Consider the following 144,179-nt stretch of genomic DNA (forward strand, 5'->3'; position numbering starts at 1 on the left):
TTGTCTCTGGGCTTCTTCATGTCTGCAGGCTGGAGGCCGCACCGCGTAGAGTCCCTCTCAGACAGCCGCACGGGAGAGGAGACGGGACCACGTGACGTCACGCGGTACTCACGCAGTGCTCCTCTGGGAGCGCTGTGAGCCTGTCATTTCTAAGGGGGGCAAAGGGGCCCGTCCACGGGCCCCTTGGGTCCCGCCGGGCCCTTGGCGAGCGCCTAGGATGCCTAGCGGGAAATCAGGCCCTGGCTGTACACACCAGGCGATGCACAATAGATAAATCGCTCGTTCACTTACCTGCTCCAGTGAGGTCCTCTCTCTGGGGCTCCAATCAGCTGTTCTCCAGGCTCCTGCACTATGACCCCAGTCAGCTGAGTGCAGCAGTGCAGGAGCATGGAGACCAGCTGACCGGAGCCCTAGAGGACACTTATCACAAGTCCCTGGAAGCTGATCACAGGGCATGACTACCGGCTCTGGTCTGCCTGTTAGAGCAGAGCGGGAGTTGGAGAACCAGGGCAAAGCCCCAGATGACGTTATTATCACTGGTCTTCCCACGGTATTCACACTATATTTTTAGTACTGTAAGTCTGGGCAGATCACATTTCCCATTACAAGTATGGGAAATGCGATCTGCTTACTAAGAATATGTGGATTGAAAGGATTGGAGTAATTTTTCATAAAAACTACTCCAATTGCCATTTAATACTTTTATGTGATACTAAAATAGTGTGAAAATACTTTTTTATTTTAGTAAAACAATGTTAATAAATAGGCCCCTTAGAGCAATATTTTTTTTTGTAAAGGCAAAACCAGGCAGTTAAATCCTGCAGCAAATGTGATGAAAAATCTGCACTTTTTCAAACTAAGACCCTGAGCCTCATTCAGCGATGTACGCTGTAGTACAGCCGCTATGCGCTAAAATATGGTAATGCTGCAGGAGGTTACTCAGGATGGCCGGCCTTTTCACGTATCCGGGGCCAGTCGGAAGATGCAAACACTGGCTTTGTTATTCCCATAAAACGTGGGAAACGCGCCCTGGTTTTAGGGAAGGCAGCCCAGTGCGCCCCGTCCCTGCACCAAATGGCCACAACAAGTCAAAAATGCGGCGGCTTAGGGGCACTGAGACCATTCCTGCATATGTGCAGTACAGTTCCTGTGCATGCTCATATCTCCAACCATCGGAGATGTACATAAACCACCGGCTATACATACATCTCTGATATAGGCCCCCTATTATACGAATATTCAGCCCATAGACCAGAGGTTCCCAACCGCGTTCCTCAAGGCTCCCCAACAGCTCAGGTTTTAGAGATATCCATGGTTGAGCACAGGTGACTTAATTAGTACCTCAGTCAGTTTGATTTAACCACCTGTGCTCAACCATGGATATCTCGAAAACCTGTATTGTTGGAGTGCCTTGAGGACCGTGTTTGGGAATCTATGCCATAGACTCTTAAATACTTAAGTACTGTGATTTATCTTCTCTTTTTTTTTAAGTGGATTATAGCAAAGGTTCTGTACTGCATCTAGCAGAAGGATGTGGTGATGAGTTGGCAATTTTAGAATTATTTTCCTTTCCTTTTATTTGGCAAGTAAACGCTAATCACGAGGGTTCTTTGTTGAGCAATAAGTAAAAACACTTTGTTCATGGTTTGGTTGTTAATCACTGCATTCTGATGACCTGTTTATTCCTGAAATGTTCATTTACAGTTTTATGATTCATTGGGTACGATTTACTACTGTAACTCTTTCTAAAGCTTAGCCTACCTGAGCTTACCTATATAGCCTAAATACTGTAATCATATGGACTATTTCATCTGTGCAGTGTGACATTATTCAAGTGACTCGTACCCACTGATTCAATATTATGGGCGGGATGTACTAAGCCTCACTTGCGCGATGTGGTACATCCCCCTGACTTCAGGTACAAACTGGGGTTCATTACCGTGGTATGTACCAAGAACATCGCAAAGGACAGGACAAAGTGACTCCTGGGTTTAATACCCAGAAGTCACTCTGGTGCCCTTCTGTGCATGCCCAGAAGGCCACGGGTGCGAGGTGATGGGAGGGATCCGATCGGTGATGGGGCATCCCAATAAGAGGCCCATTTTCGGGGGGTTTTACCGCATTTTCGCCGTTAGTACATCCCGGCCTTTGTATGAATCTCAGGGGGAGATGTATCAAACTTTGGAGAGAGATAAACCAACCTCTAAGCTTCTCTGTCATTTTTCAACACAGCCTGTATAATGACAATTAGGAGCTGATTGGTTGGTACTTTATCCCTCTCCACTACATCTCTCTCCAAGGCTTGATACATTTCCGCCTCAGGGAGAAGGCAAACCTATCAAGTTTTGTATTTTTTATGCTTAGTGCACTCATGATCACAGATTGTAACCAGCTACATGAAACCCTAATTAAATAGAATGTGACACATTAGCCACTTGGTGTTGATATTTATATTAACCAGCAGCATATTCTCACACTGTTACCTGTAATACTTGGCAGTAATTTTAGTTTTTACTTTGTTTTTTTTGATAAATGTATATGTATTTAAGAGGAGAAATTAGGATATGGCTTCAGTATATGTGATGCTCAATTAATTTTACAAATGGGCATAGCTTTCCTACCCTTCCGCACCCCCGGAAGAGTGGGTGAATCACCCGCATATCGACCACTTTCTATTACATTGAAAATATATTACAGGGTTGTCCTTAATCCAATAGAATAAAACTGAGCCCCTTGCAGCTGTGACTGTTGTGAGGAGTCCAGAGGAGAAGTTACAAGTCCCAGGATACAAATATGAAGATCAGCCTGCATATTTTTTTTTAATTAGGTATTTTTATTAAAAGTTTTCCTATAAGAAACAAAGTACAACAAAAAGTAGAGAAAAAAAAACAGAGTTATACACTCAACAACACATCTGAGATTATATGATAACATAATCAACAATTCGCATGAACAGTAACCCCCCCTTCCCCTGGCTAAAAGAATGGGCCACCCCCCGTTGCTGATCATGCCCCCCATTGGCTGTGCACTGGGCTGTGTGGCTCACAGCGCCCCCCCCCCCCCCTCCCAGCCCCTGCCAAAATGTTTTTTTTTAGTGTTTATTTCCTTAAGGGGACATGGCCACGCCTCCCACGATTAGGCCACGCCCCCTGTCACACGGGCCCGGTGTGCATCTTGGTGGCCCTGCCTGTGGTGGCTCATTTTAAACCCTGCCTACCACCACATACACACACACAGTACACACTACATACACACTCATACAGTACAGTATACACACTAATTCATGCTACTCATCAAGTAGCCATCATAGAACAAATTACAGTAACAGGCTTCATGCAGCAGCAGCTCCTGACATTAGAAAGTTAATAAAATATGAACATTTCGGGCATGTAATGAATATTGTGGATCTTTCGCCATGGACTTCAACTTTTTTAGGCAATGTCAAGGATCCAAACTACAAAGAAATTGTCAGGGAAATGTTTAATAGTTACAGAAACCTTGGCTGCAATATGAGGTACATTTTTTGAATTCCCATATTGAGAATTTCCCAAATAATCTCGGAGACTACAGTGAAGAACAGGGTGAATGGTTCCACCAAGACATTAAAGATGTAGAAAGAAGATACCAGGGTCGTTGGGACATCAGCATGATGGCTGACTACTGCTGGATGATACACAGAGATGACACAGAAATAGCTTATAAGCAAAAAGCAACAAAACGAAGTTTAAGAAAAAAAACAAGACATTAACGATTTTTTCAATAATTATGGTTTTGTTTCTATTGTTTGATTTTATTGTTATTTTATTATGTAATTAAGACAAGAACACAGTGATATCATTTACACTTCTTCGTATTTCACAATAAATATGTCAAAAACAATTAAACTTCTTGTTTTTTTCTTAAAAATGTATGTAACCCCCTTATAGGTAAATGTGATGTGGTAATTTTTTTTTATATACTATTTCTTGATGTACACAGGAGTATAATTTAGAATATAAAAGTATTATTAAAAAAGGCTTTCAATACCTCAAATTTCGCAAACCTGTGTAATCGCTCAACTACATAAACATCTGTGTTGCGTCCATCCTTGAATCAGGCCCAAAGAGCGTGACGGAGCTGTAAATATCTATAAAACATAGTGGGCCTGATTCAGACCCGCTCGCAAGTGCATAGCGCTCGCAAGCGGGTCGATGGTGGCCCAGTGCGCACACGCGGCATGCGCACTGCGCGAGCGTGAGCCCTGGAGCGAACTGTCAATGTTGATCGACAGCTCGCCCCATTTTGTAGGTGTGGCCGGGGGGTGGCTTCACAAACGGAGGCGTTCCCAAGCGAACGCCTGCCGTTTGTGGGCGGCCCCACTGACATCACCAGTGATGTCAGTGAGAGAGCTTCCGGCTCTATTAGACCCAGAAGCTCTCTGGGGCTTGCGGCAGATGAGACCCTACCACAAGGTAAGCCCGTTGCAAGCCCGATGGTCGCGATAGTCTTGACCATCGCGACCATCATCCTGGCCACTCGCAATATCTGTGGGTAGTCACCCACAGCTATGCGAGCGGCTAGGAGGCCGCAACTAAAAAAAACAGTGCCCACCCTGATTCAGAGCGAGCGCTCGCTTTTTGCGAGCACCTCTGAATCAGGCCCTGTGTTAGGGAGGCAAAAGTCCACACTGAGCTAAAACCACAATACACCATCCTGATAAAGCTGACCCACAGTTTCCACCCCACGAGCCAACCAAAGAGATCTACACTCAAGAGTAAGGCGTTCAAAGTAAGTAGGGTTACCTCCTAGATTCCCTGGCCGCTGATTGTCACACTCTACGAGCTTGCACCAAATTAGCATGTAAAAACTGAGGGCCTGATTCAGAGCCGGACGCTCTGACCAGAGCGCTCGCTCTGAATCTGGGCCCTCCTCCATTAAAATGGTGCGTCCTCCTGGACGCTCGTATAGCTGTGGGTGACCACCCACAGCATATACGAGCGTCCAAAAAGAAGGTCGCGATGGTCTTGACCATCGGACTTGCGACAGAAACCCTGCGGTAGGGTTTCCCAGCCACAAGCCCTGGAGTGATTTTGGCTCTATCAGAGCCAAAATCACTCCACTGACATCACTAGTGATGTCAGTGGGGCCGGCTTCAGACGGTAGGCGTTCCCATGGGAACGCCTCCGTCTGGCAGGCACGCCCCCGGCACGCCCACCAAAGGGGGCGTGCTGTCAGTCACCATCGACAGCACGCCCACTTTGGTGCGATACCCGGAGCGAAAGCTTGGCTGTCGCAGTCTGGGTCTCACGCATGCGCACGACGGAGCTCCCTCCGTCATGCGCAGTGGGGAACATCGACCCACTTGCGAGCGTACTGCCGCTTGCGAGTGGGTCTAAATGACCCCCTGAGACTGATTAAGCTGTAGACTAGCCTGATGAAGTAAAGCCCAGTGCACATCGTTATGTTCCGGTTCAGAAACCCATTCCCGAAGGTGTACCAAATGAGCAGCCAAATAACATAGAGCCTGATTTAGAGATGACACAATGGCCTTCACTTCTGCGATCCTGCTTGCAGCAGACTTACAAAAATATACTAATGATGATTCGGTCGGCATCTGTACAGAGACACCCACTGACGGCATCTTACATACACTGCTTAAAAACAAAAGCGGAAACATCAATCACATATCTGTCGCACGTTGAATGTGAGCAAACCTAAGACGCTGGGGCTTGCCTTGCTGAGAACAAATTCACAGAGTCTCCCTAGGCAGGCCCAGAGAATGAAAAGGTTGTGGCACGCCTACATTATTCTAGCCACCCCCATTTACTCACGTTACCTCCCCCAAACGCTGACTACCTGTCACTCACTTTGTGAATAAACACTCTCTGCTACCACCGTCAGTAATCCATCGCTGCTTTGGCTCATGAAATCGCTCCATTGCTTCCTACACAGGGGCGTATCTATAATGGGTGCAGGGTGTGCGGGGAACACGAGCCCCTGGGTCCAGGGGGGCCCCGCACCGTACAGCCTGCACCCATAATATTACTTACCTCTCTGAAGTCCCACGTCGGCGCGGGGGTCTGATGCTGTAAAACGACTGGAAAATGGCCGCCATTTTCCCGTCATTTGCGCATGCGCAGTACAGGGAAAATGGCAGCCGCGGCCATTTTCCCGGTGACCTGCGCATACACTATAGACTCTGGGCACACTCTAGTGCCCAGAGTCTATAACTCCGGCGCTGGCCGCACACAGCTCAGTGCGCTGCTGGCCGCCGGGCAGAGAGGAGGGGGCCCGTGTCGGAGACTGCACACGGGCCCCCTCCTCTCTAGAAACACCCCTGGTCCTACATCGACATTGCATGAATCTCTGAATCAGGCCCATAGTCTCATATCGGGGAGCGCCAGGACCCCCTCTCCCCGGGGCCTACATGAAACTTTAAAAGCGATATGAGCACACAGGAAGGTAAACTGGAGAATTATGCAAATCATTAAATATATGACCATCTTCACCAGGTTTACCGTACCCGTGACTGACAGAGGAAGCCTTTTGCCACAACACGGAACCTATCAGCCTGCATTTTATATCTCGTTATATTATGGATAAAGTTATTTACTGCTCTTCAAAAGTCTTTTTGAAAGTTATGTAATCAAAAATAGTGAAACAGATCAGCTACAGGTAAGTTACATTTAGGACATTAGTTTGGTGCTTTGGCACTAATTGATAATTGATATTAAAATCAGTATTGTTTTCCTATATATGTCCCAAAAGTTTAATACTTCATGTGGAAGAGTAAAAGGGGATGTTTTTGGACTGTAAAGCTAGGCCATATTGACAGTGTTTTCATTTAAGGTCAAGTACAAGAGGAATATGTATAGGGACTTTGCAAACACACACATTTTGCAGTCCTTAATGGATCTAACATAGTGTAGGAGTTGAGCATGTTCTACATGAGTAACGTTACGTAAAGTTATGTAATAGCCAGGACCTTTTTAAAGATCAAAAGACATTCAATCGAAGAGTGTTTTTACGCAACACGACTGCGCCTTTATGCTAATACTGCAGAGCATGAGATTCGTACAGAGATGTCCACAAGCTGCGATGCTAAACCGGCCACACATCAGTCGACACAATCAAACATTGCCCCTGCCCTATAGAAGCACAAATGATCTGTCTGAACATGGTCGCCGAAATCAGGGCAACTGTGGGAAAAGACGCAACACACCCACATCTGGCTAGCCACCCCCCCATTACCACCCAGGAACACCCAACGAAATTGCCTCTCTCTGTGTACAAATTCATTCTGCGTCCCCCCGGTGATAACAAAACAACATTGTCCGCTGGCATCCAACATCGCCATTGCATCCACCTCTGAATCAGGCCCAATGTATCATATAGCATAAAGATATTTAGAGGTCTAAGGAATTGTGTCCTTTTCTCGTAATTATCTCTGATTTAGGGGCTCATTTATCAATGAGTTTTATTATACGCAATAAGTTTTAAAACTCGTTTCGTATGATAATGGTGCTCCAACCAATCAGCCCCCAACTGTCATCTGTCTGAAAGATGAAAGTTGGGAGCTGATGGGCTGGAGCTCCGTTTATCATACGCAACGAGTTTTAAAAATCTTGCGTATGATAAAACTCGTTGATAGATGAGCCCCTCTGTCATGTAACTTTTGCTCTAGATGAAAGCTGTATGTTGATAGAACTAAATTCATGACGTTTGCCATGAAAGCCGTATTGAGCCAAAGCCAATTTCAGATGATGCCATCCCAAAATACCAAAGTATTTCTCTGTATCAATGGAAAGCAATGCACAGTTGGTGCCCATTCTCTATCTTTAGGATTGTCATTGCTATTCCTCTACTTCCATCTGTAGTTGGTTGTGATGAAGTAAGTGAAGTAAATATGTTGAGAACCTGCTGCAATTTTCTTTTATTACCATTTTATTGTCATTTTATTGTCTTGGTTGAGCAGAGGTATTGGTTGGTTGGTAGTAAGAAAGGTTCAGTGTAATCTTCCCCTCTTATGTACTCCAAGCTACTCAGTGGCAGGAAAATTACCTTTTGGAATATCTTTCTAAAAACCTCTCTCAATATGAAGCTGATAATCCATCTGAACCACTTACCTCTGAAGAGCAGGATAATGGTTTCAGCAATTTGCACCACAGTTATAGGGATATTGAGTTGTTTTAGATCCTTAGTTGCCAAGGTACCAAGTGACAATTTTTTGAATAATAAACAGCATTTTTCTGGGTCATTAATCAATTCTTCTATGATTAAATATGCACTTTTCATAGGTGTGAAATGTAAATTAACCTGGCATATTTTAGGCCAGAGATCAATGCTAGTGTCGAAAAGCCCCTAGGTAGTTGGTCTAGAGATTTGCTTAATTTAAATCTCTAAAAAAGTTAGCATGTGGGAGATTACATAGAAATGCTTCTTGACCCTCTGGCAGTCTTTGAAAGTAGCTTACGGCTTTGAGGAGGAATTTATAGCAATTTAACAATGTGCCACCTGTTTGGTAAATCTGACCACTTCTGCTTTCTAAATACTTAATATTTGCTGGTATTCCCCAAAACGTCAGTTTTTGGGGAATATCCCACAAATATTAATTGATAACTAGGCCCATGTCTGTGCGTGACTTGCAGCTATGCCTGTCCGCCCTCCAGAGAGAATTGGAAAAGCAAACAGCTAAGGAAAATGTTGCATACTGCAAAGGTACTTAACTTGTTATTCAACGATGTATGTGGGATTGCCGATTTAAATAATATCTGTCAAGGTTGTCTACTTATTAAGGGGCGTAACTACAGTAGGTATTTGAAGGCCCCATAGCAAAAGTTTGTAAGGGCCGCTATGTTCTACTCAATGGTGAAAAATATATATAACTTTGACAAGGAAGATGGGCCCCATAGCCAGCGGCGCCGAGAGGGGGGGGGAGCGGGTACAGGTTACTGGGGCCCGGGCTTCCTGAGGGGCCCGGTGGGGGTCCGGGTCCGGCGCCGCTCCCCCTCCCTCACAGCAGCCCAGCACACAGCGTGTGCTGAGCTGCAGTGGAGACTGCTCGTGGTTGCTGAGCAGCAGCACACAGCAGTCTCCTATGCCTGTGGGGGGGAGCGATCACACTGATCGCACCCCCCCTGGCTTTGAGCAGGGCTGAGGGGGCACAGAGCGCCCCCCTCCCCTGCGCGCAGCACCGCGCATCTTTTTTTTTTTCCGGGAAGGGGGCGTGGCCCCGCCTCCCGAGATTAGGCCATGCCCCCTATTACTCGGGCCCACCGCGGCTCTCTGCGGGCCTGTCCATAGCAGCTGTACCCCTTGCACCTATGGTAGATATGCCCATGGGAATTGGTATGAAATACCGCTGGCCGCAAGGTTCGATTCCCGGCAGCGGCAGCCCGACATCAGCAGAGATCCCGGCAGCAGAAGTCCGACAGCGCTGGAAATCCCGATCGTGATAAGTAATGTCTAACCTAACCTAATCCCCCTAACCCTCCTTAGGGGTGCCTAACCCTAACCTCCCCCCCAAGTGCCTAACCCTAATCCCCCCTCTAAGTGCCTAACCCTAACCACCCCCTTCCCCGCTGCCTAAACCTAAGTCCCCCGGGGGGGTGCCTAACCCTAAGTCCCCCCCCCGGGGTGCCTAACCCTAACCCTCCCTCCCCCTAGCCTAACCCTAACCCTCCCGGGGGGGTGCCTAACCCTAAGTCCCCCATGGGAGCCCTAAACCTAACCCTCCCCCCCTCGCGGCTGTCCGCTCACGGCGCCCGTCATCACTACGATTGGGATGCCGGGCGCCGGTCTCCCGGCGTTCGGGAAATGCCGGGCGTCTACATCTAGACGCCCGGCATTTCACCCTTGCCGGGATATGACAGTCGGGAAGCCGGCTGCCGGTATTTAGGCAGTCGGCCTCCCGATTGCATACCATGCCCATGTACTTATTATTTAAAACATAGACGAAGAGCACAGAGGGAATTGTTACGATATAATGTGCATTTTGCAAAAGGATGAAGGACAGTACTCATGGATCATTAAAGGCTAAATTGTTTCCAGAGAGGACCCATCCCAAAGATCCAACTCAAACATGTTACAGATTTAGTTTACGAGACAGATGCACTGAGGAACAGCTCATAAGATGATGAAACCAGTGGCTTTAATTGTCAGCTACAACCTACTTAAAGGATTTATGAGGTATCAGTGAGAACAATTCTGTGATTATTATTATTATTATAATTATTTTTGTAATAGACATTCTAATCCTTTTCAAATCGGTGTCTTACACCTTAAAGCCGCGTATCCACTACACAATATTTTGAACGACTGAACGATAATGACATCATTACTCAATCGTCCGCAATATCGTGCAGTGGATATGCCGTCGACGACCAGTGACGCGCGCTCCCGCTGGTCGTGGATGCCGTCGCTCAGGGAATGAGGGAGGGTGCCGGCACTGAACGATGTAACGTTCAGTGAGGGCTCAATGTCCGCTCCACAATATAATGAACGATTGAACGATAATAATGCCGTTATCTTTCAATCGTTCATTTAATCGCGTAGTGGATACGCGGCTTTAGGGTGGTCCGTAAAAAGTGAATGCTAGTGTCAAACAGGTGTCTCCTGCATAGCAACAGATGGTAATAGTCGTCTAGCCAACACACATGTAGCACAATCACAGCTGGGAATCTTTCTCATTTTTATCGTCTGTAAACTGTGCAGACCATGTTTAAACATTGTGGATTGATTTCATTACAGCATACATTTGTTTCACTATTATGACCAACAAGGAACATTTTAGAGACTCTGTTGTTTAAAACTACTGGTTTCTATAAACATAGTTTCCTGGTTTCGCTGTAAATATATTTTTTAGTTAATGCTGGTCAGATTAATGATGTTTTGATTAACAGAAAAAGAAACAAGCATTTTATAGAATATTTCAAGTCAGCAGGAATAGGTGATTCCTGGGAAGGGGGTGGGGTGGGCGTAGGTTATATACAAACGCCAACAGATTGCTGTGGTTTGTTATTAGTCCCAGGTAACAATCTTTTTTCAAACAGAGGGCCTGATTCAGCAGAGGACGTAATTGCAAAGCAGCACATAAGCCGCACACAAGCCGCACACAAGCAGTACACAAGCCGCACAAAGGCAGCACACAAGCCGCACACAAGCAGCACAAAAGCCGCACACAAGCCGCACACAAGCAGCAACTGTGCCGCAATCGACATAGCAGCCTGGGATCGTTGGATGGCACTGGCCAGCTGAGTAGGCCGTAGCTTACGCCGTCTGGCCGGCATGTGAGGCCAGGAATCTGCATCCATGGACACAGATCTTGGCCTTGCCACTCTTATAAAACGGGGGTGACACATCCCCATTTCCGCACTGCCCAATAAATGCCTCTGCTTATCAATCAGGCAGAGGCATACGGGGGCCTGTGTGCGATCACGCAGGACCCATTCTGCACATGTGCTGAATGGGTCCTGCACAATCTGCGGTCAGCAAAATATTGCTTCGATGGTTTTGCACCCTAGTAATACTGACCAAATGTGTTTCTTCTCCCCCGCATGGAAATGTATTAGTGACCATTCTGTTGAAGGCGCCTTCTTGCAAATAAGGTGGCCCTCTCTAGTGGCAGAGTGATTCTCTAATGCAGTGGTTTCCAAACTTTCTCAATTCGAGGCACACTTAGGGTCTCCATAATTTTTTCAAGGCTCCCCTAAGCCAAAATAATTGCAGAGAAGTACTTTTTTAGAGTAGTTGGCCCAAAATAACCTAAGTATTTAAAAAACAAAGAGAAGAAAGAAATACAAATGAAAAAACTGTCCTATTCTTACCCACTGTCTCCTCCATCTCTCTTTCCCATTGCCCCCTCTGTCTCTCTTCCATTGCCCACTTCGTCTCTCCTCCATTGCTCCCTCTGTCTCTCTCCCATTGCCCCCTCCGTCTCTCTCCTAATGAGACCCCCCAACTCTCTCCAATTGCCCACTCCATCTCTCTCCTATTGCCCCCTCTGTCTCTCTCCCATTGCCTCCACCGTCTCTCTCCTAATGAGACCCCCCATCTCTCTCCAATTGCCCACTCCATCTCTCTCCTATTGCCCCTTTTGTCTCTCTCCCATTGCCTCCACCGTCTCTCTCCCATTGCTTTGTCTCTCTCCCATTGTCCCGGACAAACGATATAGTGCATACACTCTATGCAATCTACCAAACGATATATTGTGCTTCGTTCGGTCATTTTATCTTTAACTATAGAATGATAACATTTCACCTGGACATCCGGTAGTGCGTACAGACTGCACGATTTGCATAAAGTCATTGACGAGATCCTCAGATTGACCAACATGTAGAGCCGGCCTGAAGATGCGATAGACGATGCCAGGTGAACAATTTGTCATTCTGATCGGTCAGAATCTGCCAAATCATTCAAAATATCGTCTAATGTGTATCTAGCTTTTGGCTTAGCAGATATATAATGCTTATTATCTATCTATATATCTATCTATCTGTCTATTTTATAACTCTATCTATCTATCTATCGATCTATCGCTGTACTTTTGGCAGAAGCAGATTAATACGCCAGACAGAATTGTTGCCATTGGCTAATGATTTTCCAACGTTAGCCTACCAGCTTTCTTCAGTGATTTTGTACCCACTGACACCCTACTGAGTTTCAGCAGCCGTTATGTACTTTTGTGCTAATGCGTTCACTAATTCTCCAACTTATTTAATCAGGGCTTATAGACACATTATAATGTACCTAAATGAACATCACTCTGAAGCTTTTAGTGGTGGGATTACATAAATACATACATTTGTCTGAATGTTACATAGGTATCTATGCAATGTATCCTGTCTTCGTATAGTCCCAAACTCTGTCTGCTCTACAGCTCTATACAGGAAATAACACAAAAGGCTGCAGTGTATAACCTGAGTAATTTTTCTCTCTCCCCCCCTCCCGCTTCCTTTTTGCGCGTTGCTTATGAACACACAGAGGCTCTATTCATGGAGACTAGGCCGCAGACCTAACTGTACGACGCTGTTTGGTTGCTTTATATTCAAAGCACTGACTACTATTGGTATGCATCCAATCTCTCATGAGTTTGAGCTCGATAAAAACGTTGGTCTTATTCATCCAATACTTTAAAACCGTAGAGAAAATATCCCAAGCTCTCTTCCACCCAAACTTGAAGGGAAATCACAACTGATGGAAGTGTTTGTTTGAACAGAAAATAAATTCGGTGAAGGGGAGCGAGGCAGCAGTTCACCTTGTGTTTGACTTAAACCCTCTTGGGTATTTCATCTTGGAAAGACTTGGGTTGAACTTTGAGAAATTCTTGCAGTTACGTTGCAGCTCAAAGAAGCAAATACCAAGATTTCAGTTTGTTTCAACCTTAGGGATTTAGGAGGAAAGTTAGTCAACATGAAGCTGCTGTTCGTTGCATCGGTCTGGAGCATTTTGGCGTATACTGGCTGGGCCCAAAAGTCTCAGGGGAAAATGAACAGCACGGGCCTGCAACAGATGGCCCAAAAGACTGGCAACGCTAATGTTGTGGATGTCAAACATTTACCTGCAACTCAGAAAGTTCTTAAGCGAAACCCATCCAGGCAGAGGAAAGTGACTGGGCCGGGATTTGGCAGTCCCTTAGTTGCAGGTACGTTGTTAGCTTTATGTGGTCATATTAATATACACTAAAAATCTGCAAAGCATATAAAATGGACATGCATCAACAAGTTTTAATCTACGGCCAATCACATGCATTTTGTGCACTGATATTGTGGAATAAACTAGTCCTTGGGGTAGTTTTACTAAAGCTTCTAAAAATGTAATGTGGATGTGTTGCCCATAACAACCAACCAGATTGAAGCTAACATTTCTGTATTGCATTCTATAAAATTATAAGCATAATCTTATTGGTTGCTAGGGGCAACACCTCCACTTGTCTGTTTTAGAAGCATTAGTAAGTCTACAACCCACAATAAACCCTTTACACATCACTCCTGCCCTCGAGCATCAGTTCATTCTCATTTATCTTACTATTTTTTCATTATAGCATTACTATCCAACACCTACTGGTTGAGCGCAGACTCTATTGTATGTAGTCAGATCAGAATTAGGAGAGTGGGAATCTCTCCTTTGTGTCCGCAGCTAACCATACCAATTAGGAGTTAAGCGCGGTCCATTTATTGTTATCCAAGTCTACAAACCAGTCTAGCATTTTTGGATTCAAAGTTATCTTTTGCTAGAGCCAGACTATAAACGTTTGCTGAATATCGACCCGTAGGGAGCCAGGTCCATGACATGTATTGCTCACAGTTTATATTACCTCAGCCAACCAAGCAATATGTGTAGATATTATTTAGAAATCCTGTAATTACATCCCATGTGCAGAGTATTGTATGTCTGCAAGTTTAGCAGAACATTACAAACAAATAGAAAAATAAGCCTTACTCATTAATAGAGCATATTTTACTTTTAAGATTTAACTGCCTTAGAAAAAGAAGTTCCACCATAATTTTTTTAAACAGAGTAATAAAATATAACTTACAATCTATTTCACATCTTGGGGATGTGGTGACATGGTGTAGCTGGAAACACGGGACCAAAAATAAATGATAAGGAACTTAATTGACAAAAACTAATCAGATTCTAGATGCCATTTTTCTTGTTGAGATTTGAAAATGAAAGCAAACATTTGATTGGTTTCTATAGGTTACAGCACATTTAGGCACATAGTAGTATTTTGTTTCATATAAGAATAAAAAAAGACCCCATATGTTTTACTAGTTACTACAGTACAAACAAGCAGCCACGTGTTCTGTATTTATGTAACATTTGAAATGATTTAACAGATAAATCCTCTCTAGTGTACTTGTCTACTCCCAGTTTAGACAGTTTTTACATTTACAGCTGTTCCTGAAGATCAGCTCCCAACATTTTGTGCTAATGCTGGGTACACACTGGGTGATATATCGTTCGTACAGCCGACGAACGATATATTGTTCCAACCACCATCCTCTGTGTACACCTGATACATCTGTGAATGATGTCGTTCACAGATATATCGTCAGCCGTGCAGCACGGCAGATACGCTATGTCTTTATTTTCTATATCATGCATGGATGACCGACTGACCCATATGAAGTCCGCAGGGACCGCTGACAATGACGTCACTACCTGTTCCTGTGGTCACCTGCATACAGATCAAATTGGTCTGTGGGCCGGCCGGCCAGCTGATCCATCGGCCAGGTGTGTACCCAGCATAACCCACAACTGACTGGGGAAATATAATTGAAGCTGTGTTTCAGCAGCATCTGGAGAACGGGAGGGAGCCTGTTTCTGTGCTGTATAAAGCACGAGAGTCATATTTTCCTGCATGTTTACATGTTACTTAGTACACAATAGTTTGAGGCAAATAATTGATGTAAATGCTTTTTTTTGTTTTATTTATAACAGTATGTGACTTAGACCAAGTTAACTCCATCAGGATCAGAGCTCTGTGTTCCAGGTGGAATTTGTTATATGGGGGAGATTTTGTGAAACCTTCGAAAGAGGACAAGAGGCGATGTTGCCAAAAGTAACCAAATGGATGCTAGCTATCATTTAATAGAATGTACTAGATAAATGGGAATCGGTATGTAATGCCGACGGATGTGTTCCCGGCGGACATAATACCGACGCCGTAAGCTCGAACAGTGGAGATCCTGACTGGGTCTGGTAACCCGCCCCTCTCCCCCCTAACCCTAACCCTCCCTTAGCCGTGCCTAACTCTAACCTCCCCCAGGTGGTGCCTAACCCTAGTGTCTAACCCAAACCCCCTTTCCTGCACACTATACCTAACCTTCCCTGGGGGGTGCCTAATCCTAACCTCCCACCAGTGGTTCCTAACCCTTCACCCAATGCCTAGTCCTTCCTGGAGGGTGCCTAACCTTAAGTCCCCCGGGGGTGCCAAAACCTAACCTTCCCCTCCCCTGGGATAACAGTTAACAGTCCCCGCTTACCTTCGTTTTGGATGCCGGCTGTCGGGATTCTGGTGTCTGGCTAAAGATAGGTGTTGGGATTTAGATGCCTATCGGACTTCCAGATACCAGGTCGGACTTTCAGCGTTGGGATTCCGACAGCCGGCATTCCGGATGGCGGTAAGTTAACCGCATTCCGATACATCATAGCTGCCGGAAGCTAATCTTCTGCTGTGGGCACCAACATCTCCACTTCTCCTCTATAGAAGGTTTCATAATGTTTTACGACTGATAGTATAAATAGAAGTAGTAGTGTGTTTTCAGGTCTTGTACGGTACCCAACATAATTATGCCTGACCTGTTTAATGTCCACCATGCACCTAAAGCAATGATTTTAAAACTATGTGTTGCAACGGCTTATTGTGTCATGAACAGTTATTTGTGTTGTGAAAATTACCATGTTATGGACAAGCAATCATCTTGACCACTGATGAAGGACCTGTAGCACAGGAGAAACCCCCTTCCCCAGTGCTACCCACTACTCACAATATAAACTTAGCGCAAATAGATTTAGAGTTGTACGCTATTGCTGCCTCAGCTACATTTTTTGCATCTGAGGATTTGTGAAAATATACTGGAAATGGAACAGCCGCTGGGGCTTGTACCGAGACGCCCACCGGAGCCACCGCAGGTGTCCTCAACTGCGTACACATACGCAGCATCAGACACAGATCAGACAAATATCAACTATTATGGTCACTCTGAATAGCTGCCAAAATAGAGATGCCCGAGCCATGTTTCCTGATCGCAGATGCAGGATGTGATGCCCACGAAACGGTCGAGACACTCCCCGTTGCTTCCCCCAAAAGCTCCCTGCCTGTCAATCACACTGCAAATAAAGACTTGCAGCGTGCAACTACGGTAATGTACTTTGACGCATGCACAGTGCGACTCAAGCTCATGCGCAGTGGCAAAAAAATCGCTCCATTGGGAAAACATCGACATATAGTGTACTACTCTGAATCAAGCCTATAGAGCTCTCTACCTGCTCAGTGGCAAACGCAGGATTTCCAGAGGGGGGTTTCCAAATGCTTACTTTTAGAGCGAGTGTGGCCTGTCAATGAAGAGGTCAGAATTAGTACTTATCCAGCTTTAATAAGCGTCATACAAAGTGTATTGTGTGTAATAATTCCAGCATATAAAGGACCAGTGATCACAGTAAGCCATTAGATGCGCCAGTAGGCCATCCTGCCTGAGCTGAATGTATTTATTTTAGATGTGAGCACCATTCCAGACTATTGGAGCAAGTCTGGGAGACTGGAAGAGCAGCAGAAGAACCTAGCACTGGCCTGGACATGCTGTATATGTACATATTGGGCTCTATAGCAGCGCATCTCTAAAGCTGCATACATACGTAAAGATTTTCTGTCCAACCATCCAACTAGTTGATTGGTTGGAATGAAAATCTGGTAACGTATGAAAGCAAATGACAATCAGCAATTTGCTCCCAAATGCCGGAAAATGGACAAAAACTGTTGTATGAACAAATTGTTTAGATCAAACATTTAACAAACTTGTCTGACCGACCATTTTCATCTGTTTTCTGCCATTTAGGAGCAAATTGCTGATAATCAGTTACTCCCATACGTTACCAGATTTTCATTCCAACCAATCAACTAGTTGGATGGTTGGACAGAAAATCTTTACGTGTGTATGCAGCTTAACAGTGCTTGTTTTCCAGATCTTCTAGTTGGTGCACAGGTTATTTATTACTGGCTGATAGATGTTAAAAGATCCACAGGTGGTGCTAAGTATTTAATTTGCGATACTGAGAAGAACATGCAGCACTAGTAACAATCTATTATATTACTATTTCTATTGTGGTCATGGTGTGGGCTGGGGAGGGGGGTTTCCAGGCAGACGGAAACCCCCCTTGCATTTGCCTATGCTGCTGTATGTTAACCAGCAGGTAGGAATGGGAATAAATTGATGTTTCATCTGAACCATCGGTCAGGTGGTTTCAATGGCCGATGTTTAACCCTGTGATGATGAGGACCCACTGATTCCTCACCATAACTATGTTTCTCCTCCTATGTTTCCCCAATGGTTTCTGATTTTTTTATTTGTGTGGCTGCACTGGCTTGCTTGTAGCTCTGAGTTGCCGACTGGCTCTCTCCTCATGTTTTGTATTCACAACTTAACAAACTGACAATACACACTGGGCTGGCTGCTGTCGCAGCTGAGGGCAGTGGCTGGAAGAGCGAAAGACAGAGAGCATTTTGAGCATTTGCTGGGCTTGTGAATAGTGGTTATTTTGATGGGTTGCTTAAGGGTGGGAATTTGGTGTGTTAGAGCATGGCGGGTATTTGCTGGATTGGAGAATGGTAGTCATTTGCTGGGTAGGGGAATGGTGGTCTTTTGCTGGGTTGGGGAATGGCAGTCCTTTGCTGGGTATAAAAATGATGGTCATTTGCTGGGTTGGAGAATGGTGGGTATTTACTTGATTGGAGAATGGTGGGCATTAACTGGGTTGGAGACGGAAGGGAGAGCATTTGCATGGATTGGCAATTGTTCAGTAGGAAAATGGTGGTAATTTCTTTGTTGAAGAATAGTGGACATTTGCTGGGTTGCAGAATAGTGGGCATTTGCTGGGTTGGAGACTGGTAGGCATTTGCTGGGTTGGAGAATGTTGGTTATTTTGTGGGTTGAAGAATAGTTGTGATTGGATGGTTTAGAGAATGGCAGTCATATGCTGGACTGAAGAAAGGTGGTTATTTGATGGGTTGGAAAATTGTGCACATTTGGTCGGTAGGATAGTGGTGATCATTTGCTTGGTTGGAGAAGGGTGGACATTTGCTGGGTATGAGAATGGTGGTAATTTGATGAGTAAAGAGAGTGGTGGTCGTTTGCTGAATTGGGGAATGGTGGTCATTTGCTGGATTGTAGAATGGTGGCTATTTTTCTTGAATGGAGAATGGTGGCCACTTGCTGGGTACAGGTTTGGTGGGCATTTGCTGGGCTGGAGAAAAGTGGGCATTTCTTGGGTAGGAAAATGTTGGTCATTTTCTATGTTAAAAAATAGTGGGCATTTGCTGGGTTGGAGAATGGCGGTTCTTTGTTGGGTTGGGGAATTTTGGGCATTTGGTGGGTTAAAATATGGCAATCATTTACTTGCTGGGAAACATTTCATTCACCTAGTTCCTGTCATTTACTTTACTCTCATAGGAAAAACCCTACTTGAAGTTTGGAGCCCTCCTCCCTACCTATGCTGAGGTCTGTGGATTATATATAGAAAAGCTTTGGGCATCTATGTTAAAAGCAAGAACCTGATTAGTTGCTTTAGTTTATTGCAAATTGTGTATCTAGATACAGTGTTAGACTATAAGCCTCCTGTTTGCACTTGTGTAACCACTGCTAAATTTAGCAAACATACTATGCTATTACAGTCCTGGTTTTTAGGATATTCATGCTTGAGCACAGGTGACTTAATTAGAACCTCAGTCAATTTGATTTAGTCATCTGGACTCAAGTTTGGAAATCCTTAAGACCTGAACTGTAATGGCGTTCTTTGGGAAACTCTGACATAAAACATATAGCAAAGCCTAAACGTGCACAATAGACTTTAAATGCCGTCTTCAAGATAGCTTCAGTTGAATTTTAGTGATATTTTAGGGGAATTTTTTACCATTTCCCTAGAACTTATTTTTGTTCGCAAGGAAAGTGTTAACAGAGCAAGTCTCAGCGGTACTGCAGCAAGTGATAATTATTCAGCTTCCTCCCTTCCACTATATAATATTGTTTTCAGATGCTCCTGATTACTAAGCTAAGGCGGTCACGTCAATGTCATTACAAATATTTCCTTCAAAAGTAAAGCTGGAGATTTTTACAATTCAACCTCACGATTATATTTACAGATGAAACTCAATCTTCGAATATGCCGGCAATAGTCTGTTGAGTGCTAGATCAGGAAGCATTTATAATAAGCTGAATAATACCACTTTTTCACTAGATTGCCGGATCGCACCCGGGATTATGTCAATGCGCCCATCCTAGGTGCCTCCCGGCTGAGACCTCTGTCAGACAGGTGGCCTGACCCGGCACTAATGCCGGGTCGATGATGCCATCGGCGTCACGTGATGAGCCGGCATTTGGAGATTATCGCATCTCCAAGCGCCGGCTCTTCCTATGCAGAGAACGAGACCCGGGTTACCTGTTCACACGGCTTCATGAGCCGGGTTGAACACGCATTGAACCCTTGAACACGCATTGAACCCTCATTGAAACCTTTCAACCATGACCTTTCACACAGCAAAATAACCCGGGTTATTGGAGCTAGTGGAAAAGGGGTATTAGTGTGACAGACGGAAGCGCGTGGACTACAATTCCACTAGTTAATGATACAGAGGGGGCAGAAGTGTTAGCTTTGCTAAGGCTGTTTTATGTGTATGCAGAACCTGATGCTTGCTTTATGACATTTTTATTGCTTTGGGGGCTGTATGAAGAGGTTGCACTGGTTTTCAGTAATATCAACGTTACATGTTTTATTTTTTTAGAATTGAATGTATGAAATCTATTACAAAGGCAGCTGTCAGGTTGTGTGTGCATTTGTTCTGCGGTGCGCACAGGGGCGTAGAGAGAGAGGTCGTGGCCTAATCGCGGGAGATGTGGCCACGCGCCCTTAAAAAACAATCAAACATACTTTTGCAGCGCCACGCAGCTGTGAGCCCCTCGGCGCAAAGCCAGGGGGAGGACACGATCAGTGTGATCGCTCCCCCCCTCAGGCATAGGAGATTGCTGTGACTGCTGCTTAGCAACCACGAGCAATCTCCCACTGCATCCCAGCACACGCTTCGAGCGACCTCGCAGAACGAGATCTGCACATGCATAGATTTCACACCTTCGTAGATGTACGTAAACCATCGGGTTTTCGTACATCTCTAAATTAAGCACTTAATTAAGATTGAAGTTGTGCATTGTACAGTTTTTGCAAAGATAAAACACTTCACTATCATTCATTCACTTAAATAAGAGCATTACAGTGCGTGCAAACATTAACCAGACTTATCAACACGTTTCACTTTCACTAAACTACCACATTCACGTCAACTGCTGAGATATCCGTTGCCCGTTTAAAGGTACTTATACAGCATCAATGTGTCTTTACCTAGAACAAGCGTTATCCTATATTTTCTGTCAGAAACCTGCTATCAATGGAGAATAATTCACAGCAGAATAGAAAATAATTTTAATTTATATGGTTTATTACATTTAATTAGATTTCTTTGTATTTTTCTCTGTAAATTAAAATTAGTTTTATTTATAAAGTGATTACTTAAATTATTTTGTTTGCAAGATAGTAATAGCAGTGGGAGAACATTTAAAAAAGAAATAAGCTTAAAAGGTCAGTGGTTGTGATATAAGGTGTAGGTAGAGTGGGGAATTATGTCAAAATAAGTGTGCTTATAAACTCACCAACTGTGGGAGTATTTTGCCAAAGGCAAGAAGCAACATTGGTGTCTATATCCAGTTTACTGTGCCTGAAAGCAGTGAGGATTGACCATAGGTAGGGTGGCAGTTAGTTTATGGGAGATGTTCCGTGGGGATGGGAGCTGAGTTATGGGAGATGTTGAGCAGGGGGTGTCAGTTGAGTTATGGGAGATGTTGAGCAGGGGGTGTCAGTTAACTTATGGGAGATGTTGAGCGGGGGTGGCAGTTAAGTTAAGTTAAATGTTAAGCGGGGGTGGCAGTTAAGTTATGGGAAATGTTGAGCGGGGGTAGGATTTAAGTTATGAGAGTGCTCAAATGGAATGGGACACTGTAAATATTTTTCAGGAAACAAGTCTGCAATTTGAATCAATTTACAATGTAAAGCCTGTGGGAAAGAGTGATGACCCAGAAAGAAAAGAGGTGATTGTTGTACTGTTAATGTGTGTTTTTAGTTTTTTATTTTGTTCTTGTATTCTTACATATCCAGTATGCTCTGATGATTCCCAGAATACACAAATGTCTCGGAAAGGCAAGCCTAGATACGTATAAGGAGCATCCAAACAGCTGTGTAGTGAAACAGTTACATGCAGAATAGCTTTGTAAAATGGGACTTTACAATTGCCCAATTATCAAGTTTCTTTTTATGTTTTATTATAGTGGGTTTTCATTCCAATGATCTCCTACTGTGCTAGCCTGTTCTTTCTCCATAGAATTTACATAATGGTAAATTAACATAGGAAAATTCACTGAATCGTGTGAATAGCAATTTCTATTACATGGCTTAGTAAAATCAGCCTGTAAATGTGAGCCATAAAAAGAATGATTGAGAAAATAGGAACAACACTGTATAATTTAATCAAAGCAATTTCCATGACAACAAAACATTTTATTCAAGGCAGTGTTTCTGTTAGTGTCTGTTTATGACAGAGAAGAGCAGAGCAGGGGCCTCAAGAAGAATCAGTAACTCGACAAGGAAATCATTATAATGGGTGCCAGAAATTGTGCCAGAAATTGCATGCTGAAACATCGGAAACATACAGACTCACTCCTGTAACCTGGCATATAATTTGTTAATTACTGGCCTTCCTTAGCTACCTTTGTAATCTTGGAAATAAACGGTGTACTGCAGGGATTGTTTCCATGATAACATGTTGCGATTGAAGGTTAACTATTTACAACTTACTGTATCTATCAAGCTACAGTAACTGTGTTTCTGGGGTTTTACCAGATGATTTCAGGCATAAATTTTATTTTAAGTGTCTGGAATCAAATGCTACAACAAACAATAGTACCCGACTTGATGATTATCATTGGACAACAAAAAAATATTTTTAAGCTGAGCCACCTTTTAATAGAGCCTTCACCACGTGTATTATTTATATTATTAGAGTATTAATAGCTGCGTTATATACCTTTGTAATTTTGAGGAGCTTATGGGAGGGAATCGGTATGATATGCCGGCTGCCGCATGGCCGGGAGTTCGAATCCTGGCAGCGGCAACCCGACAAAACAGCAGAGCCCGGCAGCGGAAGCCCGACAGCGCTGGAAATCCCGATCGTGGTGAGGTAAGTATGAACTAATCTAACCTAACCCCCCTAACCCTAACCCTCCTTAGGGGTGCCTAACCCTAACCTCCCCCCCTGTGCCTAACCCTAATCCCTCCTCTAAGTGCCTAACCCTAATCCCTCCTCTAAGTGCCTAACCCTAACCCCCCCTTCCCCACTGTCTAAACCTAAGTCGCCCAGGGGAGTGCCTAACCCTAAATCCCCCCTCGGGAGTGCCTAACCCTAACCCTCCCTCCCCCTAGCCTCACCCTAACCCTCCCGGGGAGGTGCCTAACCCTAAGTCCCCCCCCGGTGCCCTAAACCTAACCCTCCCCCCTGCGGCTGTCCGCTCGCTGCACCCGGCATCCCTTCGATCGGGATGCCGGGCTCCAGTCTCCCGGCGTCGGGGATATGAGCGGTGTCTAGATATAGATGCCGGTCATTTATCCCACGATGGGATAAAGCAGTCGGGAAGCCGGCTGCCGGGATACCGCCACCATTAAATGTGCCATCTTCATACCAGCTATAATATAAATCCAGACACAAAATGCAAAACCAATGTAGAAGATGATCGAGGAAGAAAAGTTGATGGTGGGTGGTTCAAATGATTGTTATCACTTTTACATATAGTCAAGACCTCCCATTTCCCAGTGTGTTGTACTCACAAGATGGGTTTGTCATGGGTATATGAGGTGGTCATGGACCCTTAAGAGTGGATAATACAGCAGCAACCTTTAAGTGATTGGATAGGAATAGCCAATGTTTTATTCCTAAGGGCCCTATTCATCATCACTTAATTTTTACAAAAGCAGTTGAAAAAATTGTGTTCAAGCCATTTATCAAGAAGGTAAAGCAGGAGATATCACAGATATCGCCTACTTACCTTCCTCTGGCGGAATGGCCCACTGTCCCCATACACTAGTATCACAGATATCTCCTGCTTACCTTCCTGTCCCAGAATGGCCCACTGTCCCCATACACTAGTATCACAGATATCTCCTACTTACCTTTCTCTCGTGGAATGGCCCGCTGTCCCCATACACTAGTATCCTAGATATCTCCTGCTTACCTTCCCCTGGCGGAATGTCCCGCTGTCCCCATACACTAGTATCACAGATATCTCCTACTTACCTTCCTGTCCCGGAATTGCCTGCTGTCCCCATACACTAGTATCACAGATATCTCCTGCTTACCTTCCTCTCGTGGAATGTCCCACTGTCCCCATACACTAGTATCACAGATATCTCCTACTTACCTTTCTCTCGTGAAATGTCCCGCTGTCCCCATACACTAGTATCACATATATCTCCTGCTTACCTTCCTCTCCCGGAATGGCCCGCTGTCCCCATACACTAGTATCACAGGTATCTCCTGCTTACCTTCCTCTGGTGGGATGGCCCACTGTCCCCTGGATCGGTATGATTTACACCCCTAACCCTCCCTTAGGGGTGCCTAACCCTTACTCCCCCCCCAGTGCCTAACCCTAATCCCCCCTCTAAGTGCTTAAACCTAACCCCCCCTTCCCTGCTGCCTAAACCTAAGTCTCCCGGAGGGGTGCCTAACCCCACCCTCCCCCCTGGGGTGCCTAACCCTAACCCCCCTTCCCCTAGCCTAAACCTAACTCTACCGGGGGGGTGGCTAATCCTAAATCCCCCCCCGGGAGACCCTAACCTAAAGCGGCTGTCCGCGCTCGGTGCCCGGCTTACCTTCGATCGGGATGCCAAACATCGGGCTCCCGGTGTAGGTAAAATGACAGGCGTCAGGATTTCGACGCCTGTCATTTAACCCTTGCCGGGATTAGACAGTCGGGAAGCCGGCGGTCGGGATTCCAACCGTCGGCTTCCTGCCTGCTTCCTCTGTCCCCATACACTAGTATGGAGACGTAATTCATAAAGCTCCGAAAATATTACATTTCGGAGCTTGAGTGCGGGAGCATTCGCCATCTTCAGGTGGCGAGTGCTCTCCCTTGTGTATCGCAACCCACTCCTTCCCTACGGATTGTAGCTATCATTTATATTGTACAGTCTACAAAATGATAGCTATAATCTGAGTGGTTGCTGTTGGCAACACCTCCGTTTTGTTTTTCAGAAGCTTTAACAAATCTACCAAAGCAGTAACCGGCCAGGAGAGAGGAAGGCATGTTCCTGGATGTACATGAAATCGGTCACGTTGGGATGGGTTGTGAAAAGAGATCCTTTCGGATCCTTCCACCGGACGTTGGTACTCTTGTGCGCATGCGTGACCTGTAGGTGCACACTAGCATCTGTGCACTAGCATCACTGCTCCCAAAGGAGCAGTGAAAAGATGATACACTTTGCTTGAGCAATGATGAATTGCTCCGGCGGCAGCATCGAATTATAATGTTAATTATCAGGGAACACGATAATTAACATCATGAATAGACCCCTTTGTCTGTCTGACATTACATATGAACAACAAAAACAAAGAGACAGAGGAAAATAATATAGTGAATTAGTGACCTGTAAATGCATATGAAGCAATTGCATGGCAGCTATTTTTACATTAACATTCTGTTAATGGTCACAACGTCTAGTTTGGTATTTACCATTAATTTAAATTTATTTTAAATCCTTTCATGTACAATAAAAAGTTATTTATGCATCAGCCAATTCACTAAGCCCAAGTCAGTTCAATCAACAAGTGGATAACACCAAACCAGAGGAATGTAGATGCATACATAGCCAGGGGCGGATTGGGAACTAAAAGTGGCCCTGGAAAATATTTTGAAAGTGGCCTCAGGTGGGTGGTGGCAACACCAAAGTAGGCGGGATTAGTACATCACTATACCTCAAGACATTCAATTAAAGGTAAGGCTAAAGCAGCAAGTAATTTTACAATCTTTAACACCTGTAAGCATTCCAAAACATTCCACAAATGTTCATAATGTGTGCAGTATCTACGCATACCTCATGAAAAATCCTAACCAGCAGGCGGGAAAGCATTTTAAATATAAAGATAGAACTGAGGAATTAAAAATATATTAATGGTGCTACTCAGACACATGCACAGACAAAAAGAAGACTATTGGAGCATACACACGGTCAGATCTGTCAGATGAACGATTTTACCAAAGATTTGAACGATTTTTGACTGCATTAAAATGAATGGAATCGTCCAAGTCTGACTGCAAACACATCAGATGTCAGATATCGTTATCTGATAAGCTGGAACGCGCATCGTTCATCATTCAAGCATGTCAGATTTTCCTTCAGATATGAACGATTGAACGATTTTTAAAATCGTTATCATTCAGATCTGAAGAAAAATCCGACAGTGTGTATGCACCATATGTGTGTCGGAGCAGTTAAGGTGCCCACACACATACCGACTTTTCATCCAATTTGGCCGATTTAGACGAATTGTGACAGATTATGTAAAAAAAGGCCAAATCGTGAGTTTCTACTCTTGATCACGATGCCGATGCTCATCCCTGCTCGTCGTACCTCGCATCTTCAGATCTGCCGTGCTGTAGGGCAGATTAGCCAATCTGGGTTACAATGAACTGGCTACAAGATAGATCTTAAGTCAGATTGGACATTTTAACTCCAAATCGTGACCACGACTGCCTGGGGAGAGTTCAGGGGAAATCATGTACATCGGCTGATTGGGAGCAAGTCGGTATGTGTGTGGGCACCTTTAGTCAGCTATGAAGCAGAGTAGGCTGGATCTCAATGAATATAAGGGTGGGAACTTTTTCTTTTGAATTATTTGAAAAAAATCAGTTCTGACTGTTAAAATAGCTCAAAAAGCATGCTGGTCTGTAAGAGCCGAGCCTTCTCTTTTACATTATATTTAGTAATAAATGATGGTTTGCTATGTGGTTTCAGAAGCCACTGCTGAATACATTGCCCCAAACCAAATGCCTCTTATTTGTACAATTGGGATTGCGATTTCCGGTCTGGCGGATGTCATTCAAGTGCTTTGTATAGTTTTGCACCTTTTAAAAGGCACAGTTTAGATATATTCGCATATTAAAGTGCTTTGGGAAAACCAAACTATATCACAACATTACATTATAATTGTGTTTTTGCATTACGTGAGGTGAAGAAAAGTCTCGGAGGACTCACACTAAAATGGCCCACCTTCACAAATGTACCCATTCAATCATTTGAAATACAATAGCATATCTCCACTCTCCTAAACATAAACTTATTTTCTGAATTTGAACAGAGAAGCAGCCACAGTGGTTTGTGTAGGTAGATAGGACTGACAGCAGGCCCAACTGTCAGGCCATGTAAGCTTATTCCTACAGCCACAACACTACAGGAAATAAAGGCTTCTCTTTAAAACCCTATCAGTAGTTTGCCAATTACAATTAATTTTTATTTCTAATTTTAAGAGTATCTGTACTTCTGCTGTGGTTGGGACAAATATGCATACAAACAACTAATCAATTACCGACAGAAGCTGTTTATTCCTATCACACAATTGGGGTGTGGGAGGCGTTTTGTGGCCTTGGAGTTGTGCAAATAGGAATGCAGCCACTGGGGTATAAAACATACTGTATACATACATAAACATTAAATGTACAGTACATTAAACAGAATCGGTATGTAATGCCATTCCTCTCCTGTTCCCGATTACTCTCCTATCTACTCATTCCTCTCTCCTGTTCCCGATTACTCTCCTATCTACTCATTCCTCTCTCTCCTGTTCCCGATTACTCTCCTATCTACTCATTCCTCTCTCCTGTTCCCGATTACTCTCCTATCTACTCATTCCTCTCTCTCCTGTTCCCGATTACTCTCCTATCTACTCATTCCTCTCTCTCCTGTTCCCGATTACTCTCCTATCTACTCATTCCTCTCTCTCCTGTTCCCGATTACCCTCCTATCTACTCATTCCTCTTTCTCCTGTTCCCGATTACTCTCCTATCTACTCATTTCTCTCTCTCCTGTTCCCGATTACTCTCCTATCTACTCATTCCTCTCTCTCCTGTTCCCGATTACTCTCCTATCTACTCATTCCTCTCTCTCCTGTTCCCGATTACCCTCCTATCTACTCATTCCTCTCTCTCCTGTTCCCGATTACTCTCCTATCTACTCATTCCTCTCTCTCCTGTTCCCGATTACTCTCCTATCTACTCATTCCTCTCTCTCCTGTTCCCGATTACCCTCCTATCTACTCATTCCTCTCTCTCCTGTTCCCGATTACCCTCCTATCTACTCATTCCTCTCTCTCCTGTTCCCGATTACTCTCCTATCTACTCATTCCTCTCTCTCCTGTTCCCGATTACTCTCCTATCTACTCATTCCTCTCTCTCCTGTTCCCGATTACCCTCCTATCTACTCATTCCTCTCTCTCCTGTTCCCGATTACCCTCCTATCTACTCATACCTCTCTCTCCTGTTCCCGATTACTCTCCTATCTACTCATTCCTCTCTCTCTCCTGTTCCTATAGAAGCCTCCGATCGCTTCAGAGGCCAGCGTTCCCAGTGATGCACTGCGCGGGTGACGTCATGACATCACCCGCGACGTGAGGAGCCTGCCCCGCGTGCCTGCTGGATCTAGTTAGATCCAGTCAGAGCGAGGCAGCGGGAGCGGCCAGCAAGTAAAGGTAAGTGCTGGGCTGGGGCCAGGACCAGTCTGGGGGCACTGCATAAGGGACACTATTAAACCTGGGGGCACTGCATAATGGGCATAATTTGACTGAGAGCCAGTGGGGAAGCAGCCTGAGACCTGTCGGGCTGGATTGGTAAGGGAGATACCCCTTTTTCCGGCGCGCGCATAATTGCGAAAGCCCCCACCCGGCTACTTTTGGATGCCACCCTGCTGGAAAAAAATTCTGGGGAGAACACAGCTCTCTCTCCTGTTCCCAATTACTCTCCTCTATACCCATTCACCTCTCTCCTGTTCACTCTTACCATCCTATCTACCTATTTCTCTCTCTCTCCTTCTTCTAGATTACCCTCCCTTCTTTCTCACCATTTCCATTCTTCTTTCCCTCTCATCTCAGTGATGCTACTATCTCTCTTTCATGTGAATCTCTCCTCTCTCGCTATCCTCCTTTTGCTCATACTCACGTCTCCCTTGCCATCCCCATGCTTACTCACAGCTCTGTTTAGTGCAACATACACATGTGCTTATTTACACTATTACCTCAATATTCCAAGTTGTTCCTTTCTTTACATATTACAGTACCATTTTTTTAATGTATGATATCTGTTCTTCCTCATCTTTTGAGCTCTCTAACTTTACCTTTCCCATATTAATCATCCCATTAATTAATTTTGTGCTTGCACCAATACACTTCTACCCCTGTGTAAATGTTTAAACCCTTTTTCCCCATACTCAGCCCCCTCCCTTCTGCATGACAGCCCCAACACCGTTCTTCTTCATGCAGTTGCCCTCCCGCCTACGCAATTCCCCTGTGCCACTTCCGAGCATTTTGCTCCCTTTATAACCCCCACACTATGCTCCCTTGTACACCCCCTCCCCATGTAGATCCCTTCATGGTGACCCATGCAGACTACTTCCTGCCTGACTTGCCAATTTCCCATCATTGCACCTATCAGCCCTGCAGTTTGCATTTCTTTATCTGTTTCTGTCTCAACAATACGTTATTCGCACTTGATCTACTTACCCTAATTGCCCTCTTCCAAATTAAATGGTCAACCTTTACTTCTAACACATTCAATTTTGCAGCACTTTCCTCATTCCACCTATTTCCCAATTATTATATTTCCATATACAAGCGCACATCCATTCCTGCCCTCCTGCCTCATTCCCCCTGTTCTCTTGCCCCATCTTCTCTCTGATTCCTTCCCTCTCCTCCAAAATTCTGCCTCTCTGCACTCCAGGCTGCTCTCTCTTTCCCCGGCTGCCCCTGGCTTACATATCCCATATAATCTCACTGTTTAGTACTACTGTATGTACATTGATCCCGGGAATCAATCTGTACTGCCCCCCACCCCCACAGTGCCCCTTCCCACTGCCACACTCTTCACTTCCTGGTACAAGCGCTCCTCTCTAGGGGTGCTCTCCCCAGGTGCCTCCCCCCCCCATGATCTCCTCGCCACTCTCTCGATCCCCAGTACCTGAGGAGGAGCAAGAGGTTTCTCTATATGTTCGGAACGGTGGCTCCTGCTTGAAGCATGTGGCGCGCTGTGCAAACCCTCAGGCAAAGGCTCTCTGACTCTCTCGCAAGACAAGAGAAGCCGGCCCTCATCTCGCGATGTGAGATCCTCTGCGGGCCGCTCTGCATGTTGTGACAGGCGCCGGAGGGCTGCCTGTCAAGCAAGTTCTTAGGGAAGGGCCACCCCATATTGGCCGCGGATTGTCTCCGGCATGTCAGGACGGCCACCAGAGCAGGACAAAAAGTCACACAGGCAGGATGACAGGCGGCCCCACTGGTGCCGGCCCACCGGGGTTCTTCCCGGTGAATTCAATGACCAATCCGCCCCTGTCAACGTAGCTGAGCGCCATTACTAAAGAATTATTGTACTATAGCTTTTAATAAGGAATAGTGGAGGTGTGGCATGTAGCAACCAATCAGATTGTAGCTATCATTTATATTGTACAGTCTAGAAAATAATAGCTAGAATCTGACTGGTTGCTGTCGGCAACACCTCCATTTTTGCTAGTTAGGAGCTTTAGTAAATCTACCAGTCCTCAATGCAGAGATGAAGATCAAAAAGTCATTCAATGAAATTTACATTATTGAAAGCAACTTGGCTGGATAAAGCAGTAACCGGCCAGGATAGACCAAGGCATGTTCCTGGTTGTACATGAAATCGCTCATGGTGGGATGTGTGGGAAAAGACATGTTACATTCGTTTTTAAAATGATCACAAATTATATTTAAAAAACAGTGGCAACACACCAGAATTGTATCTATAAATGCCTGGAACCCACTGAAAAAAACACAACATCATTCTATAAGGTCCAGGGCCGTAACGAGGGGTGTGCCCAGTGCATAAGGTTATCCCAATGGCACCCTGGAAGGCACCTCACCACCTTTATCTACCATGTTCAGTGCCTAAAGAGCAGCCATAATCCTGCTCCCAGCACAGCTCCGGCACTTGCTGCGTGACATCAGGTGTGCCAGGGCGGAGGGTGCAACTTACAAAGGATAAAAAACTCATTGATAAATAAGGCCCTTAATGAGCCAACTAGTCTATATCAGCCACCACTGTTCTCATGGTTCTACATATGGGGGATAAGTAGATTCAAGATGTATAGACAACCCTGGACCTTCTTAAAGTCTTAATGGAATCTGCTTTCCATCTCTAATGATTACTTATTTACTAGGAAAAGAGCAATGCTTGGTGAACGGAATGATCATGTACCATGGAGCAGCCTGGTCCCCTCGCCAATGTACCATATGCGTTTGTGAGCAAGGAAAGCAGCTATGCGAACCTCTGGACTGTGAGGATGTTACTTGCCCTGATGGAAAGTTACAAACACCCCCAAACGGATGCTGCCCAATCTGTGTGAAGACAGGTGAGTGATTTATGGCAGTCTGTCTAGAGCTGTAATCAGTGTTCTGGGCAGCAATGGTTCTTTATTTATTAAGTTATTAATTGGCGTTCAATAAAAGCCCAGATACATAGGGACTAGACTGTGAGGCTGCCTATCAATGTACTAATCAGCATTCTGACAGCCACTGAGGATAGAAGGTAGGGATGTATTTCAGGACACTATCAGATTCCTACACATGCAGCTTGTTGGATATAGCTTACGCTGTAGCGGATCAGTAAGTTTAGCAGTGAAGCATAGGACTGAGACACCTTCTAAAAATTTGGTAGTTAATCCACTATTTGCAGGTACAGCATGTACTCATTTTATTCAAGTGGAAATAAATCCAACACAAAATCTACAATAGCAGAGGGTGATCTGTATTGTCTTGCCTTCTACTGTGAGAACATCTAAAGGTGACAAGAAAATCAGGTATCATTCACTAGCCATTGACTTACTAATTTATCCATTAAATTAAACATACAGTATGTGGTTGCTTAGGGTTGGGATGGTGGTTGGTCTACTTCTTCCAGACAGGGTGTCACCAACCACAGTATAGACCAGTGTTTTCCAACCACAGTCCTCAGGGCATCCTAACAATTCAAGTTTTCCTGGTCTCCTCACAGAATAACAATTGAAATAATTATCCCCACTTTTGGATCTTTTAAAATGTGTCAGTCAGACAAAGAATAACTGATACTGTACTCGGGGATGACCAACCAATCAGAGACTAAAATCCAAATAATAGCATGTAAATCAGATATCCCTTATGCTCGGGCCCGCTGCACAGCTAGAGCTAGAGCTGCCACCAGGGAGGAGGGGGGACGGGGAGTTGTGGGTGAGGAGGGGGTGTGTGGCGCCAGTGTCAGACTGGAATGAGAAGCTGCTGAGGAACAGTAACATCAATGAGCAGGGACAGATTATAGATAGGCAGAAGCAGCATCTGATGGTCTGACACTAGTATATGGTTATGGTAGCTTCTCAGGTGCCGGGAAGAGGTGCCATGTATTGGGCGTCCGTGACGGTACACTCTGGGTACATATTTACAGCCCTAAGTGGAGTGAATATATTGTGGGCAATGGAGGTGGTGCCTCTTCAGTGCTGGCGCCTCCATTGTCTCCCATAGTTCTGCCTCTGTCTCAGACATCCCCACATGCTATCAGATCTCCTAATATGCCCCCCTAACCTCCCCACATGCACCTTGCAGCCAATCAGAACTGACCACATGCTACTTACATACCCATTAGACCTCCCCATATGCCCATAAGGGGATGCAGTCAGGATACCGGTGGGCGCTATCCCGGCCGCCGATATCCCGACACTTACATCCCGACATGGGACTAAAGATAGGCATCGAAATCCCGACGCCTATCATTAGCCCCACTATGGAATCCCGACACCCGGTATACCGAACGAAGGTAAGCTGGGTGTCTTAGCGTCTAGCCGCGGTGGGGAGGAGGGTTAGGTTTAGGGACCCCCGAGGGGACTTAAGGTTAGGGTAGGGTTAGGTTTAGGCACCACTAGGGGCGGGTTAGGGTCAGGTGCCCCCCCAGGAGGGTTAGGGTGCAGGGAGGGGGGGTTAGGTTTAGGCACTAACGGGGGAGGTTAGGGTTAGGCACTAGGGTTAGGTTAGGGTTAGGCACCCCTAAGGGAGGGTTAGGGTTAGAGGGGGAGAGGGGAGGGTTAAGGTACTTACATTCAGCTGTCGGGATTTCGACCCGCGGGGCTGTCGCTGTCGGTATTTGATCCGGCGGCTAAACAGCTGCCGGCATTGCATACCAATTCCCCCATAAGACCCCATTACATGCCCATTATAGCCCATACAACATACTCACATGCCTTCAGGAGGTACTCTTGGCCATAGGACCTTACCATACTCCTCTTATATGCCCACATGCTCCTTACATACCCATCAGACCTTCTCACATGATCATCAGACCTATGCAACATGCCCTTCCTTTACATACCCATCAGTCAATCTACATACAGTACTTTTAGACCTACTGTATACCATTGAGGCAATAGGCAGTCCTCCCAAAACGGTCCTGTAGCCTTCTAGCTCCTTATTGATTTATTGTCATATTTGTTATAGATTGTAAAGCTTGTTTAAAATACCTGCTTATAAATGTATCTTTCTTTGAGTAATTCATTGGTTTAACTTATTGTGAGATTAGAAGTAATGTGCATCCCTCCTGAAGGTTAGAGGACTGCCCAATGCAGCCCCCTAAGTGTATCAGGTTGGACATTCCTGGACTAAAGCCTTCTGCACACAAAAACATAAAGGGTAACTTACAGTTATCCCAAAATTAAGTATATCTTAGTTTAGCTTTTCTCACAAGATATGTTACAGATATGGACAGGCACGTTTGCCAAATTTTTGGTGCCTCTCAAGTCAAGTGGTGGAGAGCCCTGTCCTTCTGGACTTAGAGGAATTGCCCCTTATGTCCTTCTATTAAAAACACAAGTTGGTTCCATGTAATATTGAGTCCATGTTCAAGTTAAATCTATTAGTGATTTTCTGGCAAAAAAACGAATTAATAGATCTGCCAGATAATAATTTTTTTATTGTATGGCAAATTAATTGCATACTGTAGGTTAAGAGATTTCCTTCCATTTGACTGTGATAGAATTAAGGAAATCAATAGTATTAATTTATTGGCTTACAAATGACAGCATTACCATGTATCCACATACAGTGTCAGACTGGGTTGAAAGGACCCAGTCACCACAGAGGGCTCCTTTATAAAGGAGGGGACTGTGGTGTGTCAAGACATCAGGACCACCCACTTTGATTGCAGAAGGGCTCATTTTGGTGTAGATTCCACAAATATAAACCAAGCACCCAAGTGAATCCATGATCCTGCTCCACCAAGTTACTGACCCTTTAAGGGATGTATAAGGCCTGCAGGCTATGAGGCCCACTGGGGATTTCCCCTGTACACCTGTGGCCCAGTCTGACCCTGTCCACATATGTATATATGATTGTGAGCAAATCTGTATGGCTGCAATAAAGTTTTATTATACTTCAGAAACAAAACAGGCACCACTTGGCTCATCGTCAAAGGTCAATGAAGCAGAAGCAATAGACCAAAGAAACAAGGAAATGAAAAAGGACACAAAGCTGCTGAAGGTCAAAGCGGATATTGCAAGGACAACATCCAAACCAGCCGTGGTGCCTAATACAACAGTGCATGGTAATGCTACAGCTAATAAGGTCCAGAGATTAAAGAAAACACCAGTGGTAAATGTTACTGAGCGAAAAACAAAAAAAAAGGAATTGAATAATGGAAAACAAGAGACGGACCTCCAGAAGAAAGGATTGACTCTGGTAAAGCCAAAGAAAGAGGCTAATGGAGAGAAAGAGTCAGATAAAGAGGATTTAAAGATCACAAAAAAGGAACAACCAAAAGAAGGTAAGAAAGAAACATAAACACACCATGGGTCTAAAATGATAATATATGCCCATTCTATAGGTTAGTCACCCTAGTTTCGGATCAGCCACAGTGAGGTGAGCTCGATGACGTGATTCTAGGTGAATTGTATCATCATTCTCCCTCTCCCTTCATCGTAAAGCCATAAATCGGTACTTTTATTTTGCAATGGGTTGCGATGATGCAGTTCTCTGTGCCGCAGCACCCACCTGGACATCCGCCCCCGAGGATCTCCCAGAGCTGGCTGGAAAAAAAGTTGTCACTTATGTTCCAGATCTTGGGTTTATATGATAAAGGGACAGTACGGATATGCACAGCTACATACTTGCCGCTGGCGTGGCAAATCGCGTCACACATAGCGTGAGAGGCGTGCCCACGAGCAGATACGCGCACTGCTTTCGGACACGCGCCTCCATGGGAATGCATGGTGCGATCGCAGTGCATGCCATAGCGTACCATAGCGGATGCAGGCACGGAGAATCGCATGGCGTGATGCATATGCACGTTTCAGGCGCGGTCAGCCACAATGTAACTGGGCACATCTGTACACTCAAAATAAGTTTTAAGTACAACATGTGGTGTCAAATTAAGTATAATTAGATTTTGTCATCCATTTCATTATAACATAATGAACTATTTTTATTGTTTTTTTCCTCCCTCCTCAGCAATATTTAATTTCTTTGTTAAACAAACATTTTTAAGAAAATAATACAGGCATTACAAAATGAACACTACATTTTACAGCTAGCCAAAAATCAATTTGTATATGTTAAATAATATGAATGAAATCTGTAAAATGACAAAAATGCATAAAGCTACATACCTCATATTATTACACATGTAATGATATGCATATGAAAGCGTTGGCTAATATAATATGTGAGTTATAAAGTAACATTAATATTAGTTTGCAACAATTGTTTGCAACAATTTTAGTACTTACGACAACCTAAATATTCTACTGCCGGAGTTCTTACTAACTCCAGTCCCCAAGTACCACCAACAGATCATGTTTTGTGAATTTCTTTAATCATGCACAAAGTTAATCTATTTGCTGGGTCAGTAATTATCCCATCTGCTTCCACAGACAGACATCTCCCAAACATGACCTGCTGGGAAAACGCGAGGGTTGAGGTTGAGACCCACTGTGTACCGGGATTCTATTATTTTCGCAGAGAAAAAGGAGAGTCTTCTCCATGTTTTCAAAATTAGGGGCCTAGTCATTATCGGGGGCCGGATCGCTGCAAGTAGCAGCGGTGGCAGGGGCTTTTTAAGAGAGGGGGCCCAGATGCACCTTCTGTTTAGGGCCCCTCCTGTCTGACAGTGCACTGAGCACAGTAAATTCTGGCTTAATGCCAGAATCTACTGCACATGCACGGGTCTCCGAGAAAATGGCGCCCTATTCCCGGAGACCTCTTTTCTGCACATGCGTGGGTAACAGGGAAAATGGCTGCAGCCATTTTCCCTGTGATTTTTGCTGCTCTGCAGTGCCAGCTCGGTGCCATTGTCCCTCCATTTCCGACAGCAGAATCAGTTCCCATAGGTTTCTGTGGGGGCTGCTAGGCTATCTGGAGTTTGGCCCCGGCAGCTAACCCCATTTTTAGATGGCACTAGCCGCAGAGATTGCCCCGCACAAACACGGTCAGCAGACTGCACATGCGCAGTGGTGCTGCGGTGTCCAGATATAGAAGTGAATTAATGGCATTAGGGATCATTTCACTTTTTACACATTGCAGGGAGGGCTCCTTTCAGAGCCTCTGTCCGAGTATGTATATTAATATATTCGTCCGGTACATAATTTCTTATTGCCGTGCATAGCGGTGATAAAAATGTATAATTATAGGGTTTAGGACTTCATAATTAATAAACATGCCCCCATATCCTTCAGCTCCACGTTTTCTCTATAGTGCTCTCGCCATTCCCCAGTGGTCTTTGGGCCTGATTCAGACCCACTCGCGAGCGGCTGTCCGCTCGCAAGTGGGTCGATGTTATGGACTGAGCATGCGCACGACGGAGGGAGCTCCGTCGTGCGCATGCGCCAGACGCGACGAGCGAAGGAAAGTCCTTCGCTCGTTGTGTCCGATCAAAGGGGGCGTGTTGTCAATGTTGATTGACAGCACGCCCCCTTTGGTGGGCGTGCCTCCCTGACGGGGGCGTTCCCACGGGAACGCCTCCCGTCAGAAGCCGGCCCACTGACATCACTAGTGATGTCAGTGGGAGTGATTTTGGCTCTGATAGAGCCAAAATCACTCCGGAGCTTGCGGTTGAAAACCTCAACCGCAGGCTCCGGCTCGCAATTTCGATGGTCGCGATGGTCACGACCATCGCGGCCATCACAATGCACGCTCGTATAGCCTGTGGGTGGTGACCCACAGCTATACGAGCGTCCAGGAGGACGCTCCATTTTCATGGAGCCCGGCCCTCATTCAGAGCGTGCGCTCTGCTCAGAGCGTACGGCTCTGAATGAGGGCCTTTGTCTTTCTAGTCTATTCATAACCTTTCACTTTTCTAGAAATCTCCACTACAAAATATTAGACTGTGGCCAGTCTTTGGACTTTTAAAAAGTCTCTCCAATCACATTCCCTCAGAGAGGCAGGCTGCGATGGAACCTGTTAGATCTCCATTCCTTCCATTGTAGCCCACATCAGGAGTAGGCAACATTTTACTGTTTGGGTACCAGACGTTCAACATTACAGTCCAAAAAATGTTTTGGGAGTGCCACCGCATTACAACATATACAAACATCTATAAAAGTGATATAGGAGTACTATAAATGTTAGCCGCTTCCCTGTGCTTCCATTTGTGATGTTCGTTTGCTCACTTTAGGTGATAATTTCTAGTCTGGAGACAAAGATATACTTTAGTAATTTTGTACTGTTATTTGACTGTGAGCAGGACTAACTGGCAGAGCCCACTCACCAGAGGCCCAGGATTATCTGGGTATGTAGGCCACCCTCCGTGAGGGGAGAGCTGAAGAAGGAAGAGAGCACCGCATCTAGTTGTAGAGGGCCTGACCCTGTGGGTGCCACTCTAATCATCCCCTGGCCTACATCATATGTTGTGTATGGGTTGGGTATGAAATCCCGGCTGTCAGGATGCTGCTGGTCAAAATACTGACAGCGGCATCCCAACAGCCAGAAATCCTGAGAAACCCGTAGTGAAGACAGGTAAGTGTTTTCCTAACCCCTACCCTAACCCATCCCTAACCCTCCCTACCCCCTAGTGCCTAAGCCTAACCTCCCCCTCCCCGCACCCTAAACCTAACACCCCCTCCCCGATGCCTAAGCCTAACCTCCCCCTCCCCACACACTAATCCTAACCCTCCCTCTCCAGTGCCGAACCCTCCCCTTAGTGCCTAACCCTAACCCCGCCTCCCAACCGCCCCCTAACACCCCGATACTTACCTTTGGGATGCCGGTGGTTGGGATACTGGTGCCGGGATCCCAACCTGTCAGGATTTTAGTGCTGGTATAAAGACTGTTGGCATCCCGCACGCCAGGATGCCGACTATATCCCGTTGTGTATATACTCTATTCTCATTTACGTCAATTGCCATAACTACTGTTTCTGTCTGGTTTCTTTGTCCCACAAAATCCATGTTATGTTGCTATAGTTTCACCTAACAGTGATACAGATGTGATGCTATATAAATACGGTAAGCTATAACAATGTGCTAATGATGGTATTGTCTCTCTTTAGAGAAAATAAAACATAAGACAATAAGAAAAGGGTCCACACAACACCCCATCACAAACAAGACAGCGATTAGCCAAATTGAAAGGAACAAGCCTGAGGACACAGAGAAATTGCTTCCTGCACCAACTATGCCAAGTTTGCCATTGTTTATTCACTCAACGCCACCTCACATCCCATCTCTCCCAAGTGGCTGTCTCTTGTCCGAATCCACCATCGCTTGTGCCAACACAAAGATGACCTACCTTCCACTCATGACTGACCTCGGACTGAAGACTCTCTACTTAGCTGGTACGAGAAAAGCCCTTGACATCATATTGAGATGGGGGACATAACAGTAGTCTAGAATTAATGTCATGAGATTAATGATGCTTTATAGGGGAATGTAGTCATATTGCTGGCGGACAGGATGCCGGCTGCCGAAATACAGACGCCGGAATCCCGCCGCCCGGCATAATGCCGACGATGATATCCCGAAGGATGTCAGGAAACCGGCGTTGGCATCCCAAAGGCCGGAATCCTGAACGTCCAGACATGGTAAGTATTAGCTTTTGCCGCAGGGGTGGGGGGGGGGGGCTTGGGTTTAGCCACCTCCGGGGAGGGTTAGGCACCCCCCGGGGAGGTTAGGGTTAGGCACCACTAAGGGAGGGTTAGGGGGGAGAGAGGGGAGGGTTAGGGTTAGGCACCCCCCGGGGAGGTTAGGATTAGGCACCATTAAGGGAGGGTTAGGGGGGAGAGAGGGAAGGGTTAGGGTACTTACCTGTCCTAGTCGGGATCTTCAGTGATCGGGCTTCCGGTGTTGGTATTTCAACCAGCGGCTATTCAGCCGTTGGCATCTCATACCCATCCCTTTATAGAAATTACACCTGTTTATGTTTAATATATATGGGAGAGCACAGTAAAATGTAGGATGAGTTTACCAGATCTATGGCCACCTCACCAAAGTATGTCCTCCATATGTATGTGACCACAGGGATATAAATGTGAATGGGTTTACTACATTCTGACATTAAATCCAATGTTAGAATCTCAGCTTCTATCCTGTTAGGAAGGCCTATCTCAGTACTGGGCATTCTGGTCTGCATTGGCTTTCTCTTAACAAATGAGAAGTAACTAGAGTTACCATCTGTCCAGGTAGGGCCAGATTAACAATGGGGCAGATGGGACTATAGCTCCAGGCCTCCACATAAAAATAGGTCCATCATCATGACTGCATGATAGTGACTAACCACCATTTGGCCATAAATCGTAAGTATTAAAATTGTATTTCTAATTTCCTCACAAAATGATGCTGTTATTAGACTTTGATATCATATTTAGGAAGATATAGGGGCTGATAGTGCAGGGAGTGTACACGCCCACATGGCACTGGCCATACCCACACAGCACTGGACACACCCCCTCTGCTTCTCACTATAGGCCCATGATCATTTTCAGCCCCAGGCCCAAGTGGCCCTTAATCGAGCCCTGCGTCCAGTGCCAGTGTCATTGTGGAGGAGTTACCAGCAAATAGGAGTAAAAAACATTATATGAACATTGTTTCATATGTGCTGTCCATAACTTTTAGATGCTCTGATTGCTTGCACCATTGTTTAGCTCCAGGGCGTAAGACCAAGAGGTCGGCATGGCTGCTCGTCCCTGAAGAGGCTTCCTGCTCTCGGCTCTCTGCTCCCACCAGCATTGTTGCACTGTCAGTGGAGAGGAGTCAGCGAGGCTCAAACAAGTGTAGGCCTGGTTCTGCCTAGCTCCTCCCACTTCCCCACTCGCCTAGACATGAACACCTAGGAGATGGTCGTGTTCTAATACTCTCATTCATGTGCTGGTAACATTCTAAAGCTGTGATTGTTTTACAGGTTATTGTAGCACCACAACACTCCATTTCTTGCTCATTTTTGTGAAACCAGTTTTGTAAAAGGAACGCAATATCAGCTTTAAACCTAGCCAAACACACCAAGGGATCTGCTTACTAAGCCTTGGATGGAGATAAAGGATCTCATTCAGAGTCGGTCGTTGCGGCCGCACGGTCGTACGCCACCGATGTTCATTAAACTGCGCATGCGTAAAGTTCGCAATGCACGTGCGCAAACTAGCTCTTAGAATCAGAAATTTCTCTCTCCTTGAACACAGCCAGGTCGTTAGTTTGAGTGACAGAATGAACCGTTTGTGGGTGGTAACAGGGGAAGGTGCTTGAAAACGGGGGAGTGGAGATCCGAACGCAGGCGTGCCTAATTATGCGAACGGCGTTTAATGGGAGTGCATAATTAACAAAGGAGTGTCATGGCACATGTGACATGGGAGGTACACTGACTTGATCGTAGTGCTTAAGAGAGGGTATGGTCAACCTTAAGCTCTACGACCAGCTCCGATGGTTCCCGATGCTCGCGATTAATCCTTATATCCCAGGAGATGACGTGTGTTGTGATCGAGAAGGGGGCATTATTTAGTCTTACGGCCGCTTCTTACCCTCGGTCGTTCAGCTAACGATCTCATCTTAGGACCGCAACTTGTGATCGCTTAATTTCCATATAAGGCCCCTTTCCCCTACGACCGTGCGCCGCAACGACCGACTCTGAATGAGGTCCAAAGTCTCAGATAATCAGCTCTTAACTGCCAAGGCACAAGCTGTGTTTGAAAAATGACAGGAGCTGATTGGTTGGGACTTTATCTCTGTTCACTTTATCTCCACCCAAAACTCTGCTGCAAAAGTTGGCGCTTCTTTGATAATGACTAGTGGGCATTCTTCAGTATCATTCAGTTTAAAACTATTGATTCATGGTGACAGGTGAACTTTTGAAAAGAGGCACTGGCAGGAGCTGGCATTCTGTCTTGGCACAGAAGGTCAACATCAATTGTGGTATTGGCATCAGCCTTGGGGTGGAACCATTTCTACCCAGCTAGGTCAGACATGAAATTAATGCTGAGCTGTTTTATTTATCTGTGTGCAATAATGGAGCCTGGCTGTCTACAGTCAGTCTGTTCTTGCTAAGGCTGTGTTGGTAATATTTATGTTTCTGTAAAGTCACAAGGTAACATGGAGTGAGAGCAGTTTATGAAGCCTCACAGTGTGCCTGGCTCACATCTGTGCTCATTTAGTAATCTGACCATGTGCTTAAAAAATAGCTTGAGCTGGAAGACAAGACTTCCCAACCTAGATAAATTAAACTTAATCCGTTAAGCAATAAACTAAACATGCATCACATGACACTGCGTTTACGTATTGGAAGTTCCTACAGCGACTTAGCAAAGGGAGGACAGCTTATAAAGATCAGGAAATAGGTTTGCACACCGTGTGGTCAGTTACAGATAGGTAGACTGATGCAGATTTGAATACGTGTCAGTTTTGCGCACAGATCTTGCGTGTTTTCGCGCTATGCATGCTCCAAAACCAAGCGAACGCAGCTCCGGGCCTTATTCAGAGATGCTCGTAAGTCGTAAAACATTGGGTTTTCGTACATCTCCGATGGTGGAACACCTGCACATGAGCAGGACCCGTTCTGCGCACGAACGAATACTGCAAGATCGTACGCAGTGCCCCCAAGCCGCAGCAAGATTGACATGCTGCAGTCGTTTGAGGGCGCCGAGACGGCTCCTCCGTAGGTCGCGATGTTGATTCGATGCTGCATATTTGGACGCAGGAGTCGGATTGCAGATGCTGGCAGGAGGCTGCAGGTCCATGGGATGCATCATTTAAAAAATTTAGGTTCTACATCACTATTGTCGGGTCCCATTATAATTCACATTTATGCAATGCCCCTTAACTGCCCATTAGACCTCCCCAGATGACCCTTATACACCTATCAGATGTCCCCACATGCCCCTGCCACCAATAGTTACCTTGATCAGAGCTTATTGTGACCCGACACTTGTCAGAGGGGGGGCTAAGGGGCAAATTCAATTAGCCGCAATAAGCCGTTTTTGGTGAAAAAGTATCGCCGATGATGTCATTTCGCAAGGCGAAATCTTCTCCCTGTGTTCAATTTCAAAGACTTTTTGCCTACACAGAAAGTCAATGCATTGGCATAGGCGAAAAATATTCGCCTAGAGTATGAAACCAGGCGGAAAAAAGTGCAGAATTGCGGTTTTGGGGTGCAAAGGTGGGGAAACCACCCTGCACCCTTGGGACAGGTCTCCAAAGGTTACCTGCATCAAAAAAATTCTTACAAAATTTGAAGAATACCCCAAAAAATTACATTGAAAAAGTGGGCGAAAAAAAACAAAGTCGGGTTACAAACTTAAAAACTAGCGAAATAAGCTTTTGGGAGGTCTGCAAGAATGGGGGAGTTTTTTTTATTGCAGGTGCTTGTTGAAGATGCGTTTTTTACATTTTTTAAAACTTCACTTTTGCGATTTTTAACCATGCTTGCACCCATTTTCATGTACCCCAAATTTGCTGGGATGAGTTATTTTCTCCAGAAAAAAACCTGCTAAATGCTATTCTTCACCACTTGTGCAAAGATGCTAATTAGCAGCTATTGAGAGCATTTAAGTACCCCAAATACCTTCAGCAGGGCTATTCGGGGGTATCTACATTGATCCCCAATGTTAGTGCATCTTTCGGGGGGTGTCAGGCCAATTTCCCCAAATCTGACAGCACTTTCCACCTGTTTGAATTTCGCCGGGTCCCGTTTTCGCATCCTTTGGAATTGAATAGGGCGAAAAGCGGGGCTGCGCACGGAAAGTTTTTGCCCCCAAAACACGCGTAGTCGGTGAAAAGTACGGCAGGCGAAACCTTTCCGACTTTTCGCGTCTAATTGAATATGCCTCTAAGACTGAAGCTGTAATAGGATGTACACCAGAGCATTGCTATTACAGAGAACACAGATGACAGAGAAAGCAGTTATATTACATGTATCAGGAGATACATCAATCTCCCCGAGAAAGCTCAGGGAGGTTGAGCCTCTGGTGAGTGATAGTAGGAGAACACTAGGACACATGCCTGTCTACAAGAACATCTGGGCCAAGACCATGACGCTTATATTGCATATTGAATGTTTCTCAAGCACAAGCCCTGTATCCTTTAAGTTGTAAAGTTACAGAGTGGGTGGTATGATAATGGTTTTGTGGCGGTGGAATGGGGTAACATAGAATGCTGTCTGATTGGCTGGAGTGAATCCTGGTTATTTTTCATGAATAAGTCCAGCACTTCATGTTAAAATGCGAACTCTGCACAGTACTTGGGTCTTTGTAATATAACCACACCCCCAAATAACTTCAATATACCCCAAGAGAACATTAATATACAACCCCATACATCTAATACAGCCCCCACCTCACATGCTCTGTTCCTGCTGCCTATCCGCCTACCATTTATCTGAGCTCCTAACTCTGTTCCTGCTGCCTATCCGCTTACCATTTGTCTGAGCTCCTAACTCTGTTCCTGCTGCCTATCCGCCTACCATTTGTCTGAGCTCCTAACTCTGTTCCTGCTGCCTATCCGCCTACCATTTGTCTGAGCTCCTAACTCTGTTCCTGCTGCCTATCCGCCTACCATTTGTCTGAGCTCCTAACTCTGTTCCTGCTGCCTATCCGCCTACCATTTATCTGAACTCCTAACTGTTCCTGCTGCCTATCCGCCTACCATTTGTCTGAGCTCCTAACTCTGTTCATGCTGCCTATCCGCCTACCATTTATCTGAACTCCTAACTGTTCCTGCTGCCTATCCGCCTACCATTTGTCTGAGCTCCTAACTCTGTTCCTGCTGCCTATCCGCCTACCATTTGTCTGAGCTCCTAACTCTGTTCCTGCTGCCTATCCGCCTACCATTTGTCTGAGCTCCTAACTCTGTTCCTGTTGCCTATCCGCTTACCATTTGTCTGAACTCCTAACTCTGTTCCTGCTACCTATCTGCCTTACTTTTGTCTGAGACTCTGAGCTCCTAACTCCGTTTCTGCTGCCTATCTGCCTACCATTTATCTGAGCCGCTATCTCTGTTCCTGCTGCCTATCCGCCTACCATTTGTCTGAGCTCCTAACTCTGTTCCTGCTGCCTATCCGCCTACCATTTGTCTGAGCTCCTAACTCTGTTCCTGCTGCCTATCCGCCTACCATTTGTCTGAGCTCCTAACTCTGTTTCTGCTGCCTATCCGCCTACCATTTGTCTGAGCTCCTAACTCTGTTTCTGCTGCCTATCCGCCTACCATTTGTCTGAGCTCCTAATTCTGTTCCTGCTGCCTATCCGCCTACCATTTGTCAGAGCTCCTAACTCTGTTCCCGCTGCCTATCCGCCTACCATTTGTCTGAGCCCCTAACTCTGTTCCCGCTGCCTATCCGCCTACCATTTGTCTGAGCTCCTAACTCTGTTCCTGCTGCCTATCCACCTACCATTTGTCTGAGCCCCTAACTCTGTTCCCGCTGCCTATCCGCCTACCATTTGTCTGAGCCCCTAACTCTGTTCCCGCTGCCTATCCGCCTACCATTTGTCTGAGCTCCTAACTCTGTTCCCGCTGCCTATCCGCCTACCATTTGTCTGAGCTCCTAACTCTGTTCCCGCTGCCTATCCGCCTACCATTTGTCTGAACTCCTAACTCTGTTCCTGCTACCTATCTGCCTTACTTTTGTCTGAGACTCTGAGCTCCTAACTCTGTTTCTGCTGCCTATCCGCCTACCATTTATCTGAGCCGCTATCTCTGTTCCTGCTGCCTATCCGCCTACCATTTGTCTGAGCTCCTAACTCTGTTCCTGCTGCCTATCCGCCTACCATTTGTCTGAGCTCCTAACTCTGTTCCTGCTGCCTATCCGCCTACCATTTGTCTGAGCTCCTAACTCTGTTTCTGCTGCCTATCCGCCTACCATTTGTCTGAGCTCCTAACTCTGTTTCTGCTGCCTATCCGCCTACCATTTGTCTGAGCTCCTAATTCTGTTCCTGCTGCCTATCCGCCTACCATTTGTCAGAGCTCCTAACTCTGTTCCCGCTGCCTATCCGCCTACCATTTGTCTGAGCCCCTAACTCTGTTCCCGCTGCCTATCCGCCTACCATTTGTCTGAGCTCCTAACTCTGTTCCTGCTGCCTATCCACCTACCATTTGTCTGAGCCCCTAACTCTGTTCCCGCTGCCTATCCGCCTACCATTTGTCTGAGCCCCTAACTCTGTTCCCGCTGCCTATCCGCCTACCATTTGTCTGAGCTCCTAACTCTGTTCCCGCTGCCTATCCGCCTACCATTTGTCTGAGCTCCTAACTCTGTTCCCGCTGCCTATCCGCATACCATTTGTCTGAGCTCCTAACTCTGTTCCCGCTGCCTATCCGCCTACCATTTGTCTGAGCTCCTAACTCTGTTCCCGCTGCCTATCCGCCTACCATTTGTCTGAGCCCTAACTCTGTTTCTGCTGCCTATCCGCCTACTATTTGTCTGAGCTCCTAACTCTGTTCCTGCTGCCTATCCGCCTACCATTTGTCTGAGCCCCTAACTCTGTTCCCGCTGCCTATCCGCCTACCATTTGTCTGAGCTCCTAATTCTGTTCCTGCTGCCTATCCGCCTACCATTTGTCTGAGCTCCTAACTCTGTTCCTGCTGCCTATCCGCCTACCATTTGTCTTGAGCCCCTAACTCTGTTCCTGCTGCCTATCCGCCTACCATTTGTCTGAGCCTCTAACTCTGTTCCTGCTGCCTATCCACCTACCATTTGTCTGAGCCCCTAACTCTGTTCCTGCTGCCTATCCACCTACTATTTGTCTGAGCCCCTAACTCTGTTCCTGCTGCCTATCCGCCTACTATTTGTCTGAGCCCCTAACTCTGTTCCTGCTGCCTATCCGCCTACTATTTGTCTGAGCCCCTAACTCTGTTCCTGCTGCCTATCCGCCTACTATTTGTCTGAGCCCCTAACTCTGTTCCTGCTGCCTATCCGCCTACCATTTGTCTGAGCTCCTAACTGTTCCTGCTGCCTATCCGCCTACCATTTGTCTGAGCTCCTAACTCTGTTCCTGCTGCCTATCCACCTACCATTTATCTGAACTCCTAACTGTTCCTGCTGCCTATCCGCCTACTATTTGTCTGAGCTCCTAACTCTGTTCCTGCTGCCTATCCGCCTACCATTTGTCTGAGCTCCTAACTCTGTTCCTGCTGCCTATCCGCCTACCATTTGTCTGAGCCCCTAACTCTGTTCCTGCTGCCTATCCGCCTACCATTTATCTGAGCTCCTAACTATTCCTGCTGCCTATCCGCCTACCATTTGTCTGAGCTCCTAACTCTGTTCCTGCTGCCTATCCGCCTACCATTTGTCTGAGCTCCTAATTCTGTTCCTGCTGCCTATCCGCCTACCATTTGTCTGAGCTCCTAACTCTGTTCCTGCTGCCTATCCGCCTACCATTTGTCTGAGCTCCTAACTCTGTTCCTGCTGCCTATTCGCCTACCATTTGTCTTGAGCCCCTAACTCTGTTCCTGCTGCCTATCCGCCTACCATTTGTCTGAGCCTCTAACTCTGTTCCTGCTGCCTATCCGCCTACCATTTGTCTGAGCCCCTAACTCTGTTCCTGCTGCCTATCCACCTACTATTTGTCTGAGCCCCTAACTCTGTTCCTGCTGCCTATCCGCCTACTATTTGTCTGAGCCCCTAACTCTGTTCCTGCTGCCTATCCGCCTACTATTTGTCTGAGCCCCTAACTCTGTTCCTGCTGCCTATCCGCCTACCATTTGTCTGAACTCCTAACTGTTCCTGCTGCCTATCCGCCTACCATTTGTCTGAGCTCCTAACTCTGTTCCTGCTGCCTATCCGCCTACCATTTATCTGAACTCCTAACTGTTCCTGCTGCCTATCCGCCTACTATTTGTCTGAGCTCCTAACTCTGTTCCTGCTGCCTATCCGCCTACCATTTGTCTGAGCTCCTAACTCTGTTCCTGCTGCCTATCCGCCTACCATTTGTCTGAGCCCCTAACTCTGTTCCTGCTGCCTATCCGCCTACCATTTATCTGAGCTCCTAACTATTCCTGCTGCCTATCCGCCTACCATTTGTCTGAGCTCCTAACTCTGTTCCTGCTGCCTATCCGCATACCATTTGTCTGAGCCCCTAACTCTGTTCCCGCTGCCTATCCGCCTACCATTTGTCTGAGCCCCTAACTCTGTTCCTGCTGCCTATCCGCCTACCATTTGTCTGAGCCCCTAACTCTGTTCCTGCTGCCTATCCGCCTACCATTTGTCTGAGCCCTAACTCTGTTTCTGCTGCCTATCCGCCTACCATTTGTCTGAGCCCCTAACTCTGTTCCTGCTGCCTATCCGCCTACCATTTGTCTGAGCCCCTAACTCTGTTCCCGCTGGCTATCCGCCTACCATTTGTCTGAGCCCCTAACTCTGTTCCCGCTGCCTATCCGCCTACCATTTGTCTGAGCTCCTAACTCTGTTCCCGCTACCTATCCGCCTACCATTTGTCTGAGCTTCTAAATCTGTTCCCGTTGCCTATCCGCCTACCATTTGTCTGAGCTCCTAACTCTGTTCCTGCTGCCTATCCGCCTACCATTTGTCTGAGCCCTAACTCTATTTCTGCTGCCTATCCGCCTACCATTTGTCTGAGCCCCTAACTCTGTTCCCGCTGCCTATCCGCCTACCATTTGTCTGAGCCCCTAACTCTGTTCCCGCTGCCTATCTGCCTACCATTTGTCTGAGCCCCTAACTCTGTTCCCGCTGCCTATCCGCCTACCATTTGTCTGAGCTCCTAACTCTGTTCCCGCTGCCTATCCACCTACCATTTGTCTGAGCCCCTATCTCTGTTCCTGCTGCCTATCTGCCTACCATTTGTCTGAGCTCCTAACTCTGTTCCTGCTGCCTATCCGCCTACCATTTGTCTGAGCCCCTAACTCTGTTCCCGCTGCCTATCCGCCTACCATTTGTCTGAGCCCCTAACTCTGTTCCCGCTGCCTATCCGCCTACCATTTGTCTGAGCTCCTAACTTTGTTCCCGCTGCCTATCCGCCTACCATTTGTCTGAGCTCCTAACTCTGTTCCCGCTGCCTATCCGCCTACCATATGTCTGAGCTTATAAATCTGTTCCCGCTGCCTATCCGCCTACCATTTGTCTGAGCTCCTAACTCTGTTCCTGCTTCCTATCCGCCTACCATTTGTCTGAGCCCCTAACTCTGTTCCCGCTGCCAATCCGCCTACCATTTGTCTGAGCCCCTAACTCTGTTCCCGCTGCCTATCCGCCTACTATTTGTCTGAGCTCCTAACTCTGTTCCTGCTGCCTATCCGCCTACCATTTGTCTGAGCCCCTAACTCTGTTCCTGCTGCCTATCCGCCTACCATTTGTCTGAGCCCCTAACTCTGTTCCCGCTGCCTATCCGCCTACCATTTGTCTGAGCTCCTAACTTTGTTCCCGCTGCCTATCCGCCTACCATTTGTCTGAGCTCCTAACTCTGTTCCCGCTGCCTATCCGCCTACCATTTGTCTGAGCTTTTAAATCTGTTCCCGCTGCCTATCCGCCTACCATTTGTCTGAGCTCCTAACTCTGTTCCTGCTGCCTATCCGCCTACCATTTGTCTGAGCTCCTAACTCTGTTCCTGCTGCCTATCCGCCTACCATTTGTCTGAGCTTTTAAATCTGTTCCCGCTGCCTATCCGCCTACCATTTGTCTGAGCTCCTAACTCTGTTCCTGCTGCCTATCCGCCTACCATTTGTCTGAGCCCCTAACTCTGTTCCCGCTGCCTATCCGCCTACCATTTGTCTGAGCCCCTAACTCTGTTCCCGCTGCCTATCCGCCTACTATTTGTCTGAGCTCCTAACTCTGTTCCTGCTGCCTATCCGCCTACCATTTGTCTGAGCCCCTAACTCTGTTCCTGCTGCCTATCCGCCTACCATTTGTCTGAGCCCCTAACTCTGTTCCCGCTGCCTATCCGCCTACCATTTGTCTGAGCTCCTAACTTTGTTCCCGCTGCCTATCCGCCTACCATTTGTCTGAGCTCCTAACTCTGTTCCCGCTGCCTATCCGCCTACCATTTGTCTGAGCTTTTAAATCTGTTCCCGCTGCCTATCCGCCTACCATTTGTCTGAGCTCCTAACTCTGTTCCCGCTGCCTATCCGTCTACCATTTGTCTGAGCTCCTAACTCTGTTCCCGCTGCCTATCCGCCTACCATTTGTCTGAGCTCCTAACTCTGTTCCTGCTGCCTATCCGCCTACCATTTGTCTGAGCCCTAACTCTGTTTCTGCTGCCTATCCGCTTACCATTTGTCTGAGCTCCTAACTCTGTTCCCGCTGCCTATCCGCCTACCATTTGTCTGAGCTCCTAACTCTGTTCCCGCTGCCTATCCGCCTACCATTTGTCTGAGCCCCTAACTCTGTTCCCACTGCCTATCCGCCTACCATTTGTCTGAGCTCCTAATTCTGTTCCCGCTGCCTATCCGCCTACCATTTGTCTGAGCTCCTAACTCTGTTCCTGCTGCCTATCCGCCTACCATTTGTCTGAGCTCCTAACTCTGTTCCTGCTGCCTATTCGCCTACCATTTGTCTGAGCCCCTAACTCTGTTCCTGCTGCCTATCCGCCTATTTGTCTGAGCTCCTAACTCTGTTCCTGTTGCCTATCCGCCTACTATTTGTCTGAGCCCCTAACTCTGTTCCTGCTGCCTATCTGCCTACTCTTTGTCTGTGCTCCTAACTCTGTTCCTGCTGCCTATCCGCCTACCATTTGTCTGAGCTCATAACTCTGTTCCTGCTGCCTATCCGCCTACTATTTGTCTGAGCTCCTAACTCTGTTCCTGCTGCCTATCCGCCTACCATTTGTCTGAGCTCCTAACTCTGTTCCTGCTGCCTATCCGCCTACCATTTGTCTGAGCTCCTAACTCTGTTCCCGCTGCCTATCCGACTACCATTTGTCTGAGCTCCTAACTCTGTTCCCGCTGCCTATCCGACTACCATTTGTCTGAGCTCCTAACTCTGTTCCCGCTGCCTATCCGCCTACCATTTGTCTGAGCTCCTAACTCTGTTCCCGCTGCCTACCCGCCAACCATTTGTCTGAGCTCCTAACTCTGTTCCCGCTGCCTATCCGCCTACCATTTGTCTGAGCTCCTTACTCTGTTCCTGCTGCCCATCCGCCTACCATTTGTCTGAACCCTAACTCTGTTTCTGCTGCCTATCCGCCTACCATTTGTCTGAGCTCCTAACTCTGTTCCCGCTGCCTATCCGCCTACCATTTGTCTGAGCTCCTAACTCTGTTCCTGCTGCCTATCCGCCTACCATTTGTCTGAGCCCCTAACTCTGTTCCTGCTGCCTATCCGCCTACCATTTGTCTGAGCCCCTAACTCTGTTCCCGCTGCCTATCCGCCTACCATTTGTCTGAGCCCCTAACTCTGTTCCCGCTGCCTATCTGCCTACCATTTGTCTGAGCCCCTAACTCTGTTCCCGCTGCCTATCCGCCTACCATTTGTCTGAGCTCCTAACTCTGTTCCCGCTGCCTATCCACCTACCATTTGTCTGAGCCCCTATCTCTGTTCCTGCTGCCTATCTGCCTACCATTTGTCTGAGCTCCTAACTCTGTTCCTGCTGCCTATCCGCCTACCATTTGTCTGAGCCCCTAACTCTGTTCCCGCTGCCTATCCGCCTACCATTTGTCTGAGCCCCTAACTCTGTTCCCGCTGCCTATCCGCCTACCATTTGTCTGAGCTCCTAACTTTGTTCCCGCTGCCTATCCGCCTACCATTTGTCTGAGCTCCTAACTCTGTTCCCGCTGCCTATCCGCCTACCATATGTCTGAGCTTATAAATCTGTTCCCGCTGCCTATCCGCCTACCATTTGTCTGAGCTCCTAACTCTGTTCCTGCTTCCTATCCGCCTACCATTTGTCTGAGCCCCTAACTCTGTTCCCGCTGCCAATCCGCCTACCATTTGTCTGAGCCCCTAACTCTGTTCCCGCTGCCTATCCGCCTACTATTTGTCTGAGCTCCTAACTCTGTTCCTGCTGCCTATCCGCCTACCATTTGTCTGAGCCCCTAACTCTGTTCCTGCTGCCTATCCGCCTACCATTTGTCTGAGCCCCTAACTCTGTTCCCGCTGCCTATCCGCCTACCATTTGTCTGAGCTCCTAACTTTGTTCCCGCTGCCTATCCGCCTACCATTTGTCTGAGCTCCTAACTCTGTTCCCGCTGCCTATCCGCCTACCATTTGTCTGAGCTTTTAAATCTGTTCCCGCTGCCTATCCGCCTACCATTTGTCTGAGCTCCTAACTCTGTTCCTGCTGCCTATCCGCCTACCATTTGTCTGAGCTCCTAACTCTGTTCCTGCTGCCTATCCGCCTACCATTTGTCTGAGCTTTTAAATCTGTTCCCGCTGCCTATCCGCCTACCATTTGTCTGAGCTCCTAACTCTGTTCCTGCTGCCTATCCGCCTACCATTTGTCTGAGCCCCTAACTCTGTTCCCGCTGCCTATCCGCCTACCATTTGTCTGAGCCCCTAACTCTGTTCCCGCTGCCTATCCGCCTACTATTTGTCTGAGCTCCTAACTCTGTTCCTGCTGCCTATCCGCCTACCATTTGTCTGAGCCCCTAACTCTGTTCCTGCTGCCTATCCGCCTACCATTTGTCTGAGCCCCTAACTCTGTTCCCGCTGCCTATCCGCCTACCATTTGTCTGAGCTCCTAACTTTGTTCCCGCTGCCTATCCGCCTACCATTTGTCTGAGCTCCTAACTCTGTTCCCGCTGCCTATCCGCCTACCATTTGTCTGAGCTTTTAAATCTGTTCCCGCTGCCTATCCGCCTACCATTTGTCTGAGCTCCTAACTCTGTTCCCGCTGCCTATCCGTCTACCATTTGTCTGAGCTCCTAACTCTGTTCCCGCTGCCTATCCGCCTACCATTTGTCTGAGCTCCTAACTCTGTTCCTGCTGCCTATCCGCCTACCATTTGTCTGAGCCCTAACTCTGTTTCTGCTGCCTATCCGCTTACCATTTGTCTGAGCTCCTAACTCTGTTCCCGCTGCCTATCCGCCTACCATTTGTCTGAGCTCCTAACTCTGTTCCCGCTGCCTATCCGCCTACCATTTGTCTGAGCCCCTAACTCTGTTCCCGCTGCCTATCCGCCTACCATTTGTCTGAGCTCCTAATTCTGTTCCCGCTGCCTATCCGCCTACCATTTGTCTGAGCTCCTAACTCTGTTCCTGCTGCCTATCCGCCTACCATTTGTCTGAGCTCCTAACTCTGTTCCTGCTGCCTATTCGCCTACCATTTGTCTGAGCCCCTAACTCTGTTCCTGCTGCCTATCCGCCTATTTGTCTGAGCTCCTAACTCTGTTCCTGCTGCCTATCCGCCTACTATTTGTCTGAGCCCCTAACTCTGTTCCTGCTGCCTATCTGCCTACTCTTTGTCTGTGCTCCTAACTCTGTTCCTGCTGCCTATCCGCCTACCATTTGTCTGAGCTCATAACTCTGTTCCTGCTGCCTATCCGCCTACTATTTGTCTGAGCTCCTAACTCTGTTCCTGCTGCCTATCCGCCTACCATTTGTCTGAGCTCCTAACTCTGTTCCTGCTGCCTATCCGCCTACCATTTGTCTGAGCTCCTAACTCTGTTCCCGCTGCCTATCCGACTACCATTTGTCTGAGCTCCTAACTCTGTTCCCGCTGCCTATCCGACTACCATTTGTCTGAGCTCCTAACTCTGTTCCCGCTGCCTATCCGCCTACCATTTGTCTGAGCTCCTAACTCTGTTCCCGCTGCCTACCCGCCAACCATTTGTCTGAGCTCCTAACTCTGTTCCCGCTGCCTATCCGCCTACCATTTGTCTGAGCTCCTTACTCTGTTCCTGCTGCCCATCCGCCTACCATTTGTCTGAACCCTAACTCTGTTTCTGCTGCCTATCCGCCTACCATTTGTCTGAGCTCCTAACTCTGTTCCCGCTGCCTATCCGCCTACCATTTGTCTGAGCTCCTAACTCTGTTCCTGCTGCCTATCCGCCTACCATTTGTCTGAGCCCCTAACTCTGTTCCTGCTGCCTATCCGCCTACCATTTGTCTGAGCCCCTAACTCTGTTCCCGCTGCCTATCCGCCTACCATTTGTCTGAGCTCCTAACTTTGTTCCCGCTGCCTATCCGCCTACCATTTGTCTGAGCTCCTGACTCTGTTCCCGCTGCCTATCCGCCTACCATTTGTCTGAGATTTTAAATCTGTTCCCGCTGCCTATCCGCCTTCCATTTGTCTGAGCTCCTAACTCTGTTCCTGCTGCCTATCCGCCTACCATTTGTCTGAGCCCTAACTCTGTTTCTGCTGCCTATCCGCCTACCAGTTGTCTGAGCCCCTAACTCTGTTCCCGCTGCCTATCCGCCTACCATTTGTCTGAGCTCCTAACTCTGTTCCCGCTGCCTATCCGCCTACCATTTGTCTGAGCTCCTAACTCTGTTCCCGCTGCCTATCCGCCTACCATTTGTCTGAGCTCCTAACTCTGTTCCCGCTGCCTATCCGCCTACCATTTGTCTGAGCTCCTAACTCTGTTCCTGCTGCCTATCCGCCTACCATTTGTCTGAGCCCTAACTCTGTTTCTGCTGCCTATCCGCCTACCATTTGTCTGAGCTCCTAACTCTGTTCCCGCTGCCTATCCGCCTACCATTTGTCTGAGCTCCTAACTCTGTTCCCGCTGCCTATCCGCCTACCATTTGTCTGAGCTCCTAACTCTGTTCCTGCTGCCTATCCGCCTACCATTTGTCTGAGCCCCTAACTCTGTTCCCGCTGCCTATCCGCCTACCATTTGTCTGAGCTCCTAATTCTGTTCCTGCTGCCTATCTGCCTACCCTTTGTCTGAGCTCCTAACTCTGTTCCTGCTGCCTATCCGCCTACCATTTGCCTGAGTTCCTAACTCTATTCCTGCTGCCTATCCGCCTACCATTTTTCTGAGCCCCTAACTCTGTTCCTGCTGCCTATCCGCCTATTTGTCTGAGCTCCTAACTCTGTTCCTGCTGCCTATCCGCCTACTATTTGTCTGAGCCCCTAACTCTGTTCCTGCTGCCTATCTGCCTACTCTTTGTCTGAGCTCCTAACTCTGTTCCTGCTGCCTATCCGCCTACCATTTGTCTGAGCTCATAACTCTGTTCCTGCTGCCTATCCGCCTACTATTTGTCTGAGCTCCTAACTCTGTTCCTGCTGCCTATCCGCCTACCATTTGTCTGAGCTCCTAACTCTGTTCCTGCTTCCTATCCGCCTACCATTTGTCTGAGCTCCTAACTCTGTTCCCGCTGCCTATCCGCCTACCATTTGTCTGAGCTCCTAACTCTGTTCCCGCTGCCTATCCGCCTACCATTTGTCTGAGCTCCTAACTCTGTTCCTGCTGCCTAACCGCCTACCATTTGTCTGAACCCTAACTCTGTTTCTGCTGCCTATCCGCCTACCATTTGTCTGAGCCCCTAACTCTGTTCCCGCTGCCTATCCGCCTACCATTTGTCTGAGCCCCTAACTCTGTTCCCGCTGCCTATCCGCCTACCATTTGTCTGAGCTCCTAACTCTGTTCCTGCTGCCTATCCACCTACCATTTGTCTGAGCCCCTAACTCTGTTCCCGCTGCCTATCCGCCTACCATTTGTCTGAGCCCCTAACTCTGTTCCTGCTGCCTAACCGCCTTCCATTTGTCTGAGCTCCTAACTCTGTTCCCGCTGCCTATCCGCCTACCATTTGTCTGAGCTCCTAACTCTGTTCCCGCTGCCTATCCGCCTACCATTTGTCTGAGCTCCTAACTCTGTTCCCGCTGCCTATCCGCCTACCATTTGTCTGAGCTCCTAACTCTGTTCCTGCTGCCTATCCGCCTACCATTTGTCTGAGCCCTAACTCTGTTTCTGCTTCCTATCCGCCTACCATTTGTCTGAGCTCTTAACTCTGTTCCCGCTGCCTATCCGCCTACCATTTGTCTGAGCCCCTAACTCTGTTCCCGCTGCCTATCCGCCTACCATTTGTCTGAGCTCCTAACTCTGTTCCCGCTGCCTATCCGCCTACCATTTGTCTGAGCTCCTAATTCTGTTCCTGCTGCCTATCCGTCTACCATTTGTCTGAGCTCCTAACTCTGTTCCTGCTGCCTATCCGCCTACCATTTGTCTGAGCTCCTAACTCTGTTCCTGCTGCCTATCCGCCTACCATTTGTCTGAGCCCCTTACTCTGTTCCTGCTGCCTATCTGCCTACTATTTGTCTGAGCCCCTAACTCTGTTCCTGCTGCCTATCCGCCTACTATTTGCCTGAGCTCCTAACTCTGTTCCTGCTGCCTATCTGCCTGCTATTTGTCTGAGCCCCTAACTCTGTTCCTGCTGCCTATCCGACTACTCTTTGTCTGAGCTCCTAACTCTGTTCCTGCTGCCTATCTGCCTACTATTTGTCTGAGCCCCTAACTCTGTTCCTGCTGCCTATCCGCCTACTGTTTGTCTGAGCTCCTAACTCTGTTCCTGCTGCCTATCCGCCTACTATTTGTCTGAGCCCCTAACTCTGTTCCTGCTGCCTATCCGCCTACTATTTGTCTGAGCCCCTAACTCTGTTCCTGCTGCCTATCTGCCTACTATTTGTCTGAGCCCTAACTCTGTTCCTGCTGCCTATCCGCCTACTATTTGTCTGAGCTCCTAACTCTGTTCCTGCTGCCTATCCGCCTACCATTTGTCTGAGCTCCTAACTCTGTTCCTGCTGCCTATTCGCCTACCATTTGTCTGAGCCCCTAACTCTGTTCCTGCTGCCTATCCGCCTATTTGTCTGAGCTCCTAACTCTGTTCCTGCTGCCTATCCGCCTACTATTTGTCTGAGCCCCTAACTCTGTTCCTGCTGCCTATCTGCCTACTCTTTGTCTGTGCTCCTAACTCTGTTCCTGCTGCCTATCCGCCTACCATTTGTCTGAGCTCATAACTCTGTTCCTGCTGCCTATCCGCCTACTATTTGTCTGAGCTCCTAACTCTGTTCCTGCTGCCTATCCGCCTACCATTTTTCTGAGCTCCTAACTCTGTTCCTGCTGCCTATCCGCCTACCATTTGTCTGAGCTCCTAACTCTGTTCCCGCTGCCTATCCGACTACCATTTGTCTGAGCTCCTAACTCTGTTCCCGCTGCCTATCCGACTACCATTTGTCTGAGCTCCTAACTCTGTTCCCGCTGCCTATCCGCCTACCATTTGTCTGAGCTCCTAACTCTGTTCCCGCTGCCTACCCGCCAACCATTTGTCTGAGCTCCTAACTCTGTTCCCGCTGCCTATCCGCCTACCATTTGTCTGAGCTCCTTACTCTGTTCCTGCTGCCCATCCGCCTACCATTTGTCTGAACCCTAACTCTGTTTCTGCTGCCTATCCGCCTACCATTTGTCTGAGCTCCTAACTCTGTTCCCGCTGCCTATCCGCCTACCATTTGTCTGAGCTCCTAACTCTGTTCCTGCTGCCTATCCGCCTACCATTTGTCTGAGCCCCTAACTCTGTTCCTGCTGCCTATCCGCCTACTATTTGCCTGAGCTCCTAACTCTGTTCCTGCTGCCTATCTGCCTGCTATTTGTCTGAGCCCCTAACTCTGTTCCTGCTGCCTATCCGACTACTCTTTGTCTGAGCTCCTAACTCTGTTCCTGCTGCCTATCTGCCTACTATTTGTCTGAGCCCCTAACTCTGTTCCTGCTGCCTATCCGCCTACTATTTGTCTGAGCTCCTAACTCTGTTCCTGCTGCCTATCCGCCTACTATTTGTCTGAGCCCCTAACTCTGTTCCTGCTGCCTATCCGCCTACTATTTGTCTGAGCCCCTAACTCTGTTCCTGCTGCCTATCTGCCTACTATTTGTCTGAGCCCTAACTCTGTTCCTGCTGCCTATCCGCCTACTATTTGTCTGAGCTCCTAACTCTGTTCCTGCTGCCTATCCGCCTACCATTTGTCTGAGCCCTAACTCTGTTTCTGCTGCCTATCCGCCTACCATTTGTCTGAGCTCCTAACTCTGTTCCCGCTGCCTATCCGCCTACCATTTGTCTGAGCTCCTAACTCTGTTCCCGCTGCCTATCCGCCTACCATTTGTCTGAGCTCCTAACTCTGTTCCTGCTGCCTATCCGCCTACCATTTGTCTGAGCCCCTAACTCTGTTCCCGCTGCCTATCCGCCTACCATTTGTCTGAGCTCCTAATTCTGTTCCTGCTGCCTATCCGCCTACCCTTTGTCTGAGTTCCTAACTCTATTCCTGCTGCCTATCCGCCTACCATTTTTCTGAGCCCCTAACTCTGTTCCTGCTGCCTATCCGCCTATTTGTCTGAGCTCCTAACTCTGTTCCTGCTGCCTATCCGCCTACTATTTGTCTGAGCCCCTAACTCTGTTCCTGCTGCCTATCTGCCTACTCTTTGTCTGAGCTCCTAACTCTGTTCCTGCTGCCTATCCGCCTACCATTTGTCTGAGCTCATAACTCTGTTCCTGCTGCCTATCCGCCTACTATTTGTCTGAGCTCCTAACTCTGTTCCTGCTGCCTATCCGCCTACCATTTGTCTGAGCTCCTAACTCTGTTCCTGCTTCCTATCCGCCTACCATTTGTCTGAGCTCCTAACTCTGTTCCCGCTGCCTATCCGCCTACCATTTGTCTGAGCTCCTAACTCTGTTCCTGCTGCCTATCCGCCTACCATTTGTCTGAGCTCCTAACTCTGTTCCCGCTGCCTATCCGCCTACCATTTGTCTGAGCTCCTAACTCTGTTCCCGCTGCCTATCCGCCTACCATTTGTCTGAGCTCCTAACTCTGTTCCTGCTGCCTATCCGCCTACCATTTGTCTGAGCTCCTAACTCTGTTCCTGCTTCCTATCCGCCTACCATTTGTCTGAGCTCCTAACTCTGTTCCCGCTGCCTATCCGCCTACCATTTGTCTGAGCTCCTAACTCTGTTCCCGCTGCCTATCCGCCTACCATTTGTCTGAGCTCCTAACTCTGTTCCTGCTGCCTATCCGCCTACCATTTGTCTGAGCCCTAACTCTGTTTCTGCTGCCTATCCGCCTACCATTTGTCTGAGCTCCTAACTCTGTTCCCGCTGCCTATCCGCCTACCATTTGTCTGAGCTCCTAACTCTGTTCCCGCTGCCTATCCGCCTACCATTTGTCTGAGCTCCTAACTCTGTTCCTGCTGCCTATCCGCCTACCATTTGTCTGAGCCCCTAACTCTGTTCCCGCTGCCTATCCGCCTACCATTTGTCTGAGCTCCTAATTCTGTTCCTGCTGCCTATCCGCCTACCCTTTGTCTGAGCTCCTAACTCTGTTCCTGCTGCCTATCCGCCTACCATTTGTCTGAGTTCCTAACTCTATTCCTGCTGCCTATCCGCCTACCATTTTTCTGAGCCCCTAACTCTGTTCCTGCTGCCTATCCGCCTATTTGTCTGAGCTCCTAACTCTGTTCCTGCTGCCTATCCGCCTACTATTTGTCTGAGCCCCTAACTCTGTTCCTGCTGCCTATCTGCCTACTCTTTGTCTGAGCTCCTAACTCTGTTCCTGCTGCCTATCCGCCTACCATTTGTCTGAGCTCATAACTCTGTTCCTGCTGCCTATCCGCCTACTATTTGTCTGAGCTCCTAACTCTGTTCCTGCTGCCTATCCGCCTACCATTTGTCTGAGCTCCTAACTCTGTTCCTGCTTCCTATCCGCCTACCATTTGTCTGAGCTCCTAACTCTGTTCCCGCTGCCTATCCGCCTACCATTTGTCTGAGCTCCTAACTCTGTTCCCGCTGCCTATCCGCCTACCATTTGTCTGAGCTCCTAACTCTGTTCCTGCTGCCTAACCGCCTACCATTTGTCTGAACCCTAACTCTGTTTCTGCTGCCTATCCGCCTACCATTTGTCTGAGCCCCTAACTCTGTTCCCGCTGCCTATCCGCCTACCATTTGTCTGAGCCCCTAACTCTGTTCCCGCTGCCTATCCGCCTACCATTTGTCTGAGCTCCTAACTCTGTTCCTGCTGCCTATCCACCTACCATTTGTCTGAGCCCCTAACTCTGTTCCCGCTGCCTATCCGCCTACCATTTGTCTGAGCCCCTAACTCTGTTCCCGCTGCCTAACCGCCTTCCATTTGTCTGAGCTCCTAACTCTGTTCCCGCTGCCTATCCGCCTACCATTTGTCTGAGCTCCTAACTCTGTTCCCGCTGCCTATCCGCCTACCATTTGTCTGAGCTCCTAACTCTGTTCCCGCTGCCTATCCGCCTACCATTTGTCTGAGCTCCTAACTCTGTTCCTGCTGCCTATCCGCCTACCATTTGTCTGAGCCCTAACTCTGTTTCTGCTTCCTATCCGCCTACCATTTGTCTGAGCTCTTAACTCTGTTCCCGCTGCCTATCCGCCTACCATTTGTCTGAGCCCCTAACTCTGTTCCCGCTGCCTATCCGCCTACCATTTGTCTGAGCTCCTAACTCTGTTCCCGCTGCCTATCCGCCTACCATTTGTCTGAGCTCCTAATTCTGTTCCTGCTGCCTATCCGTCTACCATTTGTCTGAGCTCCTAACTCTGTTCCTGCTGCCTATCCGCCTACCATTTGTCTGAGCTCCTAACTCTGTTCCTGCTGCCTATCCGCCTACCATTTGTCTGAGCCCCTTACTCTGTTCCTGTTGCCTATCTGCCTACTATTTGTCTGAGCCCCTAACTCTGTTCCTGCTGCCTATCCGCCTACTATTTGCCTGAGCTCCTAACTCTGTTCCTGCTGCCTATCTGCCTGCTATTTGTCTGAGCCCCTAACTCTGTTCCTGCTGCCTATCCGACTACTCTTTGTCTGAGCTCCTAACTCTGTTCCTGCTGCCTATCTGCCTACTATTTGTCTGAGCCCCTAACTCTGTTCCTGCTGCCTATCCGCCTACTATTTGTCTGAGCTCCTAACTCTGTTCCTGCTGCCTATCCGCCTACTATTTGTCTGAGCCCCTAACTCTGTTCCTGCTGCCTATCCGCCTACTATTTGTCTGAGCCCCTAACTCTGTTCCTGCTGCCTATCTGCCTACTATTTGTCTGAGCCCCTAACTCTGTTCCTGCTGCCTATCCGCCTACTATTTGTCTGAGCTCCTAACTCTGTTCCTGCTGCCTATCCGCCTACCATTTGTCTGAGCTCATAACTCTGTTCCTGCTGCCTATCCGCCTACTATTTGTCTGAGCTCCTAACTCTGTTCCTGCTGCCTGTCCGCCTACTATTTGTCTGAGCCCCTAACTCTGTTCCCGCTGCCTATCCGCCTACCATTTGTCTGAGCCCCTAACTCTGTTCCCGCTGCCTATCCGCCTACCATTTGTCTGAGCTCCTAACTCTGTTCCCGCTGCCTATCCGCCTACCATTTGTCTGAGCTCCTAATTCTGTTCCTGCTGCCTATCCGTCTACCATTTGTCTGAGCTCCTAACTCTGTTCCTGCTGCCTATCCGCCTACCATTTGTCTGAGCTCCTAACTCTGTTCCTGCTGCCTATCCGCCTACCATTTGTCTGAGCCCCTTACTCTGTTCCTGTTGCCTATCTGCCTACTATTTGTCTGAGCCCCTAACTCTGTTCCTGCTGCCTATCCGCCTACTATTTGCCTGAGCTCCTAACTCTGTTCCTGCTGCCTATCTGCCTGCTATTTGTCTGAGCCCCTAACTCTGTTCCTGCTGCCTATCCGACTACTCTTTGTCTGAGCTCCTAACTCTGTTCCTGCTGCCTATCTGCCTACTATTTGTCTGAGCCCCTAACTCTGTTCCTGCTGCCTATCCGCCTACTATTTGTCTGAGCTCCTAACTCTGTTCCTGCTGCCTATCCGCCTACTATTTGTCTGAGCCCCTAACTCTGTTCCTGCTGCCTATCCGCCTACTATTTGTCTGAGCCCCTAACTCTGTTCCTGCTGCCTATCTGCCTACTATTTGTCTGAGCCCCTAACTCTGTTCCTGCTGCCTATCCGCCTACTATTTGTCTGAGCTCCTAACTCTGTTCCTGCTGCCTATCCGCCTACCATTTGTCTGAGCTCATAACTCTGTTCCTGCTGCCTATCCGCCTACTATTTGTCTGAGCTCCTAACTCTGTTCCTGCTGCCTGTCCGCCTACTATTTGTCTGAGCCCCTAACTCTGTTCCTGCTGCCTATCCGCCTTCCATTTGTCTGAGCTCATAACTCTGTTCCTGCTTCCTATCCGCCTACTATTTGTCTGAGCTCCTAACTCTGTTCCTGCTGCCTATCCGCCTACCATTTGTCTGAGCCCCTAACTCTGTTCCTGCTGCCTATCCGCCTACCATTTGTCTGAGCCCCTAACTCTGTTCTTGCTGCCTATCCGCCTACTATTTGTCTGAGCTCCTAACTCTGTTCCTGCTGCCTAACCGCCTACCATTTGTCTGAGCTCATAACTCTGTTCCTGCTGCCTATCCGCCTACTATTTGTCTGAGCTCCTAACTCTGTTCCTGCTGCCTATCCGCCTACTATTTGTCTGAGCCCCTAACTCTGTTCCTGCTGCCTATCCGCCTACCATTTGTCTGAGCTCATAACTCTGGTCCTGCTGCCTATCCGCCTACTATTTGTCTGAGCTCCTAACTCTGTTCCTGCTGCCTATCCGCCTACCATTTATCTGAGCCGCTAACTCTGTTCCCGCTGCCTATCCGCCTACTATTTGTCTGAGCTCCTAACTCTGTTCCTGCTGCCTATCCGCCTACCATTTGTCTGAACTCATAACTCTGTTCCTGCTGCCTATCCACCTACCATTTGTCTGAGCTCCTAATTCTGTTCCTGCTGCCTATCCGCCTACCATTTGTCTGAGCTCCTAACTCTGTTCCTGCTGCCTATCCGCCTACCATTTGTCTGAGCTCCTAACTCTGTTCCTGCTGCCTATCCGCCTACTATTTGTCTGAGCTCCTAACTCTGTTCCTGCTGCCTATCCGCCTACCATTTGTCTGAGCTTCTGTCTCAGAGCCTGATTCAGCAAGGAACGCAGTTGCTTATATGTTAGCAATCGGCCTATTGTTACATTCTGCGCATGCATATGCATCGCAGTGCGCGTGCGTGAACTAGCTATTGCGATCGGGGCGGTGATCACAAAGGCTATGCAGACCCATTGCATAGTGTTAGACAGGAAGTGCCGTTTGTGGGTGGTGATGGGGGGGGGGGTCACCTAACGCAGGCAAGCCAGTGCGTGTCAGTGGCGTTGCAGGGGCATGTATAAATTATCCACTGCGATACCATACGCAGCCTGAAGCCTCATAGGCTGCGCTGAAGTAAGCAATTTCTGAGTAATGTCTGACCTGCCTTAACTGTGCGTGAGGCTTCGATGATACTTGATTGTATCAATGTTTTCGCAGTCTTGCTAACCAGTACGGATGTGCATGTAGGTTAAGTGGGCGTCCTTATGTAGTGGTGCGGCGGCATTGTGATTGCTTTGGATTAGCATACTATCGCAGTTGAACTGTGGGCCTGATTCAGAGACGGACGCTGTTTGCAGACGGTCATTCCAAAAAAGGGGCCAGCTATTTAAATTGAGCGCTCGCTCATTTGTGGTTTGTTGACGCCTCTATGTCTGAGCGAGCGAATGAAAAATGCGCTCGCTATTTTGTAAAGACGCCCCTTTGCCGCATCACACGTTATCTCCGGTATTTATTTGATTAATCGGGTACATCGAAAGGCATCTGAACTGCTCGCAGTGCTTGTGGTAGGTTTTTCCTACCGCAATCACTGCGAGCAGTTCAGGATAAAAGACAACCAAGTGACGTGGTCGATGACGCTCCTTTACTAATTATGCACTCCCATTAAACGCCCTTTTTTCCATCTGGCACGCCTGCATTCGGATCTCCACTCCCCCGTTTTCAAGCACCTTCCCCTGTTACCACCCACATACGGTACATTCTGTCAATCAAATTAGCAGCCCCTCGCTGTTTTGCGAGCGCTCAATTTCCGACCGCAATGACTGGTTTGCGCATGTGCATTAAGACCCATACGCATGCACAGTTGTGCGAACATCGCTCAGAGCGGCCGCTTACAAGTGGCTCTGAATCAGGCCCTGTGTGCGTATGCCATATTGCGATTCGTAGTGAATCAGGCCCTCTGTACTTGCTGCCTCCCTTTTGTCTAAGCTCCACGCATTGCCAAGTAATAACTGTTAAACAAAACATTCAATGAAACGGTAACAGTCGTTCTATAAAACGTACTTCTGATTAAGTTATGTTTCAACATGACATCTCTTAAAAAAAAATGCTAAAACATACTAAAATCTAAAAAATATTTACATTTTCTAACTCATTTTGTCATATTTGCCCTTTTGTGTATGTAAGCTATGATATTGCAGAATAATTCATCATTGGCTTGGCACACTCGGAAACAAAATTATTCTGTGCATTTTGCTGCAATCTGAATCAACAAGAAAATGATTGAAACCAGTTGTTGCTAATGTGCGCTGACTTGTTTTCTATTCTTTAAAAAGGTCACCCAGAAGATCACATATGGGTGCCATCTGCAGCACAGAATATTTAAGGAGCAAGTTTACTGCGTATTAAAGTCAGTTTGAAGATAAATCAAAGCTAACTTCATATTGTAGTTTATTTCTTTTACATTGTAACAGACTTGCAAATTGAGGCCAACAAGTGTAAAATTGTGTCTTTTCTTCTTATGAAACTTCCGTGTCCTGGTTTATGGGCGTTTTATAAGCCAGCAGACGTTTTCTTCTGGTTTCTAAGAAATGGTATAAAGTTGAAAGCAGAGAGTCTGCGATTTGTCCTGATTTTTAGATGAGTTTTTTTTTATTAGAGTAGCAAAGAAGGTATTATTTGTTCTAATAATAGTCATGTGATTTCCATTGTGTCAAGCTCACAAAGTTTATAAACTAGGGACAAAGTCTCCAAGGCTTCCTTTCATGCACATCCAAAAGGATGTACCCAGTATCTTCCCCAAGGTCAAAGGAAATTATACTCTTTTCATATGGTCCAGTAAGTCTCTAAAGCTGCAAGCCCCTGAAAATGATCGGAATGTTATTATTAGCATAAATCAGTCTGGTTACCTGTTAGAAGACATGTTGTTTTGTTCTAATTCCATAGTACTCTTCTTCAAGTCGCTAATAATGAGTTTGATAAGTGTTGTGTATCCATGGCAACCACAGACACATGACTATTATGTAATGAGCAGAGAGGCTTTGGAACGGTAGCGGATAGATCCCCTTCAGTAGATGTACCCTGACGTCCTCAGTTACTGTCCAACATCATTAGTTACTATCCACGTGGACATAGAAGGGAACTATAAACCTGTGGCGTGCGAAACGAGCCATCATGCCTGAAGTGTGGCGAGGGAAGCGAGCCTGCAAGGGTACAAATTTCTTCTTTTGGTGGACTTTATGGGCATGGAACCGCACTTCCGCCCTCACTCCACGTCACTTCCAGGTACATCTACTGAAGGGGATCTCTAAACTACTGCTTTGGAACTCTTCTCTTCACAGGATACACTTCATAACCCCATGTCTCGTCCCCTACACTATCCCCTGTTATTTTCTCAGATTAGGTTGCACTCTCCCCATGAATTGATTTCAAAGCTGAAACCAATTGCTCCCGTCTGAGATACCTTTTCTGCAGTGGAGAAAAAAAACCAAACAATTCCCAGGGAAAATTTCCCTCTACAAAACAAAAGTGCAAAGACATAAGGGCAGTCATTTTTTTCTGATGGTACTCAGGAGTACCCGATACCTCCACCTTTTTTTGGTATAGTTGTTAATTCTCATAACTAGTTCCAGGAACAGGGAGAAATCAGGGAAATCATTTCATTAAATGATAAAAAAATAAAATTAGCTTCTGCATACTTGTTTATGGTATGGAATCTACTATAAATCTTGTACCAACTTCAGGTGAGTACCAACACCTTTTTCATGGAAAAATAAGCATTGCGTGAGGGTAAGTAGTAAGGAAGGAAGGACATGATCCTCAGTTCACCCTGCTGAAATGTTTCAGAAAAGGGCCACATAAATTAGTGGGGGCGATGTCAGTGGGAAGATTTTTTTGTATTAAAAGTGGAGTACATAGAAAAGATGCGTATAGTGTATATGCATTGTCCAGCACTCATTACACTTTACAGTGCCCAAAAAATACCTAGCAGTGTCCCCTAGATTGTATTTCATTAGTTGAGATGGGATCAGTATGAATGACCGCCGGACGAGAGCCCAGCGGTCGAAATCCCAACGCCGGCAGGCCGAACAGCGGAGATCCCGACAGAGGTGAGTAAATTACCTAACCCTCCCCTCTTCGATATTTCTACACCTATCAAATATCAATCATCCCTAGCAGGCCTTGTGGCCGCTGGTCACATGACTGCATCCCTTTGCGATATAGTGCAGAGTCATATTACGCTCGTTCACTTCTAATTGCTAGTGTGAAAAAGGCTATCTTGGTAGCTAGTATATATAGCATAGTTCTTTCTCTTTATAATTATACCAAGCAGGCTCCATTCTCATCGCCTGCAATGTTATGGCTGAATAATGTTTTTGGACTCATGGATGTGAAGTATCGGCTGACAGTAGACCTGCCGTCACTGTGTTGTGCTGCAGTCATCCAGACCTATGAACACTTATCACTCCTAGGCCTGCGTGACTCCAACAGTGACAATTCCTCATGGTGACTGAACGTCTCTGATCTGCAGGTTCTCATGTCATTCATAGTAACCAATGAGTCCTTGCACATTGCCATGGGCACCTACAGAGCAGAGTGAAGTAAGTGAATGGGGTGGGTAGTCTGTGCAACATAAGTCAGGGACAGGGAGTTTTGGGGAGGGGAGTATATGTGTTATTTAGTGTGTGTGTGGGGGGAGGCATCTGTGAAACAGACCACTGACAACAGTAGTGGATTCAGGCGGGATGATAGGGGGTGGTGGATTAGAATAGCTTTGACCCTCCTGCACTCTGAGTGGGGCATGTCTGCATAATATATCTGGCAATAGGTATATTTCTCTGCAATATACAGCTGGTAATGTGGTATTATCTCCAGGGCAGCCATTAGAAATCTCAGGCCTTGTTACGAAGAGTGGACATGATGTGTGGGTGAGACCACATCAAGTTGGGACTTTCAGAACCCCATGCACAGATGCTGTGTTGCTGGTGCCACTGAAGGGGGCATGGTCACACCATATTGGAGGCATGGCAGCGGATCTATTGCTTGCCCAGGACCTGTGACAGCACCTCTTGCTGTCTCAATGGGATACATTTACTAAAGTGCTGGTTTTTAGAAGTGGAGATGTTTCCCATAGCAACCAATCAGATTCTTTTTAACATGTATCTAGCACCTTCTACAAGACAATAGCTAGAATTGCTAGGGGCAACATCTCCACTCCTAAAAACCCGCACTTTAGTAATTACACCGCTATAAGTCTAAAGATGGGTGTAATGGAATACATGTCTGACAATGGAAGATCTGATCATATCTATTAGTGTCTACACGTTTAATTCAGATATTTCAAGCACAGGAATGCAGTCATCCTATAACTAATACTGGGGGGTCTATTTACTAAGCAGGGTTAGGAGACAGAGTGAAAAGTGATAACAAAGTAATAAGGTGCCAGCCAATCAGCTCCCAACTGTCATATTTCAAACACAGCCTGTGAGATGGCAGTTAGGAGCTGATTGGCTGGCACCTTATCACTTTCTTATCACTTTTCACTCTGTCTCCTAACACTGCTTAGTAACTAGACCCCTGTATGTGCAGTGGTCTAAATTTGCTGGGTGTAATAATAGTACCAAAAATATATTTATAATCAGGGCCGTAACTAGGGTAGTGCGACCTGTGCCATGGCGCAGGGCACCGCAGGGCAGGGGGCGCTGTTTGGGCCTGTCAATTTCCTGTTTATTATCATTCTCACTTGCAGCTTCCTCTTCTTTTATCCCATCATCTCCTGACCTCCCCTATCTCTTCTCTGGCCCTTCCCCATGTGGCCCTTTTTCAGGTGCACTTCTTATGTCCCTATTTAATAAAATGGGGGGGTGCCAATGCTCTCTCTGGCACAGTGCACCAAAAAGTCTAGATACAGCTCTGTGTATAACAATCATGACTGTTTGCTGGGAATCTTGATGGTTATAATCCGGGTAAGGAACTGGTGGTCATCTGCTTAGGTGAGAGTTGTCATCAATTCATACTTGCCAACCCTCCCTCATTGTCAGGGAGACTCCCTGAAATTGCAGCAATCTCCCTGTCTCCCTGAAGAGTCTACCAATCTCCCTCATTTCACCTTACCCCCATTATGATACTGTTCTATAAAAGAAAAAACAGAGATATATACATTCAAATGGGATCATTAGTATAATTTCCCTGCATTGGTTATTATAAGGCACAATGATCCCTATGGCTACATGCATTTTCTGAGAAGTATCAGTATATTTTCATCAACAAGTGGATCTTACTAACTGCTTTGGGGCTCATTTACATGTGGATGTAAATCAATTTTATGACACGCCTATCAGATGTAGCAGTACACAAAGGGGTGCCGAGAGGGGGGGGGGAGCGGGTACACTTTACCCGGGCCACAGCAATCTCCTCTGCCTGAGGGAGGGAACGATCACACTGATCGCGCCCCCTCTGGCTTTGCACCGAGCTGAGGGGCTCACAGCGCCCCCTCTCCGGCGCACGCGGCGCTGCAAAAAATTTTAATTTTTTTTCTTCAAGGGTGCGTGGCCACGCCTCCCGCGATTAGGCCACGCCCCCTCTATACTGGGGCCCGGCGGCGCTCTCTACAGCCCTGAGGACACGCCCAGTTTAACGCGCGCTAGTAGGTGTTGCTTTCACAATCTCCCTGAAATGCTTTTTCAAAAGTAGGCAAGTATGCAATTGCATTGTAGGAGAAATGCTTTAATGTGCTTTGCATTATAATGTGATTATTGTTAGGTATGATATGCTACAGTATGTTATGATATCCACTACATGTATAGGTCCTTTCGATAAACAGATAGATAGATAGATAGATAGATAGATAGATAGATAGATAGATAAACAGATAGATAGATAGATAGATAGATAGATAAACAGATAGATAGATAGATAGATAGATAGATAGATAGATAGATAGATAGATAGATAGATAGATAGATAGATAGATTAGATAAAATAAAAACATGCGTCAAAGAAAGCCACGCCCATTATTTTGTTGCCACTAAAAATACATTTTGTTCTGCATAGTCAGTACTTTGCACATGAGTAATTAGTGTCATAGTACTTGCTCAACCACATACTATTCTAATACTGCATTGTAAAATATAGTGAGAAGTGTGGTGTCCAGTGTACAAAACCTGCAGAGTAACCAGGTGTAAGGTGCCCATATGTGCTGCAATATTGCCAGACCCTAATTGTGTTTCATGTGTCCACTGATTTACAATATGCAACTGGTTCTGAATGTCGACAGTAAAGGTAGACAAGTTCATTAGGTCGACCATCATTCTTTAGACATGTATTTAGGTCAACAGGGTTAAATGGTTGACATATTGAAAAGCCTCAAAATTCAACATGCCGAAGCTAAAATGTTGACACTTTTTTTTTTTAGCCTAACCCTAAAAATCATTGAAAAAAAACAACGTGTCAGCATTTTAGTGCCGACATGTTAAATGTCAACATTTTGAATGTGTTCACAATTTAACCTGGTTGACTTAAAAATAAAGCTGTTCAGCATTTGTGGGCTACATGCAAAAGCAGCCAGTATTTACCCTGTATGGAATAAATAAATACATTATTTGCAACCATTATAGTGCAACATGGTTTGTCCACATGCAAAGTTACTGTTTTTTCTTTTTTGCTTGTTCCCAACTCAGAATCAGCACCGATGTCTTTCCTGTATTACAGTGTAGTAGAAATGTAAGGCTTGTGTGTATGTGGAGCGTGTATGGTTCATTTAAGGGAGAGGATGGGGTCTTTGAATATTATGTATAAAGCTTCAGCAGCGCCATTTTCGGTCAGCAGGAGATGCAAAGATAAGGAGGTGCGATCTAGTACGTTGGTGCCACAGTCATATCAGTCTACTCCTTTCAGGTAACCAGTGACAAGCGGTGAGGTCAAAGGCTGGGGAGGCACACATGTATAAAAATGCAGTTTTTATATAAAAAATCTGGAGCATAACAGGGAGTGTGATAGGGGTGGGAGTATGACAGGAGAGGCTCTGCCTCCCCTGACTGCATGTCCCTGCAGGTAACGCACCTGGCCCTCTGGGTTCCCTTACATGTGGATGTACGCTATGCAAAATCAGGTGTTCCTGATTTATTAGTATAGTTCTGACTTTCCTCTCAGCTACACTTGAACTCCAAATGCAATGACCTTGTCTTTTTGTCTGGTCTCTTATTCACCTGCCATGAGCATTTACCAGTCCCTGACATTATTTCCACATATGCCCTGCTAGGAGGTGCTGTGATCTGCAATTAGCTCCAAAACACACCTGTAGGGGGCAGCAGTAAATACCAAGCTGCCCAATAGACTCTGTACATCAGGATAGTCACTGGATATTGTTAGAGCCAAAGTAAGTCAAACATATCGATCAATAAATATTGGTGAATAACACTGACATGAATATGATGAATATCGGTAATGTTCTTACCACTGCAATCTAAACAATGAGACACGCCCATGGGTGTAACTACCATAGGTACAAAGTGTGCAGCTGCTTTGGGGCCCAGAGTTGAGGGAGGCTAACTTCCTTGCTAAGGTTAAATGGGGACCCTTATAACCTTTTGCTATGGGGTCTTCAAATACCCAGTTACGCCCTTGGACATGCCAACAGCTTTTTGTGTTTGTAACACACTTTGGACCTGATTCAGGGAGAAATGCAGTTGTTTATGCGCACGCAATCGGTCGATTCTTGCGTACTGCGCATGCGTATGCTTCGTAGTGCACGGACTAGTCACTGCTATCGGGACAGCGATCTTGGAGGATTCGCAGACCCATTGCAGGGTGATTGACAGGAAGTGCCGTTTGTGGGTGGTGATGGGGGGGAGATCGGCCAAATGCAGGCGTGCCAGTGCGTTTATATGGCGTTGTAGGGATGTGCATAAATTAGCCACTGCGATACCATACGCAGCCTGAGGCCTCATTGCGTGCGCTTAAGTAAGCAAATCCTGAGTAAGGTTTGGACTTCATTACCTGTCCGATGTTACTGATTGTTGGTCAAGTATACGGATGTAAGTAAGGGGAAGTGGGAGTCCTTATGTCAGGCTGCGATCGCAATACGAATGCAAACATTTATATATCACCGCTGATATTAGCAACTGCGTTGTATCCATATAAGCAGAATAGTGATCCCTAGTGAATCAGGCCCTTTGTTAATTATGTGATATTCTGGTGAGTTCAGTTATTTCATCACTAAGTATAGCTGAGACAGACCTTTATTAAGGCGATACATTGTAAGACCTTGATAAAGGCCTCCGCAGAGACCAAAATGTGGGAATAAAGATGGTCAATGTATGACTTGCATAGAAAAAAACCCAAATGTATTGTTCTCCCCCAGAGAATGAGATTTCCAAACTTCCTGCAAGAGCCTTCTCGGGTCTCCCCAACTTAGAGTGGCTGGATCTGAGCAAGAACAAACTGGGCGACTCTGGCCTCTCATTTGATGTCTTTAAGGTAAAAGCCTCATCCCGCTGATTACTGAGCACGATATTCCCCTGTGACTTATTATACAGGAAGCTGGTGTTACATTGTAATTTATGACTCACAGATGTTTATGTTTAGAATAAAAGCCTCTGTTGATTACATTTACTACATACCACTTTCTATCTTATTATTCCAAACACATTTTTTTGAAGTGTGAAAATATATATTGTTGTCAATTATTTGTTTGAATACAGGTTGTCTTTGAATACTGCTGACTTCTGGGGTTACTTATTAACAAAGATGTAGCAGCGAATCCTCAGTTGGGTTTTATGAATGCCAATTAGGCACTGGGTTTATTTCCCAGTATTGCATTTGGGTGCAAAATTAGCATCAGCATTACAGCAACCAATCAGCAATTAGCTTCTATCTGTCTTGTTGAAACTTGACAATGAAAGCAAACTTTTGATTGGTTGATATTGTTACATGCAAATTTTGCACCTTAATTTAACGTTGGTTAATGAGACCAAATGAACGCCCAATTCTGATTGGTTGATAATGGTTATTGCACATTTAAATGATTGCTCTTTGAAATAATTAAGTCTGAGACTTTTCCACAGATAGCAACATACCAATGGATGGAAGTTTACCTTGATGTTTGTGTTTTAATTTGGGACATTTTGAATAAATCACATTTCTTTAGCATTTAGTTAAGGCAGCCATTTTATGACCTCTTAATTCACTCATGTAAACAGCATTTTTGAAGCTTTATGTTATCTGTTCTTGTATCTTCATAATGCTGTTGTAAACTGTAGTTCTGTCTATTCCCATGACTAATGAAGCATTGCCTTCCAGAATCTAACCAAACTGAAGCGGCTTAATTTGGACGGTAACCACCTGACTGCACTGCCGCTCCTCCCTCCATCTATTCAGGAACTGAAAGTCAATGACAATATACTCAAGGAACTGAACAGACACAGCTTCCGTGGTAAGAACCCAAATGTGGATGAGCATAACTCAATGTCTTGGGGAGGCAACATAAAATCAATCAGACACCCCTGCACCCCCCCCCCCCTTCCCCTCCTCCTTCCCTCTCTCTCACCTGGGCGTGCTGAGACTGGAGCAACAGCCGCAGATGGTCATGGCCGGGCTGGGACTGTGCTTTATAGCAATAGGCTGCACAGCCCCTGCATCGCAAGGAGGAGGAGGTGTAATGTGCAGTATTTTTACTAAAAGACCATGGTGCAGGGGCCGTGCATCCTATTGCTATAAAAGCACAGCCCCTGGGCGTCTGTGGCCACAGCCTTTAACCATGTTGGTCATCTGCCCACTAGGGTGGCCAAATTTAACAGCTATGGCCTTTTGGTGTTTGTGCCAGACGTTCAGATCACAGGTACTTTAGTCCAGTCAACAGGGGATGACACCCATATGCCAGTAGTCAAATCTGCCAACCAGACCTTTTGCTACTTTCCAAATGTGGATCATTCTCACACATGCCAATCATTTGTGGCAACACACATGGCAATATCTGTTCAATATGCCAATACAGGTGACAATATTGCTGTGTGTTTAACAGCATAAGTAGCAATCAGTTGTTTTGTACACATGATACCAGTATGCCAATACAGGTGACAATATTGCTCTGTGTTTGGCAACATAAGTAGCAATCAGATGTTTCGGTACAGATACCAGTATGCCAATACTGGTGACAATATTGCTCTGTAATTGGCAGTAAAAGTAACAATCAGCTGTTTCGGTACAGATACCAGTATGCCAATATTGCTGATAATATTGTTCTGTGTTTGGCAGCATAAGTAGCAATCAGCTGTTTCGGTACACATGATACCAGTATGCCAATACTGGTGACAATATTGTTCTGTGTTTGGCAGCATAAGTAGCAATCAGCTGTTTCGGTACACATGATACCAGTATGGAAATACAAGTGACAATATTGCTCTGTGTTTGGCAGCATAAGTAGCAATCAGCTGTTTCGGTACACATGATACCAGTATGCCAAAACAGGTGACAATAGTGCTCTGTGTTTGGCAGCATAAGTAGCAATCAGCTGTTTCGGTACACATGATACCAGTATGGAAATACAAGTGACAATATTGCTCTGTGTTTGGCAGCATAAGTAGCAATCAGCTGTTTCGGTACACATGATACCAGTATGCCAAAACAGGTGACAATAGTGCTCTGTGTTTGGCAGCATAAGTAGCAATCAGCTGTTTCGGTACACATGATACCAGTATGCCAATAATGGGGCCAAAATTGCTCTGTGTTTGGCAGCATAAGTAGCAATCAGCTGTTTCGGTACACATGATACCAGTATGCCAATACTGGTGACAATATTGTTCTGTGTTTGGCAACATAAGTAGCAATCAGATGTTTCGGTATAGATATCAGTATGCCAATACTGGTGACAATATTGTTCTGTGTTTGGCAGCATAAGTAGCAATCAGCTGTTTCGGTACACATGATACCAGTATGCCAATACTGGTGACAATATTGCTCTGTGTTTGGCAGCACAAGTAGCAATCAGCTGTTTCGGTACACATGATACCAGTATGCCAATACTGCTGACAATATTGTTCTGTGTTTGGCAACATAAGTAGCAATCAGCTTTCGGTACAGATACCAGTATGCCAATACTGCTGACAATATTACTCTGTGTTTGGCAACATAAGTAGCAATCAACTGTTTCGGTACAGATACCAGTATGCCAATACTGCTGACAATATTACTCTGTGTTTGGCAACATAAGTAGCAGTCAACTGTTTCGGTACAGATACCAGTATGCCAATACTGGTGACAATATTGCTCTGTGTTTGGCAGCACAAGTAGCAATCAGCTGTTTTGGTACACATGATACCAGTATGCCAATACTGCTGACAATATTGTTCTGTGTTTGGCAACATAAGTAGCAATCAACTGTTTCGGTACAGATACCAGTATGCCAATACTGCTGACAATATTGCTCTGTGTTTGGCAGCATAAGTAGCAATCAACTGTTTCGGTACAGATACCAGTATGCCAATACTGCTGACAATATTACTCTGTGTTTGGCAACATAAGTAGCAATCAACTGTTTCGGTACAGATACCAGTATGCCAATACTGCTGACAATATTGCTCTGTGTTTGGCAGCATAAGTAGCAATCAGCTGTTTCGGTACAGATACCAGTATGCCAATACTGGTGACAATATTGCTCTGTGTTTGGTAGCATAAGTAGCAATCAGCTGTTTCGGTACAGATACCAGTATGCCAATACTGCTGACAATATTGTTCTGTGTTTGGCAACATAAGTAGCAATCAGTTGTTTTGTACACATGATACCAGTATGCCAATACAGGTGACAATATTGCTCTGTGTTTGGCAACATAAGTAGCAATCAGATGTTTCGGTACAGATACCAGTATGCCAATACTGGTGACAATATTGCTCTGTAATTGGCAGTAAAAGTGACAATCAGCAGTTTCGGTACAGATACCAGTATGCCAATATTGCTGATAATATTGTTCTGTGTTTGGCAGCATAAGTAGCAATCAGCTGTTTCGGTACACATGATACCAGTATGCCAAAACAGGTGACAATAGTGCTCTGTGTTTGGCAGCATAAGTAGCAATCAGCTGTTTCGGTACACATGATACCAGTATGGAAATACAAGTGACAATATTGCTCTGTGTTTGGCAGCATAAGTAGCAATCAGCTGTTTCGGTACACATGATACCAGTATGCCAAAACAGGTGACAATAGTGCTCTGTGTTTGGCAGCATAAGTAGCAATCAGCTGTTTCGGTACACATGATACCAGTATGCCAATAATGGGGCCAAAATTGCTCTGTGTTTGGCAGCATAAGTAGCAATCAGCTGTTTCGGTACACATGATACCAGTATGCCAATACTGGTGACAATATTGTTCTGTGTTTGGCAACATAAGTAGCAATCAGATGTTTCGGTATAGATATCAGTATGCCAATACTGGTGACAATATTGTTCTGTGTTTGGCAGCATAAGTAGCAATCAGCTGTTTCGGTACACATGATACCAGTATGCCAATACTGGTGACAATATTGCTCTGTGTTTGGCAGCACAAGTAGCAATCAGCTGTTTCGGTACACATGATACCAGTATGCCAATACTGCTGACAATATTGTTCTGTGTTTGGCAACATAAGTAGCAATCAGCTTTCGGTACAGATACCAGTATGCCAATACTGCTGACAATATTACTCTGTGTTTGGCAACATAAGTAGCAATCAACTGTTTCGGTACAGATACCAGTATGCCAATACTGCTGACAATATTACTCTGTGTTTGGCAACATAAGTAGCAATCAACTGTTTCGGTACAGATACCAGTATGCCAATACTGCTGACAATATTGCTCTGTGTTTGGCAGCATAAGTAGCAGTCAACTGTTTCGGTACAGATACCAGTATGCCAATACTGGTGACAATATTGCTCTGTGTTTGGCAGCACAAGTAGCAATCAGCTGTTTTGGTACACATGATACCAGTATGCCAATACTGCTGACAATATTGTTCTGTGTTTGGCAACATAAGTAGCAATCAACTGTTTCGGTACAGATACCAGTATGCCAATACTGCTGACAATATTGCTCTGTGTTTGGCAGCATAAGTAGCAATCAACTGTTTCGGTACAGATACCAGTATGCCAATACTGCTGACAATATTACTCTGTGTTTGGCAACATAAGTAGCAATCAACTGTTTCGGTACAGATACCAGTATGCCAATACTGCTGACAATATTGCTCTGTGTTTGGCAGCATAAGTAGCAATCAGCTGTTTCGGTACAGATACCAGTATGCCAATACTGGTGACAATATTGCTCTGTGTTTGGTAGCATAAGTAGCAATCAGCTGTTTCGGTACAGATACCAGTATGCCAATACTGCTGACAATATTGTTCTGTGTTTGGCAACATAAGTAGCAATCAGCTGTTTCAGTACAGATACCAGTATGCCAATACTGCTGACAATATTGCTCTGTGTTTGGTAGCATAAGTAGCAATCAGCCGTTCGGTACACTTACTTTACCAATAACAGGCCATGACGAATAGTTTCAGGGATAGGGGCTGTAAACTTAAGACAAGGACCTCTATGATTGAAATACTACCTGTGCCAGATGCTAACCCTGGAAGGCAGCGTGAGTGTAGCCAGGCTAATCAGTAGCAGAGAGGTTGTTATATGAAGAGTGGGTTCGAGTCCTGTTACAGTAAGAACAGATTGCTCCTCATTGGATACAGTGAAGCTGTGTTTGGGGAACTACTGTAGGAATTAAGGGTAAATTAAAGTTGAAGATACAAGCAATGTGCAATATATTGTAGAAATTAAACAATATTGCGGGATCAGTACACATTTAAGGACATGTTTGCTATTAAAATGAGATAAAATAATATGTAATATATGCTTAAAATTGCCTGAAGTCTCCTAAATAACACTGGTGCACTGTAGTTAATTAATGAATAATGCCCCCTCCGTTATTCACTCATTTGTCCTTGATGCATTGGTTAGCAAATGAGCCACAGTGACTCTGCAAGTCTGCTTAGGTGACGGTTTGTAGGCTACTCACGTTTGGATCCAGGTGCAACGAAAGAATCTTGCTGAGATTTTGGAGATTCCATCACTTCCTGACACCTGTCGTCATTTACACACTGGTAAAATAAATTCTCATTTGATCACAACCCTCGTAAAACCTACTCTCCGCTTGATTCCATATTTCTTGATCACTTATAATGAGGTTGCAGTCTGATAATCATATTGCTCAGCCACACCATAGCCCTGTTAAGGTAATCCTCATCATTTAACCCTATAGCTAAGTTTTATTGGGGCTGAAAGGCTGGCACCCTTATCAGATAAGGGGATGGAGGGGCTATGTAATAAAGCAATGTTATACCTCTTTTCCACCAAAAACCCAGGTCCGACCTGGGTTTTCAGACATGGGCCCTGATTCAGACCCGCTCATAAGGGCCAGCTGCTCGCAGGTAATGTGGGCGTTTTTTTTTTAATGTCTCACAGAGCTCGCAAAGCTGTGGGAGCCCACCCACAGCTTGTGCAAGCAGCAAGGAGCCCGTCGCGATAATCGCGACCATTGGCCTTGCGACGAGACCCTGTGGTAGGGTCTCAACTGCCACAAGGCCGAGTGGACTTCCTGCTGTAATAGAGCAGGAAGTCCACTGCTGACATCAGTAGTGAGGTCAGTAGTTCCTCCCTCAAATTCCAGGGAACGCCTGGGTTTGGCCAGCCACCCCCCCCTACACGCCTACAAAACGGGGCGAGCTGTCACTCACCATCGACAGCCACCCTGTCTTGTAGCGAGCCCCGTCGTGGTGCATGCGCAGATCACAAACAGCCGCTTGCGAGCGCTCTGAGTCAGGCCCATGGTTCCAACCCAGGTCAGACACCATTTATACCCCTTTTACACCGGAGCTAAAACCCGGGTTTTTGAAGGGTTAACCCGGGCAGCTCCCTGGTGTAAAGGGGGAGAGTGTTGGATCGCCGGGTCGAGTGACCGGCAATCCAACCCAGGTAACTAGCAGGGTTTAACACAGCCGTAGCACGTGAAACCCTGCTATGAGAACAGTGCACTCCGGGTCACGATGACCTGGAGTGCGCTGCTAGCCGGCCGATTGGTCCGGCTTCAGTGGCGCTTGGAGATGACGTCATCTCCAAGCGCCCACTTTCACTCCGCAAAAGCCGGGTCTATGCAGACCCGACTGCGGTGTGAGCGCCGCTGACTCGGCGCCGGCAAAATTTGTTCCAACTCCGGGTCAGACCCGGAATTTAGGTGGAAAAGGGGTATTACACAGCACCATCGATCTGGGTTATTCTCAGGTCAGCCCCGTTCACACTGAACCTGTGTCTGCCCTGCTAAACTTGTGAGGTCATAAAAAGTGGGAGGTGGCTTCTCCACAACCACTAATCAGCTCATTTTAGGCATGACCCAGGTCGGATAACTCGGGTTGCGCCGTATAACACTGCACCATTACCCAGGTCCATCCTGGGTCCGACCATTGGATTGCTGAGTCTCTTGACCCGGGTTATTTTTCAGGAACCCTTTTACACTGAGCCACGACCCGGGTAGACCCAGCAAAAACCCAGGTTTTCGTTCTTGTGTAAAAGGGGTATAAGACACATTGGACATGATTACTTTGGAAAAAAGTTCCTTATTGTTTTGTGTATTTGTCACTGGAGTCAGTAAAAACATTTTGTGTAGTGAACGTTTCATGCCAAGACTGTGCAGATGACATTGCTAGCGATAACTGATTAATCTGACGTGGTGACTACTTAGATGTAGCTGGTTCATTGATGTGGCCACTGCTTAGCTGCAACTGGTTTGTTAACAGGGGACACTTTTTTCCTCACAGCTGCAAATTAATGAAAATCAAATAATGCAAAAAAGTGTGTCACAAATTTAACATTAAATTCACATCTGTTTTGTTTCCGAGTTATCTGTCCAAGTCATTGCCACGATTGTGCAATGTTACTGCAAGGTTTGCAACACAATTGTCAGGGATATCATCGTAATTTATTAAGTACTCATGTGACTTCATGTGCTTCTTAAGTTCCAGACTCAATTGAAGAGGTTCCAGGATTGGGTTTATTGTTGTTTTTACATTATGCAGAAACTTTATGATGAATGATGCTGTGTACACATAATAAATGACAGCCTACACTACAGTGTACTAGATGCTGCTTTCTGCTGGGACATATGCTTTATGTCTTCTGCCTCGTCTTCAGATACCGGCCCACCGGCAACGTGTGGGGCAGCCTCAGTGAGAGACGGACACGTCGCAGCATCGATAATATGCAAATGCTAGTTTCAGCCTCGCTCATGTGTACTAGCGTGCGCTGCATTGTGCAAGCCCTGAGACGCCCACTTTCAATGCCCGTGCATGCTGCAACACCGCCGATGGTTCTCAACATTCCACCATCGGTGCATCATCGTGTCACCATCGACACTCGCACCTGCCTATGGCAGGTGCCTTGTCTCTTCCTGAACTCTGGCTAAACATGGCCTCGGTGGCTGCGGCACTGCTCTGAGAACGCAGCCGTTGTCACTGACACACACCCAACTCTCCCATAAAATGCCCGTAAGACACCTTTTTTTCCCCGTTCACTTCAGGCCACCACACAGTCACCACCCAGGTACGCCCGTGGTTTTGCCGTGCCGTTCCCAATGCCAGCGCTCCCGTACACAACTGCGCGTTTCCGTGTACACTCAGGGCAACGCCTGCACCATAGGAGTTATCAAGACATTTTTTGTGCATGTGCAGTAGCAAATAATCGCTCAACTGCACAAACATCAGCATTGAGTATACCTCTGAGTCAGGTCTATAATGTGATTGGCTGAGCTTGAGAAGGTGATCATCCTCCAACTCACAGATTGCAATGGAGGTCACATATACGAACATCCCTGTAGAATGGTTCATTATTTACTCATACAGCCAGTGACATAAGATGTAGGGGAGGATTTTGAAGAAATATGGTAACAACCAGCGATCAACTTATCAATGACTTTCTATAGTAAGTGCTAATCTGACACCCACAGAAAGGAGAAAAATTATTCTTCAAAATGCTTTACCATATACACATTTGTTTTTTTTTACTACAATAGGTTTAGTTTGTTTAGTTTATATATTAACCACTGCAGGACCACCATTGGCCAGAAGATGGCAGATAAGTGTGTGATTCAGTTATTGGACAGAAGGCCTGGTTCAGCAAGGAACGCAGTTGCTAATACGCACGCAATCGGCCGATTGTTGTGTACTGCACATGCGTATGTATCGTGCACAAACTAGCTATTGCGATCGGGACTGCGACCTCAGCGGCTACGCAGACCCATCCCAGAGTGATTGACAGAAAGTGACGTTTGTGGGAGGTGACGGGGAGGTGGTCGGTCGAACGCAGGCGTGCCAGTGTGTTTGAACGCCGTTGCAGGGGTGTGCATAAATTATCCACTGCGATGCCCTACGCAGCCTGAGGCCGGCATGGTAGCCTGTGATGACGTTAGCAATTTCTGAGTAAGGTCAGAGCTTGTTTCAGTCTGCGTGAGGCTGCGATGGTACTCGATTATACCGATGGTTTCGCAGTCTTGCTAAACATTACGGTTGTGTGGTAAGTAAAATGGGCGTCCTAGTGTACTGCTGCGAGGGAATAGCGATCGCAATGGATTAGCATACTATCGCAGTTGAACTGCGTGTGTAATTGCTATTGCATTCGCAGTTGTGTACGGTAGTGAATCAGGCCCATGATACGCCTAATTCTTTCTGAGTGGGACGCCGGTGAGCTTGTGGACTGATCCTGCAGATTTGAGCATACTGCGCATGTGCCGTAGAAAGAAATCAGTGGCTGCACATGCACCGGATCAGGCATACGCACATTAATGGAGAACGCAAGTGCAGATGGATTGATTAGAACACTCTTTGGGGCCTATTTATCATTAAATATTTGTGGGATATTCCTGTTTTCGGGGTGTACCTGCAAATATTAAGGATCCCCTAGATGTACTATAGAGAGATTGCAGCAGATATCTCTGATATCTGCCGCGTTCCTCCGTTTTCATCCGCAACGGGAGCTGCTGTGCTGCCGGATTTACCAAGCTCCGGAACACGTAGCATTCCAGTGCTTGGCTTCAATAGGATAACCCCATCTCGGCATAGCCTATGATCTACTATTTCGTAAAATGTTCCGGAGAGGTATTCTCCTGGATCCTTCTCTGTTGGCCTCTTGTGACGGCTGCAGGGGACCTGAACCAGGAAACAGTGTGATAGTGGGATGAAGCCACACCAACTTCCACCCCAAACGCTGCTAAACATTGCCGCCAAGGACTCACTGGCAGTTGGTGTGACTCCTATATTTGAATTTGGACTGCCGTGCAGGGAATCGGTATGATTTACCGCCGAACCCATGCCCGGAGGTTGGAATCCCGACAGCGGCACCCCGGCAGAGGAGGAAATACCGATCGTCCAAGGTAAGTATTCTCTAACCTAATTCTACCCCTTAACCCTCCCTTAGGGGTGCCTAACCCTAACTTTCCCCCCAGTGCCTAACCCTAATCCCCCCTTCCCCGCCACCTAAACCTAAGTCCCCCGGGGGGTGCCTTCCCCTAGCCTAAACCTAACCTCCCGGGGGGGTGCCTAACCCCCCCCCCTGGAACCCTAAACATAACCCCGGCGGCTATCCGCGCTCGGCTTCAATCGGGATGCCGGGCGCCGGTATCCCGGCATCGGTAAAATGACAGGCGTCTAGATTTAGACGCCTGTAATTTAACCCTCGCCAGGATTAAGCAGTCAGGAAGCCGGCTGTCGGGATTAGGTCCGCCGGCTTCCCGACTGCATACCCGCTGCAGCCCCACCTCTGGAGCCGTCACTGCATGGGACACCTGTTTCAGACAGATCTTTTGCCCCCAGTATGGAGTGGATGCAAGTTCAGATACTAATGGCTGCAGATGTAAAAAGTGTGGGCGGGATCGACTTCCACATCCAGACACGTGGATTTTCGGCATACTCAGGCGGCTCCTCGCATTAGTATAAGGAAGGAAGTAGGATGCTCCTGCGATCAGAAAATGTAGATGCATCTAACTCAGAACCAGGGCCAACGGCTTAAAGCTTATTTAAGGGCAGCGTTATATATTTTTAAAAGTTTATTGATTTATTTGACATGTAATGGTTTCTTTATATACTGTATATATATTATATGTCCATTGTATATGATTACATAACATTTGTTGTTGTTGTTGTAAAAGTAACATTTGCATTTGTTCTTCCCCTAGGCCTGAGTAATCTGCTCACCCTTGAGATGGAGGGTAATGGGTTTCATGATGGAAATGTTTCCCCGCTGACATTCAAGCCCTTAAAGAAGCTCATTTATTTGCGTCTTGATCGCAATCGCTTCCGCGCTATACCCTCAGGGCTCCCAGCCACGGTCCAGGTACTTATCTCTTAGCTGTAGGACTAATTATTCCAATTGTGACACATTAAGGGGTCAATCCAATTAGGTGCAAATTGTGAGGTGCGAGGTGCTATTTTCTCTTCGAATTTGCGTACCGAATTCATTTTGCAATCCAATTAGCGACTCGCACTGAACCAGTCAGAGTGAATTCACATTTTTTCAGTCACACGTCCCTGAGGGTGAGGGATGGAAAGGAAAATTTTAATTTCAAGGTTAAAATGTCGGAAGACTGTGCTGAACCCCTTGGACACCCCCTCTATTGACTAATTAGGCAATTGGGAGTTTCCCATTAGCTTAATTTGTCCAATGATTACATGTCATTGTTTGGGGTAAAAAAAATTGTTCTCAAATTATCCCAAAATCAACTTTTTCGTTTAGGCACCCCAAATTTAATTACAATATTTTTTAATTGCAAATTAGTTTAATTATTTTTATTAATCAATTTTTTACAAAGTTCCCTCAAAGTACCCCAAAATCACCTTTTTCCTACTTTTTTTTTGCATTTTTCGGTTAATTCTTTGCTTTTTATAATTTTTTTGCATTTTTTTTTTTAAAAAAAAAGCACAAATCAGCCATTTGACACCATTTAAAAACACTCAGTACTTTCCTAATGCCCACAAGCAGCCTTCTATATGGTCCTGCTAACAAAATGATCAATTTTGGGGGGGTCCGGGATGATCTCCCCACTTTTTCATGCACTTCTCTCACATCGCATTTGGCAGTCAATTTGCACCCTTCCACTGCGAGTACAGCGAATAGGCATATTTAATTGAATTGGAGAATTCTCCGGTGTGGACATTCGTGCGAAGTCTACGAGTTTCATGAAACAATCTCACTACTCGCAAGTCGCACCTATTTGGATTGACCCCTAAGCCGTTATAATAGCATAATAGCAAAACGTTGGTTTTAGAACATGCACATAAACAAGTGCAGTTATGAATTATTTATCATAAGCCTTAAATATTGTTACAGAAAGAGAAACTCTTTGGGGTATATTCAATTGGGCGCGAGGTTTAGCGAGGAAAAAACCTCACAACTCACGCCCAATTTTGGATTAGTGCTGGTATGCGCGCTCCCGATACCCGCGTTATCCAATTTAAAAAAAGTGGTCACTGTGGGTGCTGCCCTAATCTGAATGCAAAGCAAATGTTTGCATTTGCACCCCTTGCATTGTAACAGAGGGCCTAATTCAGACCCGCTCGCGAGCGCTGAGCGCTCGCAAGCAGGTCGATGTTAGCCCAGTGCGCATGCGCACGACGGAGGCAGCTCCGTCGTGCGCATGCACGAGATCCAGATAGCGACGGGCAAGCCGTCGCTATGGGTCTCGCTACAAAGGGGGCATGCTGTCGATGGTAAGTGACATCACGCCCCCTTTGGTGGACGTGCCCGGGGCGTGGCTGGCCAGAAGGAGGCGTTCCCATGAGAACTCCTACCGTCTGGGGGCGGCTCCACTGACATCACAAGAATCTTGATATTTACCATTTTTCCTTGATTTGTTTCTTCAAGCTGCTATTAATGATTTATATTATTCTACAGTGTCACGCAACTACCATGGCAACCACAGTCACAAGCGTCATGATGTAGTGTGCAGAGAGGCTTTAGAATGACCCTCTGAGCTCTTTTTGTTCCTGCTATCCCCTTTGCCTGCACACAACATGCTGAGAGCTGTAAGTCTGTATGACTTTGACAGGGAGACTTTAGCAGATGATGACATGTAGGGGGACAGCTAACAAAAATGACTCAGATGCATGCTTTAAAGGTACTTAACTTGCTATCAATAGTAAAAAAAGAAACATGTAGGGTTGCTGCTTTCAGTTTTTTCAATATAGTTGTAAACGTGAGGACAAGTGAAAGCACGGGTGTCTATGTGACACTTGCATGTTTCTGTTTAAAAGCCCTATTCATCTTCATGTTTGCAAATCAAAAGAGCATGGGGAATGTAGGGTCTATTTATCAAGCAGTGAAAAGTGTGGAGAAGTGGACCAGTGGAGAAGTTGCCCATAACAACCAATCAGCTTTGAAGTAGCATTTATCAAGTACAGTCTATAAAATAATAGGTAGGAGCTGATTGGTTGTTATGGGCAACTTCTCCACTGGTCCACTTCTCCACACTTTTCACTGCTTGATAAATCGACTTCTAGGTCTTTTAAAGGAAAACAAAATGGATGGATGAACTTTGTTTAATAGAGAGGTGTATTTGACACAGTGGCGTATCTATAATGGGTGATACTTACCTCTCCTGAGTCCCGCGTCAGCAGTGCTGCACAAATTACCAGGAAAATGGAGCGGCTGCCATTTTCCATGCATTTTGATCAGGCGTATTAGGAAAATCTCCAGGGAAAATAGCTTCTGCGCCATTTTCCTGGAGACCTGTGCATGTGCAGTAGACTCTTGCACCGTGCTAGTCTATTAGTGCTCAGTCTACTGCGCTCAGTGTGCTGCCGGGGTGAGAGGAGGGAGCCACGGATTGAGACTGCCAGGGGCGCCGAGAGGGGGAGAGCGGGTACAAATTACCCGGGCTTGCTGGAAGAGCCCCGGGTCCAGCATCGCTCCCCCCCCTTACATGACAGCAGCCCAGCACACACTTCTGTGTGCTGGGCTGCACTGGGAGACTGCTCGTGGCTGCTAAGAAGCAGCCACAGCAGTCTCCTATGCCTGTGGGGGGAGCGATCAAGCTGATAACCAGAGGGGGGCGCTAAGGGCCGGGCTGAGGGGGCTCAGAGCGCCCCCCTCCCCAGCGCGCGGCGCTGCAAAACTTTTTTTTCTCCTCGAAGGGGACGTGGTCACGCCTCCCGCGATTAGGCCACGCCCCCTTTTACCTGGGACCGCCGTGGCTCTTGGCAGGCCTGGAGAATGCACACAGACCCCCTCCCCTCTAAAGATGTCCCTGATTTAACACCAAACTCCCTACATCAGTTTCATGGGATGAAGTCACCATGTCGATAGTGATAATGCTGACACCACAATGATGTCTGCATTGTTGAAATGTCAACATGGAACATGCCGACATCTGCAGAATGTCAACACATTCATAATGTTGACATGTGAAATGTAAAGTGTTAGGCTGTGGGAGCAGAGAGTTAGGCTGCAAATGAGAGGGTTAGTGTTAGACACTAGAGGGAGGGTTGGGCTACAAAAGAGAAGGTTAGGGTTAGACACTAGAGGGAGAGTTAGGCTACAAAAGAGAGGTTTAGGGTTAGACACTAGAGGGAGGGTTAGGCTACAAAAGAGAGGGTTGGGGTTAGACATTAGAGGGATGGTTAGGCTGCAAAAGAGAGGGGTAGGGTTAAACACTAGGGGGAGGGTTAGGCTACAAAAGAGAGGGTTAGGGTTAGACACTAGAGAAAGGGTTAGGCTGCAAAAGAGACTATGAGCCAGCAGAGTGATGCAGGCTGCTTGGAAGATGGGATCCAGCAGGAGCAGAGGTAAACAGACAGGTTTACTGGAGCACAGGAAAACAGACAGGTTTACTGGAGCGCAGGAACTCTCTCACAGCATATGCTGTGAAACACGTTGCACTGGCAACTATGGGAAGCTCTGGACTCCCTTAAGTACCCAGTGCAGAATCGTGATAGGTCAGAGAGAGCATGTGACATGCCAGGACTGGAGCAGCTAAGTCACATGACCAGAGGCAAGATAGCGGTGTCCATACCAGAGTGGAATGGAAACACCACCAGGTCTACCCCGGCCAGAAAGACACAGTGCCCGCGGAACACCTCGCACAGCCAATGCCCGCCGCCAGACACCAGCCCCTCCACCGGAAGGACCACGCCACAGCGCCCTCACAGGTAATACCCATCGTCCCCTATGCCGGGAAACCCTGGACATGACCGGCTGGAGGTTGGGAGGTATGTCCCATTCTCTGCTCTATATAACTGCAATGATGTGAGTGGCATTGGGAATGGGCTTAGGTCAGACCAGTGTGTCGGAAGCACTAGCAATGCCCCCTGTAATGCATGGCCACGACTCCTTCTTGCGCACCACTCGTGAGACTAGAGAAGTTGAGAGCTATGGCTGCAGACCTGCAACACACAGTAATGTATAGGTTGTGTCTGTGCAATCATCTCTTTAAAGAGCAGCTATGTATAAGGGACAAATCCACTGTAAAGTTCATAACCTCCAAACCCGGCTACCACCTCCCAATGTACTACAATGCGCAAGGAATGGCTGCTATCAGAAAAAGGAATACAGCAATAATGATGAAACACACTTATTTTGGTTCCACCATTGCAGTTATTTTAAAGTTGTTTTTTTTATACTTTCTTATTTTTATGATCTCAGACTGTTGCACAGATGAACCTTTCACGGAGCTGTTGTTTGTCTACCTAGAAGTAACAGACTATGGAAACAGCAAGATTTCTACATGTTGCACCTCATAAGATCAGTCTGAGCTGTTCTCTGTTTGTCTATGGCTGCAGCCAAGATGGGGTAGAAGTGAATATTTGCTTCTTTGGCTTCCCCTATTCCGTTCCCCAGGCCGATGTTGTCTTTTCTTCTGTGTGGTTAGGCCTGGAAGATGTGTTGCTGAGTCTAAGTTGCCAGGAACTGAAATACCAGCAGTGTGAAAATATATTGAGGATTTCTGGTTCCTACATATACAATATATATTTCCCAGCACCGGTGATGCATTCCCAACAGTGCTGCGATCAATGCTGCCCCATATGCAGAACAGATAATCTTCTCTAGTTCACTGTGCTCCAGTGACAGCAAGAATAGCTAAAAAGCAGAGTCATGTCACTTTCCAATGTGTTATGTATAAGAGCAAATCTACCAAATATCAAACATTTACCAAAAATCTATATCACAGTAATGTTATTGAAGACTGGTGAAGAGTAACGAATGCAGCAGCTGATTAGACGGTTGCTATGTATTCAGTCCACGTTCCTGCGGATCCCATGGACAGTTGCTGTGTTTATGTGCTGTTAGTCCCTGCTGTCTATCAGGGACGGTGGGTCCCAGTGGAGTGCTCCATGCAGGGGGGCAGTTCTTAATGTTTCCACACTTTATAGAGTCACTCACACATGAAATGATCTATTCACTTGAAGTCATTGTCCCACATAGCATACGTGATAGTTAGCAATTTCTGAGTAAGGTCAGGGCTTGTGCAAGTGTGCGTGAGGCTGCGTTAGTACTCTATTGTACCGATAGTTTTGCAGTCTTGCTAAGTATTACGGATGTGTGGTAAGTAAAGTGGGCGTCCTTGTGTAGTGCTGCGATGGGATAGCGATCGCAATGAATTAGCATCCTATTGCAGTCAAACTACGTGAGTAATCGCAATTGCCTACACAGTTGCGTACGGTAGTAAATGAGGCCCAATGTTCAGAACTCTAGGCAGTTATTGATGTTCTCTAAAGATAAGAGTTTGACCCTCAGCCACAGCCTATCCACAATGATATTAATATTATTATTATTTTTTTTATTATTATTATTACTACTACTACCCACATGGTCACTCCAAGACCTTCAATTTTAAGAGGGGTTTATTTAAAGATGTTCTTTAAATAATAATAATGGTAGGAAAGTGTTGGCACGGGAAGCAAAAAGGGAAAACGGGGTGAGAAGAACAACATACAAATACAAACCAAACCTATTCCACTAACCCCACACACGTTACACCAACCCCCAAAATCCCCTTACACGGTCATCATGAGCTTAAGGGGTCTATTTACTAAGCCTTGTAGGAGATAAAGTGAACGGAGGTAAGGTACCAGCCAACCAGCTCCTAACTGTCATTTTTCAAACACAGCCTGTAACACGGCAGTTAGGAGCTGATTGGCTGGTGCCTTATCTCTGTTCACTTTATCGCCAGTCAAGGCTTAGTAAATAGACCCCTGAGAAACTTAAGACAACTGCTACACGCTATGGGTATATGGCAGAAGGGATTTTACACTACACCTGGGAAGTTATTTTCTGGGATTGTTCAGAAAGTCGAAATGTTATGAGTGGAAATAGCACAGGACTAAGGGTCTGATTCAGATTTGTGCAAAAAATAACCCAATGGTTTATGTACAAATCCGATGTTTGGGGAACTACTCATGCACAGTCCGCCCTTGGTTGCAGCATGAACCCAGGCCAACATTATGGTGTGACTTTATCATATAGACCATCAAAGACTTCTGCATTCTGCCTGGACCAGTATGCAAAATATAACACTTATCCTCATGTATCAGATTCCTATTTCATTACGTACCCAACGCACCAGGGAATTTAAAAAAATTAATAATTATACAAATATAATTTTACATCCAATCAACCACTCACAAATTGACATAGATATATAAATATGCAAAATTACAATATCGCGTAATTGATTATAATTCCGATAGAAGTCACTATCACAGTGTAGCACAGCACTCTGGGAAGTAGTTAAGATAGTTCAGTTGTAGAGCTCAGTCACTGATCATGGTTAGGCGCTTATTTGCGTGGGGAATTCTCAGAAAATGGCTCAGAACGGCTAAGCTTTTCGGAGATGGCCCTGATATGCATCATGTGTATATTCGGGGCTTTAACGCATAAATATTAGAATGACGGCAAAATAAATATATTGGTAAATGTGTGAATATCTGTGTGCATTGTATATTTATTCTGGTGTATTTGCATCGCACTTGGCGTGGTTTTCGCAGGAGGCTCCCGATTTTTCGGGTAACCCCCCGCACCCCCATAAGGGTAGGCACTTCTCCCACATTCTGCCCACTTCCTAGTGAAGTGAGCATAATGGGGAGAAATTCTGCGGCGACCGCGGGTCCCCGTGTAGGAGGCGGGGCTTAATGACATGATTCTCAGTGAATCGTGCCATTTAGCCCCACCCCTATTTAAATTTACACCAATTATGGCAATTTACCATGGAGGGGGCGGGGCTTAATGACATGAACCATCAGGTCCCGCCCCTGTCACAGCCCACCTGCTTCTCCTACCAGGGCTTCTCCCGGGGAGGAGAAGCCAAAGGTAGGCAACTATGACTTGGGGTGGGAAACTATTGGAAACATACTGATTTCAGCTAAGGTATAAGATCAAAAAGTCAATTTCTGCAACTAAAAAGTCCTTCAGATTTCTGCCGTCTCCTCTCCCTGTTCTTTACACATCTCATTCCCCTATACAAAATAAATCAATTTATTTTGCAGATGGCAGCGTATGGATGTAGTCAGGATTCCGGCGGTGACACATCCCGATTGTCACAATACCTGCAGCAGAATCCCGTCAAAATACAGACGAATCCCGACATTTAGTATTAGGGTTAGGCACTAGGGGGAGGGTTAGGGTTAAGGCTGGTACATACTATACGATTTATCGAACGATATGCACGACTCCTATGGATCAGAGCGACATATCACCCAAATCGTGTAGTGTTTACCCACTATGTTGGCTGTTGCGCGTCCCGTTTGGTTGTCAGGCGCAACGTCAGGTCATCCCTACATTCAGGCTAACCTGACAATGCGACTGACAACCACATGCAGCGGGATGTGGCAGGAGCCAACATATCAGGTGGTCAGGCACTGGATCGTCTAATGCAGGGGTTCCCAACCACGGTCCTCATGGCATACTAACAGTCCAAGTTTTAAGGATAACCACACTTGAGCACAGGTGACTTAATTAGTACCTTAGTTATTTTGATTTAACCATCTGTGTTCAAGCATGGATATCACTAAAACCAGGACTGTTAGTGTGCCTTGAGGACCGAGGTTGGGAATCACTGGTCTAATGTGTACCGGCACGCCCGATATGTCGGCCCGTCGATGGTGGGGTTGCCTGTTGTATCGCTGGGCACACATATCATATGGTGTGTACCCAGCTTTAGGCTGCGGTAGGGGACGGTTAGGGTTAGTCTGCTGGAGGGGTGTGTTAAGGTTAGAATAATTGTTAAAATTCAGGATTTTGACTGTCGGGATTCCACTGCCGGTATTGTGGGCCGTCGGTATGGTTGCCACCGGGATATTGTACTCAACCCCCGACATAGTGCTACACGCCTATCTTTCTGCCAAGGTCCACACATTTTCCCGCCGACAACGGTTTACTCCATGTTTTGCCATGTATAATCACGCACATTTATATCAAATAGACACAAGGGGCCAGGTACAGATTGTATGCATTTGTGTCCAAAATGCAGGCGCAATTTGCATTCATACAAAAACATGCATTGATGTGTATGTGCTGAGTTGCACAGATCTTAAGATCCATGTGAATCAACTTGGACAGTGCCAGGGCAACCGGGCAATCGGCCAGGAGCCCCCACACTCAGGGGGCCCATCACATAGCTACATCACCAGCATCGGGCTGGCCCGTGGGGGTGCAGGTTATTAGGCTGCAAATTATGCCGTGCAAGGCAACATTGTCAGAGCAGGTGTAAGGAGCAAGCAGGAGGAATAAGAAGGTCCTGGGTAGCAGTGACACTATGGCATAATATGAACTGAGGGCATAATGTGGATTTGGGGCACTGTGGTATAATGTGAACTGGAACACTACAGGGTATTCAACACATTGGTGGTGCTAGGAGCATATACACATTATACTTGTTAATAACACCAACAAAATATCATTTTGACAATTTTATTGGTAGGGGCCCCCACTAGTTAGTTGCCCTGGGGCCCCCACAAACTTTAATCCTGCCCTGAACATGGACCTGCCAAACTGGTGGCATGCTCAGTCCGAGCCTGTTTAGCCTGTAGCAATGACATTCATTAAGGTTATGCCACAAGTGGGGTGTAGCCACATTTCATTTGCACTCTTTCCCATGTATTACGAGTCGACATCATCACCAGGGTATTAATGTAGCAAAAAGAGCCTTTGGTTCGTAGCAGGCAAAGAGTGTAGTATGAAAAGTCGACATTCGAAATGTCGACAGTCAAAATGTCATGAGTTGAAAATCACAAATGTTGGCATGGTTAAAATTTCAACATGTTCATAATGTTGACCCCAGACTGTCCAAATACAGTTTTTTTGCATATAGCCGAACCCTAAACTAAACCTAACCCTAAAAATAACACAAAAATGTGTTGTCGACATTCTGGTGTTAAATGTCGACATTATGAACATGATGACATTTTAACCATGTCATCATTTGTGAATGTCAGCATGTTCATTGTTAACCTTATGTTCATGTCGGAATTCTGTCTGCTGACATTCAGAAGCTGACTATATACTGGTGTCGACATTCTGTTAACATTCTGGCGGATACCTAGACAGATAGTTATCCTCAAGTTGAAAGTAATTTACAAAGTTACAAAAATGTTAAATCTGGTCTCGGTAGGAAGTGTGTGATGAATTCAAATACATTTATTTGCCCATTGCCCCCTCTATGCCATTTGCATAGGTCGTGCTTTATGCTTGTGCCTTTGTATTGTATATTGCAGCCTACCTCATTAAAGAGCTTAGGCTATTGTACACGCCACCCACTGCATCCTAAATGACATGACCTTTTTTTAAAATCATACCTACACTAAATACATATTCATTGTATGGATAAATAGGGGGAATGTCATTCCTACTCCGGGAAACATAATCATTATAACTTTCACTGAAATAATGGGTTTGTGTATGATGTACAGTACGTAGCTTACTGACTCACAAAATGTCTTTATATATCCATTTACCGCTATGATTTCTGCCCTATAAATACTCTGTTCCAAGAAAGGGCTGAGGTATCTCACCACATATCTCTGGAAGGATTTGAATCAATGACAAAATTTAGCTACTGTACATGGACAGTCTTTAGTTATGCTCAAAGGGATTATCCAGGATTGGAAAATGTTGGAATATATATACCGTTCATTCATGTAAATGAGATTTAAAAGGATGTTATGTTTAGCCAGATGGGATGAGTCCTTCTTGTCTTACTGTGACAATCTGTTCTGTCTGTAAATAGGGCTCTATTCATTATCTCTTCATTTCTACAAAAGCAGATGAAAATGAACATTTTAACCTGCAATTGTAAAAATTAGGTTTTTTGGCCATTCATCAAAAAGGTAAAGCAGGAGATATCACAGATATTTCCTACTTACTTTCCTCTCCCGGAATGGCCCACTGTCCCCATACACTAGTATCACAGATATCTCCTGCTTACCTTTCTCTCCCGGAATGGCCCACTGTCCCCATACACTAGTATCACAGATATTTCCTGCTTACCTTTCTCTCCCGGAATGGCCCACTGTCCCCATACACTAGTATCACAGATATTTCCTGCTTACCTTTCTCTCCCGGAATGGCCCACTGTCCCCATACACTAGTATCACAGATATTTCCTGCTTACCTTTCTCTCCCGGAATGGCCCACTGTCCCCATACAGTAGTATCACAGATATCTCCTGCCTACCTTTCTCTCCCGGAATGGCCCGCTGTCCCCATACACTAGTATCACAGATATTTCCTGCTTACTTTCCTCTCCCGGAATGGCCCACTGTCCCCATAGATAGTATCACAGATATCTCCTGCTTACCTTCCTCTCCTGGAATGGCCCGCTGTCCCCATACACTAGTATCACAGATATCTCCTGCTTACCTTCCTCTGGCGGATTGGCCCGCTGTCCCCATACACTAGTATCACAGATATTTCCTGCTTAATTTCCTCTCCCGGAATGGCCCACTGTCCCCATACACTAGTATCACAGATATTTCCTGCTTAATTTCCTCTCCCGGAATGGCCCACTGTCCCCATACACTAGTATCACAGATATCTCCTGCTTACCTTCCTCTGGCAGAATGGCCCACTGTCCCCATAGATAGTATCACAGATATCTCCTGCTTACCTTCCTCTCCTGGAATGGCCCGCTGTCCCCATACACTAGTATCACAGATATCTCCTGCTTACCTTCCTCTGGCGGATTGGCCCGCTGTCCCCATACACTAGTATCACAGATATTTCCTGCTTACCTTCCTCTGGCGGAATGGCCCACTGTCCCCATAGATAGTATCACAGATATCTCCTGCTTACCTTCCTCTCCTGGAATGGCCCGCTGTCCCCATACACTAGTATCACAGATATCTCCTGCTTACCTTCCTCTGGCGGAATGGCCCACTGTCCCCATAGACTAGTATCACAGACATCTCCTGCTTACCTTCCTCTCCCGAATGGCCCGCTGACCCCATACACTAGTATCACAGATATCTCCTGCTTACCTTCCTCTCCCGGAATGGCCCGCTGTCCCCATACACTAGTATTACAGATATCTCATGCTTACCTTCCTCTCCCGGAATGGCCCGCTGTCCCCATACACTAGTATCACAGATATCTCCTGCTTACCTTCCTCTGGCGGAATGGCCCAATGTCCCCATACACTAGTATCACAGATATCTCCTGCTTACCTTCCTCTCCCGGAATGGCCCACTGTCCCCATACACTAGTATCACAGATATCTCCTGCTTACCTTTCTCTCGCGGAATGGCCTGCTGTCCCCATACACTAGTATCACAGATATCTCCTGCTTACCTTCCTCTCCTGGAATGGCCCGCTGTCCCCATACATTAGTATCACAGATATCTCCTGCTTACCTTCCTGTGGCGGAATGGCCCACTGTCCCCATAGACTAGTATCACAGACATCTCCTGCTTACCTTCCTCTCCCGAATGGCCCGCTGACCCCATACACTAGTATCACAGATATCTCCTGCTTACCTTCCTCTCCCGGAATGGCCCGCTGTCCCCATACACTAGTATTACAGATATCTCATGCTTACCTTCCTCTCCCGGAATGGCCCGCTGTCCCCATACACTAGTATCACAGATATCTCCTGCTTACCTTCCTCTGGTGGAATGGCCCAATGTCCCCATACACTAGTATCACAGATATCTCCTGCTTACCTTCCTCTCCCGGAATGGCCCACTGTCCCCATACACTAGTATCACAGATATCTCCTGCTTACCTTTCTCTCGCGGAATGGCCTGCTGTCCCCATACACTAGTATCACAGATATCTCCTGCTTACCTTGCTCTGGCGGAATGGCCCGCTGTCCCCATACACTAGTTTCACAGATATCTCCTGCTTACCTTCCTCTCCCGGAATGGCCCGCTGACCCCGAACACTAGTATCACAGATATCTCCTGCTTACCTTCCCCTCCCGGAACGGCCCGCTGAGCCCATACACTAGTATCACAGATATCTCCTGCTTACCTTCCTCTCCTGGAATGGGCCGCTGTCCCCATACACTAGTATCACAGATATCTCCAGCTTACCTTCCTCTCCCGGAATGGCCCGCTGACTCCATACACTAGTATCACAGATATTTCCTGCTTACCTCCCTCTCCCGGAATGGCCCGCTGTCCCCATACACTAGTATAACAGATATCTTCTGCTTACCTTCCTCTCCCGGAATGGGCCGCTGTCCCCATACACTAGTATTACAGATATCTCATGCTTACCTTCCTCTCCCGGAATGGCCCGCTGTCCCCATACACTAGTATCACAGATATCTCCTGCTTACCTTCCTCTGGTGGAATGGCCCAATGTCCCCATACACTAGTATCACAGATATCTCCTGCTTACCTTCCTCTCCCGGAATGGCCCACTGTCCCCATACACTAGTATCACAGATATCTCCTGCTTACCTTTCTCTCGCGGAATGGCCTGCTGTCCCCATACACTAGTATCACAGATATCTCCTGCTTACCTTGCTCTGGCGGAATGGCCCGCTGTCCCCATACACTAGTTTCACAGATATCTCCTGCTTACCTTCCTCTCCCGGAATGGCCCGCTGACCCCGAACACTAGTATCACAGATATCTCCTGCTTACCTTCCCCTCCCGGAACGGCCCGCTGAGCCCATACACTAGTATCACAGATATCTCCTGCTTACCTTCCTCTCCTGGAATGGGCCGCTGTCCCCATACACTAGTATCACAGATATCTCCAGCTTACCTTCCTCTCCCGGAATGGCCCGCTGACTCCATACACTAGTATCACAGATATTTCCTGCTTACCTCCCTCTCCCGGAATGGCCCGCTGTCCCCATACACTAGTATAACAGATATCTTCTGCTTACCTTCCTCTCCCGGAATGGGCCGCTGTCCCCATACAGTAGTATCACAGATATCTTCTGCTTACCTTCCTCTGGTGGAATGGCCCGCTGTCCCCATACACTAGTATCACAGATATCTCCTGCTTAACTTCATCTCCCGGAATGGCCCGATGTCCCCATACACTAGTATCGCAGATATCTCCTGCTTACCTTCCTCTCCCGGAATGGCCCACTGTCCCCATACACTAGTATCGCAGATATCTCCTGCTTACCTTCCTCTCCCGGAATGGCCCACTGTCCCCATACACTAGTATCACAGATATCTCATGCTTACCTTCCTCTCCCGGAATGGCCCACTGTCCCCATACACTAGTATCACAGATATCTCCTGCTTACCTTTCTCTCGCGGAATGGCCTGCTGTCCCCATACACTAGTATCGCAGATATCTCCTGCTTACCTTCCTCTGGCGGAATGGCCCGCTGTCCCCATACACTAGTATCACAGATATCTCCTGCTTACCTTCCTCTCCCAGAATGGCTCACTGTCCCCATACACTAGTATCACAGATATCTCCTGCTTACCTTCCTCTGGTGGAATGGCCCGCTGTCCCCATACACTAGTATCACAGATATCTCCTGCTTACCTTCCTCTCCCGGAATGGCCCGCTGTGCAGGAATTCATCAAGCTCCGAAAATACAATATTTTCAGAGCTTGACTGCGGGAGCATTTGCCATTTTCAGATGGCGATTGCTTCCGCAACTGTCCCGGGTTGCGAAGAGGGATCTTTCCGGCTCCTTCTGCCGGATGCCCCTTAGTTTCGCCTATGATGGTGAGTGGTCTGCGATCTCATCCGCAGACCCTCCCAAGCTGCATCATGATTGACATGCTGTGGCATTTGGGAGGCAGAGCAGTCGGTTCCTTGGGAAGCGGTTCCGGAATCGGAGATGTGTAACCCGTTTTCCAGTGGACGCAGATTTCCTGGCCTCGCAGCTGCCAGGACTTGATCAGGCTGCGGTAAGTTTCAGCTACCGCAGCCTGGCCAAAGGAGCAACCATCTCCCCCATTGGTTGCAATGGTGATCCCAGGCTGTGACCTCGGTGGCAGCGCTGGGATCGCAGATGCAGCAAGGAGGTGCCTATTTTCTACATACACATCCTGCTGCATTAGTATTTCAGATGGACGGAATTGCACAGCTGCTTGTGTGCTCTCTGCAATTCCGTCCATCTCTGAATCAGGCCCTATGTGCAGAGCACAGGGGGCAGAGCCAGCACAGACTCTAGTATCTATAGAGTATGACTGAAATAAGAGCGCAGCAGCTCTGCTCCAAGCGCCATTCGGAAATGCTGATTGGAGAATAAATATGTTAGTAGTCAGCACAGCAGTGCAGAATGTCTGTCGGAACTAAGCTGCCGGGGCCAATGAACTGCGTACATAGACGCAGTCTTTGGCTGCCACACGCCAACAACATGTCCACTTTTGACTAGCCACCCCCCCCCCCAGTTACTTCCAATAAACGCACACTGACTGTCAATCACTCTGCGTCCAAACTCCTTTGAGTGTCGGTGACAGGTACACTTTAAAGTGAAAAAGAATCATGGTTAACAGCTCTAGAATTGATGAGGATCTTTAGCAACCTGAAGCTCATGTGCAGTAACTTCTTTAGGTCAACGAGTGGTCTTCAGTGATGGCCAAAGTAACAAATGCATGATCCTGCCCGGCAGATATTCCACTGGTCAACAAAACCGGTCTTCTGGACGTAGTGGAGCAATTTGTTTTTCCACTGTCCATGCGTCATGGCTGCACTGTGCATGTGTAGCGATAGATTAGCAAGGTGGTCATAGAAAGGATCTATTTGCAAAGCAAGTGACAGGTAGTCAGTGTTTGGGGGAGGTAACATGGGGTGGTAGAAAAACGCAGGCATGTTGGGACTGTTTTATTGGCATGCTCTAGTGAGCCTCTGCAAATTCATTCGCAGCTGCAGATCATACTTGCCTAGTCTCCCGGAAGTTGCGGGAGGCTCCTGATCTTTCAGGCAGTCCCCCGCACCCCCGGAAGAGTAGATGGCTCTCCCGCATCCCGCCTACTTCCTAGTAAAGTGGGCAGGATGGGAAGATTATGCAGGGGAATTTGTGGGTCCGTATTGGGGGTGGGGCTAAAAGTATGCCAATGATGTCATTTAGCCCCGTCCCCATGCGGACCCGCATATCATGGCATTTTGCTGTCAGCTGCATCTTCTCTCGGAGATGAGTTAATTAAAGTAGGCAAGTATGCTGCAGGTACCCAGGCATCTTAGGTGAGGCACTCATTCTGAGACAGCATAGACTTGTTCAGAGGTTCGATGCGCGACCGATGTTTTTGCTGTTGTACGTAAGCGGCGGATGTAAGACGTCGGAGGTGGGCATCTCAGTGCACAAGAGTCATTAGCATATATTCACAAGTCCACTGCATATGGAATCTCAGCTTCGACGGGCATTGCGTGGACCAGTCTGAACCATGCCCTATCTGTGTGCATAAAGACAAACACTCAGGCAAGCCACAGGATTTGTATCCCACATCCAGAAAATCAGAGCAAGGCCTTCTTATTTTACATGAAAAAGCTTTTGACTGTTTTCTTTGGAAAGGAGCAGAATAAAGAGTGCGATAATAATAGATCGTGTCTCCACTGACGTCTCACCAGAAAGCCAACACTGCAGACAAGGAGTTATGCTGTACAGTGACCAAATTAATTCAAATTCTACACGCATACAGGAGTCCATCATTTCATATATTGGTGTTTTTAAGAAACAGTATAACTTGACGGAAAACTTTTAGATAAAACGCAATGTTTAGTTGAGATTACTGATGACTGTACAAAAGCAGTAATCCTCAACTCCAGTACTCAAGTACCACCAACAGGTCATGTTTTGTGGATTTCTTTAATCATGCACTGGATGTGTCCCACCATTGACGTCAATGGTGAGAGCCGCGAAAGTAACCTTAAGTAACCTTTGCGGTTCTCACCATTGAAGTCAATGGTGGAACCCGTTCATTGGCTGAGAGGCGGAAGGCTCGCCTCTCTGAGCCAATAGCGAAAAACAATATTATCTCATCTATTTTTTTACACCACACCACTTTATCACCCCGGCACCCACCAGCCAAAAGTGCCGGGGATAGCCCGGGCTATCAGCCTAGGCCTGGGGTGCCCTGGAGAGGAGGACCCCTTTATTGGGGCCTGCGCTGACTAGAGGTCAGGGGTAATGCTTTGGCTGGGGGACCTGGGGAAAGTGTTGCCCTGGCTGTGGCATTACCCTCCTGCTAGAAACAGTCCGGTGCTGGTTCTGGAATTTACAGGAGAACCCTACGCATTTTTTCCCCCTGTATTTCCAGAACCAAGTCTGGCTCAGAGCCCAGTGCTGGTTGCGCTAAATACAGGGGACCCCTACGTCTTTTGTCCCCTGTATTTTGGCAACCAGGGCTGGTTCTGAATAGCCTGGTGCTAGTTGTGCTTAATACGGGGGACCCCCTATGTCATTTTTCCTCTGTATTTCGCACAACCAGTACTGGGTTTTTCAAAGCCCGGGGAGGGGCCCACTCCATTTTTGTTTTCTAACTTTACACTGGTTTTCATATTTTTAACACAGACGCAGAGACAGATCTCACTGATCCCGTCTGTGCTTCTGTGTTTATTTATATACACACAGATGCATGTATCACGGATCTCCTTGATCCGTGCATCCATCTGTTCTATCGATACTTAATTTAAACCTCTATACAATCCTGTCTATACCTTCTAAACCTCTAGACGATCCTGCCTATACCTTCTAAATCCTTCCTATACCTTCTAGAAGTGTCGCTACTGAGCGTAATGAGTCATATAGTAAATAAATGCTTTCAGACTTTGAATGTGTTTACAAAGCACAAAAAGTTATTATTCAACATAAAAACAGATGGTTACACACTGCAATCTACAGACAATTAGCGCAAATAAATCATACAGACCCAAGGTACAGTTGTTACATACGCACGCGCTCTGGGACCAGATACCGGCATCAGCAAGAAACCTCCGTCAACAGCATCCGCAAGAAGACTCTCGACTGGGGTCAGAGAGCGCACATATATACTCTTACAAGGATAGGCAATACAATAGGCAAGTTTGGCATGATTCCATTGGTTCTCCGTCACGATGCTTCTGTTACAGGACAGTTAACAGGTCAATTCAAATGGACACAGATCAGCCTCCGACAGCCTTTTGTCTCCTTTTTCCCGCTGCATGCAAATCTAAGCTGCTAATCATTACAGAGTACATTATAATGTTTTAACTCTCTATAGTCCATAGTTCGCAGATGCATGTTCCGATCTTCTCACCGATGGTACCGGAGATCTGTTGAGACAGAGTAGATCAATACTACACCAAACACGGTCTGTTTATCATGTACTAAACCTTAGTTGCAGAAAACAGTTATTTCTTTACATGCTGGCATTGTGAGTGAATCGAATAATAATAATCCTTTTGCACTACGGAATCATTGCTTTAAGTGTATGTATGCAAGGGAAAACAACGATAAATAGCGTTGTGTGTCTGGGAGTCTGTGGGATACTTAGCGAGCAGTGCTAAGCTGGAAAGGTATCTTTGAGTGTGTGGGACTAAGTCAGTATTGGTTGTGTGGGGATTGTATAAAGGGCCTGATTCAGGGCCGCTCGTAAGCGGCCGCTCGTTCGCTCCGAGCGATGTTTGCCCAACTGCGCATGCGTATGGATCGTTATACGCATGTGCAAACCAGTCAGTGCGTTCGAAATTCATGTGCTCGCAAAATAGCGAATGCCTGATAATTTGAGTGACAGGAGTAGGCGTATGTGGGTGGTAACGGGGGAAGGTGCTTGAAAACGGGGAGTGGAAATCCGAACGCAGGCGTGCTTAAAGGTCAAAACGGGCGTTTTATGGGTGTGCATAATTAAGACAGCAGCGTCATTGACCACGTCACTGGGTTATTTTATAGTCAGAACTGCTCGCAAAATTGTGGTAGCAAATACCAACCCCAAGAATAGCGAGCAGTTCATACCCTGGTCGATGTACTTGATTAATCTAATAAATAGCGGACATGACGTAGGATGCGAGCGGCCAGGGGGCGTATTTTTCCAAAAAACGACCGCAAGTTTTGTTAGCTCGTTCAGACCTAGAGGCATGATCAAACCGCAAAGAGCGAATGGTTGATTTGAATAGCCACCCCTATTTTCTGGACGAGCGAGCGCTAATTGCGTCCGGCTCTGAATCAGGCCCAAAGTGTTCTAATGCGTTTCAGACGCACAGCACAGTTTAACTATATTGCACTCTCTGCGCTATGAGCTTTGTGCTAACCTCACAGCTAGGTGTTTTACTGAGAGTGCAGGGAGAACAGCGCTAACGAGCGCTGTGTAAGTGTTGCAGTGTGTTGGAATGTTATCCTTAGGTGTTTTGACTACTGGCAGTAGGATTTTGAGAAGGATTAACAAAAGTGTTCTCATGCTAATCATTAGCTATTTTGTATTGTGCACTGTTTAACATTGCGTGTACGTGTTAATGTGAATGCAGGAAAAACACCACTAATTTGCTACTATTTTGTGCTGTTCATATTTAAGTCCGTGGTGATTTTAATGTATAGGAAAGTCATTTTTATGTATGTTAAACACTGTCGGTATGTGTTTGGGGAAGATTGTTAAAAAGCTGGCTATGCTATTTATTAGCAATTTAGTGTTATGTTTTGTGTACTATGTGGTTTTGACAAAATGGCGCTGTGTGATAAGATGGAGTCTTGTCGGCATTCGCAAGATGGCGTCGCTCCGATCTAATTTTAAACTGATCCAGTCTCAGCCAATTATCCGGCTTCGACAGTCCACCCTTTGATAGCAACCAACATGCTATCTTACACTGATCTTAAATTTAATTTTTAGGCTTACATTATGACATAATATTTAATGTTATTATGGGATGGCACAAGGTGGTTTTTAGTCCATTAATAATGGGTCTCTAGGAGGGGACATAAAACTACCCTTATACGCACACCGCGGATCCTGGGAGATCATGGGAAAGATGTGGGGATGCACCTATCCTATAAAGGAAGTCTTGAGGGGGGATAGGGACTTACATTATTTAAGGTGTTTAAAAATAACATTTTGACCACCCACAGCTTACGCGAGCGGCCAAAAAGATGGTCGCGATGGTCAAGACCATCGCAACCATCGGGCTTGCGATGAGACCCTGCGGTAGGGTCTTGCTGCCGCAAGCCCAGGAGTGCTTTTGGCTCTATCAGAGCCAAAAGCACTCCCACTGACATCACTAGTGACATCACTAGTGATGTCAGTGGGGCCGGCCCCAGACAGTAGGCGTTCCCATGGGAACGCCTCCGTCTGGGCAGCAACACCCCCAGCACGCCCACCAAAGGGGGCGTGTTGTCACTCACCATCGACAGCACGCCCCCTTTGGTGTGAGACCCATAGCGACGGCTTGGCCGTCGTTATGCGGGTCTCGCGTATGCGCACGACGGAGCTCCATCCGTCGTGCGCATGCGCACTAGGGCACCAGCGCTCGCGAGCGGGTCTGAATCAGGCCCAGAGGTCAATGACAGTGAAATGAGTTGCATTTGTTGGGATTTGCATGAGAATGACAGCTGGATTTGACACTACAGGAAATTGGCTCTCTACCACCTTATTAACACCTCTAAGGTCTTGTACCAGCCTATAACCCCTCCCACCACTCTTCTTTACAGGAAAGATGGGACTGTTGGCTACACTAGCTGTACGAACTAAAATTCCCTGTTGTAACAATCGCTCAATTATGGGATAAACCCCTAATTCTACCTCCTGTTTTAATGGGTACTGGGGAATTTTTGGAGCTTGCCTACCGCTTTTTAAATTTACCATTACGGGACTTACGTTTGCCATTAATCCAGTGTCCTGTACATCCTTGATCCAAAGTGAATCTGGAATTTGGGATAACATTTGATCTACCTGAGATGGATTTTCACTTAAACCGGTAGAGTTATACATTATCCCTTGGGGAGTGTCCAACATATCCCTCACCTCATGCGCAACTCTCTCTGGGATATCTAAAAATACACCATCAGGGGTACAATATATGACACATCCAATCTTACATAACAAATCCCTTCCCAGTAAGTTAGTAGGGGCCGCCGCTGCCAGGAGAAATGAATGCCTGGTATGCAATTGCCCGATAGTGACCTCTGTGGATTTTGTTAAAGGATAATGTTGCACTTTACGCCCATTGCTGGTACTGTCTCGTTGGTTACCTGTAAATTAACGGGGGATTTTATCACTGACCTGGTCTCCCCTGTGTCTACAAGAAAAGGATATTTAGTACCAGCTACATCAACCATCATTACCGGTTCTTCCCTAGTACTTCCTGTTAACCTGACTATCTGTAGACTACAGGTATGACCCCTAGCATTGACTCCCACTCTCCAATAAAGCATTAACGGCCACAATTGGAGCTGGTGATTGTTGGACATTTGTTGGTCTCTGTGTATATCCCTTATGAGGATATCCAGGTACTCCCTGGTAAGGGGGTCCTACCCTCTTCGCCGTACAGTTCCTACTTACATGTACTGGCTGGTTGCAATTAAAGCACTTCCGTGGGTGTGGTGGATGAAAGGATTGTTGTGTGGGTTGAGCAGGAGGAAAAGGTGGTGGGTATGGGTAAGGATATTGAGGGAGATATGGTGGTTGTGGATAATATGGGAGTTGTGGTTGTGTGTGATAAGTGGGGTAGGGCTGTATTTGCAGTGGTGTAGGATTAGTGAGGACGTGTAGCTGTGCAGGTGTAGGTGCAGGTGTGTCTGCTGGCTGTGATATTACAGTCATTCCTTCTAGAGCTTGGATACTAACAGCCATTAGTTTCTCGTTCTGGGGCTCTCTCTTTTTAGAGATGTTCTTGTCATGTTCAATTGCGGATTCTATGACGGTGTCTAGAGTGACTCCCTCCAGCCAGGCTGTGAGGTCTGAACCAGGGTCTTTAGGTTCTCTTTAAGACCATCCACGAGTACAGTGACAATCATTCCCCTGTGGTGAGTGCTATCTTTAATATCTTCTAATATAGTGTACTTGGTTATAGCCTGCAGAGCCCTGTTACAATAGTCTTCTGCAGATTCCCTCTCTTTCTGTTTTATGGTGAAAATTTTGCTCCAGTTAACTACTACTGGAAAATATACACCCAATTGAGTTACAATGCGGGAAATGTTACCTTGGTTAATTTCGTCTGTTAAGGGAACATCTCCATCCAATACACAATCCGTGATAAATTTTGTCACGTCGGTATTGCATGTTAGACAGGCCCTTAACACCACTCGCCAATCTTTGTTGGTTGGCTCGTGAGAACTACCCAAATTTTTCAAAAATCTTTGACATTTGGCTAATTCTTTTTTGGAATCAGGGAAAACATTCATTATGGAATTTAGCTCCGCTCTTGTCCAAGGACAATGCATTGCTACTTCCTTTGTGGGCACTGCACCGTTCACATCCGCATTCCCATTCGGAACAGTTATTGTCCGGATGGGATGCGGACCGGCCGCACTGCTAATTTTGACCTTATTACCTGGCTGGGGGTGTAGTCTGTTACTGCTACATATAGGGTTAACACTATGGGTGCAGTGGATGTTAACACTTCCTGTACTATCACAGATGAAGATGGCGGCACCACTTGTGCTTGCCGTAGTGGAGCTTCTGACATGTGTACAGCATGGGAAATGGCAGACATAACAATAGGCTCATCATCCACATTATAAACATTTTCCTTATGGTTACTTAAGAGAGGGTACAAATTACTTGGTACATTTTATGGGTTTTTTCAACAACTGTACCTGCACCCCCATCCGCATAGGGCGGCGGTGGTGTGCGTGAACCACTGGCAATACCTTCCACAATGCTACTTTGCTGCACATGCGCGAGGTCACCACAGTTTAGCGCTGCGGGTGTACTTTCCGGTATCGTGCTCGCGACGCTAGTTTGCGTCGCTTGCACACCTTTAAGCCACACATCCCCTACATGCTGCCATAATTTTAAACATTCGTTATATTTTACCTTTTTCACTTGAGAACGCACCAGACTGATGTGATCTCGGACATTGTTCAATACATCCTTATCAAAGCTACCAATTCTGGGAAACGGTCTAACACTCTTCATCGTCATCTTAAACCATACATCACAGTACCTAATTGCATAAGCACCGTACTTAGTATGCATAATACGGTGTGCCGACTCAAGCGGCGCTTCCATTAGCAGCACATCATTGTCTAACATCTCTACTGTTTGCGTGGCTCCCATCCTGGGACAACCCCTACGTTTTTCAATAAAGATTTAAACCGGTGAAAGACACTCAAGATACTTTCACTTACCTGTGGACGTCTTTGAAAAAGGGCGTATCCACAAACCCTATGGAGGACCTCTAGACGCCTCCAGTCACCTATGGAAGAAAAGCTGCTTCCACGCAGAAATCCCTGTTTGACTACCTTTCAACCGCTAGGGGGTAATACTTACCCTTTGTTTCCCAGTTGATTTCGTCCACCCTCTCATCAGTTCACAATCACAGTTTAGCCAAAACTATGCGGTTCAATTACAGTGCTCAAATAAGCCTAACCGATTACTGAATACTGTAATCACACTGAGAGCCGAACCCTAATAAAAATAACAACCCATACACCTACCTTGTGTAAAGTAAACGGTAAGCTGCTACTGAGTTACTAGGCCGCTCCTTACGCCTAGCACGCCTAACGGTCCTACGATACCCTTAACATTTAGGAGCCGTGTTACACCCTAAACAAATACTCACTGTTACACACTTCTTTCCTGCGCAGAAAATACACGTTAACCCAGCTATTGGCAACACTTGAAAATTCAATTCAACGGCTTTGTTTAAAACACGTGGCAGCAAGACAGGAAATATGTATACGCTATTGTGCGACTAGTCGCATACACAATAATGCGACTACTACACAACACGTATTATCACTCTTACGCTATACTGCGACTTAGCCGCATACACAATAATGCGACTTCCCTTTTTTAACACACAAAACAAAATACAAACAAAAAACCTATCGACGAAGGAAAATAAACTTTTTCCTCCCTCGTCCCTGGATTCTCAATCAGCGCTCCTAAAGTCACAGTAACAGCTAGCGCACTCTCAGCAACAAAGGTGGTAACAGATTTCGAAGGCACAATGCGTTCTCCTGCCAGGCGCCTCCACCGTTTTGCTGAGAGATCGCTACCAAGCGTTGCCGAGTGACCGGTGGCGTGATTAACACTGCGAGCCCCCAACTATCGATACTTAATTTAAACCTCTATACGATCCTGTCTATACCTTCTAAACCTCTAGATGATCCTGCCTATACCTTCTAAATCCTTCCTATACCTTCTAGAAGTGTCGCTACTGAGCGTAATGAGTCATATGGTAAATAAATGCCTTCAGACTTTGAATGTGTTTCCAAAGCACAAAAAGTTATTATTCAACATAAAAACAGATGGTTACACGCTGCGATCTACAAACAATTAGCGCAAATAAATCTTACAGACCCAAGGTACAGTTGTTACATACGCATGCGCTCTGGGACCAGATACCGGCATCAGCAAGAAACCTCCGTCAACAGCATCAGCAAGAAGACTCTCGATTGGGGTCAGAGAGCGCACATATATACTCTTACAGGGATAGGCAATACAATAGGCAAATTTGGCATGATTCCATTGGTTCTTCGTCACGATGCTTCTGTTACAGGACAGTTAACAGGTCAATTCAAATGGACACAGATCAGCCTCCGACTGTCTTTTGTCTCCTTTTTCCCGCTGCATGCAAATCTAAGCTGCTAATCATTACAGAGTACATTTTAATGTTTTAACTCTCTATAGACCATAGTTCGCAGATGCATGTTCCGATCTTCTCACCGATGGTACCGGAGATCTGTTGAGACAGAGTAGATCAGTACAACACCAAACACGGTGTGTTTATCATGTACTAAACCTTAGTTGCAGAAAACAGTTATTTCTTTACATGCTGGCATTGTGAGTGAATCGAATAATAATCCTTTTGCGCTACGGAACCATTGCTTTAAGTGTATGTATGCAAGGGAAAACAACAATAAATAGCGTTGTGTGTCTGGGAGTCTGTGGAATACTTAGCTAGCAGCGCTAAGCTGGAAAGGTATCTTTGAGTGTGTGGGACTAAGTCAGTATTGGTTATGTGGGGATTGTATAAAGTGTTCTAATGCGTTTCAGACGCACAGCAGTTTAACTATATTGCACTCTCTGCAGGGAGAACAGCGCTAACTAGCGCTGTGTAAGTGTTGCAGTGTGTTGGAATGTTATCCTTAGGTGTTTTGACTACTGGCAGTAGGATTTGGAGAAGGATTAATAAAAGTGTTCTCATGCTAATCATTAGCTATTTTGCGTTGTGCACTGTTTAACATTGCGTGTACGTGTTAATGTGAATGCAGGGAAAACACCACTAATTTGCTACTATTTTGCGCTGTTCATATTTAAGTCTGTGGTGATTTTAATGTGTTGGAAAGTCATTTTTATGTATGTTAAACACTGTCGGTATGTGTTTGGGGAAGATTGTTAAAAAGCTGGCCTTGCTATTTATTAGCAATTTAGCGTTGTGTTTTGTGTACTACAGTATGTGGTTTTGACAAAATGGCGCTGTGTGAGCTATTTCTAAGATGGAGTCTTGTCGCCATTTGCAAGATGGCGTCGCTCCGATCTAATTTTAAACTGATCCTGTCTCAGCCAATTATCCGGCTTTGACAGTTCGTTCGAGTTAGTGAAAACCGAATGCTAAATAGAAATTAATAATACGAATGACAACAAATGACAACAAATTATTACACCATCGAACAACACAAATGACAGGAATCTGGAGCGTAGTAAATTCAGTAACCTGTTCGAGAAATGAGACACATGAATCCGGACGATGTCATCTGAGATTGATCTTGGATGACATTAAATAGAAATCAGCACCTTAGTAAATTTACCCCTACAGCTAAACTATTTGCACCATCATTGATACTAAACTAGTTAACAACATTTCCAACTGGAAATTTAGGACAAATAAGCCCTGTCTGATCTGTCGAGGCCAGGCCAAGATCCATCGGTGGGTATATGGGGATCCTTCAGAATATAGCAGAGTTTTTCTTATGGATGATTACGTGTTTAAATTCAGGCCTTAATTGAAATATAACTACCTATTTTTTATGTAATTTTTTATTTTTAAATTTCAATGTATATTGTTACTGCTTCTCTATATCACTGTGGTGATCTCTACAGCTACAAATTATCCGACTATTGAAGTGTGTGTGTGATCTGTTTTGTATTAATTTTATTTTAATTTTGGCTAAAACAGCTACTGATAACCTAGGGCACAGGACTCCTTACAGAATCCCAAGTGAAATAATTAGCTCCACCTGTGGATCTTTTAAAATGTATCAGTGAATACAAGTACACCTGTGCACCTGCTGGGTGACCTGGAAAATGTGAACTGGTTTGGGGTCCTGAAGATCGAGTTTGAAAACCACTGACCTAGGGTCCTCTATATCACAAGTTCTCAAACTTGACCCTCAGGACCCCACACAGTTCATGTTTTCCAGGTCTCCTCACAGAATCACAAGTGAAATCATTAGCTCCACCTGTGGATCTTTTAAAATGTGTAAGTGAGTAATGACTACACCTGTGCACCTGCTGGGTGACCTGGAAAAAGTGAGCTGTGTGGTGTCCTGAGGACAGAGTTTGAGAACCACTGCTCTATATAATTCCAGCTATTGCCTCACCCAGGCTGCATTTGTTTTATAACTATGATCTGCAAACATTTTTTTAAGTATTTTGTCTAAGTATTTACAGTAATTCAGATATATTTTTTCATAAAAATGTTCATAACGCTATAAATATTGGCAACAGATTTATATTGGCTTATAGCGCTGTTTTTAATAGTTTTCATGTGCTTGGAGGAGATTAATCTCCATTTATAACTGCTGGGGACTGTTCTTAGTAGTACCCCCTTCACACCGCCAAAATAACCCTGGTGAAAGGGTACTTGAAAAATTACCCGGGTTGAGTGCCCTGCCAATCCAACCCGGATAGCAAGCAGTGTTGGACACGGTATGAACATTTCGACCCAGGTTATCAGACCTGGGTCATGCCTAAAATGAGCTGATTGGTGGCTATGGAGCAGTCACCACCCACTTCTTTTGGCCTCACAAGTTTAGCAGGACAGACTCGGGCTCAGCGTGAACCCTGGGTATAACCTGGATAATAGGTGCAGTGTATACGGGGTCTTACCCGGGTCTCATCGGGGACTGATCCATGTTAAAAATCCCAGGATTTTGGTGTGAATGGGGCATTAATGTATCACTGTTTTGTCACTTTTTATTGCCTTGTTTGGGGTGGGCATAGTGATGCACTCCTCCACTGAAGTGCAATATACAGTAGAAGTAGAAAATCACTGTATATACTGTATATAGCTGTGCTACTGATTTAATCAGATTTCCCAATTTGTCTCATACAGGAGCTGCATTTGGACAGTAACCATATTGAGGTTGTGCCAGAAGGAATACTCAATAAAACTCTAAACTTGAGCACTATTGTGCTTAGTAAGAATAGGCTGCAGGAAGACCGAATTGCTCCTCGGGCTTGGATACACCTCATGTGAGTATTTGCAAGCCTTTGTATCACTAACCAGTGTTGTCTACCTCCATTACTGCCAGGCTACAATGCACAAAGACCCTATGACTGCTATCGACCTTGCACGTAGACTCCCATGAGTGACAGCCATATTGTATAGAGTCTCTGTTGCCAACCTCCATATTATAGGCACTCCATCCACTCAGCACTTACCTGCTTCCAGTGCTGTAGTGTCCTCCACTTCATTTGGCATTCATCCGGCACCTGACACGTGCACCGCCTGGTTGGTTTGGGTGCCATTTGGAGTTTCTGATGAGAGGAAATCTCATACTTTTGAACCGGCCACCACACTGCTGAGATTTACTGATCCACACGTCCCGTCCTTACAACATGGGAGAAGGGCCCAGTTACTGCTGTGTAATAATGGAGGTATTAGCATTTGCACTAGACAATCCCACGTGCTACAATCTGGCAGATGCTTATGGGATCACATCGCAGATACCTCTTTTTCTATGTTACAGCTATAGTTCAGGCCCTCTCTGAACCTCTTTTGCTAAGCCACTGCTGCAGTTCAGGCTGTTACGGAGAGCGCTCTGTGCTGTCTCCTTGTAGCTGCTGCGGTCCCCATAGTAATGTAGGTGCGTGACCTCTGACCCAATGCGCTACTGCACATGAGTGCCCTTACTACACTGCTTCCTCCCTGTCCTGCAGACTGGGAGGACATGCCCCTGAGTGTCTCCTAAGAGTTAGTGTGCAATAGAGATGTGGCGATGCCACTAAGCACCACTGGTTGGATCTGTCTCCCATTGCATGTTCCTGCATTGTGCTGCATTAACTCTTTGTTGTCTCTCGTTCTGCTGTTCTGCCTGGTTAAGAAACCAATCCCTAGTTAACCACTTGCCTGTCGTGGTCGCATCATTTGCACCACCAGGCAGTGCGTCATCTGATATGGTCGCATACAATGCAACCTGTCAGTAACGCACAGAGGGCAGCTGCCGAAAGATAATTTACCATCAGCTGCCAGTAGCAGAGGGTCTTCCCGGCCTCTCTGCATCCCTGCACCCTCCCCCAGTGACTGCTGATCGTTCAGCACAGCAAGACGCTTGAAGTTCACAGCCTATTACACATACCCCCTTATATTCAATGGCATAATGGAGTTGTAGACTTAAATAGCACAACATACTTCCCAAATTTTGCCTTCGATTTATTTATTTACAATTATTTTATAGCGAAAACATAATCCATGGCTCTTTAAGGGCTCTATTTACTACAATCCGCATTGGTAATGCAGATTGTAGTGTGATATTACCGAGTGAATTCGCATTGCGAATTCAGGCAATATCATAGGGATTTACTGCAAATCCCTTGCAGGGACAGAGCTTGCGAGAAAGCTGTCCCTGCGAATCCCCTCAGCACACTAGTCACGGTACTTTTGCAAAAAAATACAGTGACAAGTGCCCCACACATGTGCCGACCGGCCGCTGCTGCCTACCCCCACCGGCGCTAAGCTCCGCCCCCATTGCCAAGCCCCGCCCCCCGCAATCGTGGACCCCCCCTCTCCCTTAATTACACTTACCTGCATGATCCGGGCTTCGGTGATGTCCTCTGGTCAGGTGACATCCCATACTGCACTGGGACTCTGTCAGGTGACGACCGGGCCGCAGTGCAGCATGGGAGACCAGCTGACTGGAGAGAGGACATCACCGGAGCCCCGATCTCCGGTCCCTGGAGTCAGATAAGTTTTGGGGGGTTTTTTACTTTTTTTTTTACAGTGAATCAGCGTCTGGTCTGTTTAGGCCACGCAGCTGATCACTGGGCCAGCTCCGGGCTCTGCTCTCCCCGTCAGAGCGGAGCAGGAGTCCGGTAACCGGGGGAGACCCTGGATAACGCCACCTCCTGGTGGCGTTATTATCACAGGACTTTCCCTGGTATTTTTTCACAATTTATTTTTAGTAACTTTGGTCAGATCACATTTCCCATTACAATTATGAGAGATGCGATCTGATTACTAAAAATAAGTGATACTTAGGGGTTGGAGTAGAATTTTACGAATTCTACTCCAATTGCCCTATAGTAACTGTAGGTGAAACTAAAATAATGTGAAATGGGTGTGAAAACACCCTTTTTCACTTTATTTTAGTAAAAATAATAATAAATAGAGCCCTAAGAGACATAACATCATGCAAGTGATGTCATAACTGACCCTACTTTGTGTGCTTCCAGGAATGTGGAGTCCCTGGATCTGTCTCATAACCGTTTGGTGCATGTTCCCTCCTTTTTGCCCCGGGGATTAAAGCAGCTCATCCTGCACCACAACCAGGTCGAGCTTATCCCAGGTTATGTATTTGCTCACATGAAGCCTGGACTGGAATTTCTCCATCTATCACACAATAACTTGAGAGATGACAGCATACACGCAGTATCGTTTTTTGGCCTATACAAGTCACTCAATGAACTTCTGCTGGATAATAATAACCTTCAAACTGTACCCCGTGGAATCCTGAACTTGAAGTCCTTGCAGGTCCTTCGACTCAGCTTTAATAAAATAAGGTAATATACACACGAATAATCTGATTTACCAATGTGCTATATGTACAGCCGTGGCCAAAAGTTTTGAAAATGACACAAGTATTGGTTTTCACACAGTTTGCTGCTTTAGTGTTTTTAGACCTTTTTGTCAGATGTTACTATGGTATACTGAAGTAAAATTACAAGCATTTCATAAGTGTCAAACGCTTTTATTGACAATTGCATTAAGTTTATGCAATGAGTCAATAGTTGCAGTGTTGACCCTTTTTCAAGACCTCTGCAATTCGCCCTGGCATGCTGGCATGCTGTCAATCAACTTCTGGACCACATACTGACTGATGGTCACCCATTCTTGCCTAATCAATGCTTGGAGTTGGCAGAATTTGTGGGTTTTTGTTTGTCCGCCCGCCTCTTGAGGATTGACCACAAGTTCTCAATGGGATTTAGGTCTGGGGATTTTCCTGGCCATGGACTCAAAATGTCAATGTTTTTTTCTCCGAGTCACTTAGTTATCACTTTTGCCTTATGGCAAGGTGCTCCATCATGCTGGAAAGGCATTGTTCATCACCAAACTGTTCTTATATGGTTGGGAGAAGTTCCTCTTGGAGGATGTTTTGGTACCATTCTTTATTCATGGCTGTGTTCTTAGGCGAAATTGTGAGTGAGCCCACTCCCTTGGCTGAGAAGCAACCACACACATGAATGGTCTCTGGATGCTTTACTGTTGGCATTAGCAAATAGAAGTTCTGTTTGCAGTCTGGTGCACCGCTTTTCCTCCTCGCTGCTCTGGCAGTTGCAATTATTGGCCCCCACTCATGGCAGGACACCTCTAGCGACCACTACCACTGAAATAAAACCATACTTACCTACTCTGATGGAAGTTGTGGGAGGTTCCCCGCCCCTTCCTTGTGGTCCCACGTTTCGTAAGAGTTTGCCATGACAGGACGGGGCCTAATCACATAGGAGCAAAGCCCCGCCCCCCAAAGTGGCCAAATGCGTGTCCTCCAATGGCTTCTCCGGGAGAGGACAAATGAAAATTCGTCAAGTATGAATAAAACGCCATGAAGCAGGTTTATGAAACCTTGCATTTCTCCAGAGAATCGTAAGATCTTATGGCCGCATATCACAGCAATAAGAAATCATTTTTCTGGGGTATAAATTAACATTTTCATGCAGGGACACAGGCTCCAATAGCAGTTCTTCTCTGAGAAGGAGAATGATCACTTACGCTGTATTTTTAGATTATCCATGTCTAAATGTAATTCTAGCTATGCTACAGTAATGAATAGGTGATTTTAGACGTGGGAATTAGAATTATAGATGTTCTGGGCAGTAGCGCACGCAGGGGGGGTTTCTAAGCACCCAGAAACCCCCCTCATGACGGGCCACTTTTTCTTATTTCAGAGACGGAGACAGCCTGGTCTCCGTCTACCAGCCGCGGGCCACTCACTGTCGGAGCTGCTCAGCTGCCCGGCCAAGGCACTGCCTGTTTGGTAGCGGCTAGGTCCCCTTCAGCTACCGGTTAGGGTTAGCTTTCAGCGCTTCCACGTCAGGTGGCTTTCATATCACCTGACGCGGAAGCGCTGACAGCTGACCCGGCAAGGTCCGGGCAGCACGTCGCCTTCACAACACAGACCTCCCAGAGTGAGCATGGGAGTCTGGAGAGCCTGGGGGAGGATCGTTGCCGCCCAGCAGCCCGGCACCTAGGGGGACGTCCACAGCTAGCAGCAGAGCCCACACATCAAAGGAAAAGCTGCTGTGAGTATGCTATGTGTGTGTGTTTGTACTTTGTAAGTATGCTGTGTGTGTATGCTTCAGCATGTGTATGTATGGTGTGTGGAATCTACAGTATGTGTGTATGTACTGAATGCTGTGTGTGTATGCTATGTGTGTGTGTCTCGCATATATACAGTGTTTGTGTGTATATATATATATATATATATGTGATAGCAGCTACCAGGTTTCCATCAGTGTGACGGATAGTGTAGGACCTGCAGAAAGTGGGGTCCTGTGATGTGGGCTGCGGGCTTAAATGCATTAATCAATCCATGAACCAAACCCCCATTATTTATTTATTTATACATCATTGTGAGTGTTTAAACATGGTGAGTGCTTGGTTTTCTGATTTTATTTATTTAAGCAATGTGGTCACAGGCCACTTGCACCCCAGTCCTGGGAATGGCGAGTGCAGGTCTGCACCCCAAATCTAGGGGTGGCGAGTGCAGTGGATTTCTGAGTTTATATATATATATATATATCTACACACACATAAACACGGTGTATATATAATTATATATATATATATATATATATATATATATATATATATATATATACACACACACACACATATATACATTAGTGTTTATGTGTGTGTAGAATATATATATATATATATATATATATATATATATATATATATATTAGAAACCCCCCACTAAAAATCCTGCGTTTGCCACTGCTGGGATCGTTGTAATTAGGATCTTTTGAGTGGATGGTGGATATTTGAAGAGGAAAAATAAGCAGCATTGTTGCAGTACCACTTGTGACCAACAGATGGCGATACTAAATCAAACTACTTTGCTGTTAGTTGTAAAGTATTTTAGGTCAAGATAAACATACACCGTAAACTAAATGTAATAGATATGAAATCTATAATATATATTTCTGTTTGATAAATAAATTGTGTAATGTGATTTTTGATACATTTGTTAATTGTAATATTCTTCCCCCCAAGACGAATGCTAAACTTCTTCCTTTCACAATCCAAGGTACGTTCCTCTAAACTCTATCTGTGATACCAGGAAATCTGATGACTCCAGTCTCGTCTCAGTTCATCTGGAAAACAACTACATCAACCGGCACCATATCCCTCCCACTGCATTCTCCTGCATTAAGACTTATCACAGTGTCATCCTGCGCCCCCAGCATGACGAGTATGAGGAGTATTGAGGGAATGGACTTGATACATCCAAAGAAGGTTCCCTCCCACCTCAAGTTTGCATTGTATAAAAAAGATGCTAGGAAAAGACTTTATAAAGCTATACTGAGCATGAGTGTGGGCTTCCTTATGCTAAAATGCCTTCCATCTGAAGGCATTATGGGAACATATATTGAATAAATCCTTCATGAGTGCTGGTGCTCATCCACAACATCTACCTTTAAAGACAAATAAAGATTTCTAGTTATAATGTCTTATTGTGGATTCTGGCTTACCATGCTTGCTGCACCCATCACACATAACTAGCAAGGTATGCAGTCGGGAAGCCGGCGGACCTAATCCTGACAGCCGGCTTCCCGACTGTCATATCCCGGCAAGGGTCTAAAGACAGGCGCCGATATGCCGACGCCTGTCATTAGACATATGCCGGGAGCCCGACGCCCGCCATCCTGATCGAAGGGATGCCGGGCGCGGATAGCCGAGGGGGGGGTTAGGTTTAGGGTTCCCGGGGGGGACTTAGGGTTAGGCACCCCCCCCCGGGAGGTTAGGTTTAGGCTAGGGGAAGGGAGGATTACGGTTAGGCACCCCCGGGGGGGACAGGGTTAGGCACCCCCCCGGGAGATTTAGGTTTAGGTGGCGGAGAAGGAGGGGTTAGGTTTAGGCACTTAGAGGGGGGATTAGGGTTAGGCACTGGGGGGGAAGGTTAGGGTTAGGCACCCCTAAGAGAGGGTTAGGGGGTAGAAATAGGTTAGTATATACTTACCTGGGGACGATCGGGATTTCCTCATCTGCTGGGATGCTGCTGTCGGGATTCCAACCGCCGGGCATGGGTCTGGCGGTAAATCATACCGATTCCAGCTGGCAATCGTTCTAGAGAAATAGATGAACATAACTTTCTTTGTGATATCAGAAACGGTTTAACTACATTTGTTCTTATTATCCATGCTGGACAATCACACTGGTATCCTGTAACCAAGTGGGAATTTCTTATATGAAAAATAAAAAGAGACTTTAGGGCATAAATTGGTGCTAATTTGCGTTCTCTGACCACTGCATGTAACCCACCTAACCACCTAGAGACATACTTGCACACTTCTTAATCAGATCCTACAGAAGATGGCAGAGATAGTGCGTGTCCTATGAATCATGCCATTATAGCTCTGCCCCCTGGGTCATTCTGCAATGGGGGTGGGGTGAATTGGGTCATCCAGCCCATGGACCACCCACTATTCTGAGGAAGTGGGCAGATTAGGGAGCCTGGAATCCAGATGAGCTCCCTGAAATTTGTGAGCCTCCTGGACATTCCAGGAGAATAATTAGGTATAATTATAATTAAAATCTATAGCTTGTGTTCTGCACGAGCTGTATTTGCAATTTACAATGGAGGCAACATATACATAAATATCTTGGTGCCATGGACAGCTGTATTGGACCTATAAGATCAGCAATTGAACAACTTTGAACTATATGATGCAACCGTCAGCCTCTTATTATATAAGGTGAACGAAAGTTTATTTCGCATACACTCTGCCTTACTTGTAGAACAAAATCCAAATTTGAGCAGCAGTATGCGGAAATCGTGTAGACCGTGTTATGTTCACATTAGAACTAGGGATAGACATCAAAGATTGATTTTTAAAAACTAACGATATTCAAGGCTAGATATCGGTCAATTTTTAAAAATGTTATTGGTTTTCCCCCAGCGATACAGCGAGAAGGATGTATTGATTGAATGGATTCTGCCAACGTGATATCATCATCTTCATTCCCACCTAAAATGATGTCGTGTTTTTTTCCCAACTCTCCACCCGTAGGAGGCCGTACTAGAATTTTGAGATTCACTAAGGGGCTGAGAGAGCCTATCAGCAATCATCAAGAATTACTTGAAGCTCTATTTACTACAATCCGCATATTGAATGCGGATTGTAGTGTGATATTACCGAGTGAATTCGCATTGCGAATTCAGGCAATATCACAGGGATTTACTATAAATAAATCCCTTGCAGGGACAGAGCTTGCGATAAAGCTCTGTCCCTGCGGATCCCATCCGCACTCTAGTCGCGGTATTTTCGGAAAAAATACCGCGACTAAGAGCCCGCGCATGCGCCGACCCGCCGTCGCTGCTGCCCCCCCACCGGCGCTAAGCCCTGCCCCCCGGTGCTAAGCCCCGCCTCCCGTGATCGCGGACCCGCGGAATTACAATTATGGGAAATGCGATCTGCTTTACTAAAAATAAGTGATACTAGGGGTTGAAGTAGAATTTTACTAATTCTACTCCAATTGCCCTATAGTAACTACAGGTGAAACTAAAATAATGTGAAAAGGGTGTACACCCTTTTTCACTTTATTTTAGTAAAAATGATGTTAATAAATAGAGCCCTTGGTGTTTTCTAATAGGCTCTATCACATAATAAGATACAGCAGCAGCCCCAGCCTGCTATTTGTTATCATTTCCCTGACTTCTGAGACGTATGGGAAGCAGGCTGGTGATTTACAGGGATAGTAGGGAGTGCATTGTTGAGAAAGGACAGGTGTGTGCTTGGAGATAGGGCAGAGAAACTGTGAGGAGGGCAGGACTCTTATTCACAACTCTAAACCTAACTGCTAATGCATGTCTGATGCACCGGTAGTTTACACCATCTTCAGATGGTGTAAACTACTGTAAGCCTATGGAGGGTCCAGGTGAAGGAGAGAGATCTTTCATTGTCTCTCCTGCAGCCCCCAGCCGGCTCCGGAAGCTGACACTTGCATGCACAGCGTCAGCTTCCCTCCGATAAGTCTTTCACTTCTGTGAAAGACTTCTAAATGCCGGGGATATAACTCACAGGGACTCTGAAATTTCCCCTTGGTACCTGTACATATTTTAGGTCATTCTGCAATGGGGGTGGGTACATAGCGGGAATATTATCTTTAAAAATGTAAATATTCCCAGCAAGATGGATACATAATAATCACGGCAGTGCTGCGATTATTAGTACATAGACCCCTTACAGCAGGATATTGGCAGAAAAGCTCAGCTATTTAATTATATTATATTTTTATTCTGTATGGTGGCAAAGGAAGATCGGACACTTATTAGACTAAGCCAAAACAATGCACAACCTACACAACAAACAAATGCAATCCCACACAATAAAGAAATGCATTGTGGATGGCTACCACACTACGCACCACACAAAATTGGGTATCTAAACTGGCCATCTATTAATAATCAAACACCCACCCAGTCAGGTGATGTGTGTGCTGTCCCTATAAGGGTGATCTGGCCTTTTTATGCATGACAATGGATGTTTTTGCAAATAAACAACCAAAGGGTGCTGATCTGCTGTTCTTTCCCATCACAAAAAAATTACTCTAATGGTAAATAACAACCAAAATTATTGGTAGATGCCTACAAGTTGGTAGGTGTGTAGCGGATGTAAGCAAAGTTAGTCCACACATTGATTCCAAACCAGAGTAGAATTTATTGAATATAACAGGATACAGGTGATAGAAGATGGAGAGTAGTCAATAGGATAAGGTAGTAGTCTTTCTTCCAATAACACAGTGACAGGCTTGGGCACATGCAAATCCTTTTATAGAGCCAAGTAAACAAGTTTTGCACCTGCAGTCTTAATTAGCCTGAACTTTAAGTCTGTTGACTGATACATATGATAATGCAAATAGACATGTGATGTTATTGTGGCTGATGAGTCATGCACAGTCAATACCACAGCCATGTGATGTTACTGAGTCAGGTGAGTCAAACACAGCTAAGAGACAGCTTGGAGCATTGAACCGTGTAACTACATGTCAACAAAAGTATGGAAGGGAGTGTGGGAAATTAATCATCATGAAAAAGGCCAATGCCTAACAAGGCAAGACTAATATAACCTTATCATAACAACCATTCTATAGGGCAAAACACAACAGCTGACATAACACAGAATCCAGTAGCCAAAGCATATGATGTGGCTAATTAAGAAAATATTCACACTTGGCTGTATGGATCCAGCTGAAATTGCACTAGTCTGAACATAGTAAAATAAGACCTGGAACCATAGGCAAGCTCAGGAAAATATTAGGTTTTATCTCATACTGCCCCTACATCTAAGACTTCTCCAAAATTGCTCTGTGAATTATAATAGGTGACCCAGTACTTGCTCTGGCTATTAAACAGTTTAAACCCAAGCTGAAAGGTAAAGAACATCCTCAGCATCCTAACGTGTGGATTGAACATCAGGCACTATGCAGCCACTTCGCAGAAGTACTGATTCATCCGACAGTTATGGCAAATACAGACCTTTCTAGTCCATTTGTACTCCCAATGTTATTAGTCAGCCTTTTGCCACATGCAAGGCACCAGCACGTCCACCATCACAACCAGCGGGCTTCTGTCTGCTGGTTGGCTGTTCCAGCTCATACCCTGTGTAGGTGGGGTGACATGTAACAGTGTCATCCACCACCTGCCTAGAGCAACATTCAAGGTATCAAAAATGATGCCTGGCTTTGGGCTCAAACTAGTGCATAAAACACAATCAAGACTCCAAGCAGCCCCAAGCTGGAGATATTAGTGAGGACATGGAACATAACTCCTAAATATCTCACATTCAGCGGGAGAGTCACGTTTTTCTGGGCGTACCCTACTCATGGTATCAGACTGGTGTACATCTACCAGTTTGATACTCACGGTATAAAACTGGTAGATGTTCTTATAAAGGTATCTTTTTAGGTTCTTCCCCCCAACCTGTCTCCCTAATTAATCTGCTAAAACAAAATACTTCAGCAGGGTCCACAGCTCCACCACCGACGCATTTCAGCTAATGCCTGTAGACACCTCGCGGAAGGCATTCGCTGAAACGCGTCAGCGGAGGAGATGTGGACCCTGCTGAATTATATTGTTTCATCCACTGGGTCTTTGGGAGAACCTACACCCTAAGGGCGGTGGCCCGGATTATGTACCACTCTTCAGCTGCATTGTAATTAAGCAGCCAGGTCGAGAGGAAAGACCTATAAAGATACCTTTATAAAAACATTTACCAGTTTTATACCGTGAGTATCAAACTGGTAGATGTACACCCATTTGTTTCTTCATACACACACTGGGTGTTATCCTTTGGGCTATATATTTACCTGACGAGTAAGATCCAATATAAAGAAAGCTTTACGGGCAGATTACGTATGACTACTGTGTGAGTACGGTATGCCACCCTTTATTATACACATAAACTTGGAGGACGCAGTCACCGGTGGTCACTAATCTTCCACATTGGCCACACTTTGAGCTGTATCATACATTTGCCCGAACGTATTACACTATTTTTTTTTTATTCCTTTTATTTCATGTACACAGAGAACAATATCTTCTGGAAATTCAATAACAGAAGAACCTTTTCTGGACAACGCATGGACTGTGTTTTTATGTGCTCCATGAATTCATTATAAGATTCTATGGACCTTATTATTCCTCATAGTTTTTACTATTGCTTAAGGGTGAGCGCTAGTAGCGACTGTGTTTTCTCTTGTAGTTATTGTTTCCATTGTATAACAGGTGATATACTGTAAACATTGTAGTATTGCAGCTCCCTGTGTGCATGGTGATATATCCATATTGTTTGCCCGATGTGCTGCTGTGGCTGCACTGCATCTTACACAATGATTATACTGACAGAACCCAAAGAGAAGCTTATCGTCATGATTTATCTGGCTGCGGCCATTTTAGGCTAGGTGACTGTCTAGGGAGGACTGGACTAGAAATGGCCATCGACCATTGATGGTTCATAATCATTGATGGTTTACGGGCGATGTTGAATGCTTTTACCATCGATGGGGGAGAACCATATGGTTTCCCTCCATCAATGGTAAAGCATAACCAAATGTTTTTTTTTTTTTTTTTTAGATTAGATCATTTACAATCATAATGGAGAAGCAGCAAAATAATTTGCATATATGCAAGGAGACAACAGCAGGGCTCCAGGGTGGTACACCTCCCACTTAAGGGCACCCGGAAGTGACCACTAGCCGGAGCAGATGACAGCCAGGTCCTGGAAGTCTGCATCCGTTGACGCAGACCCTGTATGCCCACCGTTTTGTAGAATGGTCCTAGTCTCTGTCCCCCATACGCCGCAGCATGTCAATCACGGGAGACCTTGAGCGATCACGCAGAACCCGCTCTGCATATGCGCAGACCAGGTCGGTCCTGCAAATCCCAAAACATCAGATTTGTACGTAAAACATAAGGTTTGCGTACAAATCCGAATCAGGTCCTGTATTCTTTATACTATGTTAATGTGACTAACAGAACTAGTGAAAACGTTACTTTGTAGCTGAAATAAAATAATTTTATAAACACGCATTGATATATTGAATATTTATGACTCTTAAACCAAAATGTAGTGTAGCATTTGTAACTATATAAAAACTATGATGTTGTTGGGATGCAAGGGCAGTAGAGTTTCACCGTGGTTAGTATTGCTGTCTCCCCAGCTCTGGTACCTCGGGTTTCATTCCTACCGGGGTCCTAGCTGTCTTTTTATGTCCTCTCCATGCTTGCACGGGTCCCCTCCAGGCGCTCCTCCAGCAGGACCTAAAAACATATTAGTGCGTTAATGTGTTTGTACGGTTGATCATTTGGATATTTATATTGTAGATGAAATGTTTTGCTATATACATTGTTGTAGGGATAATTAGCTTTTTTATATGACTTTTATGCTCCAGAAAGCAGTTACATTATAGTTTGGGCTGAATAATTTGCCAGAGGATTGGGCCTCTCGTTAAACAAGGCAATAAAAATGAACAATGACAGATACATGGAGAAAAACACAAACACTGAGCTATTTCCTGTGTTACCAAATGTTTGAACCCTATCCCCTCATCTGCTTAATGTTTTCTCATGCAATCTTACTGCACCACAAACACTAGAGAGGAGAAACGTTTTGTGTTTTTGGAGTCATTATCCCCGTCACCCATCCCAAGCATGACTCATAGTTCCCTGGTGCTATCTTCTTAGTGATAAGGTGCCAGCCAATCAGCTAACTGCCATCTAACAGGCTGGGTTTGAAAAATGACAGTTGGGAGCTGATTGGCTGGCACCTTATCACTTTCTTATCACTTTTCACTCTGTCTAATAACACTGCTTAGTAAATAGACCCCTATAAAATGTATTCAATGACAAGGAGACAGCACCTCAGGCACTCCCTATCGTTCCCCCAATGTCCGCTCCTCTGTGCACGGTCTAATGTTCACAGCAAAGTTTCCCGGTGAAGTTTCAGATACAGAAGTCGCCATGGAAATACTGGGCAGGTAGATCCAAGAGGTGGCGATGAGCCCAGTGCCCAGAGCGGCTCACCCCCCAATTAGCAGATAGAGAAACCTAGAGATGAGCAGGTTCGGATTAGTTCGGATTTTCCCGCCAAGTTCGGATTTTTCCTGCCAAAAATCGGGTCTCAGAAAGAGGCAAAATGTCATCTTTCATGGACAAACATCATCATTAATGGACAAAAGTCCAGGAATGATGATGTTTGGCCATGAAAGATGATGTTTTGCCTTTTTCTGAGACCCGATTTCCAGGAATGATGATGTTTGTCCATGAAAGATGACGTTTTGCCTCTTTCTGAGGCCCGATTTTTGGCGGGAAAAATCTGAATATGGCAGGAAAATCCGAACTCGCTCATCTCTAGCAATCAACAGCAGTAGCTGTAGCAGTAGTGGCGGCTACGGGTACTTATTCTCGGAGGGAGGGAAGGCGAGTGGGGACTGGGTGGATGCAGCCCCAGCAGCGGTCCATAAATATCTAGATGGAAGTGGCTGATGGGGGGCACAGATCCTGTGCAGCCGGCACCAATAAACAAACAGGCAGAAGAGACACAATACCAGCGCTGAGCTCCAGGTGGCCCCTCCTCCACCTCCCTGGGCACAGAACACCAGAACCAGACATCATGGGTGGCCCCAACTGGCTCCTCCTAAGTGGTTCAATTGCTATAACCTCAAGCAATATAAATAGTATCTTTATTTATGATACAATCCCGGTACAATTACTATGACCACAATGGTATTTAAAAATATAGATTTGAACAGTGCATGTAATTCATATGGGAAATGCATCACAAACAAAAAGAAGAGTCTAGCATTTAAAAAACAACTTCACTCAAAGTGGAGCTTCTACCGATAGGAAGGCCCCCATGAGGTGCTGATTTCACAGTATACATCCTGTGTTGACTTTTTTAGAATCTTATGTCATGACTCCTCCTCTCCACAGCCTACGGGATGTAGTTTGGAAGCCCACGGTCTAAATCCCGACCGCCGGCTTCCAGACGTTATAATCCCGGCGTGGTACTAATGACATGCGTCTAAATCTGGACGCCTGTCATTAACCAGACGCCGAAGACCGACGCCCGATCGAAGTGATGCCAGGCGCGGACAGCCGCAGGGGGGGTGTTAGGTTTAGGGCTCCCAGGGGAGACTTTGGGGTTAGGCACCCCCCCGGGAGGTTAGGGTTAGGCTAGGGGAAGGGAGTGTTAGGTTTAGGCACTTAGAGGGGGATTAGGGTGAGGCACTTGGGGGGGAGGTTAGGGTTAGGGGGGGGAATTAGGTTAGCGATACTTACCTTAGGGACGATCGGGATTTGCACCCTTGCCGGGCTGCCACTGTCGGGATTTGTAATACTTACTACACCCCAGCCTACAGTGCTTACAAGATGGCAGCCGCTGATGTTGTTCAAGCGATGGCAGCACAGTAATGGAGGAGGTACCAGGGAAGGAACACCGCTTAGACTTCTACAGGGGTTGCAGAGGTGATTCTCTATTGGAGAAAACTTTTCTCTGTTATTATTTACCATGTACAAGCAGAAAACTTTTATTTGACCATGGTACTTCCATATGTTTGCGATGAAAATAAAAAACCAACATAATATATATACAGTATATATTTTTTCTAGTCTACTCCATCTATCTCCAATCACTGTTTGGCCTGTAATGTATAACTGACATAGCCCCTGGGATGCATTTGGTAAATGTAACTTTTTTAATGTGATCTGTGTCTCTGTTTATGGAATATCTTGGTCATATTTGCAGCAGGTGAATAGGCCCAGCAGGAAGTCTTATAAACTGTCTGTTCCTCAGCCAATAAGGCCTGCGTCCAAATTAGACATGACTGGTGGAAGAAAGCCCTGAAAATGATCCCCGGGGGAACCGCAATGATGTCCAGACAGACAGACAAACTCTCCTCCTTTTCCTGTTTTATTGGAGTACACTCAGTTAGCACTGACGCTTTCCATTACTTATACCCTAGTAATGACAACTTTCTCCACCAAGTGGAACTAGACAGGAGGAGAGATGAGATGCTAAGGATTGATTTGCAAATGCAGTTATTACTTTCTTCAGTTAACAAATTATTTTTAGTTTTTTAGATTCGTAAATAAGGTTCATAATGTTTTGAGACTGGGATTACATAAAAAAAAAACACTGAAGCGTGTCTTTGAAAATGTATAAATGTTACGTGAACATTTTATTTTGATGTAATAATTTTAAACAGAATTATATGGTACTGTAGGTGAATGATATACCAGCATATTGCACCCCAGACACACTTGCTGACGTTTTCTGTCTCACCACGGAATATCAAAGAGGGAAGATCCAAGAGGGATGTACGGGGGGTATGGGATGTGTGTGGAGATACGATTCACACCATCGGGCATCACACCCAACTGTGCAAAGCTATGATTTGTGCAAATGCACAGTGGGGGGGGAAGCCAGGACACAATAATGTGATTTGCCCCATGGCCGACCATTTCACTGGCGTGGGCAGGATCCAGGTGGTTAGTCTACTCTCCCATAAGTCTGAGTCTACTCTCCCATAAGTCTGGGAGAACTCTCTGGAATTCAGGAGTCTCCCTACACCCCAGTTGAATAGGCAGGTACAGCATGACTCTTTATAGGGAACAAAGATAGAACCCATGTGTAAAAAAACATAATACCTAGAACTAAACCTATAAATTATACCTCTTTCAGATTACAAATGCCGGGTCTGACCCAGGATTTTGAACACGGGTCCAACCTGGATGCAAACTGGGTCAGACCCCATTCACACTGCACCTTTGACCCAGGTTATTCTGGGGTCGGCCCCGTTCACACTGAACCCGGGTCAGCCTTGCAAAATCTATGTATCTATGTAAAATCTATGTAAAAATTGCCTTTTTCTGGCTCACAAAGATGAGGTCATAAAAGTAAGGGGTGGGGAAGCTTCGATCAGTTGCGTTTTCTGAGTCCCGGGTTGGATAACCTCGGTCGGACTCATTCACACTGCACCGTGACCCAGAAAAGTGGGCAAGTCTCCCGAAGGCTGGAGCCATCCGGACGCAGCTGGCCACTTCCCGAGTGAAGTAGGCGGTACAGACGGAATTGTGACACCCCCCGCTTGACAATGCCAGCAGTAGCAGCATTGTATAGCAGGGCGTGGGGTAACAATGATGTGATTGCGTCATCATGACCCCAGCCTTTTACACTTCTGCCGTAGAGCACCCCCCCTGCAGTGCTGCCAGGCTGCCCCCTTCCGGAGGGGGTAACCAAAAGGTTGGCAAGTATGTAGCAAATGCTCTTTAAAACAAGTTCCAAACTTAGAATTTTGGTGCAGTTTTATTGCCGCATTACCCCCTGGAAAATATTTTCCTAAGGTGACCCTTCCCTATAGCTGGAGGCCCAGGTAACACTGCTTGTAGCCAGCTATCCTAGGACTGATTACATTTGGTTACCAACATAAATGGTCATTAAGAAGCTTGTGGTTTTTGCGCTCACATTACCTGTCCCCCTCTAAATCTCATTTTTTGGATGGAGCAGTGAGAGACCCTCACCATTCCTGCTAGGGGGAGGGCAACCATTAGAATATATTCTCCTACCTTGTAATGCAGCATTAATATAGTATAAAATCCATGAAAACACAACAACAATATCATATCATTGTTACACAGGATGACATATAAATGGAAACTAAGCAAACTGGGGCAAAATGGAAACTTTTACTCGTCGCCATTTACACTATGGGGTAAATTTACTAAGGTGGGAGTTCTATTAAGAAGTGATGTTGCCCATAGCAACCAATCAGATTCTACTTCTCATTTATCTAGCACCTTCTAGAAGATATTACCTGGAATCTGATTGGTTGCTATGGGCAACATCACTTTTAAATAGAACTCCCATCTTAGTAAATTTACCCCTAATAACGAACTAATAATAATAACCCAATAATGTGTGTGCAAGCCATGCAAGATATCACATAAATGATGCACTTTCTGATGTAAAGATAAAGATGCAGAATAACTTATTTGTTTTCCCTCTGACAAATCTAGGGCACTATGTTCTTGGAAGCTCAAATACAAAACACATGTGTGGAAATGTTACTCTGCCTCTATCTTACAGGCAGAGGAGGATTTATCTCACTTCCATGTGCTGGTTATTGGAAAACTGCAGGAGGCCGCCACAAACAACAGAGGGCGCCTGATATCTCCATCATGGTATTAGTCCTAGTCCTGCTACCAGGAACCCTGGGAAAGCAATACAAATTATACTGCAAATAACAGGCATACTACAAGAAGGAAGTCAAGCAAAAAGAGAAAGAATATATACAAGCGATAAATCTTATATAGAAGACCTGAAGGAGAAAGGGTTGGGTAAACTAAAACCAGAGCAGTTTTAAAGGTGCTGTTAGTTGTTTTTACAATATATCTTTATTTATTTACAGTAACTTATATAGCGCCAGCATATTGCACTGCTCTTTTCAATTGGGAAAAAAACATGAATAGAACAAGACTGTGTAATAACTGACATAAAAAAGATTAATAGCTGCTAAAAGCCTCCTCTCTACCTCTAACACTTCTGGGGCAGTGATTATTGGCTATGGGGCATATTTACTAATTATCAGGTTTTAAGCCCGATAAATAGAATTTCTTATGGCCACTATTAGTGGCCATAAGAAATTCGCATTTGGCCGAATTTACTAGAAATCAGATGCAGGGTACAGGGGCTTCTTTTTGGAGCGATGCAATGTGTAAAGAAGTGAAATGATTGCAAAATCCATCATTTCCCTTCTATATACTGATGGAGCATGCACTGTCAGCAGAGCACGTATGTGCAGCACCCATTGCCGAGGAAGGAGGAACCCTCTCCTGGTAATTTTTGCAAAATAGTAGCCCACAGTCAGTGGCGTCCCTCCCTGAGGTGACACCCGGTGCGGGTATGGGTGGGAAGATATGTTGTGCATGCGCCGAAAACAAGGTTGTGGCCTCACTGGACAGGGGCGTGGCTTCATGGATAGGGGGCATGGCTTTGTGACCCGAACCCCCGTTTTAGTCACTGGACAGGGGGCGTGGCTTCCTGGATAGGGGGCTGGGCTTTGTGACCCGAACCCCCATTTTAGTCACTCCGGGGGTCCGGGAGATGCATGCTGCCCCCTAGGACAAGTCTGTTTCAAAATGCCGGCTCCCTCTCTGTCAGGAGCCGAGTGCTGCACGTAATGCTACAGTGCAGCACCCGGATCCTGTCACTGAGGAGGGACGGCATTTGGTGTCACCTCTCTGCAGGTGACACCCGGGTGCGACCCGCACCATCCTGCTGCTCCCGGAAAGCTGCCCAGGAACGTCGCTAAGTATGACTATAGGATAGCGCCATCTGAACATGCTTCACATTCCGGACCTTGGTAAATCTGACAGCTTCTCAGCCTCCATAGACACCTCCGTGTGCAGTGGCTACAGTGGGAAATTGAGATATCTGCTGTGGTCTCTCCTTTATACATTCAGGGGATACTTTATATTTGCGGGTATCCCCCGAAAGCTCCCGTTTTCTGGTAATATTCTGCAAATATTACTTGATAAATATGTGTGAAAAACGTATAAGATGCCAAAATGGTTTATAGTAACTACAACTAATCATTCATTAACTTACTGAAAGGTGTTGAATTACAAATTTTATGTTGCAATTTTTACAATACTTCCAGATAGGCAATATCATACTTACCTACCCTCCCGAAAGCCTCCTGAAAATTGGGTGCCGCTCCCGGGCCCCCCGGAAAGGCAGGCAAGTCTCCTGGTCCCCGGCGACCCGTCAGCTCCATTTTCTCCCCCCGCGATTACAGTATAAACGCTGGCAGTGGGGGAGCCGGTGACGCGATTCGCGCTGAATCGCATCATCGTGGCCCCACTCCCTGCTTCACAATGCCATTAATCTCGGCATTGTGAAGAGGGGGCGGGGACGCTATGACGTGATCGCGCTGTCACACCCATGCTCCGCCCCCATTGACGCATTATTTGCCGGGTCACGTACCCTTTTGCCGCGACACGCCCACATGCAGCTGTGTAGTAGTTACATGGCCTCTTGATCAGGAAGTGAAGAGAGGGGTTTTTTAAGCTGCAATCTCATTAGGCTAAGGATGCTGGGCAGCATGTGCAGGGTCCAGCTCCCTCCCCACCCTTTTCCCCAGCATCTATATGTACCCAGCCATCATGGACAGGGAGCAGTAAACATAGGTTGCTATTTGCAATACCTTCAATTGTTCTCTTAGATAGTTTGATAAATCTCCCCCTTAATCATTGGCTCTCCAGCCTGTTACAAACTTATGCATTTAAGTGGTGCACAGAAAAATTTATGAAAATGTGGGGTCTATGGATGCAGGGCTGTATTGGGGGTGTGTCAGTGGCGTATCTATAATGGGTGCCGTGCGTGCGGGGCACACGGGGCCACGGGTCCAGGGGGGCCTCGCACCGCACACCCTGCACCCATATTATTTTAAACTCACCTGTCCGTGGTCCCGCGTCGGGTGTCAGTTCTGCTCAGAACACCGGAAAATGGCCGCCGCTGCCAATTTTCCGGTGTTCTGCGTATGCGCAGTAGCCTCCGTGCACACTCTAGTGTCCGGAGTCTACTAATGCTCCAGTGGCTGGCCAGCTGCGTCAGTCGGCAGCCGGCCACTGGGGAGAGAGGAGGGGGCCCCGCACGGGTAGTGCACATGGGCCCCCTCCTCTCTTAAGATGCCCCTGGGGTGTGTGACCTGTGCCATCGCCCTGGAGACGGTATCTTCGCTGCCCCACGGCACCTGCATGTGGCTTGCAGGGTTCTTGAACGCTATCCCGCACCTAGTAGCGCTACTGCAGAGCAGAGGGGCGCTCTGGGCAGGCACCATGCCACCAGCAGTGCCCTACTTCCCAGAGCTGGCGGTCCTGCCCTCTAGGTGTGACATCATGCCACATTAGTGAACGCAAATGCTGCAGAAAAATAACTTGAAATAGGAAAAGCCACCTAACTTATGTCTGAGTGTAATAAAGGGGTCGTCTTTGTCTTATGTTCACTTTTCTTAACTTCTTAAGTTGTGTTGCAAAAGCATATCAAAGAGAGATTATTTTAAAATACTAATAATGAAAAAAAAAGTGTCAACCTCTTCCATCCCCACTACAGAAGGGCAGCGAGCAGCACAGAGGATGTGCAGCATCTCAGCGTAAAACTTTTTGCTTCACAAGTTCCCAGCTGCCTGTGCTGTCTGAGTTCCCTGTCACTGTGCTTCGGCTGCAGATGTGCTTGAGTCAGGGCCAATTCCTCTGGATGGAAAATGGTTAACTCAGCATAAGTTCTCTTGGTTAAGTTCAACCCCCCCCCCTTGCTTCATGATAACAGGAGGTAATTGGTGGATGTAAGCATGAACCCTTCTTGGCCCCCGAACTGGTCTCATTAGATAAATTGCACAGTAAACCAGCATATGGACTTTATTTCAACCTCCTCATCCCCACCCCCAAAGGACGTTTTCTTTGTGTGTGTTTGTTTTACAGAGAGACACATTGTCCGGCTCTTCGTGCACAAAAACGTGATTACACAGAGACATTTTGCTGCTTTTATTACATCTGTTACCATTCCCTATTATTTCCAGGCAACAATTGGAAGTAACACAAAGAAGCCAGTTTCACTAGATCCCAGCCCTAGCACATATGATATAACCTACCCTGACAGTTACAGTCTCTCTTCATATGTATGATCGCTCTTCCAGTATATTATATTAACTTTGTTTGAACAAAAGCAGTGACATTTTTCACCCCAGGCAAATGCCAAAGAGCACAGGGTCCAAGCAAGAAAGAAGTTCTGAAGAAATAATCTGATCTACCTGTATACCAGCCTGATGCAAACAGTGGCTCTCCAGCAGTTGTGGAACTACAAATTTCAGCATGCACTGCTCCTCGAGGCTGGCCAGTCATGGTTCATTCATCTCTGGTCTGGAAAAAGGGCGCTGCAGCAAAAGTGTGGAGAGTTCTTACATAAAGAGTGATGTTTACTTAAAGGGCATTTAAACTATAACTTGAAATAGGAAAAGCCATCTAAATTATATTTGGAGAAGTTTGAGTGTGAATAAAGAGAGTGGTTGCCTCTGTCTTATGTTTGACTTTTGTTAAGTGTGTAAGTAAGTACCATAGCTACATGAGATGTGCCTAACAATTGTGTAAGTACCATAGTTACATGAGATGTGCCTAACAATTGTGTAAGTACCATAGCTACATGAGATGTGCCTAACAATTGTGTAAGTACCATAGCTACATGATATGTGCCTAACAATTGTGTAAGTACAATAGTTACATGATATGTGCCTAACAATTGTGTAAGTACCATAGCTACATGAGATGTGCCTAACAATTGTGTAAGTACCATAGCTACATGAGATGTGCCTAACAATTGTGTAAGTACCATAGCTACATGAGATGTGCCTAACAATTGTGTAAGTACCATAGTTACATGAGATGTGCCTAACAATTGTGTAAGTACCATAGCTACATGAGATGTGCCTAACAATTGTGTAAGTACCATAGCTACATGAGATGTGCCTAACAATTGTGTAAGTACCATAGTTACATGAGATGTGCCTAACAATTGTGTAAGTACCATAGCTACATGAGATGTGCCTAACAATTGTGTAAGTACCATAGCTACATGAGATGTGCCTAACAATTGTGTAAGTACCATAGCTACATGACATGTGCCTAACAATTGTGTAAGTACAATAGTTACATGATATGTGCCTAACAATTGTGTAAGTACAATAGTTACATGATATGTGACTGGTTAACAATAGTGTAAGTACATTTTCGCATCAGCTGTCACTGCGCCGGGGGAATGATGAATTGCTTTGGCGTCCGCGGCGAGTTAGAATGTTAATTATTGGGCCCCGATAATTAACATCATGAATAGGCCCCTATGTCTTTCTGGGTAAGTTCTGTGGTGTAGGCCATGTACCATTTTAGTTGCTCTTCTTTGTACAGTTTCTAATGTTTTTATATTCTTCTGGAGATATGGCCTCTAGAACTGCACACAGTATTCTAGATGAGGCCGTACTCAGGGCCGGTTTAAGGTCTGTGGGTGCCCCAGGGCAAAAAACTGGGTCCCCTATTAATGACATTATCAAAGTGATATATTGGCGATGTTATAAGAAAGTTACAAGTGATTATATATATTGATTTATTTATTTACATATCTATCTATCATATATATATATATATATATATATATATATATATATATATATATATATATATATATATATATCCACCAAAAACGGGACGGCACTCAGAGATTGATAAGCAAAACTACATGTATTGTAAAAAAGTATCCAAAGCAGCGAAGTTTCGAGGTATAACCCTCTTTCTCAAGCCTTAGGTAAACAGCACATAAACAAACTTACCCAGTTTAAGAAGCCCCGTACGCTCATCACTCCACCTGCTTTGCTCCCACGAGGGCCACCCACCGGAAACTGCACCTGACGCACTTCCGAAGCCTGCGCTTCACCGTTGCCAGGCAACCACCGCATCACCCTCCAGTACACTTCCTGGTTGTGAGCGCAGCCCCCAGTTCCTACGGCGATGATACCAGGCTGTTAGTGAACTGTCAGCGCTCATAACGGGGGTTGTACATACCCAAGTCAGGAGGTAACTAAGGGAACAATAAGCGGACAAAGCCACCCAATTAACCCCTACATATCAATACAGTGCATATAAAATCACAGAAATCTATAATTATGCTCAGCTGACTAATCCACATCTTATGTGTACTATAACAATCCCCTATACATAAAAACATAGCCCCACAAACAGTGAAAATGGAGCAATAACCCCCCTGGCAATAGCTAAGTTACTTCAAGCATAAATACAATTCTAGAGATACACCTATCTACTGCACAGAATCATGGGATCTAAGCATTGGGTAGTGCACACGGGCCCCCTCCTGTTTACCTAAGGCTTGAGAAAGAGGGTTATACTTCGAAACGTCGCTGCTTTGGAGGCTTTTTTTACAATACATGTAGTTTTGCTTATCAATCTCTGAGTGCCGTCCCGTTTTTGGTGGATGTATATGAGATGTTTTGGACAGGCACCGGAGGAGCTTCGTTGTTTGTGTGACAGAGTGCCATCATAGAGGGGACATTATATATATATATATATATATATATATATATTATGCACACACGGTATATATATACTGTGATAGGATCACTGGTAAAGTGGTCTGTGACAGGGACATTTATCCCAGATTCCTGTCTTATGTGTTTTAAATCCCCAGGAGAAAGTCTGCAGTGTAGCAGGCTTGAGTCTCGGCTTTTTGAAAAGCCGGTTTGAGACCTGGGGGTTGTGGGTGAGAGGAGAGGGAGGGCTCCACCCACAGCCACTCCAGGTTTTGGTTCTCTTAGCCTGGTAACAGGCTTGTTAGGGTTTCCACCTGAGAGTGGCCAATATAAGCCTAGTGTGTTGAGGGCTGATTGTCTCACCTGGGAGAGCAGGCAGGGAGTTTTGCTCAGAGACACTTGAAAACCTATCTGTAAGTGTTGTGCTGTGCCTTGGTTGCTGGTGAGGGCATTAGGCCCTGCCAGGTTCTGGTAGTGAGGGAACTACCTGTGAAGTTAGTGCCCCGACAGGGTTAGGATTTATGTTTATGTTTTCTTTATGTTATTTCTGACATTGTACAATAAAGACTGGCGCCGACCAGCTTGTACTCGCATCCAGACTGGTGTGCTGCTTCCCTGCTGCTGTGTGTGTGTGTAAGGAAGAAGTCCCCTACCCAGGAGAGGGACCTCCTAATCTGACTGTGTCACAATATGGTGGAGAATGCGGGCATCCACACACACTGAAGTTGCAGCGAGAGGAAAACTTTCCGTTTAAAAATTAAAGGGACAGACACCCAATTTGTGAGTGTGGAAATAACACTGTGTCCTTGAAGTCCCATAGAGGAGGCGTCAGCCAATGCTCAGAGAGGCAAGGTTCAGCTTCCAACCTACACCCCAGAACAAAATGGAGGAAATTATTAAGGCCTTGCTCCAAGCTACAGCAGCTCAGCAGGAGACGAACAAACTTCAGCAGGAGACGAACAAACTTCAGCAGGAATCTACCAGGGCTCAGCAGGAATCCACCAGGGTGCAACTGTTGGCCTTGGAGACAGCCCAGAGGCAACAACAGGTCGCCATTGAGGAAACCCGCCAGGCCTTAGCGGAAAACAGCCAGGCCATAAGAGAGGTGGTACAGCACCTGGTCGCCCTGCCCAGAGATGTTACTACTGGTCCTCCCACCACCACTCACTCCGTACGAGCCAGTCACTTCCTCCAAAAGATGACTTCGGGCGATGATGTGGAGGCCTATCTCGCCGCATTTGAAAGAACGGCCGAAAGGGAGAGTTGGCCCAAGGAGCAGTGGTCAAGTCTGGTGGCACCTTTTTTGTCTGGGGAGCCACAAAAGGCATATTTCGACTTATGCCTGGCTGATGCCAAGGACTATGAAAAACTAAAACAGGAGATCCTAACTCGCTTGGGAGTCACCTCCTTTGTTCGTGCCCAACGGGTCCACCGCTGGGAGTTCCATATGGACAAGCCTCCACGTTCACAGATGCATGACCTCGTCCATCTGTCCTCAAAATGGCTACAGCCCGAGACGCTGACGGGACCACAGATCGTGGAAAGGGTCGTGATGGACCGGTACCTGCGATCGTTACCTGCGACTCTGCGCAAGTGGGTGAGCCATGCAGACCCTAAGTCCGCGGACCAGTTGGTCGAGCTGGTGGAGAGGTAGGTGGCGGCTGAGGAGCTGAGGAGTATGCCCCACCAAGCCCCGATGGCGCACCGGCGAACTCCCACAGACACTGGTAAGACTGTTCCAGGGGAGAAGGGTGCTGGGCGGTGGGATGTACCTAAGACTGAGGGTGTAGAACCTGGAGACAGGCCTGCCAGGCCAGGAAGGTTCTTGCCCCGTAAACGACTAGACATTAATATGATTCAGTGTTTCCGGTGTGGTGACTTCGGCCATATTTACGCTAATTGTTCACTTACAACTGAACCTATGCAATGTGATACTGCTCATGTCTACCGCAGGGCGTCTTTCTTTGCACAGACAGCCTGTACGGCTGACCGGCAGGCTGAGACTGATAAGCACATGTGTGTACTCACTGTAGATGGCAACCGAGTAGAGGCACTGTTAGACTCTGGTAGCTTGGTGACACTTCTAAAAGCTGAGCTGGTGAACCCCTTGAGGCATAAGGGGAAAACTGTTGATGTGACCTGCATACATGGGGATAATCGATATTATGTTACTGCCGAGGTGAACATCGAGACACCATGTGGCTCTGCTATAGTTTCTGTGGGTTTGGTGCCTGGTCTGATGTACGATGCAATATTGGGGAGAGACTTTGCTCACTTCTGGAAATTGTGGGAAAGCCGTTTTGTTCCAGAAGTGAACAACCCCGGTCCACTTGAGAAGGTTGTCGATATAGTGGAGGAGGGAGTTTCTTCTGAGTCAGAGTTATTCCCTTTTCCTACTATGGTTGGCGGACTTGAGAATGCGGAGCGTGACGGTGGCCCGCCAACTGATGTGCCTCCCATTGAGGTGGGAAGTGTTGTTGGGCCAGTGGATCATCTGCCCGATTTAGAGGTCAGAAGAGAGGTCTTTGCCGTGGAGCAGTTGAATGACTCTACTTTGGTAAAAGCCAGGGAGAATGTAAAAGTAGTTGATGGTAAACCCATAGACCCTGATAGTCCTTTGTCCTATCCCCACATGGCAATGTGTCAGGATTGGTTATATCAGGTGACTAAGAAGGGGGAAGATGTTGTGGAACAACTAATAGTTCCCAAAGCCTACAGAAGAACAGTGTTGGATCTGGCCCATGGTCGTATAACGGCAGGTCATCTAGGGGTAGAGAAAACCACTGAGCGAATAATGCAGAGGTTTTTCTGGCCCGGGCTTCATAAAGAGGTATCTGACTTTTGCACATCCTGCCCTGAGTGTCAGTATCATGCTCCCAGACCACGTTTTAAGGGACCACTAGTTCCATTGCCTATTATAGAGGTGCCGATAGTGAGAGAGCACCTGAAACAGGCTCAACAGGCACAGCAGAGGGTATACAACCGCAATGCTCGGTTACGCAGCTTTGCTCCTGGGGACAGAGTGTTAGTGTTGGTTCCCACTGTGGAAAATAAACTTTTGGCTAAATGGCAAGGGCCCTTTGAAATCTTAGAAAGAGTGGGACAGGTCAATTACAAAGTTTACCAGCCGGGGAAAAGAAAGCCGGAACAGATACACCATATAAATCTGTTAAAGCCCTGGAAAGATAGAACGGTACTGTCGGCCGTCCGAGCCCCTCCAGTAAGTCCAGGGCCCTTAGTTCCCGAAGTGACAGTGGCAAAAACCCTGTCGGCAATTCAACAACGAGAGGTCAAGAAGTTTCTGGTTAGAAATAGGGTGCTGTTCTCTGACGTACCTGGGAAAACCTTGGTCGTTAAACATGACATCATCACTGACCCAGGGGTTAAAGTTAATCTAAAGCCCTATAGGTTACCAGAAGCACCAAGAGCATCGGTGTCGAAAGAAATTAAAAATATGCTAGAGTTAGGGGTTATTGATGTATCACATAGTGAATGGTCAAGTCCCATTGTGTTGATTCCAAAGCCCGACGGGAGTGTGCGTTTCTGCAATGACTTCCGAAAGTTGAACAGTGTTTCAAAATTCGATGCCTACCCGATGCCACAGTGGAGAAGGAGGCGTTGGCCATAAAGTGGGCGTTAGAGGCTCTCAGGTACTACTTGGTTGGTAGAAAGTTTAAATTGATCACTGACCATGCCCCTTTGAAGTGGATGTCCGAAAATAAGGACAGTAATGCGAGAATTACGTGATGGTTCTTGGCATTACAAACTTTTAAATTTTCAGTGGAACACAGGCCAGGGGGCCTGTTGTCTAAAGCAGACGCGTTGTCATGCGTTCATTGTTTGGGGGCTTCAGTTGTTCCGCCCCATAGGTCGAAACAAAGGGGGGGGATATGTGATAGGATCACTGGTAAAGTGGTCTGTGACAGGGACATTTATCCCAGATTCCTGTCTTATGTGTTTTAAATCCCCAGGAGAAAGTCTGCAGTGTAGCAGGCTTGAGTCTCTGCTTTTTGAAAAGCCGGTTTGGGACCTGGGGGTTGTGGGTGAGAGGAGAGGGAGGGCTCCACCCACGGCCACTCCAGGTTTTGGTTCTCTTAGCCTGGTAACAGGCTTGTTAGGGTTTCCACCTGAGAGTGGCCAATATAAGCCTTGTGTGTTGAGGGCTGATTGTCTCACCTGGGAGAGCAGGCAGGGAGTTTTGCTCAGAGACACTTGAAAACCTATCTGTAAGTGTTGTGCTGTGCCTTGGTTGCTGGTGAGGGCATTAGGCCCTGCCAGGTTCTGGTAGTGAGGGAACTACCTGTGAAGTTACTGCCCCGACAGGGCTAGGATTTATGTTTATGTTTTCTTTATGTTATTTCTGACATTGTACAATAAAGACTGGCGCCGACCAGCTTGTACTCGCATCCAGACTGGTGTGCTGCTTCCCTGCTGCTGTGTGTGTGTGTAAGGAAGAAGTCCCCTACCCAGGAGAGGGACCTCCTAATCTGACTGTGTCACAATACACATAAGCCAACAAGTATGGACGGCACTTAGGGTCTGTTTTCTACTTTAAGCAAAAAATCTCCGGCAGCCTGGAGTAGGTCAATGTTTCAGGGCTCAAACCCTTTTATCAAGACCTTGACCTTTTATCAAGGTCTTGATAAAAGGGTTTGCGCCCTGAAACACTGACCTACTCCAGTCTGCCAGAGATTTTTTGCTTAAAGTAGAAAACAGATCCTGAGTGCCGTCCACACTTGTTGGCTTACATTATCATATAGGAGAGGCACCGGGCCAGCTGTACTATACCGCAGGAAAGCCGGACAGATCATCTATTTATATATATATATGTCCCCGATATGCCGGCACTCACACAACTAATCAGCATAACACTCCGGTGCCAGTCCTAGAAAACTCATAGATCCCAGCAAAGAGAGGCGGCATTCAGAGATTGTTAAGTAGAAAAAGTATATTCAGGTGTACATGGAGGCGACATTTCGGTGTAACCCTCTTTCTCAAGCCCACACCATTGCAATACAGACAAACATGATAAACACCACTTACCCCATTAAATAGCCATGTCTGCTTTCCGTCTGACCCACACCGCACCCGCAAGGTCCATCCACCGGAAGTTCCACGTGACGTACTTCCGGGCTGTGCGGTCCACCATTACCTGGCAACCAGCTGCATCTATCCTGTGTAACCATGGATACTCCGATCACCATTTTCTTGGGAGTCCATATAGGTTACACAGTCGCCATTTTGTTGAAGATTACACAGGATAGATAAATACCATAGGGCTGTTATCATTTATGGCCACATAACATTGATAATGGCGACAGCAGCCTGATAATATTTGGTTTAAAACTACTGTCCAAAGAGATGTAGTCTTATTTTGGTCACTATGACCACTTCCGGTGGCAGACGCGAACCGGAAGTGATATGCACTTCCGGTCGCGGACATTATAATGGTATAATGTCTGCACACTTCCGGTTCCGGGCAAACGTGAACCGGACATCAGAGGGCGCCAAAATAGGGTACATTTTGGAGGGAAAGTTCAGGTATTTAAGGCCTCTCTATCTTTCATTGTATATGACCCCTGGGGAAGCCTATAAAGAGGCGAAACGCATTTGATCTGATCTACCAACCCTACTTACCATGTATACCTACCTCATATGAACTTTTAATGGACCTCTAAATGTTTTATTGTACCTGGACTTACCCTAACATGAACAGACCGTTGAGACCTATAAGATAAGCTTCCTTTTTATTTATCTGATTTGTGTGTAGTATTTTTATTTTGTAAATTAAAATTAATTATTTACTAAACATCCCACACTATGGAGGCAAATTATTCTGCTCTAATAAGGTTGCACTAGTCCGGTTGGTGAATTCCTGGTTCTTGTGGGGAGGAAAGATAAAAGCTGAAGGCTACGTACAGTGTGGGATTCTATGACTGCTAACTAAAGAGTGTTGGGACATGCTTATTATACAAGTATATATATGGTACGCGCATATTAATATCACTTTATGAATTTTTATGGTTTAACTAATTACTACACTATCAGGCGCTGGTCTTTGTCCCCCTTTTTTCATAAATATATATATATATATATAATAAATCCAAATCTCCGGCATTCCTCCCAAGTAAGGGTATACTTGCGCAGATGCCCTCCTTGGGGTTGTAATCCCCTATGCAGCAAGGACAATCACAGGCAGCACTCAGCGTCTCAATGAATAAAGTTTTCTTTAATCCAACGTTTCGAGTGTGATACTCGTCATCAGGGATAAAGTATTGTATAAACAATCACACCTATATATACCCCACCAAATAAATCAATAAGCCCCCTCAGTGCACTCAAATGGATCAGCGCTGCCGCCCGTCCGTCCTCAGTGACGTCGATGCTCTGGGCGTCGCGGCTCCAATGACGTGCGGGTGCTGCGGCATCCAGGGGAGTACGCATTGGTGCACATGGGTTGCCGTGGCAAGCTAAGAAACAAAAATAAAAAACAAACCGATACAAATTTAAAAAGAAGTACAGCGGTACTAATAACATACATGTGGGAGTGTAAGCCAACTACCAATTACTGCATCCTAATCAAATAACAAAGGTAGATATTGAAATACATTAAACATGATGCACACACAAAGGTTAAAACGTAGTGAGTAAAGAGGCCCAAAAGGGGACAACATGAATCTGTTAATCTCATACATATAAAATGCAACTAAACTACTGAAATATATTGATAGATACCTTAGATATTATAACAGCCAGAAAATATATATGATGGGCATATCAATGGGGGGACCTCATAAGAAACATTGGAGCCCCAATGTCTCGTTGAGTCCCCTCGGAGCCAATGTATCCAGCCTATCGATCCAATGGCACTCCATCTGCAACAGCCTTCTTGGTCTGTTGCCTCCCCTAATACTTAAAGGGAGGCAGAAAATGTTAGATAAATTTGTAGCCAGAGGTTACAATAAATTGGATATGGTGAAAACCAGAGATAGAGTGCTGCAGCTTCCTAGGGAAGCTACATTTATCTCAGTCAAGAACACCCGGAGAGGTATCCATACTATAATTCCTTGGGTTAATAATTTCACCACTAACAGCGACAGTACCACCAGAATTGTCAAACGCCTGTGGCCACTGGTGAGTACAGATCAAGACTTACCAGGACTTCAAAACTCCAGGGTTATGTCCTGTTACACCAGAAGTAGCAACTTAGGTGACTGGTTGGTCAAATTATATGTGGCTAAACTTATGCAGAGGAATAGACCCACCCACTTTTTGACCAAGAGTAATGGTTATCATAGATGCCTGGGTTGCATCACGTGCAGATCAGCCATACCTGGAGATAGTTTCAGACATCCCTACACTGGTAAAATATTCTCTATCAGGTTCCCAGTTTCTTGCAGTACTACCTTTGTGGTCTGCCTCCTATCTTGCCCATGTGGGTTGCATTATGTGGGCAAGACAGAGGCAGTTCAAGGAGAGGATGGCTCTCAATAGATCAGCCATCAGAGCAGCCCTAGTAGCAGGCCACAGTGATCAACCGGCGGCCAGACATTGTGTGATGTCCAAACACGGAGTGGCTGATATCCGTGCCAAGATTATAGATCACCTCCCTTTCAGTATTAGGGGAGGCAACAGACCAAGAAGGCTGTTGCAGCTGGAGTGCCATTGGATGGATAGGCTGGATACATTGGTCCCGATGGGACTCAATTAGACATTGGGGCTCCAATGTTTCTTATGAGGTCCCCCGATAGATATGCCCATCATATATATTTTCTGGCTGTTATAATATCTAAGGTATCTATCAATATATTTCAATAGCTTAGTTGCATTTTATACAGTATGTATGAGATTAAAGCTGGCCACACACTAGACCAACTTACATCAAACCAGCCAACTAGTTGATTGGTTGGAATGAAAACCTTGTAAAGTATGAAAGCAAACTACTGTTTCAACAAATTGTTTATATCAAACATTTAACAAACTTGTCTGACGACCATTTTCATCTGTTTTCTGGCATTTAGGAGCAAATTGCTGATCATCATTTGCTCCCATTCCTTACCAGATTTTCATTCCAACCAATCAACTAGTTGGATGGTTGGATGAAAGTTGGTCTAGTGTGTGGCCAGCTTTACAGATTCATGTTGTCCCCTTTTGGGCCTCTTTACTCACTACGTTTTAACCTTTTCAATGTCTATCTTTGTTATTTGATTAGGATGCCGTAATTGGTAGTTGGCTTACACTCCCACATTTATGTTATTAGTACGTCTGTACTTCTTCTTTTTAAACTTGTATCGGTTTGTTTTTTGTTTCTTAGGTTGCCACGGCAACCCATGTGTACCAGTGTGTACTCCCCTGGACGCCGCAGTACCCGCACGTCATTGGAGCCGCGACGCCCAAAGTGTCGACGTCACTGAGGACGGACAGGCGGCGGTGGTGATCCAGGTGAGTGCACTGAGGGGGCTTATTGATTTATGTGATGGGGTATATATAGGTGTGATTGTTTGTACAATACTTTATCCCTGATGACGAGTATCACACTCGAAACGTTGCATTACAGAAAACTTTATTCATTGAGACGCTGAGTGTCGCCTGTGATTGTCCTTGCTATACATACATACATATATATATATATATATATATATATATACACACACACACACACAGTATATATATATATATATATATATATATATATATATATATATATATATACACACACACACACATGACTTTTATATGGGAATGTAGTCAGGAAGCTGGCGGTCGAAATGCCGACCGCTGGCTTCCCGACATCGAAATCCCGGCATGGGACTAATGATAGACATCTAAATACCGATGCCTATCATCAGCCTCACGCCAAAATCCCGATGTCCGGCATACTGAACGCAGTTAAGGTGGGCGTCGGGAGCTGATAGCCATAGGGGGGTTAGGTTTAGGGACTCCCGAGGGCACTTAGGGTTAGGCACACCCCCGGGAGGGTTAGGGTTAGGCTAGGGTAGCATCAGGCAGGCCCGGGTAACAAGGGGCGTGGTCTAATTGTGGGAGGCATGGCCACGCCCCCTTCGGGAAAAAATGTGTTTTCAGTGCCGCTTACGTTGGCGAGGGGGGTACTCTAAGCCCCCTCAGCCCAGCGCAAAGCCAGGGGGGTGCGATCAGTGTGATCGCTACCCCCACAGGCATAGGAGACTGCTATGGCTGCTGCTCAGCAGCCATGAGCAGTCTCACACTGCAGCTCAGCACACGCTGTGTCCTGGGCTGCTGTGAGGGAGGGGGGGGCGGCACCGGACCCGGCCCCCCGCCGGGCCCCTCAGGAAGCCCGGGCAATTTGTACCCGCTCCCTCCCCTCCTCTCGGTAGCCCCTGACCACCGGGGGGGAGGTTAGGTTTAGGCACCCCCCCGGGAGGGTTAGGTTTAGGGTGCGGTGAGGAGGGGTTAGGTTTAGGCACCCCTGGGGGGAGGTTAGGGCTAGGCACCCCTAAGGGAGTGTTAGGGTTAGGGGGAGAGAGGGGAGGGTTAGGGGTCTTACTCACCTCAGTCGGGATCTTCATGTGCCGGCCTTCCGGCATTGGTATTTCATCCGCCGGGCTTAGGTCCGGCGGTAATTCATACATGTGTATAACCTTGATTGGACAGGGGACATAGAGTTTATGAATGATAATAATTTGACCTGTGAGGTCTGCCTATTATATGTGTAGAAACGTGTGGTACAGTGGGCAACCTGCTTGTCATCTGTCTAGCAAAGCTCACAACTACACCACAGGGAAATGCCTTGGACATCTGATTCAGCTCAGCTCTGAGTCTCCTCTGCTTTGCACTGTGAGTTACAGCCCCAGCTCTGGTCCTGAGTAACCAGTCAAAGTCTCGCTGATGTCATCATTTCCCATGACTTTGACTGTTCACTCCGGACCACTGTAGTACAGAGATTTGGCAGATAAAGCTGTTAGCTCTTTAATAAATTAAATATATATGTATTCAATGGAAAGTATGCTGGCAAAGAAACTGCCAAAATCAGCTCAATCTACAATGCACAATAACAACCAACAACGTGCATTGCAGACGGATACCCCCCAAGATGCACAAACTCAACTATTAATAACCTATAAACCACAAAGGTATTCATTCAGAGCCGTAACAGGGCATAGTTGCGCCCCGTGCCGGTCTCGCCCACTGAGCGTGCGATGCCATGATGTCGTGAAGAAGGGGACATGACTGTCAACTCCAGTAAGTCTAGTGCTGACCGATCTGCTGCATACACTGTGCAGGGTGCCAGTCTAGAGTGTCCACAGGACGCTCCACGGGTGCTGCTGTAGCAATCCTGGCTGGAGGGTGTCGTTCCAGGCATCCTGCTAGCCAGGATCAAGGGCCAGGGGGGAGGGGCAATGGTGCTGCCCACAGGGACTCTGCGCTCTCTGTGACGACAATGGTAGTCCATCGCTAGTTAAAGTCCTGTTTTCACATGACATTCTAACTTGACTAGCCACCTGTTTGGGTGATGACGCTGCCTCCATTAGGGTGGTACAGCCAACTATCAGTCAATGAAGGGAGTACACCTAAATTAAATAATTGCACCCGAACTGGTGACCTGGTAATCTTTCCCATTGCAAAATAGCCAACTATTTACCACCAACCCAACAGGCTCACTAAAAAATAAAAACAGAATGGAGGGTGGGAAGACTGGAACAGAGAGGCTTTGGTCCACAGTCCAAGGGGGGTATTCAATTTGGAGCGAGAAGTCCGTGCTGGACTTTTCGCTCCACATCGGAGGTTTTCCGGGGATAACGTATCGGGGCGCGTGCCCGCTTTATCCACGTATTCAATTAGAAATAAATGAAAACAGGAGCCGGCGGAAAAGTATCGCCAAAAAATGGGAATTTTCGGGAAATATTTAAGGGACCCCCCTAAAGATGTCTAGACATGGGGGGTCACTATGGGTACCCCCATTTTTACTTGCTGAAGGAAGTCGGGGTCTCTAATAGCCGTGGCAGGTGCATATTTGCGGCAATGAAGAAGGGGTGAAGTATAGCACTTAGATTATTTTTTTTGTAAAAATAACTATTCCTATCAATTTTGGGGTACACCCCAAAACTAAACATACATTTTTGGGCGTGTCCAGTTTTTTTTTTATATTTATTTTTTTACACAGATCTTTTTTATTGGTCATTCCCAGGGTGCAGGCTATTTTTTATAAGCCTGCACCCCTAAACCCCAATTCTGCACTTTTTTTTCGACATGTAAAACATGGTGAAAAGTTATCCCCATTTTTTTACAAAGACTTTTCGCACCGGTGAAAAGTCTTTGTAATTGAATACGGGGATAATCAAAACATGTGAAAATGACGTCATCGGCGATAATTTATCGCCGTTTCCGACTTTTCGCAGGCAAATTGAATACAACCCCAAGTCTTTAAATTAGCTCAGACAAAGACTGCCATAAGCTGCGAAGTCCAGTGATCAGCAGATACCATAGGTGTACTCACTGCACTGGAGCTTAAATGTATATCAAATGAGAAAATTACCTCACCTTCCTAAGGATACGTAAAAATATGATGGAATAAATATATTATGTAACTCAAAGAATCCTATAGGAAGGGTTGCTACCAAAGATAGTGTGTTGATATATATCACTAAACACGGGATAGGGAAAGTGGGAAAATAAATCTTTATATCGGTGCACACAGGTAGCATATTAAATGTTAAAATGTCACTTTTATTATAATGCGGGATAAAATTATAATCCAAATTTCGAAACTCATATAAAACTAATGAGAAGCAAGCAAAATAAAACCAAAAAGAATAGAATGTGCATAAAGATAGATATGTGATTTAAAACAATTGTTCTGCTGGTGTTTCTTTATTTATTATTCATATATTAATTTGTGCAACATATATCGTAAATATACATAATTATTGCATGTGGAGCTTATGGGCCCGCTAATTCCCGTATTCAATTAGGATTCAGCGAAAACGGGACCTGGCGGAAAGGTAGGTATCGAAAAGTCCTGTCAGTTTTTGGGGAAATCATGCTGTCACCACCTAAAAGATGGACTGACATGGGGGGATCACTATGGGTACCCCTGATTTAGCCTGCTGAAGGTAATTGGGGTTTTTAAATATCTGCGGCAGGTGCATAAATCCACCTGTGAAGAAGTGGTGAAGAATAGGACTTAGCTTTTTTTTTTTTTTTTTTTAAACTAGTCCCATCAAATTTTGGGTACATGAAAATGGGTGCAAGCATATTTTTAAGTCCCCAAAAACATTTTTAAAAATTCTTCAAAAATCCACCTTGACGCCACCAGCCGCATTCTAGAAAAAACCTTCCGCATATTTGGGGAGTCGATTTCACTAGTTTAGAAGTTTGTCCCCCAATATTTTTTTTTATGCACCCAAAATGAAAGTACTTTTTTGGGGTGTCCAGAGGAACTTTTGAAATTTTTTTTTTACACAGATTACTTTAAGGGGGCATTTCAAAGTCTGCAGGCTATTTTTTATTCTGCACCCCAAAACCTAAATTCTGCACTTTTTTTTGCCTAAACAGTGGTGAAAACATATCTCCGTTTTTTTACAAAGACTTTTCGCACCTGTGAAAAGTCTTTGAAATTGAATATGGGGATAAGTGAAAATGTCGAAAATGATCACTGATAATGGACTTTTCGCTCCAAATTGAATATGGCCCTATGTGACCTAAAATGGTGCATACACACTAGACGATATGCTCCCTGAGCGATATCGTCTAGTGTGTCCCCGGCAGGCTGTGCTCAATGTCGTTCATGACATTGAGCACAGCCGCTGAACGATATCATTAGCGATATCGTTCAGCGCCGGGCTCTCTCACCCATTCCCTGACATGCAGCAACCTGACG

At 46.0% G+C, this 144,179-nt stretch overlaps 1 protein-coding gene across 1 annotated transcript; it reads left to right on the forward strand.

Annotated features, from left to right (window-relative positions):
* Positions 1–13,004: 13,004 nt before the first annotated feature.
* On the forward strand, positions 13,005–114,230 carry LOC148443376 (extracellular matrix protein 2-like). The gene is made up of 10 exons (XM_088462902.1): positions 13,005–13,621; positions 31,228–31,419; positions 34,464–34,847; positions 38,565–38,849; positions 70,827–70,942; positions 71,765–71,897; positions 81,703–81,860; positions 108,341–108,480; positions 110,680–111,006; positions 113,757–114,230. Exons 1-10 carry the CDS (start codon positions 13,390–13,392, stop codon positions 113,935–113,937), a joined length of 2,148 nt encoding a protein of 715 aa, XP_088319028.1. The 5' UTR covers positions 13,005–13,389; the 3' UTR covers positions 113,938–114,230.
* Positions 114,231–144,179: the final 29,949 nt, after the last annotated feature.

Source organism: Taudactylus pleione, unplaced genomic scaffold (assembly GCF_031769625.1).
Source record: "Taudactylus pleione unplaced genomic scaffold, aTauple2 ptg001288l, whole genome shotgun sequence".
NCBI classification, from domain to species: Eukaryota; Metazoa; Chordata; class Amphibia; order Anura; family Myobatrachidae; genus Taudactylus; species Taudactylus pleione.

Coding starts and splice junctions, on each gene's coding strand:
- LOC148443376 (XM_088462902.1), top strand. CDS start 13,390: ATGAAGCTGCTGTTCGTTGCATCGGTCTGGAGCATTTTGGCGTATACT. Junction 31,420..34,463: donor CCCAATCTGTGTGAAGACAG/GTGAGTGATTTA, acceptor ATTATACTTCAG/AAACAAAACAGGCACCACTT. Junction 81,861..108,340: donor GGCTCCCAGCCACGGTCCAG/GTACTTATCTCT, acceptor TGTCTCATACAG/GAGCTGCATTTGGACAGTAA.